A 144,179-nucleotide genomic window follows, 5' to 3' on the forward strand; every position below is an offset into this window, starting at 1 on the left:
AATGGCGGTAGGTGAGAGATATGTTTAAAAGAATTTTTCAAATCATTTCTCACTATCAATTTTTGAGCAAAGAATAGTTTTACAAAGAGCAGAGCGATGAAAAGGTGATTTGAGCTAAGATCTTGAGAAACTGAGAAACCGCGAAGGAGATTCGAATTCAAACTGCAAACGGTCAAGTGAAGGAGAATCGGAAAGCCCTAAATTCACATGTTTTAAAAGGTATTTCTTGAAGTTCTTAAAGTTTCTATCATGGCTTCTGCATCTCATACTAGTTCTAGTGCACCTATTGAATCTGAAAGTTTTATTTAACAAAAGTCCAAGTATAATGCCCTATCACAAGTTCTAGCTGGTGTGATAGTAGAAGAGGGAATTTCTGACTACATAGACTGCAAGATTGAAGACCTAGGGTCTCTAGTTGTCCACTCCCAGTTAGGTTTGTTTTGTGGCAAGGATAAGAAAATCAAACCGGAGTATAATATCTTGGAGATGAAGAAACTCCACAATGTTGTCTACTTCCTGGAAGATTTTACAGAGGATCACATAAGGATCATTTTGAGTAGAGTCCACGGTGACAAGATGTACTTGGAGAGGACGCATGATATCATGCCACAGGCAATTCATGCAATCACCGGTTTCTACAATACAGGGGATGTGCCAGCCCTAAGGATGGTTAGCAAAACTGAAATGTCCAAGCTCACCGGTTTAGTGAGTGACTCACGTGGCATGACAGTCAATTCAATCAAGGATGATCTGGTGAAGTATGCATGTATGGTGATTGGTTACCAGACATTCTCAGCCAACAAATTTAACTCTGTATCTGCTACAGTTGTAAATGTCGCTTACCAGATGATAAAGGACGATGCATCATTTGACCTATGCACCGGTATGCAGAGGCAACTCCTATTGAACCTGAAATCAATCAAACAAGATAATGCACTGAGGTTCAAGTTTGGACAACTATTGGTTGGGTTTTTCTTTTACTTTCAAGGATACTTCCCAGAAGTGGGAGACATTTAGTGGTCTGTGGACCAACCAGTTACCAAATAGATAAAGGAAAGTTTGCAAGCAGTGGGAACCAGTTATCCTGAAGTTTTGAACAAGTATTTTGATGAGTTCAGATGAAAAATGAGCCAAAGAATGAGAATATCAGGTGACATCATCAACAAATATGAAGATGATATTTGTTTCACCATCAAGGTGGATCAATGCATAATGGAGGCTGTTGAGCCTAGACAGGAAGAAGTTGAGCCAATGGGCTATGAGGTGATGTATGACATGCTGGAAGGGTATGCCTCTACCCTTATTTCCTCACCTCTTGATCCTAAGGCAAAGAGGACTGGAACCTATCCAGAAAGGGTTACACCGGTCGAGGAACCCTCTGCAAAGAAAGGAAAAGAACCTGCAATAAAGAAGGCAAAGGCAGTGCCTGCAACATCAACACCGGTTACTACTGCAACTCCAAAAGTGACCAAGCGGTCACCAACCAAAAAGAAACCGGAAGTAGCATCGGCTAAAGTCTTTGAGAGGAAAAGGAAGACAAAAAGCAACTCTCCAGACTCAGAGGAAACTGTGCCTAAGGAGCAACCCAAGAAGGTGAGATAGACAAGAAAGAAGACAAAGAATGAACCGACATCATCTGCACTGGTAAATATAGATATCTCCTCCTATAAACCTTTGACACATTGTCAAAGAACAATAAAGAATATTAGGAGAAAATTACTACATGATTTAGTAGACTACTATGATGATTTTAGTGATGAGGAGAAAGAAGAAGTGTTACAGGAGATTATTGTTTATTTGTGTACAAATGACCGGTCGCCATTAGAGATTAAATCTCAGACACCAGATTCTTTGTATAAGGCATTAGATAATAAATGGCACATTGCCATAGAAAAGTAACAGGAAATTAAGGAGAAATTTTTTGCTCAGTACTTTCCCGACCTGTCAAATTCTAAATTATTTGATGTTATTGGCCAAAATAAAGGACTCTTCTTCACTAGAAGAAGAAAACTCTGGCTATTGGAAGGAAGAGTTGATGATGTCGAAAAGGACACTCATTAGCATATGGTAACCACTATCCAGTCTCACAAAGTGCATATAGCCAACCTGCAAGCTGAGAAAGAACTGGTTATATCCAAACCAGACGAAGCATTTGATGATGAAGGAAATCTTGTTGTTGAACCGGTCGACACTATTGATTTTGATGCCCTAGATGCAGAAGATTTTACCTAGGAGATACCATCTGAGGCAATAGGACAAGAGCAACAGGCTGAACAGGAGAAGAAAGACGAGGACAGACAGGAAGTGGCAAAGGAAGAGGCCAAGTAGAGGAAGAAGGAAGAAGAAGAGAAGAAGAAAAATGAAGAAGAAGAGAAGAAGAAAAAGGAAGAAGAAGAGAAGCGGAAAAAGGAAGAAGAAGAAAAGAAGAAAAAGTATGAAGAGGAGAAAAAGAAGAAATATGAAGAGGAGAAGAAGAAGAAGAAGGAAGAAGAAGAGAAAAAGAAGCAAGAAGAAGAAAAGAAGAAGAAGGAAGAGGAAGATAAGGAACAAGAGAAGAAGAAGGAAGAGGAAGATAAGGAACATGAGGAGAAGAAGGAAGCAGAAAAGAAAAAGGCTGAGGAGGACAAGGAAGCAGAGAAAAGGAGAGAAGCAAAGAAGAAGAAAGTGGAAGAGGACAAGGCAGGAAAAGCGGAGAAGATCACCCAGATGGAGACTCCAAAGGCAACTGGGAGTCAAGCTAAACTAGCTGATCTCACCAGTCCTATCAATCTCTAGTCTGCAAGTGAAACGGAGCTAATGCAGAGCATCAATGTAGCTCAAGAGTGCCTTGAAAACATATGGAGGAAGAAGGAGTAGGATGTAATTCAAGTGGCTATGGACACACTTACCAGTTTGATACCTGGTACTAACCTTTCGAGCATTGAATCATCACTAGCCAAACTTAAGCTCCTATGCACAATTGTGGATGATCAGGTGCAGAGCCTGGAAGAGGCAGCTAAGGCAAATGTCAAGAAAGAGCATAAAAAATCTCTTACCATTGCTTTGGTGAAGAAGTTGAATGAGCTCCGATCTAAACTGCAAAAAGACCAAAAGGATATAAGGGATGCTTTGGATGAGGGAAATCTGCTACTTAGAAAAATCTGTCAACCCCATCTATTCTATGATGATGTGCTAGCTCAGAAGCAAAAGCTTTAAACAGACTTACAGTCCTACATGAGCACATTCAAGCCACCTTATGATTCCTTTACAACTTATGGGAAAATCGTTCACCAGTTTCAGATCCAATCAGCAAAAATGGAGCAAGAAATCAGCACCCGTTCTAGAGATTTGCAGGATCTACAACTGGTTCTACTCCCACGACTACAAATTCTTCATAAGTGCTATCTGAACCTGGATGCCTTGACAGTTACATAGGAGATGAGCACAGTTGATGCCATGGAAGAACAGGTCTCCCAGATGCAAACAAAGAAAGAAGTTGCCACCTGCCTACTTGAGTCCTGGTTTTTATTGATGAAACATTTTTTGCAGGACTTCAAATCTGTTTTTGACAAGTATTATTCCTTATTGTCATAAAATTTTATTATTTTAATATCAAATGAAAATAGGGTTGTTCAGCTGTACTTTGTCATTGTTGGCAAAGGGGGAGAAGAATTCTATTTCGACTTTGGGAGAAGTATTGGGAAAAGTATCTGGTATCAAAATTTTGATATATGCTCTAAATATCTCTATATGCAAAATTGTCATACATTGTATTGTTAAAGGGATAGTGTATATGCTTAGGGGAAACAATTTTGCTAATGGCATGATTTTTTTGTAAAACACTTAGATGTCAAAATTTTATTTTCCTAAGTGTTGCCATCAATGCCAAAGGGGGAGATTGTTGGCATTTTTTATGTTCATGTTGTGATTGTCATTGATGGACACACACTTGCATTAAGATCCTCTTTATATGTGTGAGTTAGAGCACAACCAGTATTTGTTCCAACCGGTATGTTGTATTTTAGTCTTTAGACTATTGATGTTTTACAGAATGTGTTTACCGGTCTGAAGCGGCATGTCGAACCCAAGCGGTTCATGGATACCAAGTGGTACGAGGGATTAAAGTGGCATAACACATTGTTACAAGTCTTCATTTTTGACAAACCGACAACCGGTATTTTGTATGAACTAGTAATACTCTGTGATGAGTTACCAACTGAAATTTTGTGATGAGTTACCATCCACCGATTGTTTGATAGTGCTGACTCTTTGGTGGTGCTTTTTGTGTCATGTTACCAGATATGTCCAGATGTATTGAACCTAGGAAATTGTATTGTAATCCTATTGGACCGACATGAAATTAGATTCCTTTATAAGGATATCATGTCTAGGGTTCTAAGGTTGTTGTTGAGGTTGATGTTGTTACTAGGGTTAAAGGTAGCTGAAGAGTTAGAGAGAGTATGAATGTGCAGAAGACTAAAGTAATGTTGTAATGCATTAAGATCGAGCTATCAAGGATCTAACCAAGCAATCTGTGCTATTTGCTAGATCACTCACTTGTTGATTACTCACATCTTCGACAAGTTTGTAGCCCTTAAACGGGTAGGCCCAAAAGCCTCTTGTAAATCCTCTAACAAGGTGGTTCACATCTATGGATCTAAAATCCTCTAGCAAGGTAGTCTTTAATCGGACTTATCTCTTAACAGAGATTGATATTCCTAACAGGATATGTTCTGTTAAAGAACATTGTAAGACCTTAACCAGTCTGGTTTTTATTCTGCAGATAGTTATTTGTGAGTTCCATCTCTCCGTGGTTTTTCCCATTTGGTTTTCCACATCAAAATCTCTTGTTTTATGGTGTTTGTGCCTATGTGGGTGAATGCAACATTAGCTATTTGGTTTGCATGTTTGTTAACCGGTTTGTCTGCTAAATTGTTTTACCAGTTTACTGTTAGTCTTGCAAAGTGTTTAAGTGCAAAGATTTTTGGCATACTAATTCACCCCCCCTCTTAGTATTCATCAAAGGAGACTTTTGAATATCTCAGAGATCATCTTGGGGTCATACCCCCATTGGTAGAGACTTAGGAAGTTGATGTTTGTCATCATTCGGTAGAATTAACAGAGAAATCTTTTACTCCGACTTTGATGAGGAAGCTACTTCTCAGGGGGAGTAGTTGGTATACTAAATTGGTTGGTATTTTGTATTTGAAAAATAGTTTTTTTATTTCTACTTTGGCATTTGATGTCAAAGGGGGAGAGATTGATATGAAAAACCACATTATCTTTTGGGGAAAGATTATTCATTGGGGGAGAGATTGTTACTCTCTATATCTATATTTTGATTTCTGGTTATGATCTCTTTTGGGAGATTGTTGGCTTTTGTTGGCTTTTGGTATTTGGCATTTTTGTTTTCGGACTTTGATGGTTTTTCCATCTTGTGTTGCCATCAATGCCAAAGGGGGAGATTGTTGGTATTTTGGTATGGTTTTGTCATTGATGTCAATACCTACTAAACCTTATCAACTCTGCCACTTTAGAGAATTAGCAACATTCACCAGCAAGCAAATGACTCATGCACAGTCATGGGTATCTGGTACACCGGCAGGATATAATGATCACCGACACTTGGAATGGCATGGAAAACACTTGGTTATGTCAAAGACATCGTTTGGACACTTTTTCTTCAAGATTTGTTTATTAACATATTCGTATTAGCATATTTGTTGTTACTAGTAAATAGATCCAGGATATACAACAACAGGTTTATCTTTTCCAGATCAGCACTGGACGCTATGGAGATGTCTCTTTATTGTTGTAAATGCATCAAGCCGACATGTTGAATTGGTTATTGTAGTGGACATTGTTTTGTTTGTAAATTGATTTTATTGTAATATCCTTTAGAGCCGACCTACTAAAATTGGTCTTAGGTTATGATATAAATGTAAGATCTTACTTGTAAGATCATGTGTGGAATAATAAAAAGGATTGTGTGAAGGTATATGTGAGAATAAGCAGAGCTATACACGCATACATCATTTGAAGTTTGAAGGAGGGTTTTTGTGAAAACAATTAGAACTACATCGGTACTGAATCTAGCATAGAAAGATACAAATTTGAGCAGTACATCCTTATTGGATTTAACCATCCAATTGTAGTTAGTGTGACTCCTATTTGTGTTTGAGTAGTGAGCTCTAGGCGCTTGGCCTTTCTGCATGTGCAAACCCCATTTGTATACACATACTATCTGGAGTAGTATCATCTGATTGTGGGTAAGGATTCCCATCATGGTTTTTCCCCTTATAGGGTTTCCACGTACAAATATTGGTGCTCTGTGTTGTGGATGACTTTTTCTTTTTGGTTTCATGCGCTAATCTTTACCGGTATTACAATTAACTTATAAAACTAACTACCGGCATAAAAGATTGGTTTACCGATATTAAGCATTAAATTGGTAAAGTTATTTTTGGTTTGAATTTATTAGACAACTAATTCACCCCTCCCCCCTCCTCTCAGTTGTCTCTGGGACCTAACACTAAGCTCCAACTTAGTGAAACAATATTAAACTCAGTTATAAAAATGAATATTCTGCTCTGTCAGTTTCAACCTTACTGGTCTGTATTCTCTCCACTCACTCTACAACTTTTCTTTGTTGATATCTTTTCTAAGTCACCTCTCTCAATGTCTTCACTCTACAACTCACACATGATCACTCTTTATCAGGTACAACTTTTGTTGGCTTGTCATCTTTGTGTTCTATGCTCACTTCATCGGTTTGTTCCTTCCACTAGTTTATCTTGCTTCTTCTTACTGGTCTAGTCTTCACTCATAAACACTTCAAGTATTTATCTCTTCGACTCTCAAACAGAAATTTCACACTTGCCTTCACTCTATAGTAGCAACAATCACAGTCTCAAGTCATCATATTTAAACTTGAGCTTTCCTGCCAAGAATCAATTCAAATTGAGGGCAGTTAGAGTTTCCTTTACTCAACCAAATTTGCAACAGATCTGATCCAATCTGCCTTGGATCAATCATCTACACTAGAGGAATGCATCTGTATTGCAGTTTCCATTATCCAATGCATATTTGCAAAAGATAGCAAACCCGACCATGATTTCTAGCCTTGAAATTTGTCAACTTATTTATGACCCAGTTATTTCCTTCTTGAGGTCCTCTTGTAGTCTAATTTCTTTGCTTCGATCTAGGTGCCAATAACTCCGTGATCTTTCTTTGTCACTCTTTCTTCCTCGAGCCGCATCAATCTATTATTCTCTCATGATTTGTGGTTGTTTCATTAATGTTGACTAGCTGTTTCAACAACCATGTCGATGGAAACTTGACTGACCCCTGCATGCTTTCCACCTCAACTCCACATGGTATCACATCGGTCATATACTCAGATCACTGACACAAGGTTGGTTTACACTTGAACATTTACCAAACTCATATCAGCATAAGCCCTTACCGATGAGGCTTTCTCCTTCTGCAAACTGGTAGTGCACACTACACCGGTAGCACATATTCACCTCCGGTGGTTTATGGTCATTTTAACATTCTGCCTCTTCATCATAAACATACAGCCAACCTCTAAACCAGTTTATGCTCTACCAATTATCACTCAAAATGCTAACACACACATGCATTTCTCTTCATACGGGTAAGGTTACTGATAGTCTCAATAACTACTTGTCTTCCACCATACCGGTTGACAAGCCTTCATGTTAATCTTCATTATGCTGGTTCAATATTCCTCATACCAGTTTGACATACTTCTATCAGTAGCCTGTAATACCAGTTGAAATAAATAAAAACTCAATTCCAACATCCACAAGGTAAACGAGGAAGATATCCTCCAGTACCTTGGGGGAATAAAGAGGAATTTAAAATTCCTTGGGAGAGGACAAGGGAATTAAAAATTCCCAAAATAATAAATTTCATGGGGAAAGGAAATGGGAAAAGGAATTAAAAATTCCTTGGGAAGATTAGAGTACCTAGGAGAATGGGGAATTTTGAAATCCTTGAAATGACCCAATTAGTTGCATTTAAGGTTGGAAGGTGAAGGGGATAAGAGGGGACAAGCCATTTATGGCAATTGGTTGACTTGGTGGCTAATCATAGGGATTGGCCACTAGCAAATGATTAAAAGGGGGATTATGAGGATTTATAATAGATTAGAAGACAAGTGGGAGTTGTAGAAAGATTTGAAAAGAGGAGAGAGAATGAGTAGAATAATTAAAAATTAGGAAATAATGTTAAGTGGGTTTCTAGAAGAATTAATTAGACTAAGTGTGGATTAGGAAAAATGATTTGTAGGAATCACATGATTTAGTTAATTAGTTTGAATTAATTTGTTGGTATTTTGATGATGTTTAGTTGTGATTGACATTGATGGACACACAATTATTTTATGTATGAGTTATTCTCCACCGATTATATATGTTGTGTTGTTCACACTGATACTATATGCCATTAAATGTATAGTCTTTGTTTGTAGAAGACTATTGGTGTTTTGCAGAAGATGCTTACCAGTCAAAGCATGATGGAAGACTTGAAGAGGTATGGAGACATCAAGCAGTATAAAGATCTCAAGCAAAATGAGGACCCTCAGTTAATCTTTTTGATCAGAACACTATGTTCCAGTTTACTAGTCTTCGTTAACTGGTAATCAGTATACTATGTTAAAATGATATAATTGTAAAGTGTGATGAGTTATCATCCACCAACACTTTGGTGGTGTTTCTATGACATGTTACCAAATGTTTCTAGATGCACCGTACCTAGGAAATTGTAGTCTAATCTTATTGGACTGACATGAAATCAGATTCCTATATGAGGACATCATGTCTAGGGTTTTGGAGAGAGTTGATGTGTGCAAGTGTTGGAGAGAAGATTGGGTTTATGTGAAAAGGTCATCTCACTACAGAGGTTGTGAGTACAAAGGTTAGAAGACTGAAGTAATGCTGCAATACATTAACAAAGAACTGTCAAGGATCTAATCAAACATTTTCTGCTACTTTCTAGATCATTCACTTGTTGATTACTAATCTCTTCGACAAGTCTGAAACCCTTAACCAGGCAGGCCCAGCCAAGCCTTTTGTAAATCCTCTAACAAGGTGGTTCACAATTGTGGATCTAAAATCCTTTAACATGGTAGTTGTTAAAAGGAATTATCTCTTAACATAGATCTAGATTCCTAACAAGATCTATTCTGGTGAAGAACATTGTAAGACCTTAACCGGTCTAACCTTAACCGGTCTGGTTACTATTCTACAGATAGTTGACTTGTGAGTTTTACTCACCATGGTTTTTCCCATTTGGGTTTCCACATCAAAATATCTTGTGTTATGGTGATTGTGCTTCTGTGAGTGAATGCTATATTTGCTATTGGGCCAAGTACTAGAGAAGAGTTCCTGCAGCAGTTTGCTCCCCAAAATGAAATAAAAGTTCCTGCAGCAAATGGCAAGGTTCTTGCAGCAACTGCCAATAATTCGGTATCAATTCATGAGCTTCCTATTGCACTTGAGTATGTTGATAAAGGTGATGTTTCTGCAGCCTCTGCAATGAACTTATTCACCGTATCATAATAAAATGTTTCCATGGGAATATTGTTCTCCGTATATAAAGTTCCATCCACTACATTCCATTCCACTTTCTTACCTATCACTTCATTTCATTTCGCCATCATTTTTGCCCAATTGTAGGTACGTGTATATTGTACTCTATTTTAATTATGCATTTATTGGTTCATTATGATTTTTATCCTATTTAAATACGCTCCAAACCCGAAATCTTGTCAGCCCATGTGGACACGTTCTAGGTTAAGTTGTGGGGGGATACTTTATGGTCCTTTTTGCCAATAAGATTTATTATCAGTTTTTTGATATCCTGAATTGATTTCCTAACTGACATTACTTATGATGATTATTATTTCACGCAAGTGAATAATAAGGTCTACCGCCAAAATTAAGATATGTAGATTTTAGTTTTTGTGAAACTGTCAAACATTTTGGTGAAGCTACAGAAGTATCAGAGTAAAAGATGGGTGGTGATCTAATTCACCATGAACCAACGGTCCATGAAGGGTTGCTCCAGGATGTTGTCCGTGAGCATTAGTTCTGAAACCATGGCTGGCTGGATTATTTCTTGAAAATCAGGGATTTCAATGATGAAATAGCTGCAGAATTTATGCATTCCTTTGATGAAGGAGAAGCTACAGTTAAATGGTTGAGGGTAATTTCTATGGAGCAACAAATTGCAGAGGTCACAAGGTTACTATAGGAAGGAGAACTCTTTCTAGAATCAAAAGATGCGAGGAGTGCCAAGGCAGAGTTCACAATTTCCATTGACAGACCCTTAATGGTGGATAGACAAGGGACTAGAAGGGTTTTTGACCAACACATTGGCCTCAGGTAGCTCTGTATATTATGAAATATATTACATGTGAAGGACGGTATTCAAATCTGTATTCACCTCATTTTAAGTTACTTAGTCATCTGCGTCATTGCCGGCGAGTTAATGTCCCAAATTTCTTGTATCATCTCATTTCTATAAGTGCTAAGGAGACTAGAAAATATGGAAATCGCTCTATTAGCCATCATGGACTGGTTAAGTTTCTTGTATAGGGGTCCCTGAGAGATGTTTCACAAATGGAATGCGGTGTCTTTGAGGATATTCTACAATTTAGGGTTGATGAAGCCCCTATTGCGAATAATCCACCGGCTCAAGAAGAGATTGTAGCAAAAGATCTTTCTAGTGAAGATGAGGGTTTGCTGGTTGCTGAAGGAGCCACAATTATTATGGAAGGAAATATTGATGCAGAGTCAATCAAAGGACAACCCTCTACCTCTCTTCAAAGAGATTCACCTATTTTGCAAAGGGAAGGAAAATAATCAGAAAAGGATGAAACAGATGAAGAATTTGTTATCTAGCCACAGGAAGCGCATATTCCTCCTGTAGCCAAGAGGTGTCAAACAAAAACAAAAACTCCTACATCTGTTTCAAAAGTGTATGTAAGGAGAACAAGAAGGAGGACACAAAAGACTCAACCTATGAGTAATCCAATAGAGGTTATTGCAGTAGAAACTTCGAAAGAAGAAGATGCTACAAAGAAGGAAATGTAAGAAAACCCTACAAAAGAAGAAATTCAAGAAGAAGTTGTAATGGATAAGCTAGCAAATCTTGTTGCAGTGGGATTGCAATGTCAAGAGATTGTTGATAATGTTCTACAACAAACTAAAAAAAATGTGGGAGATATGTCAACTCAGAATGAGGAGTTTATTGAAGAAATCCCATGGTCTAAGGTAGGACCTATTAGACCTTCTTCATCCCTAACTAGTTTATCAATTGCTTTAACATTTTTTAGGCAATGAGAAATAGAAAAGGATAGGTTGCATGGGATAATTAATAAGCAACAAAAAGAGATTGAAAAGAAAGATAATAGAATTAAAGAATTGGAAGCTAAGGTAGAAGAGATTTATGGTATGGTTCTTGAGATAATCCAGTGTAGGGCACCCCCAAGAATTTATGCAGTACATTTGAAAGAGTGGTATTTGAACTTCATACTAAACCGTATTGTTAGGGACCTTAATCCATCCTTGGAAACACCTGAGGAATTCTATCATGCTTATCAAACCTCCCCACATGCTGTAAGGAATTTGTTATGCGAATTATATTTACATAACTATGTTGTACCCCAAGACAGAGAATGGAATCCTTTATTGTATATTGGGGATATCCATCTCAGAGCTTTAATATCATGGATCCAAAATGAGATGATCATAGGACCACAAGCTAGGGAGTTTGAAAAATTGGAACTTGACTATCCATTACCATTGAGGAGGGAATCAGAAGCACCCAGGGTTCTGTATTATGATTGGCAAAAGTTGCTAATAAGAGATGATGGTAGTAAGATAGTACTTCCAATGAGAGAGGAAGTCTATCAAGTGTATGAGCATTTGGTTCAAACCCACAAGACGACTGCACTAGAAGGGCTAACTCAATGCTGGAATCATCTACCAGATCATTTAAAACTAGGAGAACCTTACTCATTACAAAATTTTCATGCAGCCATACAAAGAGCCTCCAGATACATACAGTTAGGCATGGAGAAATCCAATAACTGGTTGCCATTAATCTTTCAGCCTCCGATCCTTATGTGGCCACTTTTGGCATGCCAACCAATAGAACATAATTATGATGCAGTTGTAGAAGAAATAGCTAGATGGTCCAGGTTGGAGAAAATGAAAGGATTTTATTGGAATTTGCCTTCCAAGGGAATCGGACAGGACACTGTTGGTGATTTCAGAGTTTCAGCAAAAATCAGAAATTTTCCTTTTGCTATAGGAGCAGCAAACCCTTAAAGTTGGGGGGCATGATAAGTCGATGCTTTGACATGTTTTTTATCATGACTCTTAGGTTTTTTGGTATATTTTGGGTTGCATTGTGATAGTAAAGTATTGTGAATTGACTATATGTAATCCATGTTTTAAAACTAAACTTAAGAAATCATGTTTGAACTTTGTCGGTTAATTCCTGTAGCCAAATGATTTGTCCCTGTGATATGCGGATTATTTAGGATAATGTCATATGTGAGTTAATGAATGTATTAATTGAGTAAGATACATATGCATGTCCTTGTATGTTGTTTTTGTTTTAGTGCAAATAATAATTGATGTGGTGGATGATTTTCTTTCATGCCTAAGGATTGGAGAATCACGTTCAGATAACTGGAGGTCAAACTGAAGGGGATTCGAGCAAGTGTAATGTATGGCATAATCGGAGCAGTTATACTTCACCATGGGAGTTTAACTCTGGTGCATATTGAACTCATAAAATATCGCTTTGGCGTGCAAAGATTGTGGTTCGGTTTCAGATCCACGGTTCCTACAGCCAAGCTCTCAGTTATCTCCTTCATCTGACAATTATCTGTCTCTTCTTCTGGGAATAACTTGAGTTGTCCATTACAGTTGATCTTTTCTTTATAATAATCTCTTCCTTCTTTCTTAGAGTTAGAAAAGATGGAAAGGAATTGAGCAGAGTTTTGTCAAGCATTCTGAATTTTCTCTTTTAGAATATGTAATCATTTTCAGAAAGAAATGAATAAGAATATGTTGTTCTAATCTATTAATAGTACTTTGCTGGGAGTTTGATATCACTCATCCAAGGTGGCCCATTTGGTGAGTGATCCTATATTTATGATCATTGAAGTTAGTTTTTACTTAGTTGCAGTAGAAGTTCATGACTGGATTGTTCCTGCAACCTTTAAAAATAGATTCGTTGACTGTTCCTGCAGCCAAGACAGAATGGTGTGATTTCTATTATTTTCATTAGATCATTTCAGTAGTGTTTTGTGAAGCTTTCATGTAGCCTTTTATGATTTCCATTCCTGCCTTTCCTTTCTGCATAATGTTAGTTACTGCAGTAATGCAGAATAATCATTTAAGGAGCATAGTGCATATATATTGCAGACCCATTTCAAGTTTTACGTTCCTGGATTGATAACTAAATGAACACCAGCCATGAAAATAGTAAACTCTACCATATGAATGTCCAAACTTTGGATTGAGATTTCAATTAGAGGTATTATTATTATCATTATAGTTGGGGTAGACAACCCCTGAACCAGAAAATTGGGCTTCAAAAAGCTTAGGGGGAACATATTGGTAACAATGTTTCAAACCCCCAGATTATATCGATAAAGTTCCTTTATCAGTATTGGTTACCTATCAATCGATAGAAGAAACAAAGTGGTAAAAGGTAAAGTTAGGGTTTGTTCCCTAATGGTGATGCATTTATTGTGGTAGGTAGGAGCTTATTTAAAAGTGACTTTCATTGTCATTTTCACTTACCTATTATCAAAAGAGAATTTTTCTAGCTTGAGTAGAGCAACACGAGCGATCTATCTTGCATTTGAAAGAATTTAGAAAGAAATATTGCACAAGATTTTGCAGACATCTCAACCTATCAGTGTGAAAATCAGATTGGTAAAGTAAGAGCTTGGAGAAGTGTTTTGTGCTCGACATCAGCAAACCCTAGTTTGGAGTGTGAAGGTATTTCTCGTTGAAACATTCTTGTCATTTGGAATCATCTAGATGTGGCTTCTACATCTAAAATTCCTTCTGGTTCTACCAAACTTGAGGAATCATCTAAGTTTCTTAGGAAGAAGGTGAAATATAATGCCCTATCTCAAATTTCCACTGGAGTTATTGTCGAAGGGGATGTCTCGGGATATATTGACTGTAAACTAGAAGACATAGGGTCTCTAGTGATTCACTCCCAGCTGAGTCTGTTCTATAGAGATGATAAGAAGATTAAACCTGAGTACAACATAATCAAGAAGAATAAACTACACAATGCAGTATATTTTCTCGAGGAATTTATAGAAGAACACATTAGGATTATCCTAAGTAGGGTTCATCGTGATAAGATGTACCTTGAGAGAACCCATGATATTACACCGGAGGCAATTCATGTTGTGACTGGTTTCTGCAATGTTGGGGAGGTCCCTGTTCTTCGAAAGATCACCAAAACCAAAGTGACAGAGCTCATCGGTTCTATAAGTGACCAACAGGCAATGACTGTAAACACCATAAAAGATGACTTGGTGAAATATGCATGCATGGTAATCGGGTATAGAGTATTCTATGCTAGCAGAATGAATTTTGTTCCTACAACTGCGATGCATGCCACTTATAGGATGATCAAGGAGAATGCAGAATGCGACTTATGTACCTACATGTAAAAGCAACTAATGGAGAGGCTAAAGTCCATCAAAGTGGAAAAAACACTGAGGTTTAAGTTCGGACAACTGCTTCTCAGTTTATTTTTCTATTTTCAAGGATATTTTCCTGGAGTTGGTGATGTTCAATGGTTAAGTGACCTACCAGTTTCCAAACAAATAAAGGAGAGTCTTCAAGTAGTGGGAACTGCATATCTAGAGACTCTGAACAAATATTTTGATGAGTTCAGACTAAAGATGAACTAGAGAATGATAATATCTGGTGATCTAGTTAAAAAAAATGAAGATGACAACTATTTTACAATCAAAACAAATCATTGCATAATGCAAGTGGTTGAGCCCAGAGAAGATGAAGTTGAACCTATGGGCTAAGAAATGGTAAATGATATACTGATAGGGTATGTCTCTACCCTACTTGCTTCACCACTGTATCCCAAGAGGAAGAGGACCAATACTTACTCTGAGAGGATCAAGCCTATTGAGGTACCGAAGCAGAAAAAGAGTAAAGCAGTGCCATTAGCATCGGCACCGGTTACATTTGCTGCTAGTCCTAAAGTGGCCAAGAGGTCACCAGCTAAAAAGAAACCGGAGGCTATTCCACCAAAGGTATTCGAAAGGAAGAGAAAAACCAGGAATAACTCACTGGATTCAGAAGGAACTGAACTAGAGGTAGAAATGAAGAAGACAAGGCAATCAAGCAAGAAGATGAAGTCAACTGGTAATGTACCAGCAACCTCTACACTAGTAAATATAGCTATTTCCTCTTACAAGCCTATGACACATTGTTCAAAGGACCATAAAGAATATTAGAAAGAAAGTTGATGATTTAAAAGAATATTTTGATGATTTCAATGATAGTGAAAAGGAGGATGTTGAACAAGAACTTATTAAATATTTATGTAATAATGATCGGTCACCTATCAATATTAAATTAGTTACTTCTAAATCTTTGTATGATTCTTTGGACAACAAATGGCGCATTGCCATTGAAAAGGAACAAGAAATCAGGGAGAAAATCTTTTCTCAATATTTTCCAGATGCCTCAAATTTTGAATTGTTTGAGATTATTGATAAGTACAAAGGCATCTTCTTCATGCGAAGAAGAAGACTTCAGCTACTCAGAGGCAAAACCTCTGAAGTGGAAAAAAGACACTCATCTATAGGTTAAAACAATTGTCAAAATGCAAAAAGTATCTGAAGCTAATTGGTAGGCTGAGCAAGAGCCTGACATATCCACAGCCAAACCGAATGAAATCTTCGATAGTCTGGGTGAAAGAACGATAGAAAAAAATGACCCCATTGATTTTGATGCTCTATATGTTGAGGATACCACTCTAGAGAAGGAGAAATCTGAAAAGGAGAAAGTGGAGAAAGAAAAACAAGAGAAAGAGAGAGTGGACAAAGAAAGACAAGAGAAAGAAGAGAAGAAGAAGGAAGAGGAGAAGAACGAAGAGGAGATGAAGAAGAAGGAAGAGGACAAGAAGAAGGAAGAGGAGAAGAAGAAGAAGGAAGAGGAGAAGAAGAACGAAGAGGAGAAGAAGAAGGAAGAGGAGAATAAGAAGTAGGAGGAAGAAGAGAAGAATAAGGAAGAAGAGAAAAAGAGGGAAGAAGAGCGGAAGAAAGAAGAAGATAAGAAGAGAGTGGAAGAGGAGAAAGAGAAGGCCGCCAAGGTAGCCCAGGACAAAGAAGAAGAGGAGAAGAAAAGAAATGAGGAGATAAAGACAAAGGAAGGAGGACAAACTCCTAAGGCAACTGGAGATGAAGCCAAGCAGGTTGATCCCATCGGTCCCACCGATTTGACTCTTTCTTAACTGACTCAATTGGTTGATGAAAGTGAGCTATTGAGGAGCATTCAACTAGCGTAGGTCAGATTGGAAGAATTGAGGAAAAATAAAGAATAGGATGTCATTCAGTTTGTTGTTGACACTCTTTCCAATATTTAGAAGATGTTGCCCATATTTTTGTAGAGAAGAAGCATGAAAAAGCTCTAAAAGTTTCATTAGTCAAGCAAATGGATGTAGACAAAGAAAAACTGCTTAAGCAAAAGGATGATATAAGTTCAGCTATGGGTGAATGTAACCTACTCTTGAGCAAAATCTGCCAACCTCACCTATTTTGTGAAGATGCTCTGAAACAGAAGAGTCAACTCCAATCAAAGTTATAGAAGTATATCGGCAACTTCAAATTACCATATGATCTATTCATAGTGTATGGACGGACGTTCATACTCGTCAGTATCAGATTGCAAAGCTTGACTCAGAGATCCGCAGGAGCTCCAGTTGCTTCTATTACCAAAATTGCAGGTTCTTTAGAAGTGCTTCCTAAACTTGGAGGCTATCACTGTAACATAGGAGATGAGCACTATTGATGCAATGGAAGAATTAGCCTTCCAGATGAAGACCGAGAGTTAAATTGTTGCCTCACTTCTTGATTCATGGTCTTCAAACATGAATAATTTTATGCAAAACTTTAAATCTCTTTTTGAGAAGTTTTACTCTTTATTGTCATGAACATATACTCTATTTTTTTGTTATGCAAAAAGGAAATATTTTGCATTACTTTGTCATTGTTGGTAAAGGGGGACTAGTATATGAAAATTTTATGGGAGAGTAGTATTGAAAACTTCATGCACATACTTGTAATTTTTGCAAAGGGAATAGTGTATATGCTTAGGGGGAGTAATTTTGATTATGGCATCTTTTTTTATTTTGTAAGCACTTAGATGTCAAAATTTTCCTAAGTGTTGCCATCAATGCCAAAGGGGGAGATTGTTGGTATTTTGATGATGTTTAGTTGTGATTGTCATTGATGGACACACACTTATTTTATGTATGAGTTATTCTCCACCGATTATATGTGTCGTGTTATTCACGCCGGTACTATATGTCATTAAATGTATAGTCTTTGTTTGTAGAAGACTATCAGTGTTTTGTAGAAGATGCTTACCAGTCAAAGCATGACCGAAGACTACAAGCGACATAGAGACATCAAGTGGTATAAAGACCTCAAGCAGAATGAGGACCCCCAGTTAATCTTTTTGATCGGAACACTATGTTCTAGTTTACCAGTCTTCGTTAACTGGTAATCGGTATACTATGTTAAAATTATATAATTGTAAAGTGTGATGAGTTATCATCCACCGACACTTTGGCAGTGTTTCTATGACGTGTTACCAAATGTTTCTAGATGCACCGTACCTAGGAAATTGTAGTCTAATCTTATTGGACTGACATGAAATCAGATTCCTATATGAGGACATCATGTCTAGGGTTTTGGAGAGAGTTGATGTGTGCGAGTGTTGGAGAGAAGATTAGGTTTGTGCAAAAAGGGTATCTCACTATAGAGATTGTGAGTGCAAAGGTTAGAAGACTGAAGTAATGTTGCAATGCATTAACAGAGAACTATCAACAATCTAATCAAGCATTATGTGCTACTTTCTAGATCATTCACTTGTTGATTACTAATCTCTTTAACAAGTCTGACACCCTTAACCAGGTAGGCCCAGCCAAGCCTTTTGTAAATCCTCTAACAAGCTGGTTCACAGTTGTGGATCTGAAATCCTTTAACAAGGTAGTCTTTAACAAGACTTATCTCCTAACAGAGATCTGGATTCCTAACAAGATCTGTTCTGGTGAAGAACATTGTAAGACCTTAACTAGTCTGACCTTAACCAGTCTGGTTACTATTTTGTAGATAGTTGACTTGTGAGTTTTACTCACCGTGCTTTTTCCCATTTGGGCTTCTACATCAAAATATCTTGTGTTATGGTGATTGTGCTTTTGTGGGTGAACGCTCTATTTTCTATTTGTCTTGTTTATGTTTTAACTGGTTTGTTATTTAAATTGCTACACTGTTCTGCAGTAAAATTTTGTTAAGAGTTTGGTTAGATTGTTGGCATACTAATTCATCCCCCCTCTTAGTATTCATCATAATTAACTAAAGGGAATTTAGAAGAATTAATTAATTTTGAGGACTTTAGAAGAATAGGGAATAATTGATTTATTTAATAAATCAATTATTATTATTTTTGATCCATAATTTTGTAGTACATTGATTCAGAAAAAGATATACAATCATCCAAGGCCATACAAGATATAAACATCGGCCCAAAATTTAATAGTCCTGACCTACTCTAGAGAACATTCACAGCTAAAAACAAGGAAATAAAAACCAGTTATGTGCATCTCTGCACTAAAATAGTAATGGAGATAAAAACCAAAGAAACACCATGGTCCCATGGCCGCTCAGTCGCTATTGCTCTGGTTTGCCTTCTCCTCATCCGTGATCTCTGCCAGTGTTTTTCGCTTTGCAGCTTCACTCTTCATCTTCGGGATGCATTCCAAGCATCCAAAGTCAGGGTCACCTTCTAGACTTGCTAGGAGTTGGACTGCCCGCCCTTCTTCAAATCTATCCCGTAGGTCTCTCCCAACCTCCATACGTGCCATCACCTTGAGGGCCTTCAATAATTCATCTGTTCTTATTAGCTTGACACAGAGCTTTATGGCTTCCCAGCTAATGCGAGATCACTCATGACATTGTTCCTTAATGCGATTTTTCAACCCTCAGACAAAAGGCAATATCTATTCCTCAACGTCTCCCTCTCGAATGCGGATTCCTGTCTAAGGGATAACCCACTCCAAAATGGAGTTGAGGTTGATCAGATATTCCCCATCTATCAACTTTGTCAGCTGCACAAATTGTTAACTCCAAACTCTACAATGCGAATGACATAAAAACATTTATCAATCAAAATTATTGCAGGCTCAATACTCCGCTCACAAACCAAGGTAGTTAATTCCTCCGTCGTCGTTTGTGATGGGTCATAAATGCAGAATCAATGATATAGAAGGAATGAGATTTTGCAACAGATTTACTGCACTCTGCCATCATCTCTAATAGGTACTCTGCACTCAGCAACTGCCTCATTAATTGTAGTGTCTTTAAAAGGAAGTACTTGTCATTTCGGGATTCCTTGCGTGCATATTGATTGTTTCATGCTTGTAGGACTGCAATTAAATCCACTTCCACACTTTGTCGTCTCCCTTCCACCACTTGGCCATTTGGTTTGTCATGTCACATCCGATGTTGGAGAGTAGGTCTGCCCCTGCATTGGCACCTCGCCTGACATGGGAGACCCAAAACTCCTCAAAGAGGTTGAGTTTCTCTTGGATGATCTCCACCCAACGGGATAATTTCTATGATGGGGTTTTGCCCTTAGCATTTTCATTGATGACCACCTAAGAATCTCCTTCCGGGTGAAGCCTTTGAATTTTCATGTTAAAATCCAATTCAATTGCCATAAGTGCCGCCTATACCTCTGCTTCATTGTTTGCTCCATCCTGCAGTTGACGTGCTCCCTTGAAAAGGATGGCCCTTTTATCATTTCTCACAACTACTCCCACTCCTGAGGTTCCCGGGTTTCCCCTAGATGCCCCATCAAAGTTTATTTTTATCCATTCCTCGCTTGACAGCTCCCATGTAACCTCCTCTTTTTCTAAAGAGGGATTAACCCTCAGGGACCCATTAACAAGTTGGCAATTCACAAGAGGCAAGTTAGCTTGAATATCCCTGTCCTCGCTAGTGTAAGGGTATTTTGCCAAATTATGGTTTCTGGCTGCCACTGATATAGATTCAACTATTGCTCTTTCTACCCTTATCAACAAACTCTCCATTGATTCTTCTTTTTCTTGGAAAATCCTTCTGTTTCTCTCCTTCCAAATCTCCCATACAACAAGGGATGGTGCCACTAACCATAAACTAGAAAAAATAGACCTACAGCTCGGTATATTCCAGCTGGAAAAAAGGTCAAGAACTGTATTAGGTAGAGGGATTGTCCATCCTAGCTTCCCTATAAGGAAGCTCCATACCTTCTACGCTTCCTCACATTGTAGAAGTAGGTGATCTAGGGATTCTTTTGCCTTCTTGCACATTATGCATCTGAAAGGGCCCAAGAAGCCTAGTCTACACAATCTTTCCCCTGTGAGGATGCGCTTTTTTAGAACCAACCATGTGAAAGCTCCTGCTTTTGGGAGGATTGGGGAACTCCACATAATTTTTATTGGCCATTCCTTTCTTTCTTCCAGTTTGTCTAGAATGGTGTAACCAATCTTGACCGAGTACTACCCTGATTTTGAACCACACCATCTTATGGTGTCTTCCTTAGTGGACAGCATGGGGGTGTAATCCTGCATGATACTCTTTAGTAGGTCTTTTTGAATTGCTGGCAAGGGTATATTTTCTACATCTTTCCATTCACACAAGTCTACCCCCTAGACCCTGCTTTTCGTGAGAAAATCTTCTACCTTTTCTCCCCACTAGGTTTTAGTGACCTATATAATATTCTCAATATCTTGTCTACCTGAGAGAGCTGGCCTCCCCTCCCATGAGTCTGTCCATAAATTGGCCACTATCCCATTGCCTATTTCCCAAGTGATGTGCTCAGTAATGACATGTCTATAGGAAGCAATAAAATTCCATATGGCAGAGCCTTTTGGTAAGATGCTGATAGTGAATATGTGCTTCCTGCTCATATGATCTAAGTACTTATGTTTTAGTATTTCTACCCATTTTTGATTTGGCTGGGAGTAAATCTGCCATATCACTTTTGCCCCCATTGCTTCATTTAGGAGTTTCCAATTTCTTAGTCCTACACCCCCTACCTGTTTGGCTTGACAGACTTTATCCCACACAACCAAGGGAATTTTTTCATTGGTTTCTTTGTCATTCCAAAAAAAATTTCTCATCCCCCTGTTTATACAGTTAATCACTTTTTTTGAAATCTTCAAAGGTGTCATGGGGAAAATGGGAAGAGCGGAGAGGACCGCTTTAAGAAGCATAATCCACTTGGACAAGGTAAGCCATTTACTTTTCCAACCTTCAAGGCGATTTGGACAAACATTAATGAGATTGTTCCATAAGGTAGGGCCATTATTCCCACCAAATAAGGGGGTACCCAAAAAATTTCTAGGTAGGGAACCCATTTTGACTCCTAGGATATTTGTAATTTCTTGTTGTCTATCAACCCTGTGTTAAAGAAATTAACTTCCGATTTGGCCTAGTTAACCTGCTGACGAGTAGCTCTGCAAAAAACATCTATTGTCCTTTGAATCACTTGGGCCTCTTGAAGTGAAGACTGACCACATAGTAGAGTATCATCCACAAATTGTTGATGTGTAACTAATGCCATTCCCTCCACAATTTTAATTCATTTCCAGATTCCTCATTGTTGCTGTGATCGAATTAGTCTTCCCAAGAATTCTACCAATATAATGAACATGAAAGGTGATAATGGGCACCTTTTCTAAACCCACATGTAGTTTGAAAGAAGCCTTGCAAGCTACCATTAACCAGGATAGAAGTCCACACCCCCCTATACAAGCCCATATCCAACTAATCCATTCTTTGGAGAAGCCAAAACTCTGCAATACCTGGAGAAGAAATTCCTGATCCACCATGTCATATGCTTTTCTAATATCTAATTTGATTAGCATTCGATCCACTTTTGATTGACGAACTATGTGGATAGCCTCATGGGCAATTATTATTCCCTCCACAATTGATCTACCTAGGATGAAGCCGCTTTGTTCTTCTGAGATGATATGACTTAGCAATGGTTTCAATCTATTTGAGATCACTTTAGTTATCACTTTGTAAATGGTGTTTCACAAAGAAATTGGCTTGAATTCATTGAAAGAAGTAGGGTACTCCACCTTGGGGATAAGGGCTATCAATGTGCAGTTTAGCTCCTTTGCGACACAAACCTTGCTCTGTGATTCCTCCACTACTGCCCACACATCATTTCCTACAATCTCCTTGAAGGTTTGGTAGAAAAAAATTGGGAAACCATTTGGCCCTGGAGCTTTATCTCCTGCCATACTAAAGATCACTTTCCAAACCTCCTCAGCTTGAATGGGTTTCATAAGTGCCTAATTTTGTGCATCTATTATCAGCTTCGGGATAACATTAAGCCCATTTTGTTGGTGCTCTGAATTGTAGTACTTTCCTTAGATAGTAATGCCAAAAAGAACTCAACCGCCTCTTTATTTATGTCCTCCAATTTGTCTAGTAAGATATTCTCACTGTTGTAAATAGTTGTGATTTTGTTCCAAGACCTTCTCGCCTTTACTGAGTTATGAAAAAAAATTGTAATTTTGTCCCCTTCCTTTAGCCAGCACTCTCTTGACTTTTGTCTCCAGTATATCTCCTCTCAGGCCAAAACTTCACTATATTTCCCTTTGAGGTCTCTCTCCTGCAAGAACATCTCGGATGACATCCCCTTTTGAATTATACCTTCTTGCAAAGCTGCCAGCCTTTCCTCCAAATCTCTTTTATTTGCAAATATATTGCCAAACTTGATTCAGTTCCACTCTTTGATTTTAGACTTAACAAACTATAACTTCTTGACAAAAACAAAGGCCTTAGTACCACAAATCTTTGGGGCCCCAAACCACCATTCCTTGATTAAATCCCTCAAGCTTCCATCCCTCAACCACATTTTTTCAAATTTTAAATGATATCTAATGGGGGGGGCATTGAAATCTATGGTGAGCTCCACTGGTAGGTGATCTGAAGCTACCATCAGTTAGATATTTTAGGCGAAAAGGAGATTGGTTTTCACCCAAGGCCCTCCCAAGAAAAAATGACTGAGCTTTTCTGCTACATGGTGCCCTAAGATCCTTCGATTGGACCATGTGAACTATCCTTCCTTGGATTTGACTTCCTTGAGTCCATTGTCAGCTACAAAATTTTGAAAATTTACTTGGGTTGTAGAAGGTCCTCCCTTGCCCCCCGATTTATCACTCAGATCCAATATAGTGTTGAAGTCACATCCAATAATAATAACATCACCTTCCAGATCTTGAATGAGGGAAGATAGGGGATTCCAAAAATTTCTTTGAAGATTTGGTTTTGATGGTCCATAGACATTGATCAAGGTGAAATCAACATTTAGAGGATAGGAATGAACCTTACATACCTACCACATACTGGAGGGAAAAACTTCCTCAACCTTGTGATTGTTCGCATTCCAGAGGATACCCAGACCTCCCGAGGCTCCCTCTGAATCCACGAAAACCCCCATCCACTTCTTCCAGGATCTTATGAGTACCTTAGCTTCCTCTTTGTTCATCTTTGTCTCTTGTAAGAAAACTACATCCGGCCTTAATTGATCTACCCCTCATTTGATCAATCAGCGTTTGTTAGGGGCATTGCAACCTCTGACATTCTAGGTTATGATTTTCATTGTCCTTCAGGAAGGGTGACACCCTTCCCTACTATCAATTTACTTTAGCCTTTTCCACTTCCAACCAGTGCAATCTTGAACTGATTTGACTTTTTGCCTCTGGATCTCTTTTCCCCCATCTGCACCTTGTTACACATAGGCTCTATTTGCTCTATTGTCCTTGTTTCCAGAATGTCTTCTTCATCCATCCACCCATTCATCCTCATCATCGGCTCCATGAAATTCTCTATTTTCCTTAGATTCGTCCTTGTCAGTGTGTTGTACTATCTCCAAAATTACTCATGTTTCCACGGGAGGAATGACCTTGGATTTAACCTCATCCAGAATGTCAACTGCTTTCTCTACTCTTTCAATGACATCTTCTACCCAACTTGCGGCCTCCCTATGTTTGTTAATAAGAGAAACATCTATTACAATTTCTTCCACCTCCTAGGTGCTACTGTTGTGGGCCATCGAGACCTCCCCTTGAATAAGGGGTTTTGTAGAGGCTGGGTCGTGTCCTCATTTGATCTCGTCTCCTTCATTTTATTTTCTTTTCTCGCATAGAAGGTAACCTCATCTTCTATCGTTGTCTCCACAATTTTTCCTTTAGGGCCTATTAAACAGGTTTCCTCCGTGTGTCCTTATTTTTTGCAATGCTTGCATTTTTCATTAGATTCCTCCAACTCAATTTTTTGAAGCCACTGTCTTGGATTTGTTATGATCTCAATTTATTCTGGAAGTGGGTAGTGGGGTTTCCACCCAATACATATTTGTGCATACATACTGAAGCCTTTAGACTCAATAGCCTCATCCGCTCTGAGGTAGTATCCCAGTTTGTTACCTAGGGCTTGGAAGAACTCCTCATTCCAATATTCTCTAGGAAGGTTATATAATCTTAGCTAGATAGGTACTTCTTCAATCGGAGCCAGCACAAGATTGAAGTTAGGTTCCCAATCCCTAACATACAAACCCCTTCCACCCATGAAAAAGGGTCCATTATTTAAAATTACTTGCTTATCCTTACCGTCTTCAGTGATTACCAAGAAAAACCTATTTGGAAGGGTTTTGAGTTCGATTTTGTATTTCCAATTTTCAGCACACCAACCTTTCATCTTACCCATCGACGGCCAATCACTAAAACATTTTACAAATAATCCCCTCTCCCAGAAGAAGGCCACAGAGTCATTCCAGATTTTATTATCTATCATCAATGAAACTTTCTCCATTCTCATGCCCTCTTTTCACTCCGGGACCTTCGTTTGCTTCTGTAAATTCCTTCTAGGTCACCATTCTCTCTCTTGGTATTGTTGCCATATAGTTTTCAGGCCATACTCCTTATTGCAATGCCCTTGAGTTCTGGTAATCTCATTTCTCAAATATTTTGTTTCTCAAGTTATTGCCTCCTCCCCCCATTGCTTGTGAGGATAAATAACCTATCCTGATCCTCCCAAACCTTGCTTGGATTTTGCCAAGGGCGTTTACCAGGTCGTGACTACATAAAATTCTGCCGCATTCCTTGATCTGCATATCTTTGACCATGGGAGAAATCTCCTTGCAATCGAAAGACCTACAATTCCCTTGGTCGAAGCCCTAGTCTCCTCCATCACTGCTCCATTTTTACCTATTTTCTAATAAATCAATTATTGGACTATAATGACAGGATTGATTAAAAATAAATTTAATTAATTCTGAGAAGAATAAAGGGGATTGTAATTAAATAAATTAATTGTGTAGAAGGATAAATTAGTTAAATATTTAATTTAATTCATTTTAGACGTCTACATTTTGCACCTCTTTTACACAATGGAAAAATTGCTGATGGATAAAAGACAAGAAAAGGATGCCCCAACATGAAGACATAGGTGGTATATGCCCCCTCAAGAGTTTGACTGAGAATTTTTTAAAATTTTTGAGGAAATTCTCGAAAAAGAAGGAAATGAAAAAAAAAGAGAGGAAAAGCGTAGATGAGAAAATAAAATAATGATGGGAGAAGAAAAGGAGTGAGTTGGAAGAAAGGCAAGAAAATTGGGCCTTGGGGGGCCCTATATAAGCCACACAGGGCCCTAGGAAGGGTCATTGTCACATACACCTTTAGATAATTTAGAGAACATTATACAGAATTGGTAGAGGTATGGTGGTATAAGACAATGCCCAAATAGGTATAGATGACTTTGTAAGATATAAGGGAAATACAAGGTAGGAAAATGATAGATCCCCTTAAGCCTACAAACACCCCGAATGGTTCAAATGGGCCAATTATGAAACAAGACCTTCCCAAATGAAAATGATGGTTTAGAAGGTGTAATTAGGTCTATTATGAAAGGTTAAAACTAGTTTTGGTCTTCTATTCAATACCCAAATGCTCAAACCCCAATTTCCTCCTACTAGCCCTAGAGCCCCTATTAGCCCTACAGCGAGACAAATTTAATGATAACTCTACAAACTTTGAAGACACTAGACAAATAAAATGTATTTTTGGATACCCTTTTGTCTTTTATATAACATACTCAGAGAATTTAGCAAATTGTTTTGGAAAATATCTATTGTTTTTAGATTGTCCTTCGTTTTCAAGCAACTAGAATGGTGGATTAACAAGGCAACTACAAGAAATATTACTTTTGGGTACTTATAACCTTAAAAAAGTCTTAGAACATGATAAATGATGAAGGAATTTGCAATCAATTTCAAGGTATGAGGTGCCTAACCACAAAAGCCCTAAATTCTTCACTCGAACCCCTAAAAACAAAGGTTTCTCCAATCTCACACTTCCACACACTTCTGGAATCAATTGGTTGTTGTCTCATCTTTATATAGCCAACATAAAACTACACAAATCATAAAATATACCCCTCCAATGGGTAGACCTCTCCAACCCTCACCCTACCTAGCCTCTTCACTAGGCTTTCCAAGCAAACAATGGTGATCACCTCTCTTAAACCATGTTATCTACACATTTAGTTGTAGAATATGGTACATGTCATTTTATAGTCATTCCATGAGAATCAGAGTCATATCATTCATGGAATGAGCCCATGAGTAACAAAACCTCAAAACTGTTAAGGAAAATGATGCAAAAACTTGTAACAGTCAGCCCAAACATTAGATTTCTGACAAATTAGTAAAATCAAATCATGTATAGAAGTGTTTGAAGATAACACAAATTCCTTAAATGGCTATGAAATCAGTTAGATTCAAAGGAGTCTTCACTCAAGCATAAAAATTAGAAAAAATGCTTCCAAACTGAGTTTTTATTGGTTTTCCAAAACAGTCCGTACACTCCAGGCATTCCTCTCCCGTACAAAGCATATTTATGGCTTTAAATAGCCTCTCCAAGTTTTTTCAACCACCATATGGTTGGTTACAAAGTTTATTTAGCACTAAAATAATTAAAACTTTATTTTCCCTCCTCATTCTTCCTAACCGTTGGAACTTGAAAATTTGAATTTTACATCTTTTGCAAATGCTTGACAACTTTTGAATAAACCCTACAATTATTGGATTTTCATCCTTATTGGAACATTTGATGAATAAAAACCCTCCTAAATCCATTTTTGGGTGTTTTGACCCAATATCCAACATTTGACAATATTTTACAACTTTCAGGATAGATTGACAACTTTTTACATTTTTGTGCCTCAAAGGCCATTATTGGCTTTAGGATCTCATAATTGATTTTATTGAATTATTTTGATGTTGGAAACTCCTCCTTGGCCTCAAAGGTCTTCAAATGTAAATTTGTTTTCCTTGGTGCTCCTGCACCATACTCCCCATGAATGAAAGTCTTCTTGTCCCAAGAAATCATCCATGCCTTGCCTTCATGTTTGCTTGCTTGCATCTAATTCTTAGGAACTAGATAGTCCCCAGATGTGACTTTTTTCCTCCTATGAGCACCTGTATTCATACACCAATCATTAGAAACAAAAATTTTATGATTTGGCTACCCCAAACCAATTGTACTCATGGCTGATATTTGCTTCATGGCTGCCCCTTTTCCTCTATAATGAGGCATCTGCATTTCCTCCAACTTGTTGTCCTTTGTCTGATGATAGGACACTCGACTGTACCAACTTGTACATGATCAAGATTCCAAAGGCCTTTATGAAATGGACTATCATAGTGCTACAAATTTGCAGTTTTCTTACCATGCTCTTTGACTGAAAACTCATTGCTAAAACACATTACAGTGTTGTCTCTTGCCTTCCCCATCAATGGGATCAATTTTTACTTCCTTCCACCCTTATGAACCACATAGGTGTTTTGATATCTATTGACTCTAAATTTTACTTTGGGGATGAACAACCTTATGGGAAATTTAGTGTTGGAGGACCGTCTTGCGCAAAGAAACACTCAATTACCTCTGGGATTAAGAAGCCAACTCTTCCTTGGGTTTTGAGGAAAGAGAGAGGAAACAAATACTTTTAAGAAAATGAGATGCTAACTACTTAGGCGATGCGCCATATCATTACTATGAAATGAACCAACATAAATCAAAGAACACTTGTAGCTTCTATAAGTATCTGAGCCAAAAATGTAATCAAAATAACAACCAAATTTGCTTGAAAATATAAGGGACACATTCATCATGATTTCACTAGATAACAAGTATAGAAAAGCATAGTTTAATCAGTGAAGTCTTAGACAAAATATTCCCAAAGTCTGTCAGAATTTTCAACAACAATAGCATAGAAAACACTATAAACAATAAGCTAAGAAAGAAATCACAAAGGCCACAAGCACAATCTGAATAATCTTCTTATAGCAAATCCCATATAGTTTTTAAGGCTGGAAATGAAAGAAAACCCCTACTTAGCAAATTAGACTATTCTTCTTCTTCTAAATATAATCCTCTTTTGCCACCAAAAAATCCCCCCTTAAATACACCGCTGCTTCTAAAAACAGCTCCCTTGAAGATCCAAAACTGGCCCAACCTCCTCAGAATGGAAAAAAATGGCGTATCACAACAGGGGCTGCACCCAACAAAATAAATTCCTTTAATAGTCTGGAAGGGAGGTTACCCAGAACTAAATTGATTCTATCAGAAGAGAAAGGATTGCAGAAAAGGGGACCATTTAGAGGAAACTGCTTGCAGATTGCACAAATGAGTGGGCCTGAGCATTGCAATTTGTCACCACCACACTGCTTCAAAAATGAGACACCAAAGAAGAACTGAGGGAGCAACACCGGGCCACCAAGTGTCACACATGCTCATCCTTGCTGGCTAAAGAGAAAAACAACAATCACAACCAGGCCCACCAAGAACTTACATCGGAGAAAATAAAGGTGAACATTTCCTGGCGACTATCTGGGGCATTTCTACCTGTGGAATAGAAGAACCCAAAATTGCTGGTTCGAAGACTAAACCTCAATCCACAATGGGGTGAAAAAGATCAAAAACCTGCTTCAAGGGCAACCATTCATCCTATGAGAGCGCAACTTGCGCTTCCAACTCTTGGAAATATTGCTCCAGGCAAATTACTTCATCCAGGGGTAGAGGTACAGGTTCATCTTGGACTTGGTTCAAGAGAGCAGAGAGTTGGGTTAGAGGATGCAAAAGACCTTCCACTTCATTCACTGAAATAGGGCTTCCCAGACGTTGTAGAAAAACTCTGTCCTGCTGTAAAATCTCAATCTGCTGCAATACTTGCTCAATCCGCAGCACAAAACCATCTGTAAGAAAAGGAGAAGGTAAGCCTAGAGAAACAAATTTCTCTACATGCTGCTTAATGTCAGGTACGGAAAATTGCAAAGGCGTCAGAGCAGCAGACACTTGTATAATTATCCTGTGGTGATTTATGAAGACATTAGTCCTTTTGATCAATTGCCGACGATCTGCAATCCCTTTCTCCCTAAGCTCCTCCTCTTGAGCGGAATAAAGCAACTGAATAAGAGTCTGAGCAATCAAAAATTTTGGACCGATGATAAGCATAGAATTATTTATAAGGTGCTCGGCCTCAGCACAGAGAGATTGTGCATCACTGAGAAACCTTAATACCGGCTGCAAAGATGGGCAGAACTGCTTTACCTTTTCCCAATGAGAAACATACAGTTTTGTCAGCATGGTGGAGAAGTCTGGGGCAATCGACTGAGGGGGTGGGAGGCTCATCAATCGAGATATCTCATTATCTTTCCCAACTGTTTCTTGTTGGAGCTGCTGGATTTTGCTTTGCTTAATAGCCACCTGATTTTCCAAAACTAAGATTTTTGCTTCTTCGTTCTTGACGGTCTGTTGCAACTGCAACGTATGGTTCTGCTCCTATTGCAAAAGAGTTTCCAATTCTGAAACACATTTATCAAATTGCTCAAGATTTTCTTATTTTGCTTTCAGTTTGGCTTCGAAAGTCATTCTCTCATCCGTCTGTGACACCTGGGCTTCACTCAGTTGATGGGCATAACCTTCTTTGAGAAGGATTTCTTCATGCAATTGCATCTTAACTTGGGCGACATCCTTGGAAGCGGCCTTCAGTCGTTGTATCTCAAAATCTTTATCTTGCGCTTCCTTTAGGGATGCATTTCTTGTCACTTCTTGACCTTTTAGCTGGGAACCAACATTATTGAGGGTCGAATGCAATTTTCCTTTTTCTGTTGTTGCTTGAGCTAGCAGGCTTTGCAAATGATTGATCTCTGATACTCGAGCCTTATATTCCTTCCATTGCTAGGAAAGAGAATCACGAAGACTAGCATTTTTTGCTTGGAGCTTTTCTAAACGATGACTCTTCTTAATAAAGTCCATGGACACTGCTTTAGAAGTTTCTTCTATCATCCCAACCTTGTCAGATGTCGTGGCAGTTTGGAGACTAATGCCCATTGCTTGTAACTCAAAATCATCGGGCCTCATCTGGGATTCTGGCTTGTCAACCTTGGGAACTAGATTTGCAAAGTAAAGGCAGTCTCTTTGCTCGCTGAAATGGGTCTGCAGGCGAGGACGAGCACGATAAGCACCTTCCTTCTCCTTCCTTTTATTTGTCTTATTCAAACCAATGGTTTGATCATAAACAATCTACTATTGGAAACTATCTAGATGATCGATGGCTTGACCTGCGAAAACTACACCAAGAGGGACAACGAAAGGGAAATGTGAAAAAGGGGCAGCGAAGGAGGATTGGATTGGGTGAGTCACTACCAATGGAGAAAATAATGGGACAAAAGAGGAACTCACCAATGGGAAGGAAGTAGTGGACACTGTGGCTATACTCTGGGGGGAAAACTCTTCGAAACCTGGCCTGCACGACATAAGGACTGCTTCTGATGTGGGCGACTGAAAAGTTGTAGGTATAAGGGTTCCGATTGGGAGAGGAGTCGAAGTCTGGGTGAGCATGTCTTGGGGATTAATTGTCATGCCCACAGGGGCTAATGTAAGAGCAATAGGGACTAAGGTTTGTATGATAGGCATGGGAGTAGCTGCAAGAACATCTGGAGAATGGGAAGAAGGGAAAAAGGGGCGTAATTGATCGGTCGAATGCTACAGCGACTGAAGATCTATTGATGTTGTTGTTGATGTATTAGGTACAATCTCCTCAGACCCACTAAAACATGACTTCTTCTTTGGGGGGTCCTCAATGGACTGCTTCTCAGACTACCTTTTACTAGACTGCGAACAAGGTCTGCGAGTTGCACTGTCTAGAGAAAGAGGAATTTCTGGCTCTGGCTCCTGCTCTTCAATACTTATAGTCCCAATTTTCTACTGAGCAGCCATCTCGGGAGATGAGTCCCCACGTGAGGAACTGTCACCTATCTCATCATTAGATTTATTTACTTTACTCCATTCCTACTCAAAACTCTTGTCCAAGTGTGCGCTTCCAAGGCTAGCTCTAAGTTGATTCACTTCCTGACGACAGACCCAAAAATTTTCCCTTTTCTTTTTGGGCCAGGATAAGAATTTCATGCTTTCTAACAACACCAAGGGACTGGCTTTGCGGGGTTGACTCTTTGCACTGGGAAATAAAATTTCAACCATGAGGGGCGATCCAAATAGGAAAATCATCGGGACCCACATATTTGCTTGAGTTGTCAACCCGGGGGTTGGTACGTTCCGCCCATGAGTCTCAAGGCTCATGCTTCACGGCATTTTTTCTTTTTCTCAAGCAGCCATCAAGGTCATAACTCCATAGGTCATCAATTACTATGAAACCCATCTGCACCAGCTTTGACGTAAGGGTTTCCTCCGCTAAATTTCTCCTTACTGGGGAAATTGGGCCAATGGCCTTGTTGTCCTCTGTGATAGAAATGTCGTGCTTCCCAGCCCCAATTTCTTGCTCGACCCTTACAAACTGCCTTGCCATTTCTAGAGCTAGGGTTCTATCAGTCACATGAGTAGGTAGTTGGAATGGCTCTTCAGAGAAACTATGCATGTGGATGAAGGAGAAATCTGGGCCCACAAACCAGTCGCAAGGAGGGCGTTCATTCTACATCCAGTTCATTTGGACCTGTGAGAAACGGGTGAGAGGCTCATTGGGAATCACTCCAAAATCTTTGAGTACAGGAGCCAAGAACAAGTCAGAAAATTGATAGGAGTCATAAGAGGCTAGCAAGAGAGGCATCCAACAAGATACCGGCAATACACTTCCCATCTCATCGAAAGTGGACAAGTGCATGAACTGTGTGAAAAAGGCTTTGTTTTGATGCAGAAGTAGGTGCACTAATACTAAGAAGAACCTGAAACGCCGCAACTATTGGAATTCGGATAACTGCTTGACCATGGCCTTAGAGATAGTCGTGGAGAAGTCGAAGTGAAAAAGTTCCCTTTGCTTTCTGAATTTGAAAAGAAAGCCCATCATGGAAGCTGTGATATTCCGGTTGCTGTCATGACCACACAACCAAGCCAAGGTAGATGAAATATCTGTAAGGTCCTCTTGCTTCAGATCACTGTATGACAAAGGGAACTTTGGAGGCCTGCTGAGGAACTCTGGTTGAGGGCATTCTGACAGAAAGTTAATGCATCCCTCCTCGTGCTCCAGAATTCCTCCATGGATCTTTCTGAGAAAACCTCAGTATTCTCCAGGATTGGGGAGTAGAGCATTTGCCTAATGGCCTCTAGAGATATGATTAGTTTCAAGTGTGAGCCGCTAATAGAAAATGAGGTAGAATCAAAAGCCTTTGCATAGGCAACTATAAGTTCAGGATAGTAGGGAACTACGGGGACCAAGGGTTGGGGAGCACCACTCTTCCAGAAACGCACCACGATAGAATGAGGGTCATTTCTGTGATGCAACATCCTTGAACAGGCGGCCTCTCTGAGGTTTTTGGGCTGCTTTCGGATCTTAGGCTCGTAGATGTTTTCTAAGGAATCCAACACAATCGATGGGTTGCGGGTCATCGCTTTCTTTTTTGCCTTTGTCTTTGGATAATCCTTCTTTGGTGGGATGGCGTGAGAAGAGTAAGATATTTCCTTGAAAATATCCACCCAGAAACCCCTAGCAGAGGCTTTCGCGGACGAAGCCTTTGAATCCATCAAGGCGACAATCGACCTTTCCTCAACTGCTATCAGACTGGAGGTTGAGAATGGAAACTTGAGCGTCATCTTCTAGCCTAACTCCTTGGCAACAAAATAAACAAATTGATGACCGGAAGAAGCTTTGAGATTTTAAATGCATGACATGCCTTATTTTTCATGAAAGCTAGGGCTTAGCTGACACGCGCGCCAACTAAACTGCTGCTACGATCAACTTCCATGAATAAGGGAAGCCGTCATTCCCACTTTCCCAAAAATTACTTGATTGTGATGGCGTTCCTCGAGAAGAGTACCTTGGGGCCAAATATTTCTTTAATCGAGGAGATCAGCTAGGGATAATGGCCGCGTGAGCTAAAATAGGCTGGCGGAGCTAGTTCATTTAAGGGGGGCATACCTGAAAGTACATATGGCTCTTTGTTTCCATTCATTCCTTTTTTGAAGTGACTGACTAGACGCCGATATCTTGGAAATAATCCCATTCGCATGACATGAATTAATAGAGGTGTAGCAAAGGCATTAAAATGGGGCAAGGGTGGGCTCAAGTTGTTGATTGCTTATCTGCTGAGATTTTTGCTATAAATATGTCCTTTTAGACATTCTTTCATCACAATGTGAACTATAACGGTGGAATTTCTGAAGAAATGGATACTCTAGTTCGACTCGTTAGCAGAAGGGCACAAGTCGCTTTCCTAGGGAATATATCGGACCGGAGACTGCAAGGGATGACAAAAAGGAAAAATCCATTAATAATTGCTACCATCAAATGGGTACTTGGGGAAGATTTCATTGGCAATCCAGACCGATACCGGGTGAACACAGATATCTATTCATGCTTTGTGGCTTCTCTGCTGGACTATGGCCAATCTGGGCTACTGACCATGTAGTTGACACAAGCCCTCTTTCCCTTAGATTATCTAGGGGGCCTTGAAGATGTAGTTGCATATCATGTACCTTTCCTTGGTCTCCCTGTAACATCTGACTTAGAGTGCTTCATCCTTCAGAATGAAGAAGTGAGGAGGCATCCACTTATTAATGGCCTAAAAACCATGTCACTGTCCTCCCACAGGTACTGTATTGAGCTAGCTACCGAGTTTCTTCTGCAAGTGCATATGATGGTCCCTATTTCGGAAGGCACAGAATGGTATACTAGTTTTAGGGACTATATCTTCCCAAGAGTCCTATTGCCTGATCAGCCTCCTAACCTGGTGGTTATATTCATGCATGGGGAGCCTGAGAGTTCTTTTGGTTCTGAATCGCTAGGAGAAGAAGGGGACTCAAATACTGAGGAGGAGGATACTAAGACTAGCCTCTGAGTCCTTGGCAAGGCGCAACTTGTGCTAGAACTGATAGATGTAAACAAGATAGAGGCCCAGAGCCCGCACATTTTGTAATAGTACGAGAAAGACTTAATATAATGATTTTGCTTTTTCTTTATCTAATCTCTCTTTCCTTTGGCTATTTGAGCTGAAAATAATTAGAATAAATACACACCACACATATGCACATAATGTACACTATTTACATGAAAACGGGGAAGGACCCTTAATAATAAGGCTTAAGATGATAACCGTTAACCGGGATGGAGAGAGAGTCTCCATTCATGTCCTCTAACTCAAAGGCGTTGAAACCTTTACATCCTATGATGCAGAAAGGGCCCTCCCATAGGCAGTCAAACTTGGAGTGTTGACCTGGCTTTGCCATTCTCTCATTGTACTTTAGAACAAGGTCTTCGAGGGCAAATATAACATCAGAGCTCTTTTTATTATCAAACCATCTTTTTACGACTTCTTATCTATCCTGGAGAGCTGTGAAGGCGGCCTCCCTCGCTTCTTCTAACTCCATAATCTCTACTAGCCTTACAGCCATCGGGCCATTTTCGGTGATATCCATAGATTTTAGCAACTGTAATGCCAAGATTTCTAGTGACAGAGGAAAAAACGTGTCTTTCCCGTATACCAGTTTGTATGGGGAACTCTTGAGAATCTTCTTGGGTGTTATGCAGTCAGCCCATAATGCACTCCTCAGGTGATGGTGCCACTCCCTCTTATATTTCATGCCTATCCTCTTGATAAGTTGGATCAAGTTCTTGTTAGTAGATTCTGCCAGACAATTCCCTTGGGGATAATAGTTAGAGGAGGTTTTGAGATAGATACCTCTGCTAAGAGCGAACTGCATGATTCGTGAGCTAGTGAATGCATGAGCATTATCAGATATAACGGTTTTTGGGGGACCATACCGGCAAGTCAGTTCTTCCAGGAAAGATAGCACCTAATTTTCAGATGAATTCCATAGGGGAACGACTTCAGACCATCTAGTGAAATAGTCTATGGTGGTCAGGATCCATTTATGTCCGGCTAAGCTAGGGGGATTGATCATTTTGACAAAATTAGGTCCCCATTGAGCAAAAGGTTCTTCAACTGACACAGTCCTGAGTGGCATGGCCGCTTTCTTACCTCTCCTCATGTAATATTGGCATTCTTTACATCCTCTTACTAGAGCGTGTACATCTTTGAACAGGGATGGCCAAAAGTATCCCGCCTAAGTAATTTTGATCGCAGTTGTTGGGGTGGAGAAATGACCTCCCGAGGGGCCGTAGTGAAATTCTTGGAGAATTTTATTAGCTTGGCCCTGATCTACACATTGGAGTAGGACTCCGTTGAAATTTCTTTTGAAAAGAATTTCATTTATGAGGCGAAAGCTGCTGTTTTGGAGTCGGTAGAATCTCCTCTTGGCCGAAGGGAGATCTTCGGGAAAGGTCCCTGTCTTCATGAAATTTTTCCTTTTGTCAATCCAATTTCCACTGGGGGTGTTAGGCATTAACATAATCGTCTCTTCTGGGATGGTTTCGAAGACATGGGACTCACCATTCTACGCTATATACTCACATAAACCTCTCCCACGGACTAGCTTTCTGGGCCTGATGTCAACATCATATTCTAGGATCTTGGTGATCCAATTCGCTCTTTTTTCTGTGATGTCGCCCTCCATAATGTATTCTCTTACTACGGGGTGAGCTAAATATACTGTGGTCTTGTTGCAGGCAATGAAATACCAAAAAATTTTCAGTCCTTTTACGGTAGCTAAGGCTTGTTTTTCCACAAAGTTATAGTAGAGCTCATAATCTTTGAGAGTTTTTGAATGGAAGGCGATAGGGAGCTCTCCTCCTTTTTGAGTGTCTTTTTGAGTTAAGACCATGGCAATACTATGCTGACTGGAATAGACATACATTATGAAATATTTTGACATGTCTGGATTAGATAATATTGGGGCTGAACAGATGGCATGCTTTATTTGGTCGAAGGCATTTTTGGCTTCGATGGTCCATTTGAAATGTACATCCTTCTTAAGCATAAGAGTGATAGGTCTTATTATCCCACCGAAGTTGAAAATGAAACAACTGACAAAATTAACTTTTTCCAAAAATGACTGCACTCCCTTTTTGTTGACCGAAAGGGGGAGCTCTTTGATAGCCTTGACCCGGTTAGGGTCGATAGAGATGCCTTCTTTAGAAACTATATGTCCCAGCAACTTCCCATGGGGGACCCCAAAAATACACTTTTTTGGGTTCAAGGAGATCCCAAATTCCAAACATTTTTGTAGGACTAACTCGAGATGATCGAAATGATCCTCTTGGTGTTTAGAAAACACGGTTAGGTCATCTAAATATATTAAGATAATCTTATTTATTATCTCTTTGAAAGCCAGATCCATGGCCCTTTGGAAAGTGGCCCCAGCGTTTGACAAGCCGAAAGGCATCTTTTGATATGAAAATGGCCCCCACTTGGTGGTAAAAGTTGTCTTGTGTTGATCCTCCATTTTAACACTTACCTGATTGTATACTGAGAAACCATCGAGCATAGAAAACATTTCTGATCTAGCTATTGTGCTTAATAATTGCTCCATTGATGGCAGGGGATAATGATCCTTGAGTGATGCATGATTCGGGTCCCGAAAGTCCACATAGAGCCAAATCTCTCCATTCTTTTTCATCACTGGGACTAGATTGGATACTCATGTACTCTGTTTTATAGGATAAATTATCCTTGACTCGATCAGCTTCTTCAGCTCCTGAGCCATGAGGGATTCGATCTTAGGATTGACAAGCCTCTGCTTTTGTCGGATTGGCTTAGCTTCATTTGTGAGTTTGATGGTGTGCTGAATGACACTGGGATCATAACCTTTTAGATCGTCGTAAGACCAAGCCATGACGCCTTCATATTCATCATAGTATCTAGCCAATTTCACCCAGTTTTCAATGGAAACACCTTTGCCTACTTTGAGGATTCTTTCATGGCCCACTAACATTTCGGTGTAATCTCCTTTGTCTGAAATGAGCTTCTACTTATCTTTCTTAACATCCTCATGATCAAACAAATTCTCCAAGGTGATCAGACCATTGGAGAGCTTGTTGGATTTTAGCTGGATAATCTGGTCTCCATAAGCCTCTTTAATTCTAGGTTGCAGGTGATTGGCAAATTCTCCCAAGTTTTGAATAAATAGAGCAATCTTCTCATCGCTTTCAAATACTTGCCAATATGTATTATTATCAGGAATAGCCAGGTGGACCACCATATTGGCTATTGAATTACCGGCCAAGAGGTCTACAACTTGATCAAAATGAGCCCCTATGGTTGCCATGTGATCAGCTTCGGTATTTAGTGTCCAGGGAATGCTGGTGATATTGAAAGCATAAAAAATTTCTATTAAATCCCAGACTCTAGAATGGTAGGATCTCATACGGACGTGCTTGGCACTGGATATCCCTCGGACTTGATGTACTACTAAATCGGAATCACTGAAAAATTTAAGCTTCTTGATGCCCATTTTTTCTACCATGTTCAGGCCTTGAATTAGCTCTTCATATTCTGTTTCATTATTAGAACATGCAAACTATAATCGGAAAGACCTTCGGATCAAATCACCCATCGGAGGGGTGAGACAAACTCTGGCCCTGGAGCCCATTTTACATTTGGTACCGTTAAAGTGTAGGGTCCATAGTGTCGAAGACGGCTGATCTTTGGAGAAAGGATCCTTTGTGAGTTTTGGGATTGGCTGATCCTCTTAAAAAATGCAATAAGTTCCTAGGCCGGTCGCATGGTAATTAGAGAAGGGATCAGAGTTTATGAACTCATTTAGGAAGGTTTCTTGTTCGGGAGGGATTTCTCCTGTCACTTCTTCATCTTCTAATAGTTCTACCACCTTTCGCTCATCATGGGTTATGGAGGTGTGAGTAGATTCAAAATTAATCTATTCTCGGCATGAAGAGGTTCTAAAAGGATCTTCATCTTAGCGCTGTGTTGGGTACGGAGAATCAGGTGAGACCAATCTAGGGACATATACCCTCCTATTTTGGTGGTGAAGTCTCGGGATAAACAAAGTCCAAAGACGGGAGGGATGTCGATGACCACTACTTCTTGGGAAACTATTATACTTGGACATGCAAATAAGGTCAAAGGGAGGCTTCTGATGAGACTTGTCATTTGGACTTTGTTCCCATTGAGCTTCATTACCCCTTTACTTAAAGGGTCATACTTAATGTTTAATACTTTAGCAATTTGCTTAGGCATGACCGTGGTGCTAGCATTGGAGTCTATCATGGAGTTATGCAAAAGTTTATTTCCGACTATTAGGGTGAGATAAAAAGGATTGGGCTTAGGTTTACCTTCTGCTTGTGCAGTGAAGGGTGAGACTTCATTTATCAAAGCAGCAAGGGAGCATGTCTTGTTAACTGCTGAGTGGCAATCCATTCCATTCGTCTGAGAGGGTGGCGGAACTACTGCGACTGTATCCTTTTGATCATGGGACAATGCCTCCCTTAGCCAGCTTTTCTGCTCTGGTATACTCAGGAGGTCCCAAAGAGAGACATGGGCTGGAGCTTTTTTCAATTGATCTATTACATCCAACACTGGGAACGTGGAAATTCTAGGCTCTTTCAGTTTGTAAGGGATGAATTCCTTCCTGGGATAGGCGGAAGCGATGATGGGTGGTTTCAGAGGTTTGTTTATGGGTATTGACCTTATATTACTGGAATCCTCCCCGGTCAAATGCCTTTTAGAATGAAGGTTGTAGTCTGAATGCACCATAGGAGGCCCATTTTTTGAAGCTCTTTCCTCAACAGTTAGTACTGTATCGTCCTCCTCCATCCATTAAAACAGTGCGTGATCAGTGGCAATTTTCACTTCTTGTTGTAATGACATCCCTTGCATCTGAGCAACAAAAGCCGCGTTATCCATGCCAGGGGATGTATATGCGGATTCATCTAGTATTATACCTGAGTTCCTTTATTCTGCAACCTTTTGCTACAGATTACATCTTGGGCAATTCTTTGGGGTGTGAGCATTGTTGCATGGAAAACACCAAGAATTGGCATCATCTGCCAAATTATTCTGACCCATAGTCAATTCTCTACTGCCATTCGGGTGGATGGTCTGTAATGGATTAGGGACGAGAACTATTTGGCCATTCGGTAGGGTATTTTTCTCAGTCTGATAATTAGGATGTTGATAAGGGGGTCTGTTTCCTTGGAAATTTTGCTGAAAAGGAGGTTTGGCAGGAGAAACTTGAGCTCTTTTTAGGTTGACGATTTCATTAGAGAAAGATCTTAAGAGATTTTTCATATCATTGACCTCAGCAGCCAGAGAGGCAGAATGGACGGTATTTTGAGGAGTGGGGAATGAATACATAGACTATGGGGTAGAAGTGCTCGGGATCACTTCCTCCATTACTTGGGTAGACATTTCGGGGAATACTAGCATTGTAGGGCGAGGTGCGAGCTTTCCAACATCGATAAGGTTATTTTTAGCTTGAACTGCTAAGTCAAAAGCTTGCGGAAGAGTGTTACCCCCTAAGGATTGGATCATTACTGATATATCAAAATTGAAAGCTTTCAAATAAAATATGAAGGCCATATCTGCCGAAGGGCGAGTGGACAATGGTATCCTTTGCAAGGTTTGCTAGAATCTTAGGTTGAAATCAGTTAAGGCCTCCGTAGGAGCTCTTTTCATCGTAATGAGTTGGTGCATGAGGGATGATCTGTCGACATTGTCTGAGAATCTCTGGAAGAAGCAATCTCCCAACTGATCTCAATCCCCTATGGTACTAGGGCCTAGAGATCTAAACAAGTCCAGAGCTTTTCCTTTGAAAGAAGCTATGAGCAATCGCAAAGCCATGTTTTGCTTGGTGATGCCGTGTATGGTACAAAAAGTAGCCATGTCCTGCAGATGTTCTCCAGGGGTTTTGTGACATTCTCTTGTGAATTTGGGAACAGCTTTCAGCACGGCTGCCGGAATGGCTCCCCAAACTATGGGTGGAATTGGAGGGATGAGAGGGATACCATTGTCCTAGGTCAAAAAATTTTGGGGGGGAATCTAGGCCATTGTAGGGTATACGATGGTGGGGAAACCCTATGGAAATAAAATGAAGGCAAAATGGACGGTCACCAATGGAGGGAAAAGAAGATGGGGATTTATGGCCGTTTGACTTTTGGTGACGGGCCTATGACTCATAAACTAGCTAGGATGTGTTTTTTTTTTTTTTTAATTAAAAGAGTTGGTCCCACCGGGCATGCCAGAAAAAGAACTGTTGACTCTAAATTTTACTTTGGGGACTAACAACCTTATGGGAAATTCAGTGTTGGGGGACCGTCTTGCACAAAGAAACACTGAATGACCTCCGAGATTGAGAAGCCGACTCTTCCTTGGGTTTTGAGGAAAGGGAGAGGAAACAAATACTTTTAAGAAAATGAGATGCTAACTACTTAGGCGATGTGCCATATCATTACTATGAAATGAACCAACAGAAATCAAAGAACACTTGCAACTTCTGTAAGCATTTGAGCCAAAAATGTAATCAAAATAACAACCAAATTTGCTTGAAAACATAAGGGACACATTCATCATGCATTCACTAGATAACAAGTATAGAAAAGCATAGTTTAATCAGTGAAGTCTTAGACAAAATATTCCCAAAGTCTGTCAGAATTTTCAACAACAATAGCATAGAAAACACTATAAATAGTAAGCTAAGAAAGACATCACAAAGGCCATAGGCACAATCTGAATAATCTTCTTATAGCAAATCCCAAATAGTTTTTAAGGCTGGAAACGAAAGAAAACCCCTACTTAGCAAATTAAATTGTTCTTCTTCTTCTAAATATAATCCTCTTTTGCAACCAAAAAATCCACCCTTAAATACACCACTACTTCTAAAAATAGCTCCCTTGAAGATCCAAAGCTGGCCCAACCTCCTCAAAATGGAAAAAAATGGCATGTCACAATAGGGGTTGCACCCAGCAAAACAAATTCCTTTAATGGCCTGGAAGGGAGGTTACCCAGAACTGAATTGATTCTATTAGAAGAGAAAGGACTGCGGAAAAGGGGACCGTTGAGAGGAAACCGCTTGCAGACTGCGCAAACAAGTTGGCCCGAACATTTCCATTTGTCACCACCACGTTGCTTCAAAAATGAGACACCAAAGAAGAACCAAGGGAGCAACGCTGGGCCACCAAGTGTCACACACGCTCATCCTTGCTGGCTAAATAGAAAAACAACAATCACAACTGGACCCACCAAGAACCTACATCGGGGAAAATAAAGGTGAACAATACCCATCATGTATAATCCTTCTAGAGTATTGCCAAGGTCTACCCAAAATCAAATGACCACAACTCATATCCATTACATCACACAAAATACTATCAACATATTGACCAATGGATAAATTAATGGCTACCTGATCCTTTACCAACATATTCTGACCTTCATTGACCCATGTAGAAAAATAAGGATTAGGGTGTGCAAGGGTTTGTAAATTTAACTTTTTGACTACTTCATAAGCAACCAAATTGTGACAAGCCCCTGAATCAACAATCAAATTGCATACCTTTCCATGGATCTTACAATTTGTCCTGAAGATCCTTTCTTGTTGTGGTGGTTGTACTTTCCCCATAAGTAAAAACTCTCCTTCCTTTGGTGTTATCATGATTTCATCTTCTTGTTCTTCCTTTTTGTCTTCTTGTGTCAAATTAACCCTCCTTTCCTTCTTTTCCTCATTCCATTTAAGACATTTGAATGATGGGTGCCCTGGTTCATTACAATTATAATACCTAAATATCTCTCTTCCTTGACCAAATCCTCTTCCTCCTCTCTGATTGTATCCACCCCTTGATTGTGAAAATTATTCCTTTCCCTTGTCCTCATTGCTTAGTTCTTGACCTCTTCCACCTCTTCCTCTATTTGAGTTACCTCCTCTTCCTGACCTTTCTTGTCTCCTCTTCACCTTTTCTTCTGCTCTAATAGCCAATTGAAAACATTCACCAATGGTCCTTGGCACTTGTAGACCAATCTCGTCTTGCAAATGATACTTCAAGCCATTGACATATCTGGCTACCTTCTCATCTTCTTCCTTGTATCCTCCTCTAATACTCAATTTATGAAATTGTTCAATATAGGACATTACATCCATGTCTTTTTGTTTCAAGTTTTGTCTCATCCTCTTCACATGTATGTTATAATCTAAAGGCAAGAATTGTTCTTTGATCAAATTCTTCATCCTTGCCCACTGTGTCATTCTTGTCAAACCCCTAGACATTCTATCATTTTGTAAACTTGTCCACCAAGTCAAAGCAATACTTCTAAGTTTTGTTTTTGTAAACCTTACCCTCTTATGATCCTCCATCTCTTCATACTCAAAGTAGTTCTCCAAGGCATCAATCCAACCCAACACTTCCTCACTATCCATCTTTCCCTGATAGATAGGTAGATCCACATGTCCTTTCCTTGCATTGTTTTGTACTACCTTCAAAAGTCTAACCAACCTCCTCTCCTCAAGATCTACTTCATCTTTAACCCTCCTATGCTCTAGTCTTTCTGGTTGCTCTTCTCCATCATCTCCATTTTGTTCTTCCCAATTAGGTTCTTCCCTCCTATAGTCCATTCTTTCTTTCTCATATTGTTCTATCCTTTCTTTCATACTCTCTTTCTCTCTTCTCCATGATCTTTCCTCCCTTGCCTTTCTTTGTTCTCTTTCTTTTCTTTCCCTCTCCAAGGTTTCTTTCAACTCTTCAATTTCCTTAACCAACTGGTTCTCATGTGCCATCACTCTTTCCAACTTCCTACCCAGACCTTTTCTTGCTCTGATACCACTTTGATGCAGAATTGGTAGAGGTATGGTGGTATAAGACAATACCCAAATAGGTATAGATGACTTTGTAAGATATAAGGGAAATACAAGGTAGGAAAGTGATAGATCCCCTTAAGCCTACAAACACCCCAAATGGTTCAACTGGGCCAATTATGAAACAAGACCTTCCCAAATGAAAATGATGGTTTAGAAGGTGTCATTAGGTCTATTATGAAAGGTTCATACTAGTTTGGCATTCTGTTCAGTACCCAAATGCTCAAACCCCAATTTCCTCCTACTAGCCCTAGAGCCCCTATTAGCCCTATAGTGAGAGAAATTTAATGATAACTCTACAAACTTCCAAGACACCAAAAAAATAAAATGTATTTTTGGATACCCTTTTGGCTTTTCTATAACATACTCAAAGCATTTAGCATGTTGTTTCAGAAAGTATCTATTGTTTTTAGACTGTCCTTCATTTTCAAGCAACTAGAATGGTGGATTAACAAAGAAAATACAAGAAATATTACTTCTAGGTAGTTCTAACCTCAAAAAAGTCTTAGCACATGATAAATGATGAAGGAATTTGCAACCTAACCCCAAAAGCCCTAAATTCTTGACTCAAACCCCTAAAAACAAGGGTTTCTCCAATCTCACACTTCCACTCACTTCTGGAATCAATTGGTTGTTTAATCACCTTTAGATAGCCAACATACAACTACACAAATCATAAAATATACCCCTCCAATGGGTAGATCTCTCCAACCCTCACCCTACCTAGCCTCTTCACTAGGCTTTCCAAGCAAACAATGGTGATCACCTCTCTTAAACCCTGTTATCTACACATTTAGTTGTTAGAGAATATGGTACATGTCATTTTATATTCATCCCATTAGAATAATAGTCATATCATTCATGGAATGACCCCATGAGTAACAAAACCTCAAAACTTTTAAGGAAAATGATGCAAAAACTTGTAGCAGTTAGCCCAAACATTAGATTTCTGACAAGATAGTAAAATCAAATCATGTACAAAAGTGTTTGAAGATAACAAAAAGTCCTTAAATATCTATGACATCAATTAGATTCAAAGGAGTCTTCACTCAAGCATAAAAATCAGAAAAAATGCTTCCAAACTGAGCTTTAATTGGTTTTCCAAAACAATCCTTACACTCCAGGCATTCCTCTCCTGTACAAAGCATATTTATGGCTTTAAATAGCCTCTCCAATTTTTTTCAACCACCATATGGTTGGTTACAAAGTTTATTTAGCACTAAAATAATTAAAACTTGATTTTCCCTACTAATTCTTCCTAATCGTTGGAACTTGAAAGTTTGAATTTTGCATCTTTTGCAAATGCTTGACAACTTTTGAATAAACCCAACAATTATTGGATTTTCATCCTTATTGGAACATTTGATGAATCTAAACCCTCCTAAATATATTTTTGGATGTTTTGACCCAATATCCAACATTTGACAACATTTTACAACTTTCAGGATAGATTGACAACTTTTTACATTTTTGTGCCTCAAAGGCCATTATTGGCTTTAGGATCTCATAATTGATTTTATTGAATTTGTTTGATTTTGGACACTCCTCCTTGGCCTCAAAGGTCTTCAAATGTGATTTTTTTTTCCTTTCTGCTCCTGCACCAGAGCACAAAGTCGTTGGAGAGAAATAGAGCCCGTTCCAGTGCATGAGAATCATGTTGAGGATCAAACGTCATAAGTGACTGACCGAGTATGGCTCACCGATATGTACCACGACCTCAGCTTGTGATTTAGTAGGTTAGGGTATTTGTTAGGGGTATTTAATAGACTAGAAAGGTAGCAAGGCAGAGAAATTTATTATCGTATCAACATCTTTACGGGGGTTCAACATCTCGACAAGTGACTAATGCCTGTGCAGGCATTGATTGGGCGAAGAAAGGGGAATCAACACAAGCACCACCGACCAGCTTAGGTGCAAGCATCGATTGGTGTTGATGGGGGATCAAAGGGTGAGGAGACAGTGGTTTGATGTCTCCACCTATGGCACAATGCATGCACCATGACTTCATTGTCTCCACTAGAGGGGATCAACATCTTTGCCGAGGAGGCTAGGGATGATGAATACTAAGAGGGGGGGGTGAATTAGTATACCAAAAAACACTGCACTTAAACACTTAAACAGTCTAAAGATAAACTGGTAAGACAGCTTAACAGATAGACCGGTTATCACACAAGCAAACCAAAATGCAAATAAAGCATTCACCCACAAAAGCAATACAACCATAACATAAGATATTTGATGTGGAAACCCAAATGGGAAAAAACACACTAAGATGGAACTCACAAGTCACTATCTGCAGAATAGAAACTAGACTGGTTAAGGTCTTACAATGTTCTTCACCAGAACAGATCCTATTAGGAATCTCAATATCTGTTAGGAGATAAGTCCGATCAAGGACTACCTTGCTAGAGGATTTTAGATTCACAGAGGTGAACCACCTTGTTAGAGGATTTTACAAAGGCTACTCTGAGCCTACCCGATTAAGGGCTACATACTTGTCAAAGAGGTGAGTAATCAACAAGTGTGTGATCTATCAGATAGCACAGATTGCTTGGTTAGATCAGGTATAGCTCACAGCTAATGCATTCCAACTTTACTTCAGTCTTCTTTGTCTCTCACTCAATTACAACTTGATCTTCTTAGATAAGATCGCTCTTACAACCACTCATCAACCACCTTAAACCCTAGCACAAACAAAAACTTTCAACAACAACCTAGAACCCTAGACATGATGTACTTATGAAGGAATCTGATTTCATGTCGGTCCAATAAGATTACATTTCAATTTCCTAGGTTCAATGAATCTAGACATACTCAGTAACACGACACAAAAAAGCACCGTCAGTGTGTCGGCACCGTCAGACAATCGGTGGATTGGTAACTCATCACAAAATGTCGGTTGGTAATTCAACATAGAGTATTACTGGTTCATACAAAATACCGATTGCCGGTTTGACAAAAATGAAGACTGGTAAGAATGTGTTATGCCGCTTTGCTCCCTCGTACTAGTTGAGATCTACGAACTGCTTGGGTTCGACATGCTGCTTCAGACCGGGAAACACATTCTGTAAAATCACCAATAGTCTAAAGACTAGAATACAACATACCGGTTGGAACAGATACCGGTTGAGCTATAGCTCATACATATAAAGGGGATCTCAATGCAAGTGTGTGTCCATCAATGACAATCACAATATAAACATCAAAAATGCCAACAATCTCCCCCTTTGGCATTGATGGCAACACTTAGGAAAATAAAATTTTGCAATCTAAGTGTTTTACAACAAAAACATGCCATTAACAAAATTGCTCCCCCTAAGCATATACAGTATCCCTTAATCAATACAATGTATAGCAATTTTGCATACAAAGCATAAACATTGAGATATCAGAGCATATAGCATATATCAAAGCATATAGAAAAAATTTAAAGCTAGATACTTCTCCCCTATACTTCTCCAAAATAGATAGAGTACTTCTCCCCCTTTGCCAACAATGACAAAGTACCGCTGAACAACCTTGTTTCCATTTGATATTAAAATAATAAAAGTTTATGACAACAAGGAATAATACTTGTCAAAAACCGATTTATATTCCTGCAAAAATTGTTTCATTGATAGAGACCAGGACTCAAGTAGGGAGGTGGGGACTTCTTTCTCTAATTGCATCTGGGAGACCTGTTCTTCCATGGCATCAATTGTGCTCATTTCTTGTGTAACTGTTAAGGCATCCAGGTTCAAATAAAACTTCTGAAGAATTTGCAAACGTGGGAGTCGAACCAGTTGAAACTCCTACAAATCTCTAGACCGTGTGCTAATCGCTTGCTCCATTTTGGCTGACTAGATGTAAAACCGGTGAACGGTTTGCCCATAAGTCACAAAGGAATCATAAGGTGGCTTAAATGTGCTCAAGTAAGACTATAAGTCCATTTGAAGCTTTTTCTTTTGAGCTAGCACATCATCGTAGAATAGTTGGGGTTGACAGATTTTGCTTAGTAGTAAATTTCCCTCATCCAAAGTGTCCCTTATATCCTTTTGGTCTTTCAGCTGTTCAGACCGGAGATCATTCAACTTCTTCACTAGAGCAATGTTAAGAGCCTTTTGATTCTCTTTCTTGACATTTGCCTCAGCTACTTCTTCCAGGCTCTACACCTGATCATCCACTACTATACATAGTAGCTTAAGCTTTGCTAGTGATGATTCAGTGTTGGGAAGATTGGTACTGGGGATCAAACCAGTAAGGGTGTCTACAACCGCTTGAATTATATCTTGCTCCTTTTTCTTTTGAATGATTTCAAGATGCTCTTGAGCAACCTTGATGCTCTGAATTAGCTCTGATTCACTTACAGACTGGAGATCGATAGCACTAGTGATATCAGCCAATTTGGCTTGACTCCTAGTTGCCTTCGGAATCTCCATCTGTGTGCTCTTCACCACTTTCGCTACCTTGTGCTCTTCCGCTTTCTTTTTCTCCGCTGCCTTGTCTTCTTTTTCCTTCTTTTTCTCTGCTTCCTTCTTCTTTTCTTGTTCCTTGTCTTCCTCTTCTTTCTTTTTCCTCTCAGCTTCCTTCCTCTTCTCCTCTTCTTTCTCTTCCTCTTCCTTCTTCTTTTTCTCATCTTCATCCCTCTTCTTCTTCTCTACCTGTTCCTTAGCCACTTCCTGTCTATCCTCGACTTGCTCACTGTCCTATTCAGCCTATTGCACCTGTCCTGTTCCCTCAAAAGGTATGTCATGAGTGACATCTTCTACGTCCAGGGCATTGACATCAATAGTGTCGATTGGTTCTTCAACCGGGTTTCCTTCTTCATCAAAAACTTCATCCGGTTTGGATATAAACGGTTCTTTTTCCGCTTGCAGGTTGGCCATACGTGCTTTGTGAGCATGGATAGCATGATCCATATACTGATCAGTGTCTTTTTCAACATCATCAACTCTTCCCTCTAACAGCTAGAGTCTTCTTCTCCTTGTGAAGAAGAGTCCTTTATTTTGGTCCAAAACATCAAATAATTTTGAGTTTGAGAGGTCGGAAAAGTACTGTGCAAAGACTTTCTCCCTAATCTCCTATTCTTTTTCTATGGCAATGCACCATTTATTATCTAATGCCTTAAATAAGGAATCTGGTGTCTGAAATTTAATCTCTGATGGCGACCGGTCATTCTTACACAAATAAATAATAATCTCCTATAGTACTTATTCTTTCTCCTCATCACTAAAATCATCATAATAATCTACTAAGTCATGAAGTAATTTTCTCCTAATATTCTTTATTGTTCTTTGACAATGTGTCAAAGGTTTATATGAGGAGATATCAATATTTACCGATGCAGATGCTGCCGGTTCATTCTTCTTCATCTTCTTCATCTTCCTTGCCTTCTTTGGCATCTCCTTAGACTCAGTCTCTTCAGAATCCGATTCATTTGACTTAGTCTTCCTTTTTCTTTCAAACACTTTTGCCAATGCCACTTCCGGTTTCTTCTTTGCAGGTGACCGCTTGGTCACTCTTGGAGTTGCAGTAGTAGCTAGTGCCGATGTTGCAAGCACTACCCTTGCCTTCTTTGCTGCCGATTCTTTTCCTTTCTTAATAGAGGGTTCCTCGACCGGTGCATTCCTGTCCAGATAGGTTCCAATCCTCTTTGCCTTAGGATCAAGAGGTGAGGCAATAAGGGTTGAGGCATACCCTTCCAGCATATCGTACATCACCTCATAGCCCATTGGCTCCACTTCTTCCATTCTAGGCTCAAGAGCCTCCATTAAGCATTTGTCCACCTAGATGGTGAAACATATATCATCTTCATATTTCTTGATGATGTCACTTGACATCCTCATCCTTTGATTCATTTTCCATCTAAACTCATCAAAATACTTGTTCAGCACATCAAGGTAACTGGTTTTGATTGCTTGAATGCTTTCCTTGATCTGCTTGGTTACCGGTTGGTCAAGAGACCACTGGACATCTCCTACTCCAGGAAAGTAGCCTTGGAAATAGAAGAACAACCCAACCAATAGTTGTCTGAACTTGAATCTTAGTGCATTATCCTATTTGATTGACTTCAAATTAGATAGGAGTTACCTCTGCATACCCATGCACAGGTCAAATGATGCATCCTCTTTAATCATCCGGTAAGCAGCATTTACTGCTGTAGTAGATATAGAGTTAATTTTGCTGGCAGAAAATGTCCGGTAGCCTATCACCATGCAGGCATACTTAACCAGATCATCCTTGATGGAGTTGACTGTCATGCCTCATGAATCGCTCACTAAATCGGTGAGCCTTGACATTTCCATTTTTCTTATTGTCCTTAGGGCTGGCACTTCCCCTGTGCTGCAGAAACTTGTGACTGCATGAATTGCCTATGGCGTGATATCATGTGTCCTCTCGAGGTACATCTTGTCACCATGGAGTCTGCTCAAAATGATCCTAATATGATGCTTTGTAAAGTCTTCCAGAAAGTATACAACATTACGGAGTTCCTTCTTCTTTAAGATACTATATTCTGGTCTGATTTTCTTATCCTTTCCACAAAATAGACCTAGTTGGGAGTGGATGGCTAGAGACCCTAGGTCTTCAATTTTGCAATCAATATAGTCAAAAATTCTCTCTTCTACTATCACTCTAGCCGGAACTTGTGATAGGGCATTATACTTTGACTTCCTTTGAATGAAACTTTCAGACTCAATGGATGCACTAGAATTGGTATGAGATGCGGAAGCCATTGTAGAATATTTTAAGAACTCGAGAAATACCTTTAAAACATGAATTTAGGGCTTTCTGATTCTCCTTCACTCCACACTCTGTTGGTTGCTGAATCACCACTCTGTGTTCTCCACTTGACCGTTTGCAATTTGAATTTGAATCTCCCTCGCGGTTTCTCTATTTCTCCAAATCTCTACTCAAACCACCTTTTCGTTGCTCTGCTCTTTGAAAACCTCTTCTTCACTCAAAAATTGATAGTGAGAAATGATTTCAAAAATGTTTTTAAACATAGTCCTCACCTACCATCATTAATGCTCCTCCATTAGGGCATAAACCCTAATTTTCCTTTTTACCATTTCCGGTCTTCTGCCAAGCGACAAGTATCATATACTAGTTAAGGTTTTTTGCCAATATAAACTGGGGGTTCGAAAACATTTTTCCGTTTGCTCCCCCTAAGTATTTTGAGGCTTAGTTTGCCGGTTCCGATATTTCAACACTAGATGCAGATACTGGTTCCTCTTCCAACATTACTAGTTTCCTCTTCCAGGTTTTGTTCATGTCCGCTTGAACTATTTCAACATCAATTCTTCCTTCTGCATGTTGCAGCAATGTGACCATGACCATGACAGATCATACAATTTGCTCTCCATCTGGTTGTTGCTTGATGGACACCACTTCTTGGCTGATGATTGAAGACATTAAACTGGTTGTGGTTCCGGTTCACAAAAGGTTCAGGACCAACTCCTTGGGTTCTTTGAGGAAATCTTCCAGTATTATTCATCACAAACCTACATTCAAATGCTCTATGCCCAAACTTGTTGCATGCATAACAATGACCATTGAACTTATTGGATCTAGGTACATTGTTAATAAAGTAAGGAAAATTAATGTAGGCTTTTCTCCTACATACATTGGCAGTGTGTCCTTCTTTAAGACATTTAAAGCAAACAGGTTTGAATTTTTGCTTACCTTTTCATTTGAATGGTGGTTGCTTCTTTGATGCTTCAACATTTGTTCCTAAGGATTATCCTTCCTCATGTCTAGAGAAACCAAGTCCATTGGTATTCTTTACCAGTCTAGCCGACTCAAGCTTTTGCTTTACCTTGACATAACTTTTGCTGAACTTAGCAAGTATTTCCTTTGACTCAGAGAGTTCTTTGGAAATAGCAGCATTTGTTTCCAACAGGTTTTCATTCTTAGAGATGGTAATGTTCAGTTCTCCTTGCATGTCTTCCTTTTCCATCTTTCTTGCATGGAGTTGAGCATTTAGGGCACTCATCTCTTGTTTCAACTTGGAGATCTCACAATCTCTTTCTTTCACTAGGTCTTCAGTTTTTCTCTAGTTCTCAAGCTCTTGACACATCCAGATACTCAGTCCTTCCAACTCCTTTCTCAAGTTGGAGTTTGATTCATTCAACTTATTTACTTCTCCAATTAGGGCTTCCATGTATGCTTCATCTGCAGAACTATTTTCAGATAGCTCCATCATCTTTTCTGCATGTTCTCTCCTTTTTGCTTGAGATGCCTTGTATTTGACCATAAGATCATCATAGGCTTGCTCAGACTGAGTGAGCCATTGAGTAAGTTCCCTTAAGGTGTATTCCCCCATATCTCTTTCCAAGTGATTAAACTTATAGAAAGATTGGCTCTGATACCAATTAATGAATACTAAGACGGGGGGTGAATTAGTATACCGAAAAACACTACACTTAAACACTTAAACATTCTAAAGATAAACTGGTAAGATAGCTTAACAGATAGACCTGTTATCACACAAGCAAACCAAAATGCAAATAAAGCATTCACCCACAAAAGCAATACAACCATAACACAAGATATTTGACATGGAAACCCAAATGGGAAAAACCACGGTGAGATGGAACTCACAAGTCACTATCTGCAAAATAGAAACCAGACTGGTTAAGGTCTTACAATGTTCTTCACCAGAACAGATCCTATTAGGAATCTCAATCTCTGTTAGGAGATAAGTCTGATCAAGGACTACCTTGCTAGAGGATTTTAGATTCACAGAGGTGAACCACCTTGTTAGAGGATTTTACAAAGGCTACTCTGAGCCTACCCCGTTAAGGGCTACGGACTTATCAAAGAGGTGAGTAATCAACAAGTGTGTGATCTATCAGATAGCACAGATTGCTTGGTTAGATCCAATATAGCTCACAGCTAATGCATTCTAGCATTACTTTAGTCTTCTCTGTCTCTCACTCAATTACAACTTGATCTTCTTAGATAAGATCACTCTTACAACTACTCATCAACCACCTTAAACCCTAGCACAAACAAAAACTTTCAACAACAACCTAGAACCCTAGACATGATGTCCTTATGAAGGAATCTGATTTCATGTCAGTCCAATAGGATTACATTTCAATTTCCTAGGTTCAATGAATCTAGACATAATTAGTAACACAACACAAAAAAGCACCGTCAGTGTGTTGACACCGTCAAACAATTAGTGGATTGGTAACTCATCACAAAATGTTGGTTGGTAACTCAACACAGAGTATTACAGGTTCATACAAAATACTAGTTGCCGGTTTGACAAAAATGAAGACTGGTAAGAATGTGTTATGCCGCTTTGCTCCCTTGTACCGCTTGAGATCTACGAACCGCTTGAGGTCGACATGCCACTTTAGACTGGGAAACATATTCTGCAAAATCACCAATAGTCTAAAGACTAGAATACAACATACCAGTTGGAACAGATACCAGTTGAGCTGTAGCTCATACATATAAAGGGGATCTCAATGCAAGTGTGTGTCCATCAATGACAATCACAACATAAACATCATAAATGCCGATAAGGGAGGGGACAAGAAGGATCAAGGTGGGTACATACATACCCCTAGGATAGTGTGTAATATAAATAGGATGATATAGGCTAGAATAAGGTAAGATAATTAAGCTAATAAAGTGAATTTATTGGGTGCAGGGGGAGGTAGGACTGCTCACATCATGAGAGCATTGGCCTCTGACTATGAGGCTATGCAGATAGCTGAGAGAAGATGAGAGAGAGTGATCCTAAGCATAGTTGACCTATGGTTTTTTGGGAGATGGCCTAGGATTAGGGCTCACACTGCCATGATGACAGCATTAGTGTAGTGTTGGGATAGAAGGACATGCACCTTCCATCTGCTGATAGGGGAGGTCATTGTTACACTATTCGATGTTTGTAGTATCTTAAATATCCCCATCCAAGGTGTGATTCCTAAGTATAGGCTCAATGATGGAGATTCCTACTTGCAGCAGGTGTGTGAGTATGATGTGCTACCTATGGATGGGACACAAATGCACATGGGTTAGGCCATGTTGATCAAACATACCCCATGCTTGGTGCTATTCATATGTAGATTGATCAACGGTCGCTTGATGCCAGACATTAACGGCCATGGATTCTCTATTGGATGGAGTCGCTGCATGTACTATATGCTAGAGGATGTTGTGACCTATGTATGGGGAGAAGTGATGCTCAAACAGTTGTACCATGATATGCATATATGTGTCTACCAAGATTATTGAAACCTCGACATAGGGGTTACATTGTTGCACATTTGGGCATGTGAGTATATCACAGTCACATGACCACTAGGGAGGCAGGATAGGAGGCGATGATTTCCCTATGTAGACAAGTATAGGGGGCTCCTATACTATTGTATGGTGGAGGCTATGTGGTATTGGAGGCTCATCTTTGACGAGATGATGTTTTTTTGTTGGCGCTCATGTATAGATAGCGAGCGATGGCAAGGGGATTTGTAGTTGGCCTAGGCACAGACAAAGTGTTGGTTATTTAGCAAATCTATATATGTGATTGAGCACTACGCACCGCACAGGGTGATGAGATAGCTTGGACAAGTCTAGGATGTAGTCGGCCATGAGAGGCTATATCTATGGATGACACAAGCAGTAGAGTTCTGGGGGTAGGAAATGGGACCTTTGGAGGCCCGCATGAGCGGGGAGATAGACAAGATAATTCCATGGGATGAGTGGCTATAGGTAGTAGAGGATCTGGGGTGCATAGGTGCATATACCTATTGGTGGGAGGCCCATAAGCTAGGCAGAGTCAAAATACTAGGTGTGTTGGAGGAGTATGATCTACATGTTAGACAGTTCAAATAACTGGAAGAAAACTGAGACGGGGGGGGGTGAATCAGTGGTCACAGATTATCAGAACTATTAGCACTTAAAACTTTAATACTGGAACCCAGAACATTAATACCAAAATAGCAGTTAAACCAATTAAGTATAAACAATAATCACAAAATAAATACCATCCACATGAAACCAAGATTTATACTTGGAAACCCGGTAAAGGGAAAAACCCATGGTGGGAAGCCTACCCATAGTCAAATAATACTTGTGCAATAAGTATGTGAATTACAATTGAGTGGCCTACACTTGCAGGAAGGCCAACAACCTAGAGCGCACTGCTCATCACAAAAGGAGCCTCACTGACTACATAGAAATGTAGACTACAATCCCAAGAAGTGTTGAACTACAAAAGATAGCATCTCCTATGCTTGAGTACAGTTCCGGTTAAGCTTAATATCAGAGGACTAAATCCTCTTACATAAACCCAATTCAATCTCCAATGATCAACCAAATCCTCCACCTAAATGATATTATATTATTCGCACATTACATCCCTTTCCATAACCATAATCTCTACCATATGTTATAATCTATAATGAGATCTTACATCTATATATACAAACCCTCGACCATAAACAATCAGGTCAGCCACCAAATAATAAACCAATTACATAGTTACAAACCATGTCAACCTTGGACAAAACAAATAATATCCAACACATAAGACATCCCCAAAACACATCGAGAGGTCCAATCCACACGTTACATTTTAGTTGGTCCATAACCTAGATCAACCGAGACCCAGTATAGGTCCACATGCTACAACCATGATCTCCATCCACCAAGTATCGAACATGATCACCATCAGCTTCCTAAAACTCCAACAAAAGTTGCACCAACACCACTTATGCATTTCATTAAAGATATTCATCAAAAGCTCTGTCAGTGAAACCCTCGCCGGAACTAGAAGCCAAGCTTCTAAGCAAACAGGACAACATCGGATCACTAGACCAAAACCAGCTTACTAAATATGAACATGAGTATCATAAACAAGCCAATTCTATAACCAAATCATACCGGATCATATAGGATCATGTCGGATTGAAAACAACCAAAAACCACTCAACCTATTGGGACCAGAAGGGTGTCGGTAAAGCATCCAAACAACTAGTGTTAGCATCAATGATAAAACATCAATACAACACATAATTAATTCCTCCAAATGGCCAACACTATGACCCTCAGTAGATGAGGTAGTAGGGGGAGAGGAGGATGGGCCAGTGGATAAAGCACCAACAGAGGGGGAGGGGGACAAAGGCAAAGGTGAGGAGGAGTCGAGAGACAGAGGAGAGGAGGGAGGGGAGGACAATGGGTGTCTTAGGTAGAGGTACCATTACAGGTATAGCCACCAGCATCACAGATCGGTGGGGTTGGTGCAAAGGAGGGAGGAGAGGAGGGAGGAGAGGGAGGTTCTGAGCCCATGGATATTCCTGACATATAGGTATAGGGATAGGTTCCAGTACAGGTGAGAGAGGTCTCACAAGAAGAGTATGACAGGGTGGTTAGGGAGAGGGAGCGGAGATTGGAGGAGGAGTTGTGAGGGAGGGATGTCATGAGGGGAGGATTGGGAGCCTTAAGGAGGAGTTGGGAGTTGATAGGGATAGGGCATACAACTTATAGTCAGAGGTGTTCCAACTGACGAGGGAGGTAGATAATCTGAGGGAGATCCTATAGACTGCCCCGACAGAGGTCTCAAATTTACAACATGAGAGGGATGAATTATAGAGACTCTTGGAGGAGGTGCAAAGTGGGGATGCCATCTCATAGATGATAGCAGAGCTTGAGAGTATGGATGATGAGGTAGAGACACTTTGCGGTCAGTTGAGCAGGGCAAAGGAAGATATGGTGAGGTTGCGAGGTGAGAGGGATGTGGCCAGATGGATGTTGGAGCTAGTAGGGCTCATATAGGTGTTTGTTGATGTCATCATAGGACAACAGTGGGAAAAGAGATTAGTCTGTGAGGCCCAGTACTATAGGGATTTATACCATCAGGCCATGCCAAGAGATAAGTGAGCACCTTCTTACGCAAAGAGCGCTTGGTCTCACAGGTCTCGAAGCTGCCAATTAGGTGCATCTGTAGGGATGTAGGCACCACAACCTCTAGGTGGACCCTCAGGTTTGGCAATAGGAGAAGGTGATGGAGAGAGAGCATTGGATAGTGCTCTAGATGTATGTGACACATTATTTTTTACCCTTCGAGGATTATATCATTTTACTTTGATATGACACATTCATTTTTTGATATATATGAGATGTGATTTTGACGGCATATATGTATGCTTCTGGAGTTTATTATGGACTTTGATGGACTTTGATTATTGTTTCATTATATGATGGTTGATGATTATTATGAGATTATTCTATGATGCGTGGATGCATATAATTTATTTGTGATGCAGGATGGATGATTATAAAATGTATATATGCGTGTGCTATTGATGAGGTTGCTAACATGTTTGTAGATGCCAGATGCATGTGTATAATGTATGCCTATATACTATGTCATTTTTTATTTTCATGCTTATGTTATGATGTAATGTAGGTGTATGTGATATATAATGATAAATGTGGTTGAATTAATGCTTCTAAAAATGAAATGCTTTTAAAATGATAGATGAATGAATGACTCGATAGTGAAATGTGATAACTACATGATATGCAAAATGCACTAATGTTCTGTGTAATGAAAACCCTTATTGAGCCACTAAAAAGATAACAAACCAAAATAGTGTAACTATTTTATGACTTACGTGACCATTTGTGCAAAAAAAAAATATTTTATTGAGATCCTAATGTAAATGCATAGTGCCCAATGATGAGAACCCTTATTCACCCACTAGTATTAAAAACACAGCGGACTTAAAAGCCTGTTGAACTTGATCTCGACTAAGTTACCAAAATGTGATTATTTTCAAATGTTTTATATTGAATAATGTGATTAATGATTGTGGCACTACATGAGATACTAATGTTTGAATCGGATTTAATTAAACTTACATTACTGTTTATTATGATCCTAAAATGTAATGCACCTAAAACATGCAAGTGTTAATGGAGATGTGCAACTATATGATGCAAAATGATAATGATAATGATAAATATTTTGAACACTAGATGCCATTGAGAGGGGGGTGAATCAGTGATTTCCAAACTTAACCCTTTTCTATCCTCAGTGTGTATACCGGTTAACTGATCTAACATAAAGTAGGCATATCAGTTAGATGGAAGGATAACACAAATGCAACCACACATAAAAGGGACATCTCATAACAGCATATGTATGAGGAAAACCCAAGGAGTACCACTCCTACTTTAGGGCACCAACCCAAGGATCACCAACCCCTTCATTGAGCTCCAACTCGGTGATCTACAATGAACATAATTAATTACAAAAGTAATAGCCTTGTTACAAAAGAACATATTCATTGTTGGTTCTCTACTCACCCGCTCACTGTAGAAACCTTATCTCCTGCTGCAACTCACTCTCTGCTGCAACTTTATCGGTTTAGCATCTTCTTCTTCTCTATCAGTTTTTCTCTCTGTCGATTCTCCTTCCTCTCTGTCACATTGTTGCTAGCCATTACCGATCTTATTTACTTAATCAATTGTCTGCTATCTGATTGTTGTCAATTCTCTACTTGTTCTCACTGAGCTCTTCTCTTTGCAATATTCTATGGCTCTTCTTTGTTGATTCAGTCACCACCGGTGCACTCCTCTATCAGACTTAATGGAAGACTATCGGTTGCCTCACTTTCATCAGTTGAGCTCTTCAAACCATTTCTCTCTCATACACTCAATCTCTTCTTTGATTGACTTTGAGCACTTGACAGATTGGATCTCCTTCACTAGCCACACTCTCTCATGCAGCAGAACCAACTACATCTTTGGCTTGCACTCTTATAGATAGACTTTCCCACCTAAACATGAGTTCAAACATTTGCATGCTATGGTTTCATCCATGCATTGAATCTGCATCCAATCTTACTCTTATCATCATGAAATATCATATCCAATCTGATATCATGTCCTTAATTGATGATATGCACCCCATCAATGAGCATCACCATTCTATTTTCCTTGTGATTTGCGTCTAATATCTTTAGTTGTCTGAAGCATGATATTTGGCCTTGTGTCTGGTCAATCACATGTGTGATGTGGTTTCCTTCACCCACTTCGATCTGCAAGATTAGTCTGTACTAGATCTCTGTTGTTTCCTTGATCTCAAGCTGCAATCCTCTACCTTCCTTCCTCGAGCTTTGTAGTCATCTTTAAATGTTGGATCAACCACCAATGACCTCAATGACACATCACACCAACCTATGCATGCATTCCACTTAAACTCCATGTGTCACCTTTGTCAACATCCACCTTGGCTCACTATGTTGGTATGACTTGGTCACTGATCAATAGAACACAACTAGGTTCATCTATTGGTTCACAAAGCTTGTCGGTTATACCCTAACCGGTCTTTCTACATCCTTGAACTTTGCTTCTCTTCTGATGGAACACTTAAACCGGTCAAAACACTTGCCAACCTACCTCATTCACATCTTCAACAAATGGCAGCCTTTTGCATCTGCACTTTGTCAGCTTACCAGTTGACATCTATACCAGTAGTATCTTCTGCATGTATATAGGTAACATACCATGCATACTAGTGGCATCAAACTTCATCTTCATTCTGGCAACATTCTCTGTCTGTAGTTGTTCCAACCTAGTGTTTCACCAGTTGATCTGGTGTGAGCCTTCAAACACCTTCCTTTAACTCTTTTGTCTTATCTCAGAGGACTATAATTCATTTCATGCATAATAGGAGATAAGATTCACTTACCGGTGGGAGTGGATCTTTGTCATCTGCATTTAGCATTGCACTAATTATGGCTTCCTTGTTTGAGTAGGCATATCTTCAAATAGGCACAAGTGATCTGGTTGAGCACACTCTCTTTTAGACTTCTCTTAATCTGGTGGAGTCCTATAGATTGACATCCAACAGCATACCGGTGGACAACACATACTTGACCTCCAGTGTTGATGTAATTTTTGTAACATTCCGCCTCTTCATCACAATCAACATCCCAGCATCTTGCTCTCTTACAGATGTCATCTTTTACTGGTTGTTATATCATATGGGTCTCTTGTCCATGTCTTCAACACAAGTCAACACTAACTTGTGTACCAGTGACTCCAATGGCCATTGTTGTGGATGACACTCTCTTCCTTATCAATGACCTGCTAAGCTAGGTGACATCAACGACATCAATTCTGCTGTGCATCAATGACAACACTACTCACTAATCTTCCCATATCGGTTGTCACCCTATACCGGTTGACATCAATGACAACACAATGCCAACAAAATATGTACAAAAATAAATAATGCTAATGAACATGATAATGAAAATAAATGACACAATCAATGCTAACACAAAAAGTGTCACTAATGATAATGATTAATGCAAGTGAAACTATTTTTTTTTATGTGTCAACCAAAATACAATGATATAGGTCCAGATAGAAGAAAGGTAGAAGTGAATAAAGTGATGTCTCCAAAATGCATGGATGGAATGGGTGAATGGATAGAGATGGAGGGATTTCTTTGTTGTGCATATATGGAGACAAAACCTAGTTTTGATATTGTCGAGGATGATCTGCACCACTGATTATAGGAATCAGGATGTTATGAAAATCAAAGGCATGGAATGACTCTCAAACAATAGGTGTCCCTTGTACACAACCATGTAAACACTATATAGATGTATATACAGGGTTGTAGGTTCATGCAAGAAAAACCATCAGACGCACCATACCATTAAAAAAATGCCCCACTGTACACCCACCCAAAACACACCAAGATATAGAATGATCCTCGCAGTCATAGATAGGAGTAGTTGTAGGACAAAATGATGCAAATCAAAGAAATAAACCAAATCATGCAAACAAAATGCACAAGGCCAACGGACATCTCTTGCCATGAGCAGGACTTAGGATTATGGATAAACTATCAAATATGGGAAGGATGCATCCCAATGGGCAAGAGTAAGTGATAGATTTGAATAGGCAATAGAGCGGGTGGTATGGACATATGCATGCAGATGTGGTGGTGACTGTAAAGTTTTGATTAAGCTCATGTGGATGAGTTCCTGGATGACATACAAGTCAAGAAGAAGCTCAAGCTCATAAATTGAGGGTTAAGGTTAGTGTATTGGGATGGAAGCTCAGTGTCATGGGTAGAAAGATCAGGATGGTGGGATGAAAGCTTAGTGTGGTGGGGGGATCCTTATACATGGTTGAGATAAAGACTCATCATCTCATGAAGATACAAATAACCTTGATATCTGTTGGCGAGGTGACAAAGGTTTATGTGATGGCATGGATTGAAAAATGGATGGGACAATCAACTGCGAGTGAGGGGAATGAGATGGAGGGTCATAGGATTTCTTTTCTTATAGAATGAAGGAGGCAACCAACTGCAATTGAAGTAGGGTAAATGATGGTGAATCAATGCGAGAGTCATCCTACACAAATTTCCTTATTTGGAACATTGCACAATCCTCCTCATTGTTGGGTTGTGGAATAACGTTAGAATATTTAATTTTTATTATGGAATATAAGAATCGGGTGGGTAGGTGGGAGGATATGGTGGAGGATTGCAAAATGACTCATGTTACGTCAAAGCATTTGAAATAATGAATTAGACTGTTTGAGTCATGTCAATTAATTTTGCACATTTAAATTTATTGTCTTCATGGGTGAACGCTTATGATTTGCATGTTAGATTATTCAATTTATGGAATATGCATATCGAGTGGGTGGGTGGGGAAAGAATATGGTGCAAAGGGAAATTTGGTCGTGAACACTATAAAAGTGGCAAAACAATGGGACTTAGGGGGTGGGGATTAAAAAGCCAGTTTGTCTAAGCAGATGATGGATCTAGCTTATTTACCTTGATGCTTGAAACTAGGTTTTCACCAAGGTACTTGCCCATAGTGCCACAAAGTGTTTTTCATTGATGGACGAATTGATTTTTCTTTACTTTTTCCATTTTTTCATTATTTGTATTTTTCTTGATTTTTTATTTTTTGATTTTAAAAATTAGTGATCTCTGAGGACTAGGCATAAAATATCTTTAGCTGCATGATGTTCATAGGCGCATCCAAGTGTTCACCTTCTGGAGTGTCCAACTGATAGGTACCCGATCCATATTTTACAATGATCACATATGGTCCAAGCCAATTAGGCTCAAACTTGCCTTTCTTTTCATAGTCTTTTAGATTTCTCTAATTTTTCATAAGCACAAGATCACCAATGTCAATCTTCTAGGTTCAGTCCTTCTTGTTATAGCTCAATCGTAGATGATTTTGATATACCTGGAAGTGATTTAAGGCTTTGAGGTGCCTTTCATGTAGCAGTTCAAGCTCTTGTAGCCTAGCGGCTTTGTATTCCTCATCAGGGAGGATGTTCTGCAATGAAACCCTTAGTGACAGGATCTTGATCTCAAGGGGTAGGACAACTTTGGAACTGAAGACTAAGGAGTATGGGGTGGCTACTATGGGTGTGCAGATACTCATGCGATAGGCCCAGACGACAGGATGGAGTTGCAAGTGCCAATCATGACCAGCTTCATTGACTATATTTTTGAGGATTTTGATGAGGGTTTTATTCGAAGCCTCAACTTGACCATTACCTTCCAGGTACTATGGAGTGGAAAAGAGGTGTTGAATGCCAAACTTCTGATAAAGTTCTTTGACATCTTGATTCTTGAATGGTCTCCCATTATCTATGATGATTGCTTTAGGGATTCCATATCAACAGATAAGGTAATTCATGATGAACTTAGAAATTTGTTTACCAATGATGAAGGTGAGGGGTATGGCCTCCACCCATTTTGTGAAGTATTTAGTGATGGTTATTATGAACTTGTGGCTATTGGATGAGGCAGGATGGGTTTCCCCAATGAGATCAAGATCCCATTGTGAGAAGGGACATGGTGTGATGAACGATTGTAGATCCTGAGAAGGTGCATGAATTTTGTCATCATGGTTCTAACAAGGGACACATTTCTTCACATAATGATATGCATCTTCTTCCATTGTAGGCCAATAGTATCTTTGTGTAGTGCCCATCCTTCTCTTTGTCTAAACACATTAGGAGGGATCCATCAAAATGCCTTTGAAAAAGGGTATCACCAAGGATAGTGCAGTGGGCGTAGTAGCGGATGAAGGTTTGTTGCTAGGTTTTGGTGAGGTGGGTTGGGATGATGTTGTCTCAGAGGTAAGTGAAGGTTTCTTGATACCAAGGGGAGTCAGAACCAATGAGGACACACACCATTTCAGACTTAGCGACATCATATATCGGGTTAAGGAGTTGCTCCACCAAGAACTCACACTTATGATTATTAGCCAACATTTGGAGGAGGGAACCGACTGTAGCCATAGCATCAGTAGCATGATTGTTCATTCTAGGAATCTGATCAAACCGAATGAGAGTGAAATGCTACTCGAGGTATTCTACCATGTTGTGATAGGGGAGTAGTGTTGGCATATGCACACTCCAATGAGACATTGTATGTGATTGAAGGTTTTTTCATTGATGGCAACCTTGTAATCCTATGACACTGGCAAAGGCATTATACCAGCATCAGCAGATCACACTCTACACCGGCACTCAGGACACCGACACCGACACTAGCACAGAAAAAATGAAGTATACCGGCATAGAGGCCAACAAGATTTTGTTATATTATATTTTGTTTATTATTGTAAAACTTTCTAAGCTGACTTGGAAAATTGTAAAATGACTCTTATATATAAAAGAGATCATTGTAGATATTTGATATAGGAGAGTAAGCATTAAGGAAAAATATTAGGCAGACCTATTATGTGAAATATAGGTTAAGGGGTTTATGTAAGCAGCAGAGCAGCAACCGGTACTGGATCAGGCATTGAAGATGCTATTGTAAAGTAGTACAAGATATTGGATTTGTATAATCCTCTTTGTAAGTCAGTGAGACTTCCCATTGAGCAGTGAGCTTTAGGCAGTTGGCCTTCCTGCATGTGCAGGCCCCTATTGTAAGTAATATTCTCTTATTTGCCAGTGAGTGAATATTGTAGGTCACAAATCCCACTGAGGTTTTTCCCACACCAGGTTTCCTCATTAAAACCTTGTGTTATGGTGTGCTTTTCATGTGGATGTTCTTAATTCTATTTATTGCATTATTTCTTGCATATCGGTACACTGTTATATTATGTTCTGCATGTTTTAAGTTAAGAAATTCTATATACCGGTTAGATACTGATTCACACCCCCCCTCCTCTCAGTATCTATGGGATTCCTAACAAGTAGCTTGTCATCTTTTATTTTATATTCATCATTTACTTGTTTTATGACAAGTTGGGAGTCACCATAAACTTGTAGCTCATTGATCTTCCATTGTATGGAAAGGCAAAGTCCAGTGACGAGAGCCTCATACTCCACAATGTTGTTGGTACATGCAAAGGCAATTTTATATGACTTTAGGATGCAATCTCATTGAGGTATCACAAGTAAGATACCTGCCCCTAATCCATTCAATGTGCAAGAGCCATCAAAGTACAACTACCATTTTGAAGATGTGGAAACAATCATAATGGCATCATTTGGAAATTTTGTTATAAGGGGGTGATCACCTTGAAGAGGAGCATCAACCAATTTATCTGCTATAACTTGTCCTTTGATTGCTTTTTGTACCACATATTCAATTTCAAATTCACTCAATAAAATGACTCATTTTGCATTTCTTCTTGTGAGAGCGACTTTGGACAATAGGTACATGAGTGGGTCAATTTTGGCAATCAACTTAGTCTTACTATTAAGCATGTATTGTCATAACTTTTGTGTTTTGAATACCAATCCAAGGAAAGCTCTTTCTATGGGGGTATAATTGAGCTCATACCCTACAAGTGTACGACTGATTTAGTAGATTGCATGCTCTCTGCATTGGTCATCTGTTTGTGCTAGTAATGCCCCCTATGCCACTGTAGTTGCTAATATGTACAAAAGAAGTGGTTGTCTCTGGATGGGAGGCATCAAGACTAGAGGAGAAGCCAAGTATTCTTTGAGTTTATCAAAATCCTTTTGACAAAGACAGTGCCACTTCAATTTGGTATCCTTTCTCAAAAGATGTGCAAATGGGTGACACTTATCTACCAGTTGTGCGATGAATCTTCGAATGGACTATATTTTCCCTTGTAGGCTACGTAGTTGTTTGAGTATCTTTGTTGGAGGCATTTCCATTATAGCTTTTAATTTTGTGGGGTCCACTTCTATGCTTCTGTGAGATACCATGAGCCCTAAAATCTTTCTTGATGTGACTCCAAAGACAAACTTCTTAGGATTTAGGTGTAATTTATATTTTTCTATTCTCTCAAAAATCTGCCTTAGGATTGGAATGTGTTCGCCTCTTGTTTTTGACTTGCCGAGAAGATCATCCACATAATTTTCCATTATCTTGTGTAAGAGATCATAAAAAATAGTTGTCGTTATGCATTGATAGGTTCCTCTTGCATTCTTGAGGCCAAAAGGCATGACCTGATAGTAGAATATGCCCCAAGGTGTTGTGAATGTTCTCTTGTGTTGATCTTCTTCTATGATGTAGATTTGGTTATAGCCAGAACATACGTCCATGAGGGAAAGAATTTCATGCCTTGTTGTCAAGTCCATAGTCATGTCAATGTTGGGAAAAGGAAACTCATCTTTAGGGCATTCCCTATTCAAATCTCTAAAGTCTGTGTAGATTCTAATGCCCCCGGTGGCCTTGCCAATAGGTACAATGTTGGAGACCCATTCAGGATAATCAATGGGTCTGATGAAGCCGACATCTGAAAATTTTTGTAGTTCTTCTTTAACTAGGAGGGGAATTTGAGGATGCATCTTACGTAATTTCTGGTTGACATATTTAGCATTTGGACGAATAGCAAGGTTGTGTACCACCAAGTTAGGATCAAGGCCTAGCATGTCAACATCTGACCAAGGAAAATTGATTTGCATTTCTTTTAAAAAGCTTATAAATGTTTACTTCTCTTTATCAGTGAGTGACTTGGTGATGAGTACATTCTTTGATGTTTCTTCTGTGCCCATATTGATTGTGCCAGTTTCCTCAATGAGTAGAGGGGACTTTTCTTGTTGTGGGGGAACCATGGTAGGGAGGTCAATTCCCTCATCTTAAAGCACCTGATCTAGGTTTTCACTTGAAGATGAATCCATTATTTTTACTTTTTTCATGTCTGAAGGTGCCTTAGAGAGGTTTTCACTAGGGGAATTCTGATTTTTGTTTTCATTTTTGCGACTGGGGGAGTTGACCTAACTACCAAAATAAGATTTTGAATGGAGTTGAATTCCATTGACATATATGTGGTCTTCAAGGTCTTGCATGTTAAGTAATTCTATAAGAGCATTGCCATCAACATAGATGTCCAAAACAGGTGGTCTTTGTTGGTCCTCATCAATGAGTTTGGGATAGACAAGCTTAAGTTCATATGGAGTGATGGGGTCGATAATGTTTACATGGGTGTCATGGAATATGTCATCGAGGTACTTGAATGGCATTTCATGGAATTCCTCTTCATCAAAATCTTTGACTTCAGCAGGAGGGTCTGGCTGGGCACCAACAATGGTGATCTTAGCTTTTGGAGAGAAACCCAAGCCTCTATTATACTTATAAAAGATTGGAGAGATAGGTTCTTTTATTCCTTTTTCTTCTGATCCAAGACCATGTACTTTATAGCCTATCTTATCTACCATGGTAGATTCTTTTGGATACATCTATTTTGGGATGTTTGTTGGTTCTTCATCTTCCTCTCGATACAACCAAGAGGTAACATCAGTTTCCAAACTTTCCTCATCAAGTGGGCCCTACTATTGGAAGGTAGTTTCTTTGCACTTTATAGTGGGTTTATCTTGTTTCTTGATTTACTTTGGTTTGCCATATGACTTAGGAGAGGCTAGGAGTTGACCCACATAGAAGGCATTTTGCAGGGTATACTCTCCATGGCCATTATCAATGATTTTGACCTTGTCTTTAGGTTTGGATGAGGTGAATGTGACATTGGATGGATCAGATGGGGGAAATGGAGTGTTAGGATTCCCACAAATACTGAGAGGGGGGGTGAATCAGTATCTAACAGGTTATAGAATTTTATTAACTTAAAACATGTAGAGCATATTAATATTGTGTACCGGTAAGCAGAAAGTAATGCAATAAATAGAGATAAAAACAAACACATGAAAAACACACCATAACACAAGGATTTAATGAGGAAATCCAGTGTGGGAAAAACCTTGGTGGGATTTGTGACCCACAATATTCACTTACTGGCCAATAAGAGAATATTACTGCTACAAGAGGGGCCTGCACATGCAGGAAGGCCAACTACCTAGAGCTCACTACTCAAATACAAAATGGGAAGTCTCACTGACTTACAAAATGGATTATACAAATACAGTATCTTGTACTACTTCAAGATAGCATCTGTAATGCCAGATCCAGTACCGGTTTCTGCTCTGCTTCTTACATAAATCCTTAACCTATAATTCGCATAATAGGTCTGCCTTATTTCACCTAATATATTCCTCTTACATACTTTCAAATGTTCTATAATGATCTCTCTTATATAAGAGTCATTTTACAACTTGCCAAGTTGGCTTACAATGATTTTACAAATAATAAACAAAATATATTACAACAAAAAATCTTGTCGGCCATTATGCCAGTATGCTTTTTTTTACTGCGGGTATGCTTCCTTTCATTGCTGGTGTTGGTGATGTGAGTGCCGGTGTAGAGTCTGATCTTGATAGTGCTAGTGAAATGTCTTGCCAGTGTCATAGGATTGTAAGGTTGCCATCAATGAAAAAACCTTCAATCACCTACAATGTCTCATTGGAGTGTGCATATGCCAACAATCTCCCCCTTTGGCATTGATGGCAACACTCATGAGAAAATTCCAAAACTTGTAATCCAAAAATTGTGTATCAAAATATTACCAAAAATATGTGAGCTCCCCCTGAGTAGATAAGTCTTTTGCTGATTATTTTCTCATACTACTACTCCCCCTTTGGCATCAATGACAAAGGTTGTCAAGGTGTCAGTAGAGTTGTAGTCTTCTGTCTCAATCTTGTAACTGGGTGTTTACAATTTGAAAGAGATCTGCCAAAACCAAATTTATGCTTTCCATAAATTTCTTATTGACTTTTATTGCTGCCTCTATTCTTTGAACTGTACCGGTGAGTTGCTGCATATGCTCTGCCAGTATTTTTTGTCCTTGTACTAATGCCTCAGATATTTCCTTTCTCAAGGATACTAGATAGTCTAGTCTTGGACTTAGTCTTAGTCTCAGATTTTTAGCCTTGTTTATTATCCTCTCCTTTTATCTTTCTAGCTTCAGTAGTTCTACCTCAAAACTAGTTACCTTTTGCTCAAAAACTGATAATGTATCAGGTGAATTGACAAAATTGTCAGCAAGTTTATTAATTTCTTCTTGTGCCTTGCTCATTTTCTTATCTATGTCTACTGTCAAAAAGTTTGTCTTGCAAGTATCTTTGTATAGAGTTTTAAATTCCTTCAATATGTTACAGAGTTCCAGTAGATGTGTGTCAAATTCCCTAGTACACTTCTTTATCTGATCTTCAAAGAATTTTTGCTTTTCAATTTCTAACTTATCTTTGAATGCATGTTCCTTTATCTGTTCAACTGTCACTGTGTTATCAGTAATGTACTTTGACCAAGTGTCAAGTTGACTCAAAGAATCCTTATTATCTATGTTGCATTTTGGAGCTATCATCCTCAAAATTGGGATTGTGTCATCTATAGCTTTATAAGCTTGTGAACTACAATCAGTTATTTTCTTCAAACAATCTAAAAGAACTTCAGTTACATTGGTTGATTTGTAACCCATTGAGGAGGAACCAACATTCTGAATTCTATTAGTGGAGGAAGTAACCATGCTTGTAGTGAGTAGGTTAGTCTATGTTTCCATTTCCTTAAGAAAGGGTTTATGTTTCTCTCCTATTGCCAGTGGCACTATTTCCACATGAACCTGTTCCTGTTCCGAAGCCTGTTGCTCTGCTTGTCTATCTCTCTGTGTCTCTGTTTTTTTCCCTATGCTATCATCTATCGGTTTATCTTCAGTGTTAACAATGTTGTCAGCTACCGGTGGCTCAGTAGTTATGTCAGTTTTACCAGTTGTGTCTTTATCTATCATAATGTTGATCTTTTGAGTATCAACATTCACTGTGTATAGTACCTCAGGATTAGGATTAGTATCCTTTTGTGATACATCCATACTGTCATTTGTCGGTTGGTCTTTTGTTGTTGTTACCAGTGTAGTAATTAGAGGTGGTGGGGATAAGTAATATTTTACTTTGATACTAGGAGGTCCACCAACCTTTCCTTTACCCTTATCTTTGTCCTTCTGATAGACTTTGATAGGCTTAGGGTTCCTGTAATCTTCCTGCTTTTCTTTCTCAACAAGGAATATGTCCCATGCATTTTCTATTTCTTTTGTTACCTCTTCTACTCTTCCAACCATTAGTGCAATATGTCGGTGTGCAATAGAGAATACTGACTGGTTGACCTTTGCAATCAGATCATCTATTTCCTTAGGTTATTTTACTGGGTAAATAGCAAGTAATTTTTCAATTTTGATTTTCTTATCAAGCTCTACAATAGCTTGTCTTCTTGCTTCCAGTCTTTTGAATATTTCATCTAGTAGTTCATCTACAACTTCCATCCGAAACTTCTTATAGATATCCAGGTGTAAAATAACACTATTTTCAACATGCTCTTTCTCATCTACTGATAGTGTATCATAGACCTTTCCTATGTTCTTGAGTTTCCCTTCATCTGTGATTTCATTTAGCAATTTTTCAAGAGGGGCCATGTTGTGTTTAGTATTCTTCTTCTTTGGTGTCAACTTTTTCTTTGGTGTTGTCTTTCTAACCGGAGACCTTATGGCTTGTTGTTTTTCTCTAGTCCTTCTAGGCAAGGGTGTGGATGCTGATGAAGGATCCCTATTCCTTACAACTCTTTTGAAGGTTGCAGGCATGTCATTCTCTAAAGAAGTAGCTACCGGTGATAGGTGAGTCTCAGGCTGTAGAGTTCCTAACTCATCCTCAATGATACCGGTTTGTTTCAGTACACCTTCTTTAATAGCCTTAGCCTATCTAGAACCTCTTCTCACAACTGCTTCAACCTTTTTCACTCTTTTCTTAGATTGAATTTGTTTTTCAATGGTCTCAACACTACCAAATACTTCTTCCTTAGGTTCATTTGGTGCTTCCAGAAGTGCTTTAGCATAAGTCTCAATGATATGATCATCGGTCTCATAACCCATCTCTATTACCCAAATTGTTCCTAGGATCACTGCTTCCATCCAGATCTCATCCTTTTTTATTATAAAACATATTTCATCCTTGTATTTGTTAACAATTTCCTATGATAGTCTGATTCTTTTGTTCATTTTGGCCTTTAGTGCTTGAAAATACTCATTGATATTCTTTTCTTTGTTTTCACTCATGTTATTGAATAAGTCTGATAACTGTTTTCCTACCGGTATGTCAAATCCAAGATTCTTGTTGCCTATATCGGGCACCTATTTGGTTATATGTAGCATTAAGCATACAAGTAAATTACCAAATCTGAGAGTTCCTTTCATATCCTTCTTGATATTGCCTAAGTTATCAATCAATTCATCTTTTGACCATTCACATGCATCAATTTTTACATTGTCTTTAACCATGTCACAAGCACTCTTAATGCATAAACTAGAAACTAAGTTAAGTCTATTTGCATGAGTTTCTTTGTACCCTAAAATAATGCTAACAAATCTAACATTTAAATCGGTCACATCATTAACCCTTAGAGACCTTCTGTCTGATGTTGCACCAGTTAAGTTCATTACTAGTGTAGACACCTAAAAATGGTCAACGCTTGCGGAATCATACTTTAACATTTACGCATTGCCTTATTTTAGGGTTTTTGCATTGCATTAACATTTCTCCTATGTCACGCACTTGGTCTTTATCATATGCGAGCATCGAGTAATTTGTCTATAAATTAGATGAATTTATTCAATCTCGGCTAATAATCACTTGTTTGAATTACTTTGTCGAATCAATCACGCTTTGAGTATTCTTGTGCCAATGTCAATCTTGCTTTCACATTAGTTTTTTTGCACTTGAAGGTGAGATCCACAAACAAAAGCTATTTGAAGAAGAAAGAAGGACAATGGAGCCGCATGAAGGAGACATTCAGATCTCTATTTGGTTTGCTTAGCTTTAATCTTGAATGTTTCGTTTTCATATCTCTATTGGATGTAATTAGGATTGATCATTGCATTTGAGCTTTTGTGATTGAGCTATGACTAATATTGATTTGCTTTGATGATTTCCACATTTCCTAGCTACATTAATTGGTGAACCCGATGTGAACTAACCACTTAACCATGCTTTTGAGTGCCTTTGAGTTGATTTGCAGGTTAAAAACCCAAGAAACAGGGTAATGCAGGGCTTTCTGGGAACTTCTGCACCTGTGTCAAGAATTCTGCACCTGTGTCAAAGACAATCTGCACCTATGTCAAGCATTCTGTGCCTATGTCAGACATTCTGCGCCTGTGTAGGGCCAGAAACAGAGGTAAAAGAAAGTGTTTTTCACTTGCAAATTGTTTTCTTTTGCATTCTGTTTCTACTTTTTTTTGGTTTTTTGGTACTGATTCTCTATGCAGAACCTTGGCATACACATGACAAAGACAATAAATGAAACTAATAACATGTTTTATGCAGGTTCGATAGTCAAATACTAAACATATCAAACTTCTGACTTGGGTTTTGCAAGTTGCCTTGGACTACAACTAAACTTTGTGTTTGCAATTAATATTTAGGCACCTAGTGATTTATAAATAGGATGGAATGAATGTATGTTTGCCTTGATTGTTGAGTTTGACAATGGAGTAGGAGAGTATGCTCTCATCCTTCTTAGGGTGATTAGAAATCTAGATCTTCGATACCATGCTCATGTTTTTTATTGTGTGTCACCTTTAGAGGGCCTGCCTTCCCGACCATTTTCTTTTGCAAGCAAGTGATAATCGTGAGAAGGGGATGACCCAAAGTGAGTACGGCTAGAATACCTTGGCATTCTAACTCACTATAAACAAATACCTGATGGGTGAAAGCTTTGAAGGAAGGGTTATGCGGGAATTGTAGTTACTTGGGAAGTGATGACCCTTGAACTCTTTCTCATATCAACATCTAAGTAGGGCCTCATGGTCTAAATCATGCTTGCGTGACTACATTTGTTTGGTATCTTGGTGGGCTTAATGTCTCAATCATGTTTGCATGACACCAAGGAGTAATGCTTAACAGAAATCCTTACTAAACACCTTGTATTTAGAGGCCAAAAATCCTTCTAGTTGTTTGAGAAGGACAAGTTCGGATACTTGGAAGAGATACTAAGTTCGCCATGGAGAGATTTCCATGGGAACTGATGCTTGGCTGCCCAAAGAAGTGAGTGCCATGGAGGGGAGCCTATGGGGTCAAGCATCTATGTATTCTCCTTGAATCCCATAATGAGTCTACCTCTCAAGTACCTAATGTCCTTGCCTACCATAAGAAATGTGTGAATGAGCATGATTGTCTTGAGTCTAAGTTGAAATATCTTGTCATCTTTGTTTGTCAAAAGTTGAATTGTATCTCATTTCAAAAACGAGGCAAATTGATTCAAAACAAGGTTAAACACAAGAACATTTCATCCAACAAGGTTCAAAACATCTTCAAACATGGTTGTCAAATATTTTTCAAAATCTTGTCTCAACATTCATGTCACTTAGATTTAGGTTCATCCTAGGTTTGCATTTTGCAAATTCATTGTCAATTACCAAGGTTAAGTTTCACCTAGGTCATACTCCTTTGCATATCAATAAGGGTCATCCATTTTGCATGTGTCCTCTTGCATTAGAGTAATACCATTGTCATTCATTCATATTTTCATACCCTAGGTCTCTTCATCAAGCTTAGGTCATTATCATATCATATTAGGGTCATTTGCATAATAATTGTCCCTTTGCATATGGTGTCAAAACTAGGTTTTGTCATACTTGAGTAATCCAAATCTTTGATAAACCCGAAGTCATTGTTAGGAGGTCTAGACCTTATCAAACCTTTTCTCTTTTTGTCATCAATGTCATTTGGTCAAACCTAGCTTAGTATCCAAGCATATAGGGGAGACATTGTCATTTTGTCCTTTTGTCACTTGGTCCTTTTGTCCTTTGAGGTCTAGACATCATTTCAATTTCCTAAGGGTCTCATTTTAGAATTACAATCATGAGTTTATCAAAATCTGTAAAAAACAACTAAAAACATAGGTTGCATTCTTGCCATAGATTGCATTTTCATTTATTTAGGCTGCATTTAGTTGCATATCATACATCATCCTTTAAAAATAAAAAATCCCATTAGTTGCATTGCATAGTGACATCCAATCTCTACATGTCTTAGAATTTGGATCAAACTTTTTATGATGAAACAAGTCTCCAAATACAAAAACTAGAGGAGATATTGGAACAAAAAGTGAAAAACATTGAGAAGAATAGATCACAAATGTCCAAAATGTTTCAAAAATTTCCAGGTCGAAATCCAAAGATTGAGCCAATTGATGTAAGAACTCTTCTTGAACAATCAGACATACCAGCTCTCCTCTCCCAAATAGAGATGATGAAACAATTTCAAGAAAAGAGACAACATCAATTTCAACATTATGTGCCTCCACAACAAGAACAAGAAGGTGTTTACTATCAATTAGATTTTCAACCAATACAACCAATGGTTCAACCAATTGTCCAACATATACAACCAAAACAATCAATGGTCCAACATATTCAACCAGCACAACCAATGGTCCAATTTCAACAATATGTCCAACCAACTATACAATGTCCACAAATAGTTCAACCAATGGTGGAATATCAATAAGTTCAATCAACATATCAATGTCAACAACTACAATCACAAATTCAAAAACAAAACTTGCAACATGCACCAAGCCAAATTTTGAACATGTCAAACCAATTTGATCAACATCTAGTTCGAAATCAACACATGACATCAAACCAAAACCAACTCCTTTCCAAACAAGTTCAAATTCCAGATACAACTATGTCAAAACCTCGAAAGAAAGGTGGCTTTATTGCAAGGCTCTTAAGGAAATTACCAAGTGAGTTCTTTGAGGAAGATCAAGATAATACAATTATGTCTGGCAATGCCTCATCCCCCTGCAAGCAAATTGACTCTCCAGTGGCATCTATCCCTACACCTTTAGAAGTTTCACAAGAACCTTCCATATTGTTCTTGTAGACACCTAAAAATGGTCAACGCTCGCGGAGTCATACTTTAACATTTGCGCATTGCCTCATTTTATGTTTTTGCGTCGCATTAACATTTCTCCTATGATTCGTACTTGGTCTTTATCATTTGCGAGCATCGAGTCATTCTTCTACATTCTTCATTCATCTCGCCTTCGAATTTGGTCTTGTCGACAATACTCCCCAGTCATGATTTTAATCGATCTTATCCTATTGCATCAATGTGCGTGTTCATTTGTCATCATTTTGGACATCATCAATCTTAATTAGGGTTTTGTCCTCTTATCAATCTTGTCATCTGGCGATCGATTTATCATCAATCCTTATCATTTTCAATATTGTCGTTTAACGATCGATTTGTCATCGGTCATTGTCATGTTCGATCTTGTCATTTTGCGATCGATTTGTCATCGATCATGGTCATTTTCAATATTTGTCATTTTGCAATCTATTTTGTCATCAATCCTTGTCTTTTTGTCAATCTTGTCATTTCGCGATCGATTTGTCATCGATCGTCGTCCTTCTCAATCATGTCAATTTGGATCAATTTGTCATTGTTCCTCGTCAATTGGCGCATTTTCTCAATCAAATCATTTATCATATTGGTCATTTATCAATTCAAAATCATGATCGATCTTCAATCAAGACCTAATTGTCATTCTCACATTGCTAATTCATCTTCTAGGGTTTCATGATTTAATCATTTAACCTTGTGTGTCATTTCTTCCTCTAGGATTAAAAAATTATTTATTTATCCTAAGTCTTCTCATCGCAATTAAATGCTCATTTAATTGGCTAATTATTCCTCTTTTTGTGAATTAATTAATAAATGACAAATTATTAATTAATTTACCTAATTTCTAATTTTCCTCTTTTTCTAATTTTCTAATTTCTAATTCCTAATTTCTATTCCTCCTATTTCTCTCCTAAATTCATGGAAATGACATGTCAATTTGTCATAATTTGTCATAATTGACAATCAATCAATTTTTGACATAGAAGTTGTCATAATTTGTCATAAATTATCAATCAACAAATTTTGCATAGAAGGTGCACAATTTGTCATAATTTGTCATAATTGACATAATTGATTTGCAATTTCCATTTGAATTCAATCATGCTAATTTGATCCATCTCTCCAATTTGTCTATAAATTGGATGATCTTCATCAATCAAAAAAAAATTGGTAATTAGACTATCAAATTTCTAGTCAATCACATTTCTAGTACTCTTGATCAATAATCTTGCCTACTTGCTTTCAATCATGTGTGTGCACTTGTAGGTGAGATCCACAACCAAACCATTTGAAGAGGAAAGAAGAACAATGGAGCCACATGAAGGAGCATTCAAATCATACCTTTGGTTTGCTTAATTTCTAGTTTTGAATGTTTTTATTTCATGTCTCTATTGAGTGTTGTTTAGGATAGATCATTACAATGTGCTTTCATGATTGGGCTAGATTAGTATTTTGAATTGCTTGTGATGATTTCCTATTTCCTAATGTACATTAATTGGTGAACCCGATGTGAACACTAACCATCTAACCTCTTTATGGTGTTTTTGAGTGCTTTCAAGTTGATTTGCAGGCCAAAAACCCCAAAACAGGGTCGTGCAGGGCTTTCTGGAGACTTCTGCGCTTGTGTGAAGCAACTTGTGCCTGTGTTGAAGACATTTTGTGCCTGTGTCATGCATTCTGTGCTTGTGTCCTGAGTTCTACACCTGTGTAAAGTCCAGAACAGAGGTAAAAATGCAGTGTTTTACTTGAAAATTGTCTTGATTTTGCATTTTGTTTTCTGTGTTTTGGTTTTTGGTACTAATTATCTATGCAGCATCTTGACATATGCATGACAAAGAGAACAAATGAAACTACTAACATGTGTTATGCAGAATCGATAGTCAAAGAATAAGCATCTCAAACTTCTAACTTGGGTTTTGCAGGTTGCCTTGGAGAAACAACTAAACTTGGTGTTTGTTATTAATGTTTTAGGCACCTAGTGATTTATAATAGGTTGGAATGAACATGTTTTTGCTTTGATTGTTGAGTGTGACATTGGAGTAGGAGAGTATGCTCTCATCCTTTTAGGGTGATCAGAAATCCAAATCTTCGATACCATGCTTTTGTCTTTGATTGTGTGTCTCCTTTAGAGGGCCTGCCTTCCCGACCACTTTGCTTTTGCAAGAAAGTGATAATCGTGAGAAGGGAACGACCCAAAGTGAGTACGGCTAGAATTCCTTGGCATTCTAACTCACTATAAAAAAATACCTGATGAGCGAAAGCTTTGAAGGAAGTGTTACGTGGGAATTGCAGTTACTTGGGAAGTGATGACCCTTGAACTCTTTCTCATATCAACATCTAAGTAGGACCTCACGGTCTAAATCATGCTTGTGCGACTACATTTGTTTGGTATCTTGATGGGCTTAATGTCTCAATCACACTTGCATGACATCAAGGAGTAATGCTTAACAGAAATCCTGACTAAACACCTTGTTTTAGAGGCCAAAAACCCTTCTAGTTGCTTGAGAAGGACGAGTTCGGATACTTGGAAGAGATACTAAGTTCGCCATGGGGAGATTTCCATGGGGACTAATGCTTGGCTGCCCTGAGAAGTGAGTGCCATGGAGGGGAGCCCGTGGGGTCAAGCATCTATGTATTCTCCTTGAATCCCATAATGAGTCTACCTCTCAAGTACCTAATGTCCTTTCTTACCATAAGAAATGTGGAAATGAGCATGATTGTCTTGAGTCTAAGTTGCAATATCTTGTATTCTTTGCTTGTCAAAAGTTGAATTGTATCTCATTTCAAGAGCAAAACAAATTGATCCAACATAAGATTAAACACAAGAGACATTCATCCAACAAAGGTTCAACAAGGTTCAAAACTCATCTTCAAACATGGTTGTCAAATATTGTTCAAAATCTTGTCTCAACAAGCATGTCACTTACATTTAGGTTCATCCTAGGTTGCATTTTGCAAAGTTCATTGTCAAGTACCAAGGTTAGGTTTCACCTAAGTCATACTCTTTTCAATAAGGGTCATCCATTTGCATATGTCCTCTTGCATTAAAGTCATACCATTGTCATACATTGCATACCCTAAGTCTCTTCATTAAGCTTAGGTCATTACCATATCATATTAAGGTCACTTGCATGTTAATTGTCCCTTAGCATATAGTGTCAAAACTAGGTTTTGTCATACTTGAGTAATCCAAATCTTTGATACAACCCTAAGTCATTGTTAGGAGATCTAGACCTCATTAAATCTTTTGTCTTTTTGTCATCAATATCATTTGGTCAAACCTAGCTTAGTATCCAAGCATATAGGGGAGACTTTGTCATTTTGTCCTTTTGTCACTTAAGTCCTTTTGTCCTTTGAGGTCTAGATATCATTCCAATTTCCTAAGGGTCTCTTTTTTAGAATTGCATTCATAAGTTTGTCAAAATCTTGAAAAACAACCAAAAACATAGGTTGCACTCTTGCCATAGATTGCATTTTCATCTATTTAGTTTGCATTTAGTTGCATATCATACATTATCCATGAAAAATTCCAAAAATATTGCATTTGCATAGTGACATGACTATTGAAACAAGGTTCCAAGCACCAATGATGCAACAAAGTTTGACATATCAACCGACAATGCAATCTAATTTTAATCTAAGGCAATCACAATTATATCCAACCCAACAACAAGGCAATATTGATCAAACTTATCATGATGATGTAAATGTCCAAATACAAAAACTAGAGGAGAAGCTAGCTCAAGAAGAGGAGATATTGGAACAAAGAGTGAAAAAAATTGAGAAGAATAGATCACAAATGTCCAAAGTGTTTCGCAAATTTCCAGGTCAAAAATCCAAAGATTGAGCCAATTGATGTAAGATCTCTTCTTGAACGATCAGACATACCAGCTCTCCTCTCCCAAATAGAGATGATGAAACAATTTCAAGAAAAGAGACAACATCAATTTCAACATTATGTGCCTCCACAACAAGAACAAGAAGGTGTTTACTATCAATCACATTTTCAACCATCACAACCAATGGTTCAACCAATTGTCCAACATATTCAACCAACACAACCAATGGTCCAATTTCAACAATATGTCCAACCAACTATACAATGTCAACAAATGGTGCAACCAATGGTGGGATATCAACAAGTTCAATCAACATATCAATGTGAACAACCACAATCATAAATTCAAAAACAAAGGTTGCAGCACACACCAAGCCAAGTTTCAAACATGTTGGAACAATTGAACCAAGTCTAATATCAAAACATGACATCAAACCAAAAACAAGTTCAAATTCCAGATCCAATCATGTCAAAACCTCGAAAGAAAGGTGGCTTTATTGCAAGGATCTTAAGGATCCTACCAAGTGAGTTCTTTGAGGAAGATCAAAATAATACACTTATGTCTAGCAATGCCTCATCCCCCCGCAAACAAATTGACTCTCCAGTGGCATCTATCCCTACACCTCTAGAAGTTTCACAAGAATCTTCCATATTGTCCTCATCAAAAAATACACCCAAGGATGAAATTATCCAAGAGCTATCCATAATTGATTGCCACGATAATCCAATTCATGATGCACATCCTTGTCATGTTTCAGAAATACAAGATCCAATGCCACCATGCACTTTATTTCCATTACCTGTTTTAGAGGACCCCATTCGAAGTCCCTCTTCCTCATGTTCAAGCATTGATTCCTTGCCAAAATCCATCACAAATGTTCAAAATGCATTTCCTTCATGCCAAAATACTGAGCCCTTGCCAGAATCCTCCATGCATATCCAAAGTCCAACCCCATGTCAAGAGGATAATTTAGAGCATGAAGAAACGTGTCTTAAAATAGATCAAGATCCCCGAAACCTTATCATCCCATCCAATTGTTGACTAGGATCCCATTTCCCCAGACACTCATGATGATTCCCCTATTCTTGTCCATCCTATCCAAAGTCCTATTGATACTCCATTCCCCAAGCAAGATCAAGATATGCTAGTCCATCCAATCCCAAATGATCCCATTCCATTTCATGAAAAAATGTCCTTTCAAATCCCATTGACATTCAAGATATCCTTTCCATCCTTTATGATGATCCCATTAAAAGTCAAGACCAAAGCACCTTTAAAGATGATTCCAATGATCTTCCTCCTTGTCAAGATCAAATTATTCCTTCAGATCCTCCACAAGATTCACTTGTTCCTCCATCTCCACGTCCTAATCCAGCATATACACTCCAAGATCACATTTCTTTTGATGATCCCATTATTTCTCCCATTCCATCTCTTGAAGAGCCTGTCATTGAACCATGTCCACTACACAATTATAGTCCCCCTCATGATCCTAATCCCCCTCATGATTCTAACGTGTCAATGCAAGATGTTCATGAACCATCGACATGCATAATGGGTTCTTCCACTTTGGTCCAATCCGATCCACTTCAAGATCTCATTATTTCTCTCATATCATATCCACCTCATAATGGACTCGCATCTTCTTCCCAAAGAAAAGAGTATCCTACAAGTCAAGATATTCATAAAGGCAAAGGAGTAGATCTCCATAAGCAAGCATCCCTTCATTTTAAAGAAGATCTTAAGGGTCATGTCTACACAACTCACTCTCAAGATGTTGGTATCCCTCCATCAAAATCAAAACATACACCTTCCCCATCATACCTTCCATCCATCTTAGGTCCTTATATCCCTCCATCTCCTATGCAACATCAGCAAAGGCACACATCCTTGAGTAATTTCATCCAGCCAAAAGAAGTCCATTTCATTCATATCCATCCATGCATTCCTTTCCCCCTCCAAGCAATTTGGATGCCAAGTATAAATGTCATAAGTCTAAAAATCCACATGTATTCAAGGATCAACATGTCCAATATAATCGACATGTCAAAACAAAGAACAATATGATCTATAAAGAAAAAGAAATATCCAAAAGGCCACAAAGGCCCACTGAGCAAAATAAAGCAAAGTCACAATATATATGGGTTCCTAAATCCCTTGTGCAAGCAATGCACTCCAAGGAATCACAAAAGCATGAAAAATCAAAAACCATGTGGATCCCTAAGCGGCTCCTTGAAGTGCAAAAGCCTAAAGAAACATCCAACTTGGCATCCAAAATTGCTATTCCTCCATCCAAACCTCTTAAATATATTCCTCCATCACCTTCTTCATCCATTTTGGGCCCTTATGTCCCAAAATCCCAAGCTATTCCTCCATCCAAATCTCACAATCTAAGATCTATTTTTCCTCCATCAGTCCATCACCCCTCAAGGTGTGTGCCAATGTCGATCTTGCCAACATTTCCATCCACTCAAGCCCAATTCTTCCAATACCCTATCCATTATCCAATGCATATTTTCCATCCTTCGATCCCTCTGATCCCATCCTTTGCATAAATCCTAGCCTTAGTTTCATCTCATTTTCCATATCCTTATCCTACCAACGTCTTTGAGCATACTTTTAAAGGTCATGGTCCATTTTATTTCAAGGCTACTATCTAAACAATAAGATGCTTGAGTCATTCTTCCATCCCCTATCATGTGTCCATCTTCTATTGAAAAATACAAAAAAAATAAAAAAAAGTGAAAAAAAAAAAGAAAAGAAAAAAGTAAAGAAAAATAATTCGTTCACTGGTGAAAACCTGGCAAACAGGCACCTTGGGCAAGTACCATGATGAAAACCTAGCAAACAAGCGTCATGTGTAATCTATGAACTTCTTGCACACCACACTTGGGTCAGGTTTCCTCCTTCATATCCTATTGCCCTTCATTATCCTATCATACCATGTCATTACCCTCCATTATCCTATTGTCTCTCCTATCCATTTCCTCTTTCCACCTTTGATCTTGACAAGGCTGACGATCTTCATGAGCATCATGCATCTTGTTTGCATCTTTTAGTCCATCATAGCTTTTGGTCATTTATCCATTTGCTTATTACAACCTTTCATCCATATTCTCTGGCTTATTGCAACTTTCTACCACTATTCCTTAGCCTACCCCGACCTTCAGTCCATGTCCCGTATCCATTCTTGGTCTTGCTTATCCTATCCATATCTTATCACTATCCATACACTCTTTTTCATTCCTTGATCTTGATCTGACATAAGGATGCAAAAGTTAAACATGGTTTCAAAAACCTCTTGACATGTCCCTCATGCCATGTCACTGCTTTACATTGTCATATCCAGTCTCTTGTCCCATCATGCCATAGCCCTTGAAAATTGCATCCGCGTTGTCTCCATAATAAAAGGCCTTTATCTTCCTTCTATCCACCAACATTTCAGCAAGCCTATTTATTCACCTGTCATATTCCTTGCCTTGCTAGACACTGGGGGCAAAGTCATTAAAAACCAAAAAAAAAAAATCATAAAATGTCCTGAAAAAATTTTAAAAAATTAAAAAATGTCCTAAAGAAAAATCATCCAAAAAAATCAAATAATGTCCTAAAAAAATCTCTTAAAAATTGAAAAACTGTCTTGAAGAAATTCTTAAAAAGTCATAAAAAGTCCTGAAAAAAACGAGCAAAAAATTTCAAAACATTAAAATCCAAAAACACGCATTTTGCAATAAATGATCCCTTTTGTGCATCAGACAAATCATCGAGCATCCATCCAATTAAACTCATACTTTAATGAAATCATGCTTAAACAGATGAACTTTTTCAATCAAACCAGACATTCAAATTGATCAAAATTGTCATATCAATCAACCTCAAAATCATTCGTCCTTGGCACACTATCATGGGTCTTATACAGGGTGTGGTATACTCGAAACCAGACTGTGTCCTATCTTAGATGGGGTACCACATGTCCTGAAACCAGACAGCAGGATCGTCCTATCAACACGTTCAACTTTTGACAATGAAGATCAAGGTGTTTGTTTGATTTGTTGGAATTTGTGCATCTTATCTTTTTATTGATTTATCTTTGGCTTCGGTCATGTTCCTATGTTGCTCGATGATATCACTGAGTGATTTAGAGTGACCGGGATGGATCATGGTCCTTTTCTTTTTGATTGTGATTGTTGTTTGTCTATGATGTGTCTGTCCTTTGCAAAAAAGGGTTGCATTTCAGCTCTGGCCCTCAATCCCATGATGCTACGCATCCATTTTGCTACATAAAAATAAAGGTTCTCACCTACAAAGTGCATTACTGAAACCAAGTTTTTCTTTGTCTTTAACTGTCCTCTGTCTCATTTTCTTCTTACTAACATTTCTTCCATCAGTTCGGATAGTCAGTTCGGTCTAGTGCTCCGATTTCCAACCATACATGCTGCATCCTGCATTCATTGGTTAGTACATTTGCATTATATCAAACATCACATCAAGCATTTTATCCATTTCATGTTATCAATGCATCAAAACACATAAAACAAAATATGCATCCATACATGTTCCACAATGGTACATAAACAATGCATAAGTCATCCATACATAGAAAGTAACATTAGTCATAACACATATTGCATCCCATCATATCGATGCATATCATATCATATATCACAATAATATTGTAGTACAAAAATTGGGCTGTCTATCCTAAGTATGGCCCACAAGCTGACTACAACATGTCAAACTACATAATATTTATTGTCTGTCTAAGGAGCACGTGCCTCTGTCTCTGGGTGCTCCCTCTGTCCTCCTCATCCTTGCAAGGTCTTGCAGATGATGTCCCTTCTGGTCCTGGCTGTGGTGGTCTCATAGGTCCACTCACCCCCATGCTGCTCAATGACCTCCGAGAGCATGCCCTGCTCTCTGTCCTCGATCGTCCCGATATGAAGGTGCTCTTTGCTCTGGTGGAACTACACTCTCATATAGTGTCCTCCAATGGCGTATCTCCTCTCTGGTCTCTACCAGCATCTGTGCCATCTCGCGTGCACTGGCATCCCGAATTGACTCTCTGTTCCTCTCACTGTGCCTGAGCAATTGCTGTATCTCGAGCCGCTGTGAGTCTAGCTATCTCTGCTCTAAACTGCTGTGAGTCTAGCTATCTCTGCTCTGAACTGATCTTGCTGTCTCTCTAAAGTCGCAATGTGATCCTGCTGACTCGCTATGGTAGCCCTGCACATCTCCATCTCCTCTATCCTCGCTGTCTCCAGCTCTATGGGTATATCCTGCAATGCCTCATGCTCGCCTGAATCTAGCTCATCCTCATCATCCCCGTCCTTGTCATCTCCATCATCCTCATCTTCGCTCTCATCCTCCTCGTCCTCATCATCTCCCTCCTCCTCACCTATGAGTGGGAAGTCCTCCTGTCACCTCGGTACTGGAATATCCGGATCTGTCAATGGCACTGGCCGCCATTGTGCAAACCATCTATCATACTCATTTGTCATCCCAGCGTCCTCCACATCTGATCTCCAATCCCACTATCTCTGCTGTAGCTGTGAGAAGTTCGCATATGCTGTGTGTGGCTGAATCATACTCCCCCACTGACTTGTCTCTCTATGAGATCGGGCAAAGTGTGCAGTCCTCCTAGGTACATCCTGCCTCTCTCCAAACTGTCGTCTGACTCTCTCTGGCAGGTACAACTCAATCACTCTCTGGTGATTCACTAGTCGCCCAATCAAGTACCTCTCCTATCTACAATACGGTAACTCCTCACTATCATCTGACCATCCCGGGCAATAACGATATGGCCTCCATATGAACTCTCTCAGTCTGTCTAGCTCATGTCGCCAGTATAGTATGTATCCAAAAGGACCCTGTCTCAGTGCTCCCCCATAGCAGTACACATATGGTCAGTGTGGTACTACCTGTCTATCTGTGATCGGTCGACATATGGCTATGTGCTCAAATGCCCATACCTGTAGCAATGTGACTCTGAAGCTCAATGTCTGAACTCCCTGATATGCTATCTGATGCAGCTGAAAATACAGCATAGCCAGTACACATGGTCCCCATGCATAGACTGTCCCCTCTGTCACCATCCGCTCCAGCACTCTTCCCCATCCAATAGGGAATCCATGTCCTCGTCTGTCTCCTGCTAGTAGACATACTATAACCACAACTATCACCACATATCGCCGATCATACTCTGATGCCATAGTCTCCCAGCCAATCTCTCTCTCCATGATATCCAGATCATCTGCATCACACTCAAACAATCTGCACAATGCATCTCTCCCTATCACTGGGTCATACTCTATCATCTCTCCATGAATCGGAATGTGGAGGATACGCCATACATCCTCCAATGTCACCGTCGCCTCTCCAGTCGCCAGATGGAAGGACGAAGTCTCTGAATGCCATCGCTCTGCCAATGCGGTAAGAAGTCCTGTGTTTGCCCTAATCTCGGGCATGAATGTGACATAGTATATCCCAAGTCCTACTAATGTATCTTTGTTTGTGCTCTTGAGTCTATGTCGTAGCATGAAGCAGTCAGGTCAGTTCTCCCGTGTGATCAATGGATACTGTCAACTCTACATCACAATTGGGGCACATTTTGTCAGTTTTAGGGTTTGCTCCTACGGGTTGCATTTCCTCATTTTCATGTCTAATCAAGGTGTTTTTCATCTACTCTGACCTATCCTTGTCCCTTTTTTCCAGATCCTTTACATGTCATTTTGACCAAAATTAGGGTTTGCATTGCACAATTGCACTTGTGTAAGGTAACCTGTGCCTGTGTCAGGTAACCTGCACTTATGTCTCCCTACACAAGCACAGAAGACCCCACACAAGCATAGGATTCACCCTACACAGGCGCAGGAGTCCTTTTCTGTATCCCCTGTGGGCCCTGCAATGTCCCGCATGCAATCAAAATTCATGAAATTGAAAATATGGGTTTTTGAGATCCATACCGCTACTCCCACATCGTCTGGTCATCTGAATGTGCGTACATGTTCCCCGAGGTGATCCACCATTGGAATGTTCGCCATCTATCTGCAAGTGTCCTTGTCCAGAGCAACAAATCCTCCTCTTTGGCTAGTGTAAATGAGCAAATTGTCACTCTCTTGGTCCCATTTATAGATCTTTGTCAGTGCATAGGTGGATGTGCACCTTCTCCATCTTATGTTGGTTGCGATCTTTTGCATCATAAATTGCTTGTCCTTCGTGCATCCGATCTCTGATTGTCAGTTCGTTCGATCCTATCATTTTTGTCTATCAATTGGCCTCTTTTCTGCATGTGTCCGGCCAATTCCTCGAGGGGGCATGCATATGTCATTATTATTGTCTGGGGCATTTTCATTATCGTTCTTTGAAACAACGCTTAAAATCGCATTGTCTCAAAGAGGGGCAAAATGTAGACACCTAAAAATGGTCAACGCTTGCGGAGTCATACTTTAACATTTGTGCATTGCCTCATTTTAGATTTTTGCGTCGCATTAACATTTCTCCTATGATTCGTACTTGGTCTTTATCATTTGCGAGCATCGATTCATTCTTCTACATTCTTCATTCATCTCGCCTTTGAATTTGGTCTTGTCGACAATACTCTCCAGTCATGATTTTAATCGATCTTATCCTATTGCATCAATGTGCGTGTTCATTTGTCATCATTTTGGACATCGTCAATCCTAATTAGGGTTTTGTCCTCTTATCAATCTTGTCATCTGGCGATCGATTTATCATCAATCCTTATCATTTTCAATCTTGTTGTTTAACGATTGATTTGTCATCGGTCGTTGTCATGTTTGATCTTGTCATTTTGCGATCGATTTGTCATCGATCGTGGTCATTTTCAATATTTTTCGTTTTGCAATCTATTTTGTCATCAATCTTTGTCTTTTTGTCAATCTTGCCATTTTGCGATCAATTTGTCATCGATCGTCATCCTTCTCAATCGTGTCAATTTGAATCAATTTGTCATTGTTCCTCATCAATTGGCGCATTTTCTCAATCAAATCATTTATCATATTGGTCATTTATCAATTCAAAATCATGATCGATCTTCAATCAAGACCTAATTGTCATTCTCGCATTGCTAATTCATCTTCTAGGGTTTCATGATTTAATCATTTAACCTTGTGTGTCATTTCTTCCTCTAGGATTAATAAATTATTTATTTATCCTAAGTCTTCTCATCGCAATTAAATGTTCATTTAATTGGCTAATTATTCCTCTTTTTGTGAATTAATTAATAAATGACAAATTATTAATTAATTTACCTAATTTCTAATTTTCCTCTTTTTCTAATTTTCTAATTCTAATTCCTAATTTCTATTCCTCCTATTTCTCTCCTAAATTCATGGAAATGACATGTCAATTTGTCATAATTTGTCATAATTGACAATCAATCAATTTTTGACATAGAAGTTGTCATAATTTGTCATAAATTATCAATCAACAAATTTTGCATAGAAGGTGCACAATTTGTCATAATTTGTCATAATTGACATAATTGATTTGCAATTTCCATTTGAATTCAATCATGCTAATTTGATCTATCTCTCCAATTTGTCTATAAATTGGATGATCTTCATCAATGAAAAAAAAATTGGTAATTAGACTATCGAATTTCTAGTCAATCACATTTCTAGTACTCTTGATCAATAATCTTCCCTACTTGCTTTCAATCATGTTTGTGCACTTGTAGGTGAGATCCACAACCAAACCATTTGAAGAGGAAAGAAGAACAATGGAGCCGCATGAAGGAGCATTCAAATCATACCTTTGGTTTGCTTAATTTCTAGTTTTGAATGTTTTTATTTCATGTCTCTATTGAGTGTTGTTTAGGATAGATCATTACAATGTGCTTTCGTGATTGGGCTAGATTAGTATTTTGAATTGCTTGTGATGATTTCCTATTTCCTAACGTACAGTCCTCATCAAACAATACACCCAAGGATGAAATTATCCAAGGGCTATCCATAATTGATTGCCAAGAGAATCCAATTCATGATGCACATCCTTGTCATGTTTTAGAAATACAAGACCCAATGCAACCATGCACTTTATTGCCATTACCTATTTTAGAGGACCCCATTCGAAGTCCCTCTTCCTCATGTTCAAGCATTGATTCCTTGCCAGAATCCATCATAAATTTTCAAAGTGCATTTCCTTCATGCCAAAGCATTAATCCCTTGTCAGAATCCCCCATGCATATCCAAAGTCTAACCCCATGTCAAGAGGATAATTTAGAGCATAAAGAAACGCGTGTTAAAACAAATCAAGATCAAGATCCCAAAACCTTATCATCCCATCCAATTGTTGATCGGGATTTCATCTTCCCAGAAACTCATGATGATTCCCCTATTCTTGTCCATCCTATCCAAAGTCCTATTGACACTCCATTCCCCGGGCAAGATCAAGATATCCCAGTTCATCCAATCCCAAACAATCCCCTTCCATTTCATGAACAAAATGTCCTTTCAAATCCCATTGACATTCCAGATATCCCTTCCATCCTTTCTGATGATCCCTTTGAAAGTCAAGAGAAAAACACCTTTAAAGAGGATTCCAATGATCTTCCTCCTTGTCAAGATCAAATTATTCCTTCAAATCCTCCACAAGATCCTTTTGTTCCTCCATCTCCTTGTCTTAATGCTCCATATACACTCCAAGATCGTATTTCTTTTGATGATCCCATTATTTTTCCCATTCCATCCCTTGAAGATCCTGCCATTGAACCACGTCCACTACACAATCCTAGTCCCCCTCATGATCCTAATCCCCCTCATGATTCTAACATGTCAGTGCAAGATTTTCATGAACCCTCGACATGCATAATGGGTTATACCACTTTGAATCAATCCGATCCACTTCAAGATCTCATTATTTCTCTCAAATCATATCCACCTCATAATGGACTCGCATCTTCTTCTCAAAGAAAAGAGTATCCTACAAGTCAAGATATTCATAAAGGCAAAGGAGTAGATCTCCATAAGAAAGAATCACTTCATGTCAAAGAAGATCTTAAGGGTCATGTCTACACAACTCACTCTCAAGACGTTGGTATCCCTCCATCAAAATCAAAACATACACCTTCCCCATCATACCTTCCATCCATCTTAGGTCCTTATATTCCTTCGTCCTCTATGCAAGGTCAGCAAAGGCACACATCCTTGAGTAAATTTCATCCATCCAAAAGAAGTCCATTTCATTCATTTCCATCCATGCATTCCTTTCCCCCTCCAAGCAATTTGGATGCCAAGTATAAAAGTCATAAGTCTAGCAATCCACATGTATTCAAGGATCAACATGTCCAATATAATTGACATGTCAAAACAAATGACAAATTGATCTATAAAGAAAAAGAAATATCCAAAAGGCCACAAAGGCCCATTGAGAAAAATAAAGCAAAGTCAAAATATATATGGGTTCCTAAATCCCTTGTGCAAGAAATGCACTCCAAGGAACCACAAAAGCATGAAAAATCAAAAACCATGTGGATCCCTAAGCGGCCCCTTGAAGCACAAAAGCCTAGAGAAACATCAAAATTGGCATCCAAAGTTGCTATTCCTCCATCCAACCCTCTCAAATTTGTTCCTCCACCGCCTTCTTCATCCATTTTGGGCCCTTATGTCCCAAAATCCATAGCTATGCCTCCATCCAAATCTCACAATCTAAGATCCATTTTTCCTCCATCAATCCACCACCCCTCAAGGTGTGTGCCAATGTCGATCTTGCCAGCATTTCTATCCACTCAAGCACAGTTCTTCCAATACCCTATCCATTATCCAATGCATATTTTCCATCCTTCAATCCCTTTGATCCCATCCTTTGCATAAATCCTAGCCTTAGTTTCATCTCATTTTCCATGTCCTTATCCTACCAACATCTTTGAGCATACTTTTTAAAGGTCATGGTCCATTTTTTTTTTCAAGGCTACTATCCAAACAAAAAAGATGTTTGAGTCCTTCTTCCATCCCCTATCATGTGTCCATCTCCTATTGAAAAAGTCAAAAAAATAAAAAATAAAAAGTGAAAAAAAAAGACAAAAGAAAAAAAAAAAAGAAAAATAATTCATCCACTGGTGAAAACCTAGCAAACAGGCACCTTGGGCAAGTATCATGATGAAAACTTGGCAAACAGGCATCATGCGTAATTTATGAACTTCTTGCACACCACACTTGGGGGTAGGTTTTATCCTATCATATCCTTTTGTCCTTCATTGTTCCATTATCCTATCGAACCCCTGTCATTACCCTTCATATCCTATTGTCCCTCATGTCCAGTTTCCCTTTCCACCTTTGATCTTGACAAGGCTGACGATTGTCATGAGCATCATGCATCTTGTTTGCAACTTTTAGTCCATCATAGCTTTTGGTCTTTATCCATTTTCTTATTATAACTTTTGATCCATATTCCCTGTCTTATTGCAACTTTCTGCCACTATCCCTTAGCCTATCCTGACCTTCAGTCCATGTCCCTTATCCATTCTTGGTCTTGCTTATCCTATCCATATCTTATCACTATCCATACACTCTTTTTCATTCCTCGATCCTGATCTGACATAAGGACGCAAAATTTAAAACATGGTTTCAAAAACCTCTTGACATGTCCCTCATGCCATGTCACTGCTTTACATTGTCATATCCAGTCTCTTGTCCCATCATGCCATAGCCCTTGAAAATTCCATCTGTATTGTCTCCATGGTAAAAAGGATTTTGTCTTCCCTCTATCCACCATCATTTCAGCAAGCCTATTTATTCACCTGTCATATTCCTTGCCTTGCTAGACACTGGGGGCAAAAATCATAAAAATTAAAAAATGTCCTGATAAAAATCATAAAAAATCAAAAAATGTCCTGATAAAAATCATAAAAAATAAAAAAATGTCTTGAACAAATCTCTAAAAAAAAAAAAAATTGAAAAATGTCCTAAGAAAATTCCTAAAAAGTCAAATAAAGTCTTGAAAAAAATGAACATAAAAAAATTATAAAAACTCAAAAAGCAAAACAAAATAAATAACCCCTCTATGCATAGACAGCTCACTGAGCATCCCTCCAATGACACACAATCCAATGCTGTGCTTTAATGAAATCATGTGTAAATAGATGAACTTTTTCCATCAAACCAGACATTCAAACTGATCAAAATTATCATATCAATCAACCTCAAAATCATTTGTCCCTGTCTCTACTATCATGGGTCTTATGCAGGGTGTGGTATACTCGTAACCAGACTGTGTCCTATCTTAGATAGGGTACCACATGTCCTAAAACCAGACAGCATGATTATCCTATCAGCACTTTCAACTTTTGACAATGAAGATCAAGATGTTTGTTTGACTTGTTGGAATTTGTGCATCTTATTTTTTTTAATTGATTTATCTTTGGCTTCGATCATGTTCCTATGTTGCTTGATGATGTCACTGAGTGATTTAGAGTGACCGGGATGGTTCATGGTCCCTTTCTTTTTTTTTTGTTGTGATTGTTGTTTTTCTGTGATGTGTCTGTCTTTTGCAAAAAGGGTTGCATTTCGGCTCTGGCCTTCAATGCCATGATGCTCTGCATCCTCTTTGCTACATTAAATAAAGGTTCTCACCTACTTATGTGCATTTGTGAAAGCAATTTTTCCTTCATCTCTAACTGTCCTCTGTCTAATTTCTTCTTACTAACATTTCTTCTGTCAGTCTTGGCAGTCTGTTTGATCTATTCGAACCTATCGTTTTCTATCATTCTTATCGATCAATTGGCCTCTTTTCTAGATTTTTTCGGCCAATTCCTCCAGGGGGCATGCATATGTCATTATTATTGTCAGGGGCATTTTTATTATTGTTCTTTGAAACAATGCTTAAAATCGCATTGTCTCAAAGAGGGGCAAAATGTCGACACCTAAAAATGGTCAACGCTTGCGAAATCATACTTTAACATTTACGCATTGCCTTATTTTAGGGTTTTTGCATCACATTAACATTTCTCCTATGTCATGCACTTGGTCTTTATCATATGCGAGTATCGAGTCATTCTTCTACATTCTTCATTCATCTCGCTCTCAAATTTGGTCTTGTCGGCAACACTCTCCAATCATGTTTTTGATCGATCTTATCCTGTCACATCAATGTGCGTGCTCATTTGTCATCATTTTGGACATCATCAATCCTAATTAGGGTTTTGTCCTCTTATCAATCTTATCATCTGGCGATCGATTTGTCATCGATCGTTGTCATGTTTGATCTTGTCATTTTGCGATCGATTTGTCATCGATCGTGGTCATTTTCAATCTTGTCGTCTTGCAATCTATTTTGTCATCGATCCTTCTCCTCTTGTCAATTTTGTCATTTTGTGATCAATTTTCCATCGATCATTGTCTATCTCAATTATGTCAATTTGGATCAATTAGTCATTGTTCCTCATCAATTGGTGCATTTATCAATCAAATCATTTATCACATTGGTTCTTTGTTAATCAGAATCATGATCGAGTCAATTATCTTTCATCAAGACCTAATTGGCATCCTTGCATTGCTAATTCATCTTCTAGGGTTTCCTAATTTAATCATTTAACCTTGTTTGTCATTTCTCCCTTTAGGATTAATAAATTATTTATTTATCCTAATTCTTCTCATCACAATTAAATGTTCATTTAATTGGCTAATTATTCCTCTTTTTGTGAATTAATTAATAAATGACAAATTATTAATTAATTCACCTAATTTCTCTTAATTCCTAATTTCCTAATTTTCATCAATTTCTTAATTCCTAATTTTCCTCTTTTTCTAATTTTTCCAATTTTCTAATTCCTAATTTCAATCCTCTCCTATTTTTCTCCTAATTTCATGGGAATGACATTTCAATTTGTCATAATTTGTCATAATTGACAATCAATCAATTTTGACATAGAGATTTGTCATAATTTTGTCATAATTATCAATCAATCAATTTTGCATAGAAAGTGCATAATTTGTCATAATTTGTCATAATTGACATTTTTGATTTACAATTTCCATTTGAATTGAATCATGCTAATTTGATCATTTCTCCAATTTGTCTATAAATTAGATGAATTTCTTCAATCTCGGCTAATAATCACTTGTTTGAATTACTTTGTCGAATCAATCACGCTTTGAGTATTCTTGTGCCAATGTCAATCTTGCTTTCACATTAGTTTTTTTGCACTTGAAGGTGAGATCCACAAACAAAAGCTATTTGAAGAAGAAAGAAGGATAATGGAGCCGCATGAAGGAGACATTCAGATCTCTATTTGGTTTGCTTAGCTTTAATCTTGAATGTTTCATTTTCATATCTCTATTGGATGTAATTAGGATTGATCATTGCATTTGAGCTTTTGTGATTGAGCTATGACTAATATTGATTTGCTTTGATGATTTCCACATTTCCTAGCTACAACTAGGTCATTGGAGACCTTCTTAGTCTTGTCAGGTCTGTTATCGATGGAAGGTAACCCTGTTACAGCTTTCATAGCTTCTTTTGTAATTTTGTGAATTGAATCAAGCCAAAAGAATGAACCATGTACACTGCTTAAAACTATCCTAATCACTTCCTTGGGAAATTCAGGAATGCAGAGGATTTTAGTGAATCCTAGGGTTTCAACAACTTTACATTCAGGTTTTACATTTCTGGAATTGTCACATATAACAGTCTTATACATGTTTTGAATTTCTTCATCTCCTAATTCCTCTATGTTGAAATGAATATATATTCTGGGATCTTCTGCAAAAACAACTCCTTTTGGAATTTCGAAAAAAGCACCTACATTGTCATCTTTCTTAGCTACCTTGAGAACTAGCTGAAATATGGGCCTAGGGTGTTTTATAACCTCGACTACTATAGGGTTTGCTATGAATTCAGGTGCAGAGGAGGATGCCATGATGATCAATACCTTTTTCTACCTTTGGATGGATTGATCACTGAAATGCTTTGCCTCTTTGCTCGAAATGCCTTAGCTCTGGAGATTTCACGCTCTTCGAATGTTTGAATGCTCAGTGAAGTGAGATGGAGCCAAAATCACTAATTTATAATGTTGAACTGCCAACTACCACATTTAATGCTTGCCGGTTAAGTAGCCACTTAACATATCTGTTGGAATAGAAGTAAATTCCAACTTCTCACCATTAATAGAGGGAATAATAGCATATGTCTCATTGATTGCCAAACCCTCAAAGAAATTTCTTCAATTTGATGAAGAGACTTTTGCCGGTGGAGTATTACTCTGTATTTCCCGTGAAGCACTACTCTATCCTGTCGGTGGAGTGTTGATTGGTTCTACCAGTGGAGGAGTATTCCCAACAACATTTAGGTATAACTTTCTAATCCATTATTTTGAGAATTCTTTCTTAAACTCTTCAACCTTTTCTTTTCCTTTAAAACTAGGACCTTTGTTAACAGCCAGTGATCCTTTACTTCTAGAAAATTTTGCAATATGCCCAATCTTGTTACATGCATAGCAAGTCACATTATTCTTCTAAATATCTTTCCCATAACCTATGCCGGTTTGTGTTCTGCATTGATTAGATAAATGACCAAATCTTCCACAAACATAACTTCTTACATTCATTCTTCAATTCTCAGATTTATGACCAATTTTGTTGTATTTTGAACATTGACCAGTGGGTGCATTCGTGTTCTGATAATTTCTAGATCTACATTCATTTTCTCTATGACCATACTTATTATAGTTAAAGTATTTTCCATTAAATTTATAAGTAGTAGGTTGTCTTACCGGTTTGCTATGATCCTGTGTGTTTGTAGTACTAGAGCTTTCACCAGCTTCAAAGCCAATTCCAGAAGTGTCACCTTTAGGTTTTTGATTCTTCAGCAAGTTACCAAGTTATTATGAGCTTTTCTTGAATTTCTCTTTATGTTGATTTGCAGTATCTAGTTCTCTTTCTAAGACTTCTTTCTATCTCATTAGTTCATTTGAGTCATTCTGAGTGTGCATCAAATCTATCTTCAACAAATCATTTTCATAGCTAAGTCTTGTGTTCTCATTTGCAGCATCACTTAGTCTTCTGGTCAAATCTTCTTCATTCTTATTTCTATCTTCAATTTCTTTACAAAATCTCATATTCATATCCTACATCTCATTCTTTGTTGTCATGTTATCTTGCTTCTCATCTTGTTTATCATATCATTAAGAGTTTCTTTTTCATTATTTTCATTTTGCATCTTTTCACAAAGTTCTCTTCTGTTGTTTCTTGAAATAGTAGGATTCTCTTGAATTTCTTGAATAATATCTTGAGCAGCCTTTAGATCATCTTCAACTTTGATATTTATCAATTTTTCTGCATCATAGTCTGAGAGAGCTCCTTCAAGTTGCTTCATCAAATTTTCCATCTCTACCGGTGTCAAGATCTTCCTCAAGTTGTTAGGCTTCTGAAAATAGAGGACAAGGCTCTGATACCAATTGTTAGGATTCCCACAAATACTAAGAGGGGGTGGTGAATCAGTATCTAACCGGTTATAGAATTTTCTTAACTTAAAACATGTAGAGCATATTAATACTGTGTACTGGTAAGCAGAAAGTAATGCAATAAACAGAGATAAAAACAACCACATGAAAAACACACCATAACACAAGGATTTAACGAGGAAACCCGATGTGGGAAAAACCTCAGTGGGATTTGTGACCCACAATATTCACTTACTGGCAAATAAGAGAATATTATTGCTACAAGAGGGGCCTCCACATGCAGGAAGGCCAACTGCCTAGAGCTCACTGCTCAAACACAAAATGGGAAGTCTCACTGACTTACAAACTAAATTATACAAATCCAATATCTTGTACCACTTCAAGATAGCATCTGTAATGCCAGATCCAGTATCGGTTTTTTCTCTGCTTCTTACATAAATCCTTAACCTATAATTCACATAATAGGTCTGCCTTATTTCACCTAATATATTCCTCTTACTTACTTTCAAATGTTCTATAATGATCTCTCTTATATAAGAGTCATTTTACAACTTGCCAAGTCAGGTTACAATGATTATACAAATAATAAACAAAATATATTACAACAAAAAATCATGTCGGCCTTTGTGTCGGTATGCTTCCTTTCACTGTTGGTGTCGGTGATGTGAGTGTCAGTGTAGAATTTGATCTTGCTAGTGCTGGTGAAATGTCTTGCCAGTGTCATAGGATTGTAAGGTTGCCATCAATGACAAAACCTTCAATCACCTACAATGTCTCATTGGAGTGTACATATGCCAACATGGAGTAGGTCTATTGAGTGGGCAATGGTAGGGTTTCTTTCCTTCAAGAATTGTACAATACTCAAAGGGTTTTAGGTATGCACAAATGGTAATTTCTCTACCAATTAAGGCATTGATGGTAGGTGGAGGGGAGATCCTGAATGGAATGGATCCATGGTCGGCCAAGGAGGATTTTATAAGGAAATTCAAGGTCCAAAACCTAACAAGTTGTTTCCACAATAGTCGGGCCCACTTGAAGATACAATACGATGGTGCTTTTGCAAACTCTCTTTGCATTGTTATATGTTTTATATTGATCCTTCTAGATGGGTCAACCAGGTCCTTAGAGAATCCCAGTTGTTTAATTAACTTGTATGTACATAGATTCAAACTAGATCCACCATCTATAATGACTTGCTTAACTTTATGCTTATGTAAAGGGGTTTCAATATGGAGAGGTTTTGTGTGTGATGGATTATCGGCAGGTGTGTCCTTGGATGTGAAAAGGAGATGGTGTTGGGCATAAATTTTTCCTATGAGAGCTTGAAATTGGGCTACATTGATGATATCAGGGATGCAAGATTCTAGAAGAGCCTGCTCAACGATCTCTTTATGAATGAGAGATGTTTTGAGGAGCTCTAGTATGGAGATCTGTGCAGGATTTTTCTCAAGGTGGTCAAGGAGATCATATCGAAGGGTGGATGACATAGGAGGTTGTTGAGGAGGAGGAGGAGCTCCCTAGATGGTTACTCTCCCTCAATGATTGGTCACATTGCAATCATTTGAGGGTACAACTCCTTGGATGGCTATTTTGGCTTAAGAGGCTTGTGCGGATGATCGTGGAGGAGGGACACCTTGGATGGTAACCCTAGGTCTAGGAGGAGGGTCATCTCATCAGATTGTGATGGTATTCACATGGGTATCGGCTAGTTCTATGCGACCTACTAGGGAATAAAAGCCAGAGGCATAATTAATGTAGTCATAATCGACATTGTTAGATGAGGAGGCCTTGTCCCCATATTTGGGAATGGGTCCTGGTACATATTAATTTTATCATTGGAGTTACTAGGTTTCACATCATCAACCTCAATATCAACCTTATTAATAAGGTCTTGGATGTAGTTCTTAAGTTTCATGCACTTATGTGTGTCATGACCATTGATGCGATGGTACTAAACAATATTCATTCTCATTATACCATCAGGTCTTAGGGTGATTATGATCAAAAGGTCATGTCATCAGAAATTTGATAGCACCAAGCTTGACAAGCTTTTGGAAAATAACCTCAATGGGATCACCTAGTGGGGTATACTCACACTAATTGTTGGGTTGGGGAGGGTCACCTTCGAAAGAAGTAGTGTTGTGAGTTTGTGATTGGTCCTAGGTGTTGGATTGGTTGAGAGGATTAGATCAGTTGTTGAAGAAGTTTTTGGTGGTGGAGGGCTTGGATGGTGTGGTGATGGTTTGGACATGCTTGGTGTCGGTGACCCCATCATTGTCAACATTTTTGTTCTTCGACTATAATTTTGGCTTGTCATTATAAGAGGAGGAATTTTGATTTGTCTTTTGATAAGGTTTTATTGTTCCATCCTCTAGGATAATGGGCTTTAAAGATATACCCTTTTTGGAGATTTCCACAAAGGAGGTCAAGCATTGACAAGTCAATGATTTGGACAATTCTGGTATCAAGTTGTGTTGAAATAATTCAACCTGATTTGGCTCTAGTATTTTCCAAGGGAATCTTTTAATGAGATGCTGCCATCTCTGAAGGAAATTGGTGAAGGTTTCTCCAGGCCTCTGCTTTGTGTTGCATAGGTCTATCATAGAAGCATCATTCTCAATGTTATAGGCATAATGATCCACAAATTTTCTAACTAAGTCTAGAAAAGATGTGATAGAGCCCTGGGGCAGAGTGGAGAACCAAGCAATGGGCTCTCCTCTAATAATTTTTAGGAAAAGTCTCCTAAGATAGGTATCAGTATAGGAGACCTCTTGGCATAAGAAATAGAACTCATGAACATGATGTCTAGGATCACCTTTGCCTTTATATTTTTTGAATTTGGGTATCTCAAAACCAAGTGTATATGGGGTGATGGACATGGATGGGTCATAAGGAGACAAACATATTTCTTGGGAAGAATAAGGTCTTTAATTTATCCCTTCCATGATATTTTTGATGAGGTCCTTCATGTCTTGAATATCCTTTAGGATATTGGGTTGTTGATTTTGGACCTTAGGAATGTAGTGATTTGTTGGGATTTGATAAGATGAGGAGGGGATGCCACCATGAGCAATGTATAGATATGAAGAATGAGGAGGTTGAGAAGTGTTGGGAGCTTGTGATCCTTGAACCATGGTAATGGAAGGTAAGCTTGTGTTGATGTAATTAGCCATATTGTGAAGAGGGATGGATGAACCTACTGGATTGGAAATGTGAGGAGGAATGGGAAGTTGAGGGAATGTGGTCTTATAGGAATAGAATGTTGGCAATTTGGAGGAATTTACTATGTGTTTCATTGATGTTTTGTCATTTATGTCAACACTAGTTGTGTTGGCTGCTTTATCGGTATCCTTCTGGTCCCAATAGATTGTTTGGTTTATGGTTGGATTAGATCATGATCATCCGATATGCTCTGGTATGTTTGGGTTATGGAATTGGCTTATTCATGCTACTCAGATTCTTGTTTAGTCAGTTTGTTTTGATATGGTGATTGGATGCTATCATGTATGTTGGAAAGCATGGTTTGTTGTTCCACCAAGGGTTTCACTGATAGAGCATTTGTTGAAGATCTTTGATGTTATGCATAAGTGGTGTTGGTTTAGCTTCTAGTGGAGATTCAGGATGTTGATGGTGATTGTATTTGGGACTTGGTTGATTGGGATCATTGCTTTAGTGTGTGTGGACCTAAATTGGGTCTTGGTTTATCTAGGTTATGGACTGACTTAATGTAACATGTTGATTGGACTTCTCGATGTGTTTCCAGGATGTCTTATGGGTTGGATATTATTTGTTTGGTCTCAAGATGACATGTTTTGTAATTATGTAATTGTTTTATTGTCTGGTCGCCAACCTTATTGTTTGTGTTCGAGGGTTTGTACATATATGATGTAAGATCTCATTGTAGATAATCATGGGATGGAATAGGAGTGAATGATGTAATAATCATTCATCCAGAAGATTTGGTCGATCATTGGTGATCGAGTTGGGTTTATGTAAGAGGATTTAGTCCTTCGTTATTAAGCTTAACTAGAACTGTACTCAAACATAGGAGATGCTATCTTTAAAGTTCATTCATTCTGTCAAATTGTTGTCTAGATTTCTATGTAGTCAGTGAGACTCCTTTTGTGATGAGCAGTGTGCTCTAGGCTGTTGGCCTTCCTGCAAGTAAAGGCCCATCAATTATAATCACATACTTACTGCAGAAGTATTATCTGACTGTGGGTAGGCTTCCCACCATGGTTTTTCCCTTTACAAGGTTTTCCAAGTACAAATCTTGGTGTCATGTGGATGGTGTTTATTCTATGATTGTTGTTTATGCTTAATTGGCTTATCTGCTATTTCGATAATTAGTTTATGCATTCCGGTATTGATCTTTTAGGTTCCGATATTAAAGTTTTAATTGCTTAAGGTTCCGGTAATCTGGTGACAACTGATTCACCGCCCCCCTCCCCCTCACAATTGTCTTCTGGCTATTTGAACTATATAACAATTGGTATCAGAGCTTTGGTCCTCTCTACAGAGGGTTAACCATTTGAGGAAGATCCTATGATGACTAATAGTTCAAGTTCATCTAGTTCATCTACTCCTATCTTTCAGAGAGATATTCCTAGGCTTGATGGAACAAATTACAGAGTATGGAAGATTCAAATGGAGACTCATCTGAGATGTCTCGGTAAGGAAATTTGGGAGATCACAGAGAATAGTGTTACACCTTATAATCCGGCATCTAGCAATCCTCCTCTAGAAAACTTGGATAAGGACCTTGAGAATGATTGTAGAGAAAGAGAATCCCTCTTGTGTGCACTTTCTGATCAGCAAATAATGGGATTAACTGACAAATCATCTGCAAAGGCTATATGGGACAAGCTGGAAACTCTTTATGAAGGTAACTCTACTGTTAAGATTGCTAAACTTGATGGTTACCGAGTGAGATACGAAAACTTGAAGATGGAAGCAGATGAAAGGATTACTACATTCATAGAAAGGGTAAATGAAATTTTTATGGGAATTCAATATTGTGGTGGAACTGTAAGTGAAGATGAAATAGTTTCTAAAGTTCTGAGAGCTTTGCCACCAACTTACAAGATAAAGGCTACTACAATTAATGAATTGAGAACAATGGCTAATACTTATGTCAATAGAGATACCTTGGTTGGGATATTATTTACTTTTGAGCTAGAAGAATTTAGACCTTTTGGAGCTGTGAAATCTAAACCTTCTTTTCATGCATCTACATCATCAACCGACAAGCAAGATTGGAAACCTTTATATGCAAAGGAATTGGATGATATGAAGAGATAAGATGAATAATTTGAGCAACTTGAAGCCCTATTTGCTAGAGGAGTACCTAAAGGAATGGTAGGGAGTAAGTATGAAGGAAAAGAAACAATTAAATGTTTTGCATGTAATAAGATAGGTCATTTTGCATCTAGATGTCCTAAAAGGAATTCAAGATTTGAAGAGAGAGCTAGAAGATCTTTTAAGCCTAACCCTAGATATCAGAATAAGTATAAGTACAAGAAAAATAGACATAAATCATGCTACATAGTGGATGAGGAAGGTGTGACTAATTACGATGATGAACTAGCACAAGACTCTGCTAGTGGTTCTGGCAATGGAAAGGAATGGGTGTTCCTCAATATCAAGGAAGATATTCTGGCACTGGAAGAGAATGTACCTGAAGAGAAGGTACTTGCTACTGAAATCGAAGATAAGGATGAATGGGTAATTGACAGTGCATGTTCACATCATATGACTGGATATAAAAGGAAGTTTCTATCTTTGCAAGAATTTGATGGCAGACTGGTTAGATTTGGATATGACAAAGCATGTATGATCAAGGGAAAAGGAACTACTTCATTTGATGGTAAGCACAATACTGATAATGTTTATTATGTTGAAGGTTTAAGGCATAAACTTTTGAGTGTAGGTCAATTGGTGGATAAGGGATTTCGATTACAATTCAAGGATGGAAAATGCAAAATCATTAATAGTTTTGGATTGGAAATTGCAACCAGTACTCAGACAAAAGGTAATATATTTTATTTGAATTCAGGTGAGAAGACATGTTTGATTGAAAAAATTGATGAGAGTTGGCTATGGCATAAAAGGCCATGTCATGTGAATTTTGATTGCATTGTAAAGATCAACTCACATAAGGCAGTTAGAGATATACCTAAGATTGTGAAGCCCTAGAATCTGGTATGTAAAGAATGTCAAATGGGAAAACCGGCCAGAACCTCTTTTAAGAGTATACAAGACAAATCTAATGATGTTCTTGATCTTATTCATACTAATTCGTGTAGCCCTACTAGAGTTAAAAGTTTTCAAGGTGATAGATATTTTATGCTAATCATTGATGATTATTTTAGAATGATGTGGGTTACTTTTCTAAGGGAGAAATCTGAGGCTTTTGAAAAGTTTAAAATATTTAAAGATAAAGTTGAGACTGAGACAGGATTGAAAATTAAATGTTTTAAGGTCAGATCATGATGTAGATTTCACATCCGGTAAGTTTAATAACTTTTGTGAGAAGCATGGCATAAGGAGACAAATTTCTTCTCCCCGAACACCTCAGAAAAATGGGGTTGTGCAAAGGAAGAAAAAAACTATCTTGGATGTTGATAGACCATGATGATGGAAGCTAATCTACCTCATATCTACTATAGAGAAGTAGTGAGAACAATAGTCTATACATTCAATAGAGTACTTCTCAAAGGAGAAACCAGTAAAACACCTTATGAATTATGGTTTGGCAATACACCTACAATTAAGTATTTCAAAATCTTTGGGAGTAAATGTTATATCAAGAGAGACGATTTCATTGGAAATTTTGATCCTAGATGTGATGAAGGAATTTTTTTGGTTATTCTAATGAAAGAAAAGCATATAGATGTTATAACAAGAGATTGTAGAGAATTGTGGAGAGCGCTAATGTCAAGGTGGATTAGATGAATAGAATCCAAATCTGAGTTTATGAGCAAGAACCGGTAGTGGAAATGATCATAACTGAACTAGTAACACCTTTACCATAACAAAATGTTAAACTAGTTACTCTGGCAATATCAAAAAATTCAACAGTAACTAAAAAACTGGGAAGAGGAATAGAGAATCAGAAGACTCCTAGGTATGTAAGGAAGAATCATTCAGAAGATCAAATCATTGGGGATAAAAACAATGGAGTGATGACAAGAAGGAGATTGGAAGCTAATAAAGTATGTTTAATTTCTTAAGTTGAACCGGTATCAATAATTGAAGCATGTAAAGATGAATGTTGGTTCAAAGCTATGGAAGAAGAATTAGATCAGATAGAGAAAAATAACACATGGACTTTAGTTCCCCAGCCTAAAAATAAGAATATTATTGAAACTAAATGGGTTTTTAGGAATAAGTTAAATGAAGATGGACAAGTTGTGAGGAATAAATCTAGATTGGTTTGTAAACGATATTTTCAGAAGGAAGGAATTGATTATGGTGAAAATTTTGCACCTGTAGCTAGAATTGAAGCTGTAAGATTATTTCTTACCTATGTTGCACATAAAAACTACAAGGTTTATCAGATGGATATTAAGTGTGACTTTTTGAATGGGGATCTTGATGAGGAAGTTTATAGTGAGCAACCTAATGGTTTTGTAAAGTTCTGATGCCAATAGCTAACAAGATGAGAGGGGGGGGTGAATCATACAAACTTAATCTTCCATAAAATCAATAGATTCAACCTCGGTAACTTATACTTTAGCAATATAACCAAAAATTGCTAAACATGCTAACTCATAAACACATAATAATCATAACACACATAAAACAAGATTTAACATGGAAACCCAAATAGGGAAAAACTACTATGGGATTCTGGACCCACTAAGAAATATACTCTTCTAGAGTATGCTCGGTTAAAAGCAAATCCTGTTAAAGATTACAAACACATTGCTAGATGTGACCCGGTTAGGGGATTTCCCTTAGATCTGTTAGGATCTTCACTTTGTTAGAAGTGATTTTGTCAAAGGATTTCAAACACTCATTTAGAATGTTACCTCTCTAGAGGGTTTACAAATAAGAATGTTAAGTCCACTCGATTAAGAGATTTTCTGTCACTTACAAAATAACAGTAATAAAAACATATCTGCAACTTCACATCTAAAATGCTAAAGTAGATTCTTATTTGCTCAAAACAATCTTGTCATAGGACTTATCTTGTCCCTCTGCTGGGCTCTCTACTCTATTATTCAAACAAGTCTTCAAGCTTCTGTGCTCTGTAATCACTATGTAGCATCCCTATGCTTACACTTTCCCGCATACATTGTTTATCAACAATTCCTTATTTATAAGCAATTGCTAACCACTTAATCTCCTTGATCACATTTCCCATGATCAATCTTAGCCATCAGATCTTCAATCTTAACTAGGTTCAATGTATCCTTCGATCTGAAAATGTTTTACCTTGCCTAGGGACTTGCATTTCTTTCTTGGAACTTGCACAAGGTTATTGCAGTTCAATCTGCATTGTAGATCTTCCTACCAATCTTCCATTGCCATAAATCCTTAAAAAACTTTATGCATGGCATACCAATCATTTATACATCTCCAGCTAATCATTTTCCTTCATTAAATAATGCTTTTATCCATCCAATGTGATCTATCATAACTCGGTTGCAACTCGGTAAATACTAAACTTTACTCGGTAGACATTCCACCTTCATTAACTGATATCGATAACCTTAGGGTTTACCAACTAGGTTCCTTAGGGTTTACAAACTAGGTTCTTTGCTCGATGACATAGTATAGTATTAACCTTACAATCAACAACATATGTAGGATATCAAAACAATCTAAACATCATGATCTCATCATTGTCTAACTCGGTAATAGTTTCCCATTGAATATCTTATTTCTCCCCTTATTCATCACATTCTTTCTGTGTCTTTTATCGACATCTTAATTCTCTTCAAATCAATCTTCTCAAGATATGGCAACATCATACTGAATCAAAAAATCAATTTCTTGACATCAATGACAAAATAATGTTATAAAATGGTTATCATCCTTTTTTCAGTTATATCAAATAATCTCCAACAACCTTCTCATTATCCTTAATGAATATCAACAATCTTTCTTTCTACTGAAATGCCAACAATCTCCCCCTTTGGCATTGATGGCAAAACCAACTTTTAGATGGTACTACCAACAAGATATTCAAATTGATTCGGATTCGAATTCAGATTGCTATTAGACTTCTCCTATTATCCTTGAGCTGTTAAAATCTTCTAAAGTCTTCTCCCTTTTTCATTAGGCTTCTGAGCTGTTGTCTTGCACTTAGTCTTCTCCCTTTTGCAGTAATCTTCCCCCCCTGTCATTAGTCTTCCATTATCTTCTTCATTTAGGGCTTTACCATTTAGTCAACCATTTAGTCTTCTCCCCCTTTGACAACAATGCCAAAAAGTAAAAGAACTAAAACATGATTTCTTCCCTTGTGAAGTGATTTGCCTTGCTATGTATCATCTCAGTCTCGGTCAAAGAAACTTGTCTCTATTCACTATTTCCTGCACACCTTTAGAAAACCTTCTAAAGTGTGTAAATCAACATCAATCCACACATAATATTCTATAGATTCATTGAATTGATGCTTTCATCAAACTCTGTCAGTGAGTAGAAGATAGGGGCAGGACCCCTAACTTGCTTCTGAGATACTCAAAAGTGTCCCTTGGTAGTGGCTTTGTGAAGATGTCTACTAATTGCTCCTTTGAACTGATATATTCCAGCACAACTTTCTTCTCTTTAACTTCTTCTCTGAGATAATGATACTTTATAGATATATGCTTTGTCTTAGAGTGCATTACTGGATTCTTTGAAATGTTAATGGCACTATTATTATCATAGAATATAGTTACTAGCTCGGTAACTTTCTCATTTATACCTTCCAACAGTTGTTTGATCCATGCTATATTGGTACAATTCAATGATGTAGCAACATATTCAGCTTTGGTTGTTGACTGTGAAATACATCCTTGTTTCTTGCTAAGCCAACTCACTAGTCTTTCTCCTAAAAAGAAAGCTCCACCACTTGTGCTTTTCCTGTCATCTATGTTGCCTACCCAATCAGCATCAGTATAAACTTTTAAATCAAAATCATTCCTCTTTTCATATACTAAGCCATAATCTTCAGTGCCTCTCAGGTATCTGAAAATTCTCTTGATTGCTGTCATATGGGTTTCCTTGGGATCTACATAAAATCTTGCAACAATACCTACTGCATGTACTATATCCGGTCTACTATGCACAACATATTGCAACTTTCGAATCATAGATCGGTAAAGTGTCTTATCAACAGATGCAGATTCATCATTCTTTGATAGTTTACAGTTAATAGTCATAGGAGTACTTACTGGTTTAGAATCCTCCATTCCAAATTTCTTCAAGATTTCCTTTATGTACTTGGATTGAGTAATGAAAATCTCATCTTTCATTTGCAGTATCTATAAACCTATAAAATACTTTATCTCACTGATTAATGACATCTCAAATTCTTTGCACATTTTATTTCCAAAATTCTTGCATAGAGAGTCATTTCCATAAAATATAATGTCGTCAACAAATATAGCTGAGATCAGTATTCCATTGTCCTCATCATTCTTCATGTACATATTATTGTTGTCACTTGTCCTTATAAAACCAATCTTGATTAAGTAAGAGTGCAGTCTCTCATACCATGCTCTAGGTGCTTGTTTTAGACCATATAAAGCTTTGTTTAATTTACATACCTGATCTTTACTCTTGTCTTCAACAAATCCTTCAGGTTGTTCTATATAAACTTCTTCTAGTATACCATTCAAAAATGCAAATTTAACATCCATTTGATATACCTTGAAATTTTTGAAAGCAGCATATGCCAACAATTTTCTTACTCCCTCAAGTCTAGCCACAGGTGTAAAGGTCTCATCATAATCTATTCCTTCTTCTTGAGCATAACCTTTGCAAACTAGTCTTGCTTTGTTGCCAATTACCTCACCTTTTTCATTTAGCTTGTTTCTAAAAATCCACTTAGTACTGATTACATTTTTGTCCCTTGGTCTTTGGATCAGTGTCCATGTGTCATTCTTCTTGATTTGATCAATCTCTTTTCTCATAGCATTTACCCAATCTTCGTTGTTAAATGCCTCTTTCACTATTCTTGGTTCAAATTCAGATATCAGACATGTGTTATGTCTCAGTTTGTTCCTTGTCATCACTGGATCATCCTTATCTCCTATAATCTGACTTGATGCATGATGTCTTCTGACATATTTGGCTAATATAGGCTCGGTAGGTTCTATATGATCTTCTTCATCACTCAGTAACTGGACATTATCTTCATTTTCTTCAGCAGCTTTCCTGGTAGGACTTCTCGGTTGAACATAAACAAATTCTTCATAATCTTCTGGTTCTTTGGAATTTCCTTCATCATTTCTTTCGGCAAATTCATCAATTTTCACATTTGCACTTTCCACTATTTTGTTAGATTATTTGATCAGACATTTAAATGCTTTACTTCTAGAAGAATAACCAAGAAATGTTCCTTCTTCACTTTTTTGATCAAACTTTCCATTTTTGTCATCTTTGTGAACATAGCATCTACTTCCAAAGATTTTAAAATAACTTACATTAGGTTTCTTGTCATACTAGATCTCATATGGTGTCTTCATAGTTCCTTTCTTTAGTTGAACTCGGTTCAGGGTGTAAACTGCAGTGCTGATTGTTTCTCTCCAAAATGTTTGAGGTACCCTTTTTTCTATCATCAGGGTTTTGGCACAATCCACAATTGATCTATTTCTTCTCTCGGCTATCCTATTTTGCTAAGGTGTTCTTGGTGTAGATACTTTCCTTTTTATACCATGATCATTGCAGAATAAGTTAAATTCATCAGAAGTGAACTCTCCTCCTCTATCAAATCTAAGACATTTCAATTGTCTTCCTGTTTCATTTTCAACTCTTTCCTTGTACCAATTAAACATTTGAAAAGCTTCTGATTTTTCTTTTAAAAACATAACTGACAACATCCTTGAGTAATCATCCACAAATAATATGAAATATTTATCACCATAATAACTTTGAACTTTCATGGGACCACATAGATCAGTGTGTACTAGACCTAAAATTCCTTTAGAAGTGTAGGACTTACTTGTAAAGCTTGATCTTATCATCTTACCCATCTAGCATCCTCAGCACATAGCATTCTCAGGTTTTTCCACACTCAATAGACCTCTTACTCGGTGCTTCTTACTTATTTTGATCAGATTATCAAAATTTACATGACAAAACCTTTTATGCCATAACCAGGTATCATCTATCTTAGCATAAAGATACTTGTTCTGAGTTGAGTCAAGATGAAATGTATTAGCTTTTGTTTGTGTCCCAGTAGCAGCTAACTTTCCATGCTTGTCATGAACTTTGACAATTCCTTTCTGAAATTCTATTCAGTATCCTATATTGTTTAGATGCGCTACACTCAATAAATTGTATTTCAAACCTTTAACCCAGTATACATCATCACATTTAGCATTGTCAAGAAGTGTTGTAGATCCTTTACCTTTCACTGGACATGGTGCATCATTACCAAACCTTACATAGCCTCCATCATAGTCTTCTAATTTAACAAACTTATGTTTATCACGTGTCATGTGATGTGAGCATCCACTATCTATGATCAAAGAATCATTATTATTTATGTGAGATATTAGGGCTTTTTCTTCATACCTTTCTTCATCAGATCAATCTTTAATAGCCACATAAACAACTTCATCTGTATCAGTTTCATCAGATTTATCATCATTGAATTCTTCATCAGCTAGTAGGCATGTCTTTCTATCTCTCCTTCTGAAGTCTCGGTGTCCTCTATATTGGTTGTCTTTCTGCCTATTATCTCAGTATTCTCTCTTTTCACTAGATTTTTTGTCAGGACAGTTAGAAGCCATATGTCCTAATTTATCACAATTGAAATATTTTAAAGGTAGCTTTCCTTTATACTTACCTTTTCCTCTCGGTAACCTTTTGGCTAATAATGCTTCAAACTCTTCTTGCTTCTTGATTTCCTCATATAGTTTGTGCACTTCTTCCATGTTCTTATGAAATCTTTCACTTTCTCTACTGTGATTCCCTTCAGAGTACTTACTCATTCTATCATTGTATTCATCAGATTCACCAATATGAAAAGAACTGAATGCAGATTCTACTTTATTTACCGAAGATCCATTGTTATCAAAATTACTTAACTCAAATGCATGTAGCTTGTCAATAGTAGCATCCAAAGAAACTGACATGTTAGGTATAGACGTCAATTCATTGATTGCAGAGACTCGAATAGCATAAGCAGGTAGAAGGGTTCTCAACAACTTACTTGTTACATCCTTTTCTTTAATAGTTCCTCCTTCTCCTTTAATTTGATTGACAGTCTCCTTTAACCTTGTACTATATTGGGTTATGTTCTCACCTTCATTCATTCTCATGGATTCAAGTTGTCCTCTTAGACTATCTACTTTTTCTCTTTGGACATGTTCATCACTGCCATACATAGATATAAGCTTGGTCCACATTGCTTTTGCATCATTGTAGCCTTCTAGATCATTAAACTCTGAGTCGGTCAATGTTGATGTTATTTCAATCATAGCTTGAATATGTTCTTGCTTTGCCTTTATCTCTTTGAAGGTCATTGGGTTGGTGCTTGGTGGTATGTAATCATTCTCCAAATAATATGTTGCATATTCTCCAATTCCTGATAAATGCAGCTTCATCCTTTTCTACCATGTGGAGAAACTTGACTTGTTCAGCTTTGGTGCATCCCTTTTATACATCTTCGGATCTTTGCCTCAAGTATCTTTAAACATTTTCTTTTGGAGTCCAAAGCTCTGCTTCCAATTGTAAAGTTCCGATGCCAATAGCTAACAAGATGAGAGGGGGGGGTGAATCATACAAACTTAATCTTCCATAAACTCAACAGATTCAACCTCAGTAACTTATACTTCAGCAATATAACCAAAAATTGCTAAGCATGCTAACTCATAAACACATAATCATCATAACACACATAACACCAGATTTAATGTGGAAACCCAAATAGGGAAAAACCACTATGGGATTTCAGACCCACTAAGAAATATACTCTTCTAGAGTATGCTCGGTTAAAAGCAAATCCTGTTAAAGATTACAAACACATTGCTAGATGTGACCCGATTAAGGAATTTCCCTCAAATTTGTTAGGATCTTCACTTTGTTAGAAGTGACCTTGTCAAAGGATTTCAAACACTCATTTAGAATGTTACCTTGCTAGAGGATTTACAAATAAGACTATTAAGTCCACTCGGTTAAGATATTTTTCGTCACTTACAAAATAACAGTAATAAAAATATATTTGCAACTTCACATCTAAAATGCTAAAGCAGATTCTTATTTTCTCAAAAAAATCTTGTCATAGGACTTATCTTATCCCTCTACTGGGCTTTGTACTCTATTATTCAAATAGGTCTTCAAGCTTCTATGCTTGGTAATCACTATGTAGCATCCATGTGCTTACACTTGCCTGCATACATTGTTTATCAACAATTCCTTATTTATAAACAATTGCTAACCACTTAATCTCCTTGATCACATTTCCCATGATCAATCTTAGCTGTCAGATCTTCAATCTTGACTAGGTTCAATGTATCCTTCAATCTAAAAATGTTTTACCTTGCCTAGGGACTTGCATTCCTTTCTTGGAACTTGCACAAAGTTATTGTGGTTCAATCTGCGCTGTAGATCTTCCTGTCGATCTTCCATTGCCATAGATCCTTAACAAACTTTATGAATGACATACCAATCATTTATACATCTCCAGCTAATCATTTTCCTTCATTAAATAATGCTTTTATCTATCCAATGTGATCTATCATAACTCAATTGCAACTCGGTAAATACTAAACTTTACTCGGTAGACATTTCGCCTTCATTAACCGATATCGATAACCTTAGGGTTTACCGACTAGGTTCTTTGCTCGGTGACATAGTATAGTATTAACCTTACAATCAACAACATATGTAGGATATCAAAACAATCTAAACATCATCATCTCATCATTGTCTAACTCAGTAATAGTTGCCCATTGAATATCTTATTTCTCCCCTTATTCATCACATTCTTTCTGTGTCTTTTACTGACATCTTAATTCTCTTCAAATCAATCTTCTCAAGATATGGCAACATCATACTGAATCAGAAAAACAATTTCTTGACATCAATGACAAAATAATGTTATAAAGATGGTTATCATCCTTTTTTCAGTTATATCAAATAATCTCCAACAACCTTCTCAATATCCTTAATGAATATCAACAATCTTTCTTTCTACTAAAATGCCAATAGGTTTTTCACTTTCAGATGATAAAAACATGTTTTGCAGATTAAGGAAAGTTTTATATGGATTGAAACAGGCACATAGAGCTTGGTATGCAAGGTTAGATAAATATCTTTTGAAGTTTGGTATCACTACACATAATGCTGACAGTAATCTATATTATAAAGTCATTGATGATGATATATTGATTATTGAGGTTTTTGTTGATGACATTATTTTTGGAGGTGAAGATAAGTTGTGCATGGATTTTTCTAAAAATATGGAGAAACAATTTGAAATGTCTATGATTGGGGAAATGAAATTTTTCTTAGGTTTGTAGATGACTCGAATTGATAAAGGTATTTGCATCTGTCAAACTAAGTATGCTAGGGAATTGTTGAAGAAATTTGGTATGGTAGACTCTAAATGGGTAAGTACTCCTATGGTTACAAGTGACAAATTCACAAGGAGAGATGTTTCTACATTGGTAAACCCTACAAGATACAAGTGTATGATTGGAGGTCTGCTATATTTGACTCAGACTAGGCCTGATATAATGAATGTTGTTTGCATTGCTTCAAGGTATCAAAGTGATCCTAGAGAAAATGATGAGAGGGGTGAAAAGAATTTTTAGATACTTGCAAGGTACATCTGAATATGGTTTGTGGTATCCTAAGGATGATGACTTTACTTTATGTGCATATACAGATATAGATTGGGTAGGTGATGTTGATGACCAAAATAGTACTTCTAGTGGAGCTTTCTTTCTTGGGAAGAAGTTGGTTTCATGGATCAGCAAGAAACAATCATGTACTATCATGTACTTGTTTATCTACTGTTGAAGTTGAGTATGTTGTTGTTGCTACTAATTGTACACAAGTTCTATGGATGAAGAAAATGAAGGATATTAAAGTGCATTGCATTGGGCTGGTAGTTATTCACTATGATAACTCTGTGGCTATAAACATATCAAACAGTCTAGTATTTCACTCTAAGACAAATCACATATCTATCAAGTATAACTTTTTGAAGGAGAAGGTGGAAGAAAATGAGGTTAGACTAGTTTATGTGAACACTAAGGAGCAGATTGAAGATATTTTTAGTAAACCTTTTCCTAAAGAATCATTTGAGTACCTCAGAGATAGATTAGGGGTTTCTGCCTCTCCAGTAGAGAACTGATTGATGATATTTGGCATCAGTCTGGTATGCCTTATCAGAGATATTATTCATTCTGGATTGATGTGGTGATGCTACTACTCAGGGGGAGTAGTTAGCCTTGTGATTCAGTGGTTTATGATTTTTGCTTTGATATTTTTGTCAGATTTCTAACATTGATGTCAAAGGGGGAGATATATATATATATGTGATAGATAGAGCTTTACAGAGATATCATTCACAGGGGGAGTTTGGTATTTGGTTCAAAACTTCATTGTCATATCATCTTGAAGATTTTGTTGGATGTCTTCCATTCGGGGAGACTTGTTTGACATTTCTTAGCACTTGAGCTTTTTGCACATCTAGTGTTGTCATCAATGCCAAAGGGGGAGATTTTGGCCATTTGGAGGAATTTATTATGTGTTGAATTGATGTTTTGTCATTGATGTCAACACTAGTTGTTTTAGTTTCTTTACTGGTATCCTTTTGGTCTCGGTAGGCTGCTTGGTTTCTGGTTGGATTAGATCATGATGATCCGATATATTTGGATTATAGAATTGGCTTTTTCAGGCTACTTAGATTCATGTTTAGTCGGTTAGTTTTGATCTGGAGATTGGATGCTATCATGTATGTTGGCAAGCTTGGTTTGTTGTTCCAGCGAGGGTTTCACTTATAGAGCATTTGTTGAAGATCTTTGATGTTATGCATAAGTGGTGTTGGTGCAGCTTGTAGTGGAGATTCGGGATGCTGATGGTTATCATGTTCAAGACTTGGTTGATTGGGATCATTACTTAAGCATGTGTGGACCTAAATTGGGTCCTGATTTATCTAGGTTATGGACCGGCTTAATGTAACATGTTGATTGGACTTCTCGATGTGTTTCCGGGATGTCTTATGGGTTGGATATTATTTGTTTGGTCTCAGGATGACATGTTTTGTAATTATGTAATTGTTTTATTATCTGGTAGCCAACCTTAATATTTGTGGTCGAGGGTTTGTATATATATGATGTAAGATCTCATTGTACATCATCATGGGATGGAATGGGAGTGAATGATGTAATAATCATTCATGTAGAGGATTTGGTTGATCATTGGTGATCGAGTTGGGTTTATGTAAGAGGATTTAGTCCTTTTCTATTAAGCTTAACCATGATTGTACTCAAACATAGGAGATGCTATCTTTGCAGTTCATTCATTCTTCCAAATTGTAGTCTGGATTTCTATGTAGTCAATGAGACTTCTTTTGTGATGAGCAGTGTGCTCTAGGTTGTTGGCCTTCCTGCAAGTGCATGCCCCTCAATTGTAATCACATACTTATTGAAAAATTATTATCTGACTGTGGGTAGGATTCCCACCATGGTTTTTCCCTTTACCGGGTTTTCCACGTACAAATTTTGGTGTCATGTGGATGGTATTTATTCTCTTATTGTTGTTTATACTTAATTCGTTTATCTGCTATTTCTGTAATCAGTTTATGCATTCTGGTATTGATCTTTGGGGTTCGTGTATTAAAGTATTAATTTCTTAAGGTTCTGGTAATCTGGTGACAATTGATTCACCCCCCTCTTAGTTGTCTTCTGATTATTTGAATTTTCTAACATAGAAGTTGCAGGTGTAGATATTGTGGGTGCAGATGTTGCAAGCTGAGGATGAAGAAGAGGATGTCTTGGTTATAAGGGTCATTTATGAATTTTTGGACATGTAGAGAAATGTCAGGTTGATCGATGAGCTGTTCCTCTTGATGTGGTTGAACTTGATTATAGAGGATACTAGTATTGAGCATTCCAATGTCTTTGGCTTCCACTTTTGCCTTTTGAGCGCAAGTTAAGACCATACACGGGTGACCTTAGGAAGTGAAGATTGATGCGATATTTTAGACAAGAGGAAGTGATTATTGGAATTAGAAACTTTTTGAGGTTGATTTGATTTGGATTGAAACGGATTTGATTTGGACTGAAACAGATTTGGATAGGGTCCATTGGTTAGGACAAGATTGATTGGATTAGAATGACACCTTAGAAGATGTGGGTTTCATGTGAACCATAAACAAACAAGGTGACAACTAGGTTAAGTACAATTTAGGCCTTAGGATTAAGATCAATTGATTAGGCCTTCTCTTACGTGGGACAAACTAGTGTTCCAAGGCAAAATAAGGCAAGAGGATTAGGGTTTTGATCAACCCAAATGATTAGGCATGGATACTTGGGGTAGATTCTTCCCCAAGCATAAAGCCAAATGATAATTGATTTAAGATAAGATCTAAATTAAACTTTCACAAAGATGTGAACCTTTGGATGAGATTGATTTGATTGATTGATTGATTGAGATTGAAAATGATTGTTTGATTAAGGATAGGAATTGATTCGATTTGATTATGCCAAATCCTTAGAAGATAATTGGATGATGAACATGTGAGAAACTATGGAAAAGAAGTGTGGTGAAAGGGAAAGGTTACCCTAGGATGACTCAATAGGTGATGGGGTTCTTAGGCAGATAGGACAAATTGATGGGACCACTAAGGTTAGTACTTTGGGATAAAGTGTCTCTTTGTTGGAAAGATCGGGCTCTTAATGACTTCTCATCAAATTCATTGTATTAACCATGAAGGTAATCATGGAACCTATGCAAAAAGGTTCTATGCTTAAGAAAGAGTTTACGATTGATGTATAGAAACTTTCAGCACTTAAGGGGTTTCTTTTTACTAGGCTTCTTCTTCTTGACTTGATGATGCAAGGACTTTTTGGGATGCTAGAAGGATTTGGTAATATGATGCATGAAGGAAATTAGCGGCTTGAAAGATTGTCAAATGTTTGGAAAATGTTTTGAAGGTTGGTGATTGTCAACTACTCTTGGAAAGAATACATCAAGCAAAGAATACACATTGGCCAAATGCAACGCTTCAATAATTGAGTGTGAAAGTAATAGGGGCCTATATTAGCCCAAACAGATTTTACAGGTTTTGCACAAATGAAGACACACTTTTAAAACATACGATGTAAGGCTGGAAAGTTGAAACCACTTGATAGGTCTCTCGCATAAGTGATACCTAACTTAGGAGAACATATAGAGACTCTTGTAGCATTGGCTCCCCCTTGCAGAGCACTCACTTCTCTGGCACACCAGATTCTCTTACCCCAAAGATTAGAGGATCTATGATATGGGGAATTCCTATCTCATCCTAAGTGGGTACATGAGAGGTAACTTTGGGGTATGAATCTACATCCCCTGCACTATCAAATGTAGGATTTTGGATACTAAAACTAGTTCTTAGTGTAATTTATGAGGGATCACCAATCCAAGGATAGATTCTCAAAGCAAGCCACTTAAGGCTCTAACTGATCTTATCGATGCAAGGAGGGTCCCCACTCAACACCTTAGCCACCTGACCAGCTTATTTATATAGAGGCTTAGAAAAACCCTCTCAAGATCATGTTGAGAGAGTTGATATCCTCGACATGTCCCAATTTGAAGTATTTTTGTGGAGTAATGAAATCCCCAATCAAAAATACCCCTCTCTACAAAAATAAAAAGTGGGTGTTGTTGATTGCTCTTTCTCTTACACCCAACATCCACGAAGGCAATGGGAGATGATACTCAAGCACAACGGTGGGCCACCCGGACATGTGTTCAAGCACACAAGACACTTTTAAATTTTTAGTCCCACATGTAAATATTTTTTACGTTACAAAAAAAAAACTTATCTAGTGAGCAAAATTGGTCTTCGACAAGTAGGGCTACAAGAAATTGTTACTAGTCTAAGAATATGATCTTCGACTCATGAGAAAACCTACAAAACTAAAATTTTGATAAGTAACAAAAAATTATCTAAGGATACAATGCAGACGTTGAACCATAGGCGCATACACAAAAATGATTTCATAGACGTTAAAACATCTACACAGATGCTGAAACAATCTTCGCACCGTCTACCAAAACAGAAAGCAGGAAAGACCAAAAAAACACTAATTTTAAAATTTTGAGTTTTTAACCTACAACAACAGAGATGCCAATCCTACGTGCAGATGTTAGGCATCTACCCAGATGTCAAAATAGAAATCAAATGCAGTAAATAGTTAGTTACAAATTTGAAAATTTAAAATTCAAAATTCAAAATTCAATCTAGGTGGCCTTTTCCAAGTTCAACGCAGACATCGACCCTGAGTGTGAACACAACTGTCCACATAGATGTTGATGCATCAAAGGGCCTGGAAAATAACCTAGTTAACTTAAGAAATTTCAAAATACATAAACTAATCTAGATTTGTTTTGTTATTTTTAAGCCTTTTATAGTGTTTTTGTATTTTTAAATTATAGAAGAAAGCAAAAAATGTGAAATTAAGATCTATTTATTTGACTTTTTTGGAATTTTGTTGGGTTTTGATTGATTAAAAAACAAGTTTTAAGGACCTGAAACCATTACATCATAGAAAGAAAAAGAGCAGCAAAACGAATTAAAGTCCGCATACAAAGCAACTGGCCAAAAGACCAGTGAACAGAAAGAACAGCAAAACAACAAAACACAGTAAAGAAACCGAGGAGACACTACATAGCAATTTTCTTTAGCAGATCCCCTGCCTTTATCACCAACTCATCATAGGTTTCCCTGATAGCTTTCAGCTCTTCTAGATCCTTATTCATTTTCTTTTCCTTCCTCTTGCCTCTGGTGCAGATTCTAGGGCCTTGAGCTTCCCCTGTTCCATCAACGTCCAGATCAATTTCCTGGATTTCCTTGTCGTCATCAAGCTTACTGATGAGGGTATGAGTATTATTGGCTGAGATTTTTAGAATACTAAGGCTCTACTCCACAATATTCTTAAGGAACTCCTCAATTTTTTCCACTTTGGTGACTGTATCCAAGAGTGTTTTTTCACTAGTTTCCGCAAGGCTTTTTATGTCCAACATCTCCTTTTCAATCTTCTCAAACCTGGGGTTAAAAGCATCTCTGATGTCTTCCACTTTAGCAATCATGTTTTTCAGGTCCTCGATATACTCAGCCATTGTATTCCCCTCTCCAATACTAATGGTCTCCAGAATCAGGACTCTGTTGCATAGTTTTTTATTCTCATCCACAGCTTTCTTGTAACCATCAATGAGCCATTCAATAGTTTTCATAAAACCATTCAAGGCCTCGGGAGGAGGGCCAGAAGAGGGAATCACTTTTCCAGGGGTTACCTATTCATCTTTAGGGATATGGAGGGCAGAGATAGTGTCAGCAGCCCTGAGAGTCTCTTCCATTGTCTCCTTATCCAGGCTGTGCTTGGCTTCCAGGGTCCTAGCTTGCTTGTCAGCTTCCGATTCCTTGCTAGTTTCCTCTTTTTTCTTATGCTTCTTCCGGGTCTGGGCTTGGTTTTTACTTTTCTTCTTCAGCAACCCTTTAGGGTTCTTCTTCTCCTCAGAATAATCTGAATCCTCTTCTTCCAAAGAGATGCTCATCAAGGGTTTGCTTTGAAGTTTTTTGCCCTTAGAAAATGAGGGTCTTGATTTCCTCTTCCTACTACTCTCATACTCTGAGTCATCAAAGCTATCCTCATTATCAGACGAGGAGTCCTTGTTGGATTCCTCCTCCTCTGAAAAAGCAGAATCAAACATATCTTCCTCAAAGTCCATAGAGAGTTGCATCCAGTTAATTTGACTAGCCTTTAAATGGTCATAAATGAGGACCATAAGACCTTGGTGCATTGCGGTATCGCCCAGAGGATTCTCTTTGTAGGCTTTTAGGGAGGCATTCATTGAGAAAAGCAAGAAATAAGGAAAATTAACCTTATCATTATGCCTAAAATGGTTTAACAGAACAAAATGATACCCATAGACTTTCGTAAACCTACCATCTAGAGTTATATACCACATTAAAACAAAGAGAATTTCCCGCCAGGGTTTGGTAAAAGCCCTAGGCAGGTAATAGGTTTTACTCAACTTTACCAGTCTTTTTTTCTCTTTCTTAGTAACCAGGTACCTTTCAATGGCCTCCCTGCTGACCTTCCTATCTCTGTAGAAGTTGCAGCCTTCCCTGTTGAGACCCGTAGCTTTAGCAATTAAATCTTCATCAATTTCCACCATTTGATCACCCATTTTTAGCATGCCCTTCTTCCAATTTTTGCAGAAGAGACTAGTTACCATTCCACCACGGCCGTGTAGTCTCTCTATGAAGTTTGACAGACCACCCTTCTACAAAATACCCCACTCCTTGCAACTACTTGGCTCATATCATCTCCTATTTCCGCCCATGGTGTCGCTTCTCACAGTCAAATTTTGAAAATTGCAGAGCTGGTAAAATAGAGAGCTTTTCGGAGCTAAAACAAATACCCAGAAAGCATGTGAGTTGTTGGCCTTAATGATCTAATTGATTATAAAACAAGTTTTGATGGCATTGATGTTATAATGAGTGATTTTCTCATTATAGAAATAACTCGAAGTGCTTACATCAGTACTTTTCATAATTACCCTATCAATCAAGAGTCTTTGGGGTACTTCGATATCATTCATCACTTATAATTTGTCTGACATATTTGAATTTCTACTCTCACCCATCCACGTGGTAATTCTCTCATTTTTAACCGCCACATTTGCAGCCCAATCAGCAAAACAGTTGGCCTCCTGATAGATATGGGATATATGGCATTTTTTAAAGGTTCTAATGATGTCAATAGCATAAATGATTATGTTGTGAATCGACCATGAGGGTTTTGAAGTCCCATTCAGGCACTTTATTCTATTATTTGAGTCCCCCTCTATCCAAAGATAGGGGCAATTCCATTTTTTGGCTAGGATAATGCCTTGAAGAGCTGCCATAGCTTCTGCTTTATGATTGGTTTGTGTACCAATAGGGACAGCAATCATCTCTTTGCAAATGCCTCTATGATCTCTAAGAATAGCTCCATAGCCTGAAGGACCTGGGTTTCCTTTGGCTGCACCATCAAAATTGACTTTCAACCAGCCTTGGGGAGGAGTTTACCATTTAGCTTCAAGCCTTTTATTATAGCTGAGATTAGGACCATCAGTGATCTTCATATTCCAAGCCCTTAAGATATTTGACTCTAGGAAGTTGTTTGAGTAACAAGACCCCTCCATGATTCCCATATTTTCCTAGATAGCCCTTTGAATTTTTTGGAAAACAATATCATGATTTAGGGAAACATCCCTAAAGATTTAGTTGTTTCTTTCTTTCCAAAGACCCCACAAAATGTGAGGAAGAGAGAGCTGCCACATACATCTCAGAAAAGAGTTAGTCCTTTGAATTTTCTAGGAGGAGAACAAATCTCTAATGTTACTAGGAAACACCCAGGCTAAACTAAAACTCTTGAGGAAACTTTCCCAAATAGAGGTTGAGAAGGAACAGTGGAGGGCAAGGTGATCCAGAGACTCTTCCTCTTGAAAGCACAACACACACCTGTCTGGAAGGGCAAAACCTCTGCCTTTTAGGTTGTCAATAGTAAGGATCTTATTTTGGAGGATAGTCCAGAAGAAAAAATTGATTTTGGGAGTGAGACCTTTTATCCAAGCTTTAGACCAGAAAGGATTTCTAGGAGGGGGGGGGGGGGATAGGACACAATACATCGAAGACACAGTTAAAATACCTTTGGGATCATGCTTCCAAATCAGGGAGTCCTCTTCATTATTCAGCCAAATAGCAGACAGATGGGTCTTGAGCTTAGAAAGGCTAGGGTGGATACTATCAATGTTCTGCCAATTGTTCCCATCCTAGTAATCTGCCACTAAGGAGCCAAAAGAGCCAATACAAGAAGGGGCATGGGAGGCCCATTCATGGGAATCCATTAGGGGTTTATCAAAAAGCTAGGGATACTCCTAGAATCTAACTTTTCTGCCATTTCCAAGTTTTCATATCACTCCTTTAGCAATCACATCTTTACATTTAGAAACATGGTTCCAAATATGGGATCCATTTATGCTGAAATCCAAATTAAGAAAAGAAGAGAGAGAAGAAGATAGGAGAGAATACTTACTTCTCCAAATTTTGCACCATTCAGAATCAGAATGAAACCATCTCCAAGCTTGTTTGGACAAGAGAGCTTCATTTAAAGTACGAATCCTCTTGAGACCCAGACCACCTTTTCTTTTCGGCCTACAGACCTGATCCCATGCCACCAAGGACATTCTTTGCTTTTCCTCAACCCTGAACCATAGGAATATTCTTTGAGTTTTCTCAATAGCTTCAGCATAAGTGACTAGAATTCTGAAGAGACTAAGAGCATAAATAGGAATACTTTAAAGAGTAGCCTTAAGGAGAAGGAGCTTACCAGCTTGACTTAAGAGGGCCCCTTTCCAACCTGCAAGTTTTTTGTGAAATTTGTCAACTAGAGAACTCCAGAAGGAATCGGAAGGGGAAATCCCCATGGGGAGTCCAAGGTAGGTAGCAGGAAGGTCAGCAATCTTACACTCTAGAATTCTGCTAATCCTCTGTTGTCTTCTCTCAGGAGTATTAATGAAAAAGACATCACTTTTGGCCCAGTTAATAAGTTGCCTCGTAGCAGAGGCAAATTTACACAGGGTACTCTTCAGTACATTAGCTTCTGAGATACTTGATTCCCCCATAATTATTGTATCAACAACAAACTGCTGGTGTGAACAAATAAGGTCAGCAGAAGAAGGTTGGAGGCCCTTAAAGGACCCTTGCTGCACCAAATTTTCCATGGTCTGACCAAAGCATTCTGCCAAAATAATGAAAAGGGTGGGGGAGATAGGATCTCCTTGCCTAAGGCCTCTCAAGGCTTGGAAAAAAGTTGAAGGAGAACCATTGACAAGAACAGCAAAAGACACATAAGTAGTAAGCTGGGAGAAAAGATCCACAACTCTAGGGGCAAACCCAAAAGAAGTGAGAAATTTCTGGAGAAGAGACCAGTCGACCTTATCATAGGCTTTGGAGAGGTCAACCTTAAGGATGAGACCCTGCTTCTTAGCTCTAACAAGAGAGTGAATGTTCTCATGAACTGTAATAATGGAATCAAGAATTTATCTTCCAAGAACAAACACATTTTGCTGGTGTTTAATTAAGGCAGGAAGGATAGATAAAAGTCTAGTAGTCAAGACCTTAGAGATAATCTTGTAAAAGGAATTGCAGAGGCTAATAGGTCTGAATTTGTCCAAAGAGTCGACACCTTGAATCTTGGGGATAAGAGAAATAAAAGTACCATTGATTTCTTTCAGGAGTTTTCTAGCCCCAAAGAATTCCTTAACCCCATTGACTACATCAGTCCCAATAATATCCCAAAAATCTTGAAAAAAGAACATTGGGAAACCGTCAGGTCCAAGTGCTTTATTGCCATCAAAGGAGAAACCAACATTTTTAATTTCTGAGATATAGGGAATGGAAGAGAGGAAGGCATTATTTCGGGCATCAATGAGACAAGGAATGTTCTGAAGAAAAGAGGATTGGGCTTCAGCATCCAGACTGTGATCCCTCTTTAGGAGGTCCGAGAAATACCTCTTAGCTTCATTCCTTATTTCATCTTCCTTGGCCAACTCCCCACTTTCCACAACTAGCTTGTTCATTCTGTATACTTCTTTATGCTTGATAGTCAACATATGGAAGAATCTTGTATTCTTGTCCCCTTCCTTGAGCCAAATGCATCTTGATCTCTGCTTCCAGAACATTTCCTCTTTGGCAATAATGTCATGGTATTTCTTAAGGATCTCGTTTTCATCAGTAATAGACATAGTACTGAAACCATCCTTCTGGATCTGGTCCTATATTTCTTTAAGGTTTTCCTGAATTTTGCTCTTAGCCTCAAATATATTCCCAAAACTGGTCTTATTCTAGACTCGAATGTTGTTCTTTACACTTTTGAGCTTCTTAACAACTTTGAACATAGTCGTTCCCTCAACTTGGATACTCCACCATTTCTGAATATTTCTTTTAATGTCGGGGTGAAGGATCCACATTTTTTCAAATCTAAATGGATAGTTTCTCCTTCTATTGATCAAGTCAGCATTGAAGGTGATTGGAAAATGATCGGATCTAGCCCAGATATGGGCAGACAAAGAACAGAAGTATTGACTATACCAGTCATCGAAAATGAGAGTTCTGTCAAGATGCACTTGGATAAGGTCATTACCATTTCACCTATTAGTCCAAGTGTAATTGCAACCCTTTATCTCCAAGTCATTAAGAGCTTGGGAGTTAACAAAATCCATGAGGGCCATCCTACTTTCCAACTGAGGAGGACTGCCTCCAAATTTTTCCTCCTCTTTCAAAGGCATGTTAAAGTCTCCCATAACCATCCAACTGAGATTTTTTAAGTTGTCCCTAGCCTGTCTGATCTTTTTCCAAAAATAGTTTCTAGCCTTTAAGTTATTAGGAGCATAAATGTTTGTGAGAACCCATGAAGAACGATCTTTAAGGTGCTCAAATTTGATACAAGAAAAATTACTTTCCTGAATAATGACCTAACCTTTAATAGTGTTAAGATTCCAGATGGTAGCAATGCCTCCAGAAGCACCCTCAGAACTACCCCCACTAACATTACCATTTTTGAAGAACTTCAAAGATTTAACTTTTTCTCTACTCATTTTGGTTTCTTGAATAAGAAATATGTCAGGATTGCTATCTCTTATCATATTCCTAATAATGTCATGTTTATGGGGATTGTTTAGTCCCCTTATGTTCCAAGAAATTATCTTCATAGCTACTTACCGATTCCCAGCTCCTTGAGACTTTTTTGAGTTCCATCTGCTATGTTCTTGTTGGCCTCCTTATCTCTAACTTTATGGTTAGAGGGCCATCCTGGGGAAGAGGAAATGTATCCCACATCAACTTGAGTTGTTCTGTTGGATTTCCTTATTAGAGATGACGAGGGAGTTGTTGCTTTCTTGTTCCTATATTTTGGTTGCTTCCATTCTGTTTCTATCACAGGAGCTGTTTCCGAGTTGATGAGGATTTTGGAAATTTCTTCTTCATTACCCCATTTAGGAGTTCTTGAGTTAGTTGAAACATTGTTCACTATTCTTGAATTCTAATCTAAATCTGAAGGATTCATACCCAAAATTGCACATTTTTGGGCTTCTTGAATTTCAAAACTAGGTACGGCTAGAGAAGAATCAGTCCTTTCAGTTTGGGGATCAGGGATCTCTCCTTCCTCAGGTTGGTAATCTCTTGCTTCCACTACCTTGCTTTCATGCATGTCATCCACCACTTTAGCTATCTCATTTGGAGGATCATTCTGATCTTTCATTTCCTTTTTTTGAGTTGTTCTTATGGAGCTGGCTTTGGTTGTTTCATTTCTCTCTGCTTCTTGTATTGTGGGACTGAAGATAGAGTTTGAGGCTTCCTTCTATTCCCCTAGAGGAAAAAAATGATTGGAATTTTCTTCCTTATTTTCTGTGTTTTTAACTTGCCACACCCATTTCTCTGGCATCTTCTGACTTTCAATCTGAGGTTTAAGCTGCTTGGGTTCTACCTTTTGCTTGTTTGGGCAATATTTTGCCCAATGACCAACTTTTTTACAATGGAAGCATGCAAAAGGGATAGTTTCATATTCGATTTGTTGTTTCCAGGTTCCCAGTTTTGAAACTAGGTCAATCTGTTCCGGCATATCTGCCTCAGGGGCTACTCCAACACAGAACCTTGCATGGGTTAATCTTCTTTCTGAAGCAGTGACTGGGTCTATAGAGAGCAGCTCACCAAAAGAACTTGCTATTCTAGAGAAGATACTTTCTGCCCAATATTCAAGAGGTAATCCTGGAAGCTTTATCCAAACTAGAACTTGGGCCAGAAGAGAATCATTCATGTTTAGTTTCAAATGCCATTTTCTAAGAACTAGAGTTGTCTTTCCTACCATCTAGGGGCTCCCACACAAGATCTTAACCTTATCTTCTTCACACAAAAAGGAAAAAGATAGAAGACCTTTGGGTAGTGCTGAAACTTCAACATTTCCTTTAAGGGCCCATTTCCATTTGACAAAGGCCCTGACAACTTCAATGTTAGGGCACAAACCCATAAATTTCCCTACCAAGGAGTTCAACATACTATTGATATTATGGTCCAGAACTTGGTCAGGGATTGAGATAGAAAACTTACCACCAGAAGGGTCAGAAATATTCTTTACAGGAGGAAGGGAGGACTTACTAGTTGGTCTAGTTCCAAAAAGGGAAGACCATTTCTTTTTCTCCCTCTCGCTATCCATGGGGTCATCTCGTGGAATGGGCCCCCCATTGGACCCTTCCCCCAGATGCCCAGATGAATCCGCTATCACCTCAAGCAGAGTACCATCAGACTGAGAGTCAGCAATAGCGACTGGGAAGTCTGGGGGCTTTTCCTTATTGCCAATAGGACCAGCGCCATTGATCTGGCCAATCTCACCATTGGAACTAGGGTTCCCGCCTTGCTGAGAATTTGAAATTTGGGCTCCCACTCCCTTTCCCGCTCCCACTCCTGCTTCTGCCATTTTATGAAACAATTGTTGACAAGTTTCTCTGTGTAGTATGATTTGGGTTGGTGATGGAATTTTGTTGGGTTATTGTCTGATGGAATTTTCATTTGCATTTAGAAATTTTTTTGGAGCTTGGATTGAAGACTAGATAGTGAACCAAGGGAAAATCTATTGCAATAGTGAGAAGGTTAGTTCAAGCAAAAATAACACTAACATTCAAATAACACATGAAAATAACCTTATACCTTGCAAATAAGCCACTTGTTCCTCCTATTGGACCTATGATGAAGCCAAGGATGCGCCCCTCCTCAACTTGTTTGGATTGGTCCTAAGTGGGTATGTGGATTTCTCTCTAAAATGCACAACAAGTGAGATGGATATGGATGATGGATAGTGGATGATCGATGAATTCTTATGAGAACTAAGGATTAGATAACTAAATTGACTATAATGAGGATGCTAAGAGGATGATTCTAAACACAAAGGAGAAGCATGAGATTACTTGGATTGGAGATGAGAAATGAAGGAGAGGAAACCCCAATTTATAGATTGGAAGGGAGATGAATGGACACTTGAGATTGAAGGAAGGTGGGGACATGGATTGAGAGGACAAGGTGTGGAGACCAATAGATTTGTCATAATGGCATTTCTTGTCTCCACACTCCACAAGGTACATGGGGAAGAGATCCTCAAGTACCTTGTTGGAATAAAGAGTAATTTAAAATTCCTTGGGAGAGGATAAGGGAATTAAAAAATTCCCAAAATAATGGATTGCATGGGGAAAGGAAATGGGAAAAGGAATTAAAAATTCCTTGGGAAGATGAGAGTACCTAGGAGAATGGGGAATTTTTAAATCCTTGAAATGAACCAATTAGTTGCATTTAAGGTTGGAAGGTGAAGGGGATAAGAGGGTGTCAACACCACTGGAGGAGCATTCTTTCTTGGAAAGAGATTAGTGTCTTGGTTGAGTAAGAAACAAAGTTGTACATCTCTATCAACAGCAGAATCAGAATATGTTGCAGCAACAACTAACTGTACACAGGTATTATGGCTTAAGCAAATGTTGAAAGACATAAAGGTAAAATGAAAGGAACCTATTACTATATACTGTGATAACACTGCAGCAATTGATATATCTAAGAATCTGATATTACACTCTAAAACAAAACATGTTTCTATCAAACTGAATTTTCTAAGGGAAAAAGTTGAAGAAAAGGAGATAAAACTGGTTTATGTGAATACTAAAGAACAACTTGCAGATATTTTTACAAAACCTTTGCCTAAGGAGACTTTTGAGTATCTCAGAGATCAGCTTGGAGTCATACCACCACTGGTAGAGACTTAGACAATTGATGATTGTCATCAACCGGCAGAATTACATGGACAACTCTTTAATTCCGGTATTTGATGAGGAAGCTACTTCTCAGGGGGAGTAGTTGGTATATTGAATTGATTGGTATTTTGTATGAACTTGACCTTTTGTGACTTTGGAATTTGATGTCAAAGCGGAAGAGATATCTATGGAAAAACATATTATCCTTTCCAGGAGAGATTTTGTAAAACACATTTTAAGGAGAAATTGGTATAAGAGATTGGTATTGTTACTCCCAGGGGGAGATATGGAGATTGTTGGTTTTTGTATTTGGCATTTCTATTTTGGCACTCTGATGGTTTTTCCATCTTGTGTTGCCATCAATGCCAAAGGGGGAGATTGTTGGTATTTTGGTATGGTTTTGTCATTGATGTCAGCACCTACTAATACACCTACTTTGGAGATCCAGCAACATTCACTGGCAAGTAGTAAACTGTGCTACAGTTACTGGTATATGGTTCATCGGTACCTAGAATGATATGGAAGACACTTGCTAATGTCGAAGACATCATGTGGACACTTTATTTTGAAGAAATAATCATTGGCATATTCATATTTGCATATTTGCTTTTACCGGCAAATAGGTCCAGGTTAACTAGGGTTACACCGACAGGTTTATATTTTCCAGATCAGCATGGCACGCTATGGAGATGATTTATTATTGTTGTAAATGCATTAAGATGACATGTTCAATCGGTTATTGCATCGGATATTATATTGTATGTAAAAAAATTTATTGTAATATCTTGTAGCGCCAACCTACTAAAATTGGTCTTAGGGTATGGTATAAATGTAAAATCTTATTTGTAAGATCAGGTGCGGAATGCGAAAAGAATTAACTGAAGGTATATGCGAGATCAAGCAGGGATATACATGAAGACATCATTTGAAGGTGAAGTTAGGTTTTTGTAGAAGCATATCAACATTACACTAGTACTAAATCAAGCATATGAAGATACTATTTTGTGCAGTACACTCTTATTGGATTTAACCATCCAACTATAGTCAGTGTGACTCCCATTTTGTGATTCAGCAGTGAGCTCTAGGATGTTGGCCTTTCTGCATGTGCAGACCCCATTTATGTACACTTACTATCTACAGTAGTATCATCTGATTGTGGGTAAGGTTTCCAACCGTGGTTTTTCCCCTTACAGGGTTTCCACGTACAAATATTGGTGTCATGTGTTGTGGATGACTTTATGTTTATGTTTCATGCTTTAATCCTTACCGGTATAGAAATTTACTGTTAAAAGTGTCTACCGGCATACTTAACTGGTTTATCGGTATTAAGCATTAAGTTGGTTAATAAGTTTTTGGTTTGAATTTATTTGACAACTGATTCACCCCCCCCCCCCCCCTCTTAGTTGTCTCTGGGACCTAACAAAGGGGACAAGCCATTTATGGCAATTGGTTGAATTGGTGGCTAATCATAGGGATTAGCCACTAGAAAATGATTAAAAGGGGGATTAAGAGGGTTAATAAGAGATTAGAAGACGGGTGGGATTTGAAGGAGGATTTTACAAGAGGAGAGAGAATGAGTGGACGAATTAAAAATTAGGAAATAATATTAAATGGATTTCTAGAAGAATTAATTAGACTAAGTGTGGACTAGGAAAAGTGATTTGTAGGAATCACATGATTTAGTTAATTAGTTTCAATTAATTAACTAAAGGTAATTTAGAAGAATTAATTAATTTTGAGAACTTTAGAAGAATAGGGATTAATTGATTTATTTAATAAATCAATTATTGGACTATATTTAGGATTGATTAAAATAAATTTAATTAATTCTGAGAAGAATAAAGGGGATCATAATTAAATAAATGAATTATGTACAAGGATAAATTAGTTAAATATTAAATTTAATTAATTTTAGACGTCTACAGATAGCTTGGTTGTTGGATTGATTTTTCTCTTCGTCAAATCTTCCATTGGATTGGATTGTATTTTCCAAGTTGGGGCTCCTATCTCTTTCTTTGTAAATTTCATTTTGGAAAAGCTTGTATGCACAGTGCTTGTTAAAATATTGTTTTGGGATTAGGATTAAAGTTTAGAGAATTTAATTTGTATTGAGGGAGAGATTTAGGAAGTTTGGGAATTGTATTTCATTATTGGATTACAAGATTCTAGAAATGTGATTGTCGAGAATGCTTTCTTTGCATGTGTCTTTTCTAGGTGTGTATCATGTTTCCTTCTCTCTATGATTTAGACAAGTTATTATCCTTGGAATGGTGTTAGATTTACCTCTTTATAAATCTTTATGCATCTACTTTGTTATAGTGTTGTATGTGTGAGTTTTAAGACTCCTATAGCTTGTCGAGAGTTGTTTTATTTTCACTGTGACTTGCATTTTTGGCAAAAGACCATATGTGAAGGTCTGGAGATGTTTATGGGCTTGGAATATCCATACTAATATTTCTTTGTAGCTTTTATGGTGTTGTTATGTCTTCCCTTGTTGATTTGCATACGGGGTATTATTCTGAGCAATTTTGGAGTGTGTTTGTGACTGTCAAATGGATGATTATTCTTTCTGTGAGTATGTAATTCCTTATTCTTGTGTTTCCTTTATGGTTTTTTGATCTCCCGCACCTTTTGGGAGTGTTAGTTGATCAATTTGCAATCCTAGGGACCAAACTAGGCATTTTCGTCAAGTTCTAATTCCATTTTATGTCATTTATTTCAAATGCGCTATTTCAAAAGTCATATGCACTAAAACATGAATCATATGTGCTATTCTATGAATCATATGCGCTATTCTGGGTTTAGATGTGCAATTATACTTGCAGTTTGCAACATTTAGGGTTTCTAAGTTCTAGGTTTTGTTGGCTTGATTTTGGGGTCCTTCTAGAGGCTTTGTATGATTGTATTGATTTCCCCATTGATGTGTATGGTTTCATATTGATCATTTTATGATTTTTAGTGCTCTAGTAAGAGGTTTTGTGCCTTACCATTGAGGAGATTGCATATATGTTGTATTGCTCCAGCAAGAGGAAGAATTTTCTTGTTGTTGAGGGGCGTTTATTATAGCTCTAGTGGGATGTGATATGCCTCACTATTGAGGATTTGAGATGATTTTGGATTTGCCTTTACATCATGATTATGCTTTATTCCATTGATTGCTATGCTTTGGTGTAAATTCTTTCTTTATATGTGTTCATATGTATCCTACTATGTTCATTATTTTCTCAGATATGTAGTGACTATTTTTATGTCATTTGTGAGCCTTTATTATGTGGCTATGATATTATTCTAATGTCTATTTCACCCTAAGGTCTTGGCATATGGATAGGGGGACTGGGCTTTCATGTGATGACTAGGGTCAAGTGAGATAGGTTGCTTGGAACCTAGACCATCAGGGCACATTGAAAGTTTCCTTAATATAAACAAGTGATAACATTAAAAATTAAATTGATTGGGTTGGGATTCACCTAATAAGATAATAATTGGATTGAGGACACTGAGATGGCAAGGTAATCTACCTTGTTCTCACATAGGTTGAGATGGCTCGACATGTCTATCAAGGATTGGTTTTACCCTTCTATGTGAGAGTATCTTGTATCTATATCATGAGTAAGGATTACTCTTCTATGTGAGGATATCATGCATGACTACTATGAGTGTGGATCCACCTTCTTTGTGAGGATATCGCATAGTGATGTGTCTATCATAGCTGTGTATTGTTCCCTTCTATGTGAGGATGGCATGTGATGACACTCCACTCCTATATATTACCATGATCCTTATACCTTGATTTATTGTTATGCCTCTAGGAGAGATTATTGGTTTGTTTAAGTTAGCCTTGTGAAGATATTCGGTTATCTTACTCTTGTTGTTTACCTTGTGGTGTCATGTTGAGTCCCTTGGTTGGTAGGTGTCACCCTAGGTCTTAAATGAGAGTTGGAACCTCATTTCATCTCCTAGCATGGGGGGTGGCTCTTATTTGGTTCCACATGGTCGGGTGTTTTGATTCCTTCTTCCATTGGGACACTCTTCATTGGTGCTAGCGTGTGTGGCTATGGATTCTATCATTCTTCATTATGCAAATGATCTATGGGGCTGATTTCTATGTATCTAGGATAACATTGTATTCATGATGGTGTTGTAAATGTGAAAGAATAATATGTAACCTTGTATCTTGTATTATCAAGTAATATTTTTTTGTAAAGACTATGATCTTGAAATGTAATGAGATGATGTAATATCATATGGTTTATATTATAGAAAATTTCAGTGTGTTTAGGATTGAGATTGACTTGTTATATGTAAACCTATATGGAAACATGTTTAGAAAAGGTTAGTACTTGTGGATATAATTCATATACATGTATGTGGATACTAATCTTGGTGATATGTAATGTAATTCTTAAGGAAATAATCTAATATTAATCATAGGAATGGATGTGTAAATTCATGATGTGCTAGATGAATAATGTACGAATGGTAATTAGGAACATATGGTTTGGTCCTATCAAATGAACCTAGAGATTGAGGATAAATGGAAAATATAATTGTAAGTAGATGTTATTCACTAAGTAGTAGCATTGCGATAGGTAGGGAATGGTTGTTATGTTATCATTATTTTTTCTTGCGTTATATGATGCTATGATAATTTTTATGATAGTCTATGCATTCTTGTAAATACTAAATGTTGCACTTGATATGAATATGGTACTTGTTCATAGTTGCATATGTTGATTAGATGTTTTAAAAAATAAATATCTCTATTTTTAGTTAGTTTATGTTTATTTTTCTAGGGTATTTTGGCAGGCATTACAATTTCAGCCAAACATCTATGTTAACCCATAGACACTCATTCACTAAATCATGGTTCCTGCGCACAAATATACGAGACTAACAAGTGGCCACCCAATTTTTGGCCCCCCAAATACCATAACACAAGCCTGTTATAAGGTGCTCACATTATCAGTTGGAGTGATTGATCCTTAGGCTCAATCACTCTTGGCCATAATATGAGGACATTATAATGTAATTGAATTATGGTCATTCTTTACCTTTAAAAAAAACTTTTTCAAACTCAGTGATTTTTGCATGTGAGTTGTGAAAAAACCATGGCTTGTTATTCATTTGGATTATGCCCATGTTAGTAAAGATTCTATTTCTTGTCATTCTTTAAGAAAATCATTATTGAAATGTCACCATGAGGTCATCAACGTCACCGAGATTGTTGAGGTCAAAATTGTAAGTATTTTTAGTTCTTATAGTGTAAATTTTGGATTAAACATCTATATAGATTCGATTATTTCTCAAATGATCAATTTGTTTAATTTTCAAAGTGTTTTTGAATATGGGAAAACGGGTTTTGATGGGCCTCTGAAACCCATTATAGCCAAAAGATCAAAATATTTACATTAAGGTGTAGCAAAACACAAAAGACAACACCAAAGAAAAAGATAGCTGACGAACAAAAATGCTAGCAAATTAGAGATGGCTAGTCAAAAACCAAGAGGATCTACATAAAGAGCCCAAATTTAGGTTAATTTCTAAAGCATTTCAGCAGCTTATAGCTCCAGTTGTTGCATATTATCAGTTGCCTGCTTGATTTCCTCAATTTCCTTTCTATGGATTTGCATCTTTCTGGTGCTTGTCCACATTCTTCTCCCAAGCCCTATCTCCTTATCTTCTGAGGTATCTTCCTTCACTTCAATAATGCTTATCAAAGCCTTATCCCCATGGTAATTCTCAAGCTACCTGATAAGAGCCTTCATAGTAGCTGAGGTAGCCTTAAGAATCTTATGACTTTTCTCACCTATTTTTTTTTTATGTGTTCTCAACTCCAAGTCCTTTTTCAGTGGCCCCTGCTCTATTCTCCAGGCTAAGAAAGTTATTTCTATTAGCATTGATGATCTCCTCTTTATTACCAATAGCTTTGGTAAGCTCACTGAGACAATCAAGGAGGGAATTGAATTTACCCGAGCCTAAAGCTTGTAAAGTCTCAATTTTTCCTACTTCCTAGGCTTGCTTGGTTTTAATGCTAGTAATTTCCTTTTTCATCCAGAGGAGCACCAGTTTGAAGCTATCCATGCCATTATTGATATAGAGGTCAATATCCAGGTGATGCTCTTCTTAGGTCTTATCACCTGCAGTCTCAAGATTCACTTCCAGTCCCACCTCCCTGACATCAGAGCTTTGAGCTTCTTTCATGGTCGTACCCTCCCCCATCAGGCCCTTATCCTTAGAATCATTCATGAGAGGCGACTAATTCTTGGTTCCCACATCCTTAGTTTTAGGAGTCTTCTTTTTCTTCTTCTGGCTTATGAGGGTTTGGACCTCCTCACTTTTAGTATCTATTTCGTTACCAGTCTCATTATCCTCCTCATACCAACTATCCTCATCCTCCCCTCTCTACTTCTTTTTGGCCGACCCTTTATTCTATTTCCCATGCTCTATTTTTCTATTTTTCATGCTCGACCCAGCAATTTGGGGGTCATCCTCTGTCTCAGCTTCCATGTCATAGCCTTCACCTTTCTCATCATCAAAGTCATCGAGGTCCTCTTTTGACTCAGAGACCTCAGCTATAATCAGATGGATGGTAGTGTTCTTGATGTGATTATACAAAATCACCATCAAACCTTCATACATTATTAGGTTGAAATTGGGGTAGGATATTGCATCCTTGATCCCAGCATTAAGGGCACACAAAAGAAAATATGGAATAGAAATTTTATCATTATACCTAAAGTGATTAAAACAAAATGGTAGTTGTAAACCCTAGTATATCTACCGTCGAGAGTGATAAATTCCATTATAGAAAGAAAAACCCTTCATCAAATTAATTCAATTACCTTTGGTGAGAAGTAGGTATGGCTACCCTTCACTAGTCTATCTTTCTCCTCCTCATCCTTCAGAAATTTCTTCACGGTAGCGTCTGAAATCTTTATATCCCTATAGAATTTGATGTTGTCCATTGGAAGACCGGTTGCCTCAACAATCATAGCTTCAGTCACCTTGACCTTCCTCTTGCCTATGGTTAATGTGCCTTTATTCTAGCCCTTCTTCAAGATTCTCATAATTTCAAGGCATTTCTCTTGCATGCGCTCCATGAAATCAGTCATCTTGGCAGCTTGAAGTACCGCCCGAACCTGCAGATGATTCCTCCATTTATCAATGGTGGTGGCCTTCATTCTCTTGCATTTTCCACCCATAATGTTATTGATATCTATCATCTATAATTTCCAGCACATACCTTTCTTCGCAATAAACTTTATGTGAGAAACCACCAGAATTATGTGGGAGTTTCTAATGCTTGTGCTCGAGAGGGAGAGAAACACCCATAAAGAATGCAAAGTGATCCTGCAATGATTATTGTACCTCCTTCTCGACTACATACAAACCCAGCTCTTGCTGCCATGACCTTTCCTTACACCTCAAGAAATGATTTCAAATCTGGCGCTGCTTACCATGCAATCTTTCATAAGTTAAGATATCACGTGTTGCACATAGTATCTCCCCTTTTCCATTCCAGGTAATAATTTTCTCACTCTGTACTGCCTCATTGGCAACCCAGTTAACACACCTATTAGCCTCTCTGTAAACATGGGAAATGTGGCATTTTTTAAACCCCTGAAGTAACTTCCTAGTGAAATCAATGATGTTTTTAATCGTCCATGAAGGTTGGTGTTTACCTAGGAGGCAGTTAATAATGTTTTTAGAGTCGCCTTCCAACCATAGCATGTTGACCCCCATATTATAGGATAATTTAATTAATTGAAGGGCACCCATAGCTTCTGCCAGATGATTGGTCTGAATACCCAAGGGATAGGCAACTGCCCTTGTACAAAATCCAGCCCCATTCTGGATAACACCACCACAACCAACAGGTCTCGGGTTCCCTTTCGCCGTGCCATCAAATTTGGCCTTAAACCAATAACTAGGGGGAAAAGACCAGCAACTCATTTTTCTATTGATTTGGTTGATGTTAGTCCCATATAGGTTGGGATATTCCAGCTTTTGAGAACATCAAAATCCTTCTTATTGCTACAATAATGCACCCCCCTAGCCATCACATTCTCTACACAATTATTTTTTATCTTGGCCCACACCACTTCAAAGGTGTTAATTTCATTCCTGAATATTCTATTATTCCTCTCTTTCTATATCCCCCAAAGGATATGGGCAAAAGAAAACTTCCAAATATTTCTTATGGTGATGTTATTGGTAGAGTAATGCCAACTTCTGAAACAATCCTGAATATCCTCAGGGAAAACCCAATTCAACCCCCACATTTGAAAAAACATCCCCCAAATAGGAATAGTAAAAGGATAGTGTATAAAGATGTGGTTCAGAGATTCCTCATTATTAAGACAAAGATAGCATATGTTTGGGAAACAAAATCCCCTCTTTCTCAAATTATCAGTAGTTAAAATCTTATTTTGCAAAAGGATCCACAAAAAGATATTGATTTTAGGAATCAAACCTAGATACCCAGCCTTATCCCAACACGGAGTAAGGTCTTTAGATTGAGCTAGTAAAATGACAGTAGAAGAGGCCGAATAAGTCCCTGAAGATGTCCCTCTCGACACCATGTGGTCTTCCCTTCTACTATTTAAGATGGTGTGGATGATCATTAAATTTACCCACTTGAGTTTGGGATCGATAGAACTCAGGTCCACCCACTTTTTATCTTTCCAATAATCAACCACTTTAGCACCGATATTCTCCTTACAATTTTGGATGAGCATCTCAGAGGCCTTCTTATTAAGAGGGGCTCCACCAATCCAAGCATCATCCCAAAAGTCTACTTTCCTGCCATCACCTATGGCCTTGACATTGCCAAGACCTGCAATACCTTTAGCCTAGATTACACTGTTCCAAATGAAAGAGCCACTTGATATCTGATCTGAGACTAGGAAATCCTCTATGGTGGGAACCTTTTGTAAGTACTTAGCCTTCCAGATATCATTCCATTCTCCTTTTCCTTGATAAGTTCTACAAATTGGTTTGGCAAGAAGAGTTTTGTTCAAGGTTCTGATATTCCTTAGGCCCAGATCCCCCTTCTATTTGGGTTTACACACATTATCCCAGGCTATGAGAGCCATCCTCTTCTTCTCCTCAACCCTAGACCATAGGAAGACTTTTTGAATTTTCTCAATAGCTTCAACAAATTTGGCAAGGATTTTGAGGAGGCTTAAAGCATACACCGGAAGACTCTAGAGAGAAGATTTAAAAAGCTGGAATTTTCTAGCTTGACTAAGAAGGGTACCTTCCCAACTAGCCAGTTTTCTACTGAATCTATCCATAATACTATTCCAAAACAACTTTGAAGGTTTCAAACCCAAAGATAGACCAAGGTAAATAGAAGGAGGCTTACCAATTTGGCATCCAAGGATCCAAGACATCCTCATATGTCTGTCCTCTGGGGTGTTGAAGAAGAAAACAAAGCTTTTCTCCCAATTTATGGTATGACCTAAGGTTGAGCTATAAGTGTTGAGAAGGTTCTTCAGATTGGACACTTGTTTAATAGTAGATGATCCCATTAAAATGGTACCATCAATAAATTGCTGATGAGTAAAGGCTCTAAAACCAGAAGAGGGTGATATACCACAAAGAAGCCCCAAAGAAATAGATTTGTTGATAAATCTACCAAGACATTCAGATAAAATGATGAAGAGAATAGGGGGTATGGGATCCCCCTGCCTAATGCCCCTAGAATTTTTGAAGAAGGGGGAAGGCACCCCATTGACAATAACAGAAAAAGAAGGGGTCGAGATGAGTTGATTAATCATCTGAATAAACCTAACTCCAAAACCAAAATCACCAAGCACCTTACCCAAGAAACTCCAGTCCACTTGGTCATAGGCTTTAGACAGATCCAGCTTCATAAGAAATCATTTCTTTTTTTAATCCACCATCGAGTGAATGTTTTCATGGATAGAAATGATAGAGTCAAGGATTTGTCTACTGGGAACAAATACACTCTATTGGGGTGAAATGATCAAAGGAAGAATCCTTAACAGTTTGCTTGTCACCACCTTAGAGATGATTTTATAGAATGAGTTGCATAAGCTTATCGGTCCAAACTTATCCATAGATTCTGCCCCCAGGCATTTGGGGATCAGAACCAAGAAGGTAGCATTGATTTCCTTTAAGATCATTCTAGCCCCAAAAAACTCTTGCACCCCTTTAACCACATCAAATTTGAGGATGTCCCAAAAGGTTTTTAAAGAAGAACAATGGAAATTCATCCGGGCTCGGGGCTTTATTCCCATCAAAAGAAAAAACTACTTTTTTAACTTCCTCCTCAAAAGGGATGGCCACCAAGGCCTTGTTCTGAACCTCATAAATAGTTGAAGGAATGTTCTCAAGGAGGACACTCTGGGAGTGACCATCCAAACCAGAATCCGCCGAATGAAATGAGGTAAAAATTCCTTCCCGATCTCATCATCCTTCCTCATTTCAGTTCTCCCAATTCTCAGCTTAGAGATTCTATTAGTAGCCTTGTGTTTCATTGCAGTCATATGGAAGAACCTAGTGTTTTTGTCCCCAGCTTTAATCCATAGAGATCTAGACCTTTGTTTCCAAAATTCTTCTTATCTTCTAATAATATTGTGGTAGTTCACAAGCACTTCACTGTATCCACTCATTTGGATTTTATCATGCATTTCCTTGAGTTCTAGCTGGGTTTTGGTCTTGGAAACAAATAGATCTCTTAAAACATCCTTGTTCCATGTTTTAATATTGTCTTTCACGTTCCTTAATTTTTTAGCCATTCTATACATAGTAGTACCTTTTACATCAATAGACCACCACTTCTAAATGACCTTCGCAAGGTTAGGGTGGTCCAGCCACATCCTTACAAATCTAAATGGGAAAATTCTTTTAACAATGGTATTATCAACAACAAAAATCACAAGGAAGTGGTCAAAACCAATCCTAGAGATAGCAGAGAGGGAGCACTGATAATGGTTAAACCACTCATTAGAAATAAGGGCCCTATCAAGTCTGACTTGAATAAGATCTTCCCCCATCCTCCTGTTCATCTAGGTAAAATTGGCTCCTTGGAGATCAATATCATGGAGACCCTGGTTGTTGATAAAGTTCAAAAGATTCATTCTACTTTCTAGCTATGAAGGGACCCCTCCACATTTCTCGTTGTCACACAGAGGAGTGTTGAAATCCCCCATAACAATCCACATATCCTCCTTGTAAAGAACCCAAATACCTTCCAGCTTTTTCTAGAATTTACTTCTATTAAGTCTATTAGTAAGGGCATAAATATTGGTAAGTAGTAAAGAGGTTCCATTCCCAATGTGATAAAACCTGATAAAAGCTAGATTGCTATCCTGCTTGACTGGCTCCCCAGAAACACGCCTAAGGTTCCAGAAAATGACAATGCCCCTAGAAGCACCATCGGAGCTCCCACCAAAAACTTCCCCATCCTTAAAAATCTTAATCTTTTCTACTTTCTCTTTAGTCATTTTAGTTTCTTGGATAATAAGAATGTCTGATTTATGTTCTCTAGCTAAATTTCTAAGAACATCTTGTTTATGTGGACTATTCAGCCCACAAATATTCCATGAAATAATTTTCATTTTCTAACTAGGGAACATACCTCATGGATGGTCAATTGAGTACCATCCGCTATATTCTTTCTTTCCTCTTCATCTCTGATTTGGCTTGCTTTTTTCCTTCTGGGAGGAGAGGGGTTAAAACCCATGTCAGCTTTGGTTTAGTTTCTTGTCTTGATTGAATTAGCCTAAGGGGTAGATTTAGGCCCTTTTATACCCCCTCTCTTTCGCTCCGCTACTTCATTTGTATGGCCATCTTCCTCTTGAATATTCTAGGTGGTTATCTTCTGGTCAACATCTTTGACATCAGCCCACTTAGCATTAAGCAGTGAGGTCATTGGTGATTGCAGGAAGGTGGATTTCACCATCTCCACAGATTGTTGTGATACCAACAATGAGATTCCTCCAAGGATCAAACACTTTTGGGCTTCTTCATAATCGCTACTAAGGCCATCTCTGGTGGTGTTATCTGTAATGTGATTCAAATTTGCTTCCTCATTGTCCTATAACACCACCTATATTTCTCCTTCTTCCAGGTTATCACTTCTTTGATCCTCCTGATTGGTATCTTGTTGTTCTCTATTGTCTTTGCCTGTTTGATCCTTTTTACCTTCTTCAAGCAAAGGTATTTTTGGGTTTTCCACATTAACATTCTATTGTTGTTTGATAGTGTCAGGGATGATGACACTTTGGGCCTCTTCGATTCTTTTTCTCTTTTTCAAAGCCCTCGAGTTGCTTAACAGGGTTTTTTGCTTTCCATTGCATTGCCTTTTTTTTCTTTTCTTTCTCTTTAACAGCCTGAAGAGGGCATTTCCTTGTTGTATTTCCCACTTTTTTGCAATGAAAACAAGAAAAAGGGACACTTTCATATTCCAATGGTTGGTTCCATTTTTCTAATCTAGAGTTAATCTCAATGGATAGGGGCATATCTGTACCTTGCATAACTCCCACATAGATCCTGTCAAAAGTAAGTCTTCTTCTAGCCGCTATTATAGGATCCATAGAAAGGAGTTCATCGAAAGACCAAGTGATTCCTTTAAAAACATCTTCCACCCAGAACTCTAAAGGAAGGCCCGATAGTGGTGCAGGTGCACTTAGAAGACCAAAGAACTCAATGAATCAATTAAAGACTTTTGAAGGTCTTAGGAGTGAAGAGCCAATCAATTATGATGTATTGAGGCCCATTATGGATTTTTATGATAAAAAAGTAATAAGTTTGTAATTTGTCCTAAAGGGCCTGGTAAGGGCCTTAGGACCAACAAAAAGATGTAATAGGAATTTATGGTTTAGAGAGTCTAGGAAGGTTTAGACAAGTTTAATAAAACATTTCAAGAAAATTCATGTCAATAGTTAGGAGTTTTAATCAAATTATGTCATTTTCCCAAAGTTGACAAATTTGAATATTTGAAAGGCAACAACTAGGTAGTTTTGGGGGGAAAATAGTTTTTAAGTTAAATGATTTAAACATGAAATGTAACCAATCAAAGGTGATTTATATAGTTAGGGAGATTTTATAAAAGGCTCATGTAATGCTTGGTACGACAGAGAGAGTGTTGGTGTACGGACTGAGACAACAACTTTGAAATAAAGATCTAATTCTTCCATTTTATTGTTGTTTTTGTATGATCTACATAACATATTGATAGGTTATTGTTTAATAATGATATGAGAGTGTTTTTATCCTACCAATTATCTATTGAATGCATTGAAGTTTCAGTTCTAACTCCGTTTGCAATTCTTGGCTGACTGTTAACACATTTTGACAAGTTTTAGATCAAGAAAAGTGATTTTCTAACATGAAGTAGGCATTCCATGATTGAATCAGGCCTATGAATCATGGGATGTCACCATTTAACATGTAAAATTATGTTCTCACCTAATAATGTGTAGATAAGTTGAAGGAAGGGGTGATCACCATTGGAAAAGAGTGGAAATTGCATTGAAAATGCTTGCTAAGGAGGAGCAGTAGCAAATCTGCCTTAAGGAGGGCTATATTTTATGATTGACAGTGTTAAAAGTGAACTTGTATCTATAAGCACAACACTTCAATCAAGTCATTACATGCATGGTTAATCAGATATAATCAATGAATAATAAACCATAACAAATCAACCCATTGCCTTCTAAAAGATGCAATTATAAGATTGCTCTCAAATTATAAGCAATACCAGTGACTAGACAACATCAAGACAAAGGAATTAATCTATATGAGCATGATGAATGCTATATGTATGCAATATTAATCTCACAAGATTTTTTCAATATTAAGCTAAATGATTTAATTAATATGAAATAATAAATATGCAATATATCAATGAGTCTAGAGAAAAAATAGTATAATAACAATATATTCTCCAACCTCTCTTTGAATGAGAGATGAGCCTGAATTTATAGAAAATTCAGAAAGAAACCAACAGTTGAGATCAAATGATGATGAGCGGTCAAGATTTTCCAAGAGGAAGCACAATCCAGGTGGATTGATGTGATTGGATGTTTTTCTCAGTTTTAAAGGAAATTGAACTAAAATTAAGATTAAATCAAGAAAAAACTGATTTAAAGGAAATTGAACTAAAATTAAAATAAACTCAGGAAAAAAACTGATTTATTATCTATTTCATTCAATTTTAATATTTAATTGTTTTAATTGCTTTCTTTGAGATTATTTATCAATTTTTAATTTGTTTTTTTCAAGATTGTTTCCAATTGATTTCTTTTCTCAATTAATTCCTTTTTTGGTCAATCAATTCCTTTTTTGATTTATTTCTATTTTTGAAGATTTGTGCTCAATTGATTTATTTAATTGAATTAATTCCTCTTTATTGATTTGTTTCCTTTTTTGAAGATTTATGGCAATTTGATTTATTTAATTAAATTAATTCCTCTTTTTGATGATTTAATGGCAAATTAATTTATTTAATTAAATATGCTAGGATATTTAATAAAATAAATAAGATAATTGTTTAAAATGATTTACTTGGAATGATTTAATTAATTAAATAAATATTTAATTAATATTGAGTGATTGATTTTCCATGTGACATTTAATGATTAAAGAATTAATTGTGTGCTCAAGATTTATTTAATTGCCTTTGGTTAGGACCTTGGTGATGTTGTCGAGATTAGGGGCTCATGGTTTAGATGACCATTTTTAGGGTATTACACATATTGATAGGTTATTATTTTATAATGATCTAAGAGTGTTTTTATCCTACCAATTATCTATTGAATGCATTGAAGTTTCAGTTCTAACTCCATTTGCAATTCTTGGCTGACTATTAACACATTTTGACAAGTTTTAGATCAAGAAAAGTGATTTTCTAACATGAAGTAGGCATTCCATGATTGAATTAGGCCTGTGAATCATGGTATGCCACCATTTAACATGTAAAATTATGTTCTTAGCTAATAATGTGCAGATAAGTTGAAGGAAGGGGTGATCACCGTTGGAAAAGAGTGGAAATTGCATTGAAAATGCTTGCTAAGGAGGAGCAGTAGAAAATCTGCCTTAAGGAGGGATATATTTTATGATTGAAAATTTTAAGACATGCCATATAAAAGGTGAATCCATCATCATTTGGGTGGTATAGATTTTGGAAGAGGGGTATGTGAGAAACCCTACTTTTAAGGGTTTTTGGGAGGCTAAAATTGAGATTTTGCATCTAAGAAGGTTAAACCTTGAAACTAATTGAATTTTACTTGGTTTTGAACCATATTGGATGAATTTTTAGAGTTTGGGAGTTTGGGAGTTAAAACATTATATACCTTCCTTTGTAAATTTGCCACTTTTTGGGTCTAAAAATAGTCAAGAGTTACAGGACAGCATATACTTTCCAAAACAACCATATGCAATATTTTGATATTTTAAAGGGAAGCCAAATGGGTGTCTTAATATATAATTTTTTTGTTTAGTTTTTTGGAAAATTTGGGTGAAAACAATTCATTTTCCTCGCTAGAGGGCTAATTGGGCAATTAGGCCTAAAAGGCTAAAAAGAGGGTTTTGCTTAAGGATGAGTTCTTGGAACCACAAAACCAGTTGAAACACCTTATTTGGAGGTATTAAAAACATTCCATACCTTTCAAATCATTTGGAGGAGTGTTGGTTTGCATTTGACCTGTTTGAGACATTTGGGTGCCAGTAGGCCTAGGGGTTTGAACCTTGTATTTCCCTTATAAATATCAAAGGTTCATTTATCACACCCTTCCTATGCATTAGATAGTCTAACCCAGATAGGAACCTAAACAAAAAAGGATTCATTTAGGTCCATCTTAGGTGACCATTTTTGCAAAGCTAGTGTTGATTTACCGATCAGCCAAGGGCCATCACAGAGAACTCTTGACATGTCTTCCTTACAAGAGAAATCAAATGACAGTGCCCCTTTGGACATAGCAGTGATCTCTACTTTACCTTTAAGCACCCATTTGTGTTTAGCAAATGTCTTGACAATATCAATATTTGGCCTCGGGCACAAAAAATTTCCAACCAGTGTCATTGCCATAAGGTTAATATTGTGTTCAATAACAGGGTCTAGAATTTCAATAGCGAATCTACTTTTTTCAAGGTCTAAGATATTACTAACTGGAGGGAGCAAGGACTTTCCACTCGGTTTGACACCAAATTGAGAATTCCAAGACCAACCGCTATCCCTTTGAACAGGATCCTGCCTAGGAATGTCTCCAGCACATAATTCTCCATTTTCTCCATCAAGATTGATGGGCTCATTGCCTGCTTGTGGGTCCCCATCCACTAGGTCCTTTCCATTCAGCTTAGAGGAATTTGAAAAGTCCTGGGAATCATCCTTTCCATTGTCCCCCTGGTTCGCCTGCCCATTGCAGGGTTTCCCACCCTAACCTGAATTCAAATGTCATGCTTCTCCCTTCTCTTGCTCCATTTTATTTTAAATTATTATTAATTAATTTTCAAAGTATTGAGAATGCACCCCCAAATTATTAAAACCTTAATACACCTCCACAACAAAACCCCATCAAACAACAACCACAAAAAATATCACCTCCAATTTCTCATTATTATCTAGGAACATAAGAAAACTTTTAAGTCAAATAGAAAACTCCCATAGGACCATCCTCATTTAATACTTGTGATCTATTATCTCATATGTAGTATCAGTGAGTGGAAAAAATAATAGTTGGTCCAATAAGAAGGAACAAGAAAGATGAAGGAACACAATGGACCACTGACAGGGGGCTGAATTAGTGGTAATCAATAAAAACTTTAAGCCTCTAAAGATCTAAGCATTAACAAATTTAATCACAAGACTATGAGTAGAGATATTAAACTAATCAATGCAAACACATAAGAGGAAACCCATACCACAAGTGCATATGAAGAAAACCCATGGTGGGGAAAAACCTCGGTGAGAAATGTTGTTGGAGTCTACTGCTCCAATCCAACCTCACAATGAAAACATATTACATTTAGGGCACCAACCCAAGGAGCACCAACCCCTACATTTTATGAGCTTCTACTCAAAGGAGCACCCACCCCTGCTCTGAGCACCCACTCAGAGATTACAATAAATATAGTTTTTAAATACAAATTATATACCTTGTTGCAAATGAGGTTTTGCAACACCTTACTGTTCTACTCTTTATCTTCCTTCTCTCTGTTCTTGTTCTCTTCTCTCCACTTTCTGTTATGCTCAACTCTCAGCTCTCTGTTCTGCCCCCTTCTCTACCACTTTCTAGTTCTCTCGCAATGTACATAACACACCAGATTCTCTACCTTGGCTCTCTGTGCTCTGGTCACTTGTCTATGTTGTACTTGATCTCTCACTCACTGGTCTACACACACTTATACCCCTTTCTCTTTTTCTCCTATGTTCTTCTCTTTGCATTTTCACTCTCTGCGACCACACTCTCAAACTTGTCTATTCTCCCACTACCTCAATCTCAACTAGCTACTATCACACTCATTACAAAACTCTATTATGTTCTTCACGACTGCATCCATCAACTACACCAACCTCCACACAGTCAGTTAGATCATACCTCACCACATGCAGGACAACCTTGTTTTCCTTGTTATCCTATCACCAGATGTGTACAAATTTCTATACAACATGAAAATCATTCATACAGTTGATTTGCATTCTCCCAGTTGGCAATTCAAGTTTCAAGACCCGCCAAACTATATTCTTCATCAGCTTTAAATCTGATTCATTGATCTACTAGATTCAACCTTCATTGCTATCATCATGGTGGTTCCACGTGCCACATCATCATACACCTCAGCCAAAACATAGTTCAACCACTCTTTGTCAATTTTGCCACTTATCCTCACAACTCTACCAACTCAGCTGCCTCATAGCTATAAGTTCTCTGCATGGTCATTTATGTATCTGCTCTGCCTGCTATGCTATTGTTCCACACAACTCTTGTGTATCTACTCTGCCTTCTATGCCATTGTTCCACATAGCTCTCCCATCTCAGTTGGCTCAACTATCGTTGTCAAATCTCATCAAGTGCCTATTCATTCGGTCAACTTAATGTCTAAAAGATTTCCCTCCAAAACTGTAGTTTAAAAATAATTCATTGTCTCTCTAAGATCTGGTTTGTAGCAGATTGGATTTTCTCTCCTAAATTGACCATCTGCATTAAATGTCTCTTCTCTGGTTTCTTGGACGTTCTCTGTACTGGGTTGCTATTTTTAGCAATCTAAATTTGCCTCACAGATTTGATTCTTCCATTATCGATCACCTCGAGCCCTCCAAAAATCTCCACCTGATCCACCATTAATCCATTCTCCATCCTCTGTCGACCTACCCAGAAAATATGGACAACAACTTCCATCAAATGCACTAACTCTGCAAATCTGATTTGTTCTATCCACCAAGGAGCCACATGCCTTCATATTCTTCTTCTAGATCAGATAGTCAAGGTTGGTTAGCAACCATGTAAATCAATTTGCCTATCATCATGCACACATCTTCTTATTCATCATCCAAGTCACTTGGTCAATCCTGGACAACCACCACGTGGACCTCTAAGACTATCAGCTTGTAGTCATGGCCACAAAGTCGATCACAATCTTCAATTATATCAGCAAAATACCCATTCATCACTTCGATAGGTGTTCTCTGATTCGCTCCATACATGCCACGTCATCAGGTCAGACTTGGTCAAAGCTTATGTGGACACACAAGAAACACAGACGTGTTCTGTAGATTGCAAAACATTATGTGTTATGTGTCTCACATGTATGCCTGCCCATGTGGGATAAACCTTTGTTATTCTCAAGATGCCTTCCTCCTATTGGTTAGCCCGCACAACATTTTGTGTTCTTCTTAATCCACGTGGGATAAGGTTTTCTGCTATTGTCTTCGCTTTTCTTTATACTGCAGGCTTCTTCACCTCCTTGCTTGGTCACGTAGGATAAGCATTTTCTTTCACCTTAACAAGCATCTTCTTGTCCCGCGACCCTTTCCTTATCCTTGCGAAAATATGCAGGATAAGGAAACCTTTGTTTTTCCTCTATACTCTTATCCACGTGGGATAAGGTCACACAGTATAAGATTTCTCCATGACATGCTTTCATTTGTTAGGCTACGCAACATTTAAAGTGCACCTTAGCTTGTGCGAGATAAGAGAATCCACCAACTTCCCTTTAGTTTCTTATCTTGCATGACGTTTGTTTGTCACTTTTGACACCACGGGATAAGAGAGGACATCGCTCTGCTTTGACCTCTTTGAATTTCTTATCCTAGAAAACAAACGTCGATCACTTTGTTTATTGTTATCCCACAAGGTTTCTTACATGCGAATAACATGTCGTGGGATAATCGGAGCAGCATAACATGTGTGTTATGTACAACCTGATAGACCAACATGACTAACTCGTCGTATTATTGACATCTACAGTCACATTTTGCGGCTTTGTAGATAGCGATAACCTTTGTGTTATTGACAACTGTGATTGATACTCCCTGTAACTGCACATGATAACTGTCTATATGTAAAATTCATCTTAAAAACAAGTAATCAATTAGAAGCAAAAGGGAAATCATGAATCCCTCCTAACCAAAGAATTTAACAAATAAGACAATGGAATAACACAATCAAGCAAATAAGAATTAAAATAATCAAATCAAATCAAAACTCCCTATCCCAAAATTGCATATTGCTTCCATTTCTCTTCTCCTCTCTGTGGTATGATGGCTCTCAGATATTGCGCTGGTAACCTGCAAGTGACACAAAGATTCAAAGTTTGTGATTGTTGAAAATGGAGATTGGATGCTCAATTTATAGAAAATTGGAGAAGATTGATTGAAAGGTGGAATAGATTGATCAAGAGGTGGAACTCAAGTGAGCTCA

This window comes from Cryptomeria japonica, chromosome 1, assembly GCF_030272615.1.
Source record: "Cryptomeria japonica chromosome 1, Sugi_1.0, whole genome shotgun sequence".
In the NCBI taxonomy this organism is placed as follows: domain Eukaryota; kingdom Viridiplantae; phylum Streptophyta; class Pinopsida; order Cupressales; family Cupressaceae; genus Cryptomeria; species Cryptomeria japonica.